The sequence below is a fragment of the Sturnira hondurensis genome, unplaced genomic scaffold (assembly GCF_014824575.4).
Source record: "Sturnira hondurensis isolate 20B ecotype Veracruz unplaced genomic scaffold, ASM1482457v3 Scaffold0018805, whole genome shotgun sequence".
Classification (NCBI taxonomy): domain Eukaryota; kingdom Metazoa; phylum Chordata; class Mammalia; order Chiroptera; family Phyllostomidae; genus Sturnira; species Sturnira hondurensis.
Genome location: NW_028091436.1, coordinates 1,153 through 142,113, shown reverse-complemented (window position 1 = coordinate 142,113; position 140,961 = coordinate 1,153). Strand labels below are relative to the sequence as shown.

At 48.1% G+C, this 140,961-nt stretch overlaps 5 protein-coding genes across 7 annotated transcripts; 3 read left to right on the top strand and 2 right to left on the bottom strand.

Annotated features, from left to right (window-relative positions):
• Positions 1–38,103: 38,103 nt before the first annotated feature.
• Positions 38,104–56,245, top strand: ZBTB41 (zinc finger and BTB domain containing 41). Its single transcript, XM_037070591.1, has 11 exons — positions 38,104–38,190; positions 38,811–40,066; positions 42,818–43,025; positions 43,732–43,801; positions 44,539–44,686; positions 46,608–46,737; positions 49,590–49,685; positions 50,936–51,042; positions 52,331–52,436; positions 54,252–54,340; positions 55,565–56,245. The coding sequence occupies exons 2-11, from the start codon at positions 38,938–38,940 to the stop codon at positions 56,194–56,196; spliced, it is 2,715 nt and encodes a 904-aa protein (XP_036926486.1). The 5' UTR covers positions 38,104–38,190; positions 38,811–38,937; the 3' UTR covers positions 56,197–56,245.
• Positions 56,246–63,200: 6,955 nt separating this feature from the next.
• Positions 63,201–90,443, top strand: ASPM (assembly factor for spindle microtubules). 2 transcript variants are annotated; one of them, XM_037070590.1, is made up of 25 exons: positions 63,201–63,607; positions 66,088–66,231; positions 66,390–67,863; positions 69,088–69,192; positions 69,765–69,911; positions 71,036–71,281; positions 71,516–71,583; positions 73,373–73,514; positions 74,060–74,190; positions 74,593–74,768; positions 75,255–75,400; positions 75,479–75,564; positions 75,987–76,208; positions 77,191–77,398; positions 77,495–77,634; positions 77,744–77,872; positions 79,348–79,542; positions 80,879–85,207; positions 85,348–85,497; positions 86,227–86,412; positions 86,882–87,074; positions 87,206–87,360; positions 88,716–88,874; positions 89,383–89,552; positions 90,279–90,443. In XM_037070590.1, the coding sequence occupies exons 1-25, from the start codon at positions 63,341–63,343 to the stop codon at positions 90,382–90,384; spliced, it is 9,474 nt and encodes a 3,157-aa protein (XP_036926485.1). In that variant the 5' UTR covers positions 63,201–63,340; the 3' UTR covers positions 90,385–90,443. The 2 variants fall into 2 exon arrangements, with proteins under 2 accessions (XP_036926485.1, XP_036926484.1); XM_037070589.1 differs by having other exon boundaries at positions 88,716–88,892.
• An 8,541-nt stretch (positions 90,444–98,984) lies between these two features.
• Positions 98,985–112,780, top strand: F13B (coagulation factor XIII B chain). 2 transcript variants are annotated; one of them, XM_037070537.1, is made up of 12 exons: positions 98,985–99,111; positions 100,956–101,156; positions 101,874–102,059; positions 103,032–103,208; positions 103,578–103,754; positions 105,697–105,876; positions 105,964–106,149; positions 107,290–107,472; positions 109,339–109,539; positions 110,263–110,445; positions 111,296–111,509; positions 112,466–112,779. In XM_037070537.1, the coding sequence occupies exons 1-12, from the start codon at positions 99,048–99,050 to the stop codon at positions 112,497–112,499; spliced, it is 1,986 nt and encodes a 661-aa protein (XP_036926432.1). In that variant the 5' UTR covers positions 98,985–99,047; the 3' UTR covers positions 112,500–112,779. The 2 variants fall into 2 exon arrangements, with proteins under 2 accessions (XP_036926432.1, XP_036926433.1); XM_037070538.1 differs by lacking the exon at positions 98,985–99,111 and having other exon boundaries at positions 101,073–101,160; positions 112,466–112,780.
• An 8,081-nt stretch (positions 112,781–120,861) lies between these two features.
• Positions 120,862–129,014, bottom strand: LOC119003918 (complement factor H-related protein 2-like). Its single transcript, XM_037070534.1, has 5 exons — positions 128,804–129,014; positions 125,623–125,817; positions 124,416–124,592; positions 121,867–122,049; positions 120,862–121,218 (listed from the first exon to the last, which is right to left on the bottom strand). The coding sequence occupies exons 1-5, from the start codon at positions 128,862–128,864 to the stop codon at positions 121,022–121,024; spliced, it is 813 nt and encodes a 270-aa protein (XP_036926429.1). The 5' UTR covers positions 128,865–129,014; the 3' UTR covers positions 120,862–121,021.
• A 1,966-nt stretch (positions 129,015–130,980) lies between these two features.
• LOC119003893 (complement factor H-related protein 4-like) lies at positions 130,981–137,961 on the bottom strand. Its single transcript, XM_037070490.1, has 3 exons — positions 137,745–137,961; positions 137,362–137,544; positions 130,981–131,336 (listed from the first exon to the last, which is right to left on the bottom strand). Exons 1-3 carry the CDS (start codon positions 137,959–137,961, stop codon positions 131,140–131,142), a joined length of 597 nt encoding a protein of 198 aa, XP_036926385.1. The 3' UTR covers positions 130,981–131,139.
• Between the last annotated feature and the right edge of the window lie 3,000 nt (positions 137,962–140,961).

The window sequence follows — 140,961 nt, the reverse complement described above, 5'->3', positions numbered from 1 at the left end:
TTCCAAGCTCGGAGCCCAGGGCCCGGCACTGGACAGCTGACGCGTGAGGCAAAGGAGCAGCCAACATTCCTTCCAGGAACGGTCAAGGATGGTCATACAAAATAAAGATAATTTACTGGTTTTGGAACGAACTGCACAGTGTTACTCAACTCCAGGCCTCCTCTCATTACAGATTTGGTGAGCTTACCATTCTGCTTATGGGACTGTGTGGGTTTCAGCAAAGGCACAGACCTTTAAATCAAATGCGTATGCACCATTTTTCCCCCATAGCTTTGCAGCTATAAGCACAAGGTTTTCGTGAGAGTATGTGAAGCTATTTGGCCAAAGAAAAAATCGTAATGCTTTTGGGGAAGTTTGACAGTTGTAGCCATTATTGCACTAGATGTGAGCTTCCAAGTATCAGTTCTAATCATTCGAATACCTAAATGGAGCTTCCGATTTTTCTCCGTTATCTCATGGAAGGAGACTGTGGGTCTCTCTGGGCCAGGAGAACTTGCTCAGCCTCCTGGAAATGCCAGAAGCAGCCCTGGGTGAAAGCTACTGTCCTGCAGGGGAACTGGGTTCCTCCCCCCAGGGTCTTCTGCCTCCTCCTGCCCAGGTGTTCGTCATTTCTCTCTTTTCCCAGCCTCAGCCTCGCTGATTTCCATCCTCGTGACTGTTCCCTCTGACGCTCAGTGAATTTTTATTCGGGTCTATTTCACTTCTAATTGTAAAAACTTAGAAAAATTAGGCTCTGTGTGCAGCCATTGTCAGCGTGGGAGGTAACTGCATGTGTAGGGAAGCGTCACAAACAGATTCTTAGTTGTAACAAAAATTGGAATAGTTGGTAGTCGTGTTTGAGAATTCTGATGCTTTCTTTGAATGGAGCTCTGTCATTGTATGTATTACACACAATTATCTCTTGTATCCTGGTGTAAATTTTATTTTAATCCAAGAAGTAATAAAACTACAAATATGTATATCTTGTAAAAAATAAATTGTGCCCTGGCTGGTGTAGCTCAGTGGATTGAGCGCGGGCCTAGGAACCAAACAACCACGGTTGAGATTCCCAGTCAGGGCACGTGCCTGGGTTGCAGGCCAGTTTCCAGCAGGGGATGCGTGAGAGGCAACCATACACTGATATTTCTCTCCCTCTCTCCTTCCCTTCCCCTCTAAAGATAAATAAACAAAATCTTTTTTAAAAAAGTAAATTGTGTCATTGATTTTTCAAAACATTTTATTTATTTATTCTTAGAGAGAGGGAAAGGAGGGAGAGAGGGAGAGAAACATCAATGTGTGGTTGCCTCTTGTGTTCCCCCTACTGGCGACCTGGCCTGCAACCCAGGCTTGTGCCCTGACAGGGAATCGAACCAGCGACCCTTTGGTGTGCAGGTTGGAGCTCAATCCACGGAGCCACACCATCTAGGGCACAATGTGTTATTATTGTCACCAGCAGAGACCAGTGGGAACCCCCAGACCACCAGACTCATTATGCAAACCAAAGAGCTCAGTAAAGACACGAAAAATAACTGATCCTGGGACCTATATCCCGCCAGGCTAGGCCAGGACTTGTTTGCCAAACCTGACTAGCTGATGGCCTGATAAAATTTAAAAAGTATTTAAGCAGGACTCCAATTCTTTTACCATAACATCCCAAAGTCCAGGATACAATGTGAAGGCACCTGTCACACCAAGATCCAGGAAAACCACAACTTGATGCGAAAAGAAAATGGACAAATGTCGACCCTGAGTTGAATCAGATGCTGGGATCATCTACCAAGGATGTTAGAGTGGCCGTCAGCAAAGTGACTTAATGAGCCACTACAGAAGTTCTTGGTATGAAATAAAAATAGAAAATATCAGCAAAGAAATAGAGGCGACCAAAAAAATCATACAAGTGAAAAATAACAATGACCTGGATGGGTTCGACTGTGGAGATGAGATGAAAGAATAGAACGGGTCAATTTGAGGACAGATGAATGGAATTTACCCAATCTCATCAACAGAGAAAAAATAGACTGAAAAAAAAGAAGTCTCAGGATCCTGTGGAAAAATAGCCAAAGGCCCATAATTTGTATTACCAAAGTCCAAGAAGTAGGGGGAAAAAGGAAAAGGTATTAAAGAGCTGAAAGAGTATTAAAAAAAATCGGATGAAGATGTCCCAAATTTGGAAAAAGTCATTAATCCAATGATTTGCTAAGCTGAATGAAGCCCAAACAGGAAAAAAAAAAAAGGCAAATAAATGGACATCACAAATAAACTTCCGAAAACTAGAGACAGAGTTGAAGGAGGACCTGTATGGGGTCATCAAACAGTGACAGCCGATTTGTCCCGGGAAACCGTGGGTGCGGAAGGAGGTTGTGCCGAATTTGTCCGATGCTGGAAGCAAAGCATTGCCGCTCCTGAGTTCCACGTCCAACAGAACTTTCCTTCGGGGAGAACGGCCGCAGAGACCGTCTCAGGGAGAGGGCGTCTGGCACCCTGACATGGGGCCTCCACAGCCATGGAGAACGAACTTCTGTGGTTTATTTATGTAAAACAGGAATGCGAGCAACATAAACCCCAAACGAACCAAGAGGAGGATGTAGTCGTGAACAGGAACTGGTGACCCTGAAAACAGAAAACAATGGGGAAATCGGTCAAATAAAAAGCTGCTTCTTAAACCAAAATCAATGGAACTGATAAACCTGTTTTGTTTTGTTTTTTTAAAGATTTTATTTATTTATCTTAGAGGGGAAGAGAGGAGAGAGAGAGAGAGACAGAGAGATCAATGTATGGTTGCCTCTCATGCGTCCCCTGCTGGGAACTGGCCTGCAACCCAGGCTTGTGCCCTGACTGGGAATCAAACCGCGAACGTGTGGTTCGCAGGCCCGCACTCAATCCACTGAGCTACACCAGCCAGGGCCTGATAAACCTGTTTTTAAAAAAACAGACAAAAATAAAAAGAGAGAAGATACAACTCGTCAAAATCAGGCCTGAAATAGATCATTGTGGAGCCTGTACCAGGGGTGTCAAACTCATTTTCACCGGGGGCCACATCAGCCTCGTGGTCGCCTTCAAAGGGCCGAATGTAATTTCAACTCCTTAGCAGTTAAGGAGGAGTTACATTTACACAGTCCTCAAATTACTTCAACCCTTTGAAGGCAGCCTCAAGGCTGATGGGCACCCCCCGGCGGAAATGAGTTTGACACCCCTATGTGTACCCAGCAAAGCAATAGTAAGGCAATACTGTGAGTAGCATTATGCTAACAAATTTGACAGGAAAATCAGTGAGAATATAGGAGATGTGAGCATTTCTATTACTCGATGGGACCTAATTGACGTATCAGGCCTCTGCACCCCGAAACAGCAGAACACACAAGTTTTAGTGGGAAAAATCAGCTGGTCCCTGGAAATCCATGAACTACCCAAACTCACACAAGGATAAATAGGTAATCTGAATAGTCTCATAATCATGACTGAAATTTTATTTGCTATTTAAAAGGTCCGGAAAGTGAAATCTCAATACGCGTTTGGTTACACCAGAAAATAATTCCAAAATACTTTTTTAAATATTTTATTTATTTATCTTTAGAGGGGAAGGGAAGGGAGAAATATCAGTGTATGGTTGCCTCTCATGAGGACCCTGCTGGGAACTGGCCTGCAACCCAGGCATGTGCCCTGACTGGGAATCGAACCGCGATCGTGTGGTTCGCAGGCCCGCACTCAATCCACCGAGCTACACCAGCCAGGGCTAATTCCAAAATATTTAAAGAAGGATTCACACTACTTTTATATATAACCTATGACATAGTGCCGTTCCTCTGTGCAGGTTATGTGATTGTCCATGCAGAAAACCCCGTGGACTTGACCAAGGGGACGCTGTTGTCCGGTTTCAGGGCACAGCATCAACATGCAAGGTCGATCACATTTGCATGCATTAACCATGCGTGTGCATACATGGAAATTGAAAACAGAATACTATTTACAGTTACTCCAAAGAAGACGAAATGCTGAGGCACCAACGTAACAAAAATTGTCTAGGGTCTGTATAGCTCGATTCACTCACCAGTAAAAACAGAATAATAACAATAATAATTGGAAAATGGACAAAAGGCGCTTGCTGAAGAGGATATAATGATGAAAAATAAGCCCATAGAAAAAGGTCCCGTGTCAGTAGCCGGCAGGGAAACGCATATTCAGACCACAATGAGAGATCACTATTTGCCTATCAGAACAGTGAAAATGAAAAAATTGGTAAAGCAACACGAAATGCTGGAGACAGTGCATAAAACCTGGATTCCTCACATATAGCCAGTGGGAATGTTTTCCAGCCTCTCTGGAGAACCGTTTGGCAGCTGCTTGGAAAACTAAACAGGCCACTCCCATGTGATCCAGCTAGTTTGCTCCTTGGCATTTATCCCAGGAAAATGAATTCTTATAGTCACACCTAAGCTGGTGAGAAAATGTTTACAGCAGCGTTATGCATGGCCCTGGAAGTGATCCGGAAGTTGGTCAGTGGGCGATTGGTTAGCGGCCTGTGATACGTACATGCCGTGGAATACTACTCAGCAGTGAAAAGGAGAAGGATGTTTATACGCACAACCTGAAGGAATCTCCAAACAATTATGCCGAGTGGACAAAAAACCCCATCCCCCAACTCTATATGGTGTGGGATCCTACTTCCATAACGCTCCTTAGCTCACAGAACGATAGACACGGAGAACAGAGCAGTGTGACTTCTACACACAGACTCTATCCTTGTCCGTCGCCTGGAAAGTAAGATACACTTACCAACTGCTACCAAAGGGGGAACTAGATAAGTACATCTGGGCCTCCCTGCGTTACCTCTTACCACTGCGCGTGAGTCTACTATTACTTTTTAAAGTTTCACTGAAAAAAATAAAAGGAGAGCCTACTCAGACATAAACAATACACAGGGAGGAGAACACATTTGGAGCGTCCAGATTTCTGTCGCCCGTCTGCCGACTCCAGCTGTCGTGCCAGGCCGGGCCGCTGCTCGGGGAACATGTCTTCTCCGTGTTTTAGGGACAAGGCAACGTAGATGCCTGTCTTCGCCGCGGCTGAATGTGGGCGTATGACTGAACGGGAGGCCGTAGAAGAGACAGTCCCCGTTCTGAGCGCTTGGCCCGTGGAGGCCTGGACGCCAGGCTCTACTCATTATCTCATCCTCTGTTCTCCTCCTGAGGCTTGCTGCCAAAGAACACCGGGACCTTGAACGGCACATTTTGGAGATGGAAAAAAGTGAGCCCGTGACCTGGAATCACCATTTCGAGGACAGAGGAGCATGATAGCCCAAATTTGGGATTCACGTGAGTGAACAGCAAACTATTTCACTGCGTCGTGAAGATCTGGGGAAGCAGGACCCTTCCGCTCGGTCAGGCCTGGCGACTCTTTGGAAATCAGATCCAGCACGTTCTCTGGAATGGTCCACTGCCTGTCCTGTTAGGAGTTGCAAAGTCACTGGTCAGCCACACCCATGCTGGCAATGGTCTCCGACGCTGATAGCATCTCCGCGTTATGACCCTAGAACTGATATTTAAAAAAGAACTTCATAACCTTCCTGCCTCGTTCCAAGAAGGATTTAAAGTAGCTCACACACGCACAAAAATACATACACCGAGGTCACATAATTTAGAAAGAAATAAAAAAAGAGACAACCGTAAGAAACAGAAACAGGAAATTTAAATAACCCCAGGGGTGGGGGGCGGTAAACGCATAAATATGTTCCAGGAAAAGCTCTGTGCTCACAGAGCCCGAGCTGACCTAGACGATTTCTACAGAATTGGGAAATGAGTTGTAATCCGAGATTTCTTTATGCTTTTTATCATTTATTGAGATTTATTTGCATGCATTTTATCAAGGGGGAAAAAAGCAGGCAAGCTAGAGGCCATGGAGGAAAAGTACTACTTAAGCTGTGTCACTAGCAGTGGGGCGGGTCCCTCCTCTGTGCAGGTCTCTCATCCAGGGGACAGCCGACAGGACCTCAGGTCTTCTGACTCCAGCCCCGCTGCACACTGCCCCGGACCCAAGACTGTGAAACTTCGAAATGGAAGTATGAAAAGGAAGGCTGTCCGAAGTGTAAGTAGGCTCCCGTTGTTTTTCTTCTTTCTCCTCGACTTTCCTCAGAAATCTCCAATAACAGCGGAAATATTTCCCTCGGGCTTTAATCTGTCGAGAACAAGAGAGGGTCCAAATCTGGGTTGTGATTAGTTTCTTGGTGGCATTCAGGCAATTGTAGGTAGATGGTTACTCGTGGCCAAGTGTGGGAACGGCCCCCCAACTCCTGAAGGTTTTCAGCAGACGCAGCGCGGCCCATCTCCGGAAAACACGCCTGGGATTTCCTCTGGGCTTTCCAGTGAGAGCAGGACAGAAAAACGCTGCCATTTGAACTTGACAGAGGGACCAACTTTAGCTATGGGACAATTGAAGGAGATCACGGGAAACTAGAGTTTTCTCAGCGTGAACACCAATAACTACGTTAGCGTTTTTTAAAGCAAATTTGAATAACAAAATTTAACATTGCTATAAAAGGTAATAATACAACCCTTCCAACAGTTTCCATTTAAAAGATGAAGAATTTGAGTTGGGCTCCACTTTTCAGGATGACGTGTGAAAATATCCCCTCTTTCCGACACCTGGGCCACCCCTGTTTTTTAACATTTCCTGGTGATTTTAGGAGTTCTGGTAGGTGAAACCGTGGGATATCGTTCATGCCCACAAGGGGGACCCTTTGCACCATGGCGACGGAGTTCATGCAGCCCAGATTTAGTGCTTCCACAGCCTTTGCTTACCTGCCTGATCCGCCACCAAGGGCAGCAAAGCCCTGTCCCGCCCTCGGGCCTCACCTGTAAATCCCAGCCAGCAGAGGCAAACGTAGACGGGAGCCTGGGGGACGCTGACCGGGGAAGGTGGCCTGTCCAGGCCGGGCCACAGCGTGCCCTCCCCACCTGACCCCCACGGGTCACTCCGGCACTGGCCGATGTCAGTCTCACATTGGGCCCTCCCCCCGTGAACCCTGCGTGGGGATGGGCCCCACAGCCTGCGCACGGGGACCCCCACTGAGCAGGCACCCAGGAATACGGCCACATGTGCCCACAGGGGAGCCTGTGGGGAGGGGGCTTCCCTGGGAATCAGCAATGATGGCCATGGGAGCCCTGTGCGATGCCACCAGCATCTTCTGCAAAGTGAGGACCAGGACCGGGAGGGGAATGGGACGTCAGGGTAACTCGGGTCGAACCACCACGCTGTAGCTGAAGCCTCCGCTGCCTCGGACGTCGCAGGGGTTCGAATTCTCAGCAAAAATAATATGAGGTCTTTTTCAAGACAATAGCTGAAAAGTCAGCAGTATCCTCGTGGCCGGCCCTAAATTCTTGTCTTAAAACTCGAAGCAAAGGCGATGGATTACATCCTAACACTGAGGGAGACAGAAAAAAGGTTATTTTGTGTTTGGACAGATTTAGCTGGCTCCCCTTATTAGGAGCAGGAACAGAAATAAAGCATAAGTGATTTAGTACTTCATAAAAATATATTAAATATAAAATAAAGCACCTTACAGCACTGTTTTGGTTTTACACGCATGATGTGCATCTGGAAAAATATATACAGTATATATCTAAAATATATAATTTCTATAGTATAATATAATATATAACATATATTCATATAGTATACTATATATATTTATATATATATAGTATACTATATACAGGGTGGAGCAAAAGTAGGTTCAGAGTTGAGGGCACACAAAACACAGAGTTTGTTCTTGTATTATTATTTATTATTGTATCGTTTTCTATACGAACAACTGTAAACCTACTTTTGCCCCACCCTGGGCTTATATTTATGTGCCTACATTTTTTCTTTTTACTTTAAAATCACTTAACGACTTCCTTTCCACACTGAATAAAATTTGAAATCCTTGACCTGACCTGCCTTCTCTGACCTGGCCCGACCCCCGTCTCTGCGTCCTGTCCCAGAACCTCGTCTATTCCAGGGCCCTGGTAACACCGCTCCCCCTTCCAGCACACTCTTCTCCAAGGCCGAGATTGGCTGTTCTCAGCTTTTAGTCTTGGTCTCTGATTCCTTTTTTAGCGTGACTTGCCCTTGAGGACAGTTCTGAGTAGCATCCTCCAGTTTCGCCTCACATCACCCCGTTCTTTCCCCTCATTGCTCCCATAATAATGTTTATTCCGTGTTTATTTTTCGGCAGAGTTGCCTTCCCCGATAGACCCTAAGCTTCACGAAAGCAGGGACTTTGCTTCCTCACTCACCACCCAAGTCCTGAGCAAATGTGGGTAGAACGACCGTTCACCGGTGACTGAGTGAGACTGGAGGAGCCTTCATTAGCCATTTGGAGAATAATCCCAGCTTAGCCAATAAACTAGAGACTTGACTATCAAGAAGCAAATAACGAGAATATGATACGAGTGCTCGTTTTGTAATTTTAATAAAAGCCCGAATGGGATCGGATGTCGAATTATAACTGCACCATAAATTCTGTGACTCGCCGGTAATAATCCATTGGTGACATGTGAGCCCGGGGGTCTTTCTGGGCCATCTGAAGAAGAAACTTAGAGCTGGAGGAGGAAACTGAAAGCACATGTCAGGATCCCACCATCCTTTGGGGCGACCCTCCTGCCAAGAACCTTCGGCCTCTTCAGCTTGAATGTCTGCTTTTTAGATACTTTCGTTTCCTATTTAAGGATATACAAGCATTCCCTAAACCATGGTTTTCACAAGTTTTTATGAACCAGTGTTTGCTCTGCTGCAGTGGACACAGGGAAGAAAGCTCCGAGTATTTGCAGTTCCCTTCTCATTCGAAGTCCCGAGACTCCCACACAGGCCAGGGTAGGAAGTCATTTAGAACCTTCATAAATCCTGTTTGGCTTTCTGCTCCATGCCTTATCCGACTCCTACTGTGAGCCTTCGGAAGGCGCTGATTTATGGTGCTGCCGTGCCTGTCCCCACCACTGGGACCCGGTGGGGACTTTGTTTGCACTTCCCTTTAACCGTGTGTATAAATAGACTCCTTCAGTCAAGGCCGCAGTCAATGAGTTTTTAACGAGTTTTTCTGTTAAACTCTGTTCAGAGAAACAATATGAAACTGCACCGGGTCCCCAGGGTTCTTACGGCTCTTTTTAAAACCAAGCCAATCTTCTCTGGGGAAAGAGGAAAACTCTTAAGATAAGCACTTCAGGTGACTGGCACTTCTTGTAATTAATGACTTTGGAAACGCGGGCCCTGTGCCGTTATCCCAACGGGTCTGGGCCACTGAGTTCAGGAGCAGTTGTCCCGTGATGCAATGGTATCATCTCCTTTTTCTTAGAAGTAGAGTAGCTTGTGGCATTAAATCTTCTGTTTGCAAGCGACAGCGAGAACAGGGTACAAAAGGCATTCTGCATTTTCCGTGTGGGCGAAGTGTCCATCCATTCAGTGACCCGAGGGAGGAAGTCAGGAGCAGAATTGTCTCAAATCTGCGGCCCTGGCTTCGTCCCCACAGCACGCCGACATCCTCCGCGACCCTCCCGCTGCCCGCTCCCTCGGCCCCTCGCCCAGCCCGGACCACCGTGGACACTGCATAATGTTGACTAGACACCAGACACTCCGGCACTGGCCTCTGCAGACCCCGCGGCTGGCACAGTGGCCCCTCCCTTGTTCCGGGAAAGGCAGGGAGAATTTTTACTCTCTATTTGCTGTAAGCAATTGGTTTCTAGTTTAACAGCAACAACAAAAAAGGTGCAGCATATTTGGTCTCTTACCAGGCCAGCAGTGACCGGTGTAATTGTTGGCACTGTCCTCACATGGGGCATTATTGTGACAGGGGTCTGACCAGCACGGGGGCATCGGGTCGCACAGTGTGTCCCTGTGAAGCCACCGCTGGTGCACACACAGCTGTGTCTGGAGAGAGAATGCAATGACCCCATCAGCTCTGGGTCACATTGAGATCAGACACCTTCATCTGTCTCTTTCCTGGACCTGGGACCCACGGCTGGTTTCTAATATTTGCTTTAAAAACCCTGGGCAATTTTCTCAACGGGCCTGGAACCATTATGCGTTTCCATAGTCATAGCTCGTATCTTTTCAAGTACGGCTTGAACATTTTAACTTTTTCTGCAGCGTGACTTGCAAGTCGTGATTGCTCACTTCCGTTTCCTCACCCACAAACTGAAGGTAACAGAGCCTATGTCACCGTGTCATTGTGCCTATGTCACGCGTGGAAAGGATCGACACAGTCCAGCATGAGAAACACGGAGCACATTATGACTACGTAGGACTCGGTCAGCTTGTTAACATTTGGGACGGCAGTAGAGAATGACATTTGTCATCGGGTCTCCCTTTTACACTGGGAGCCCATTAATAAGGTCCCTTACGGAAAACGAAACAAGCACGTATGCAAAAAGCAGGAGAAGCCCTCGTTATGTGAGTGGTGACTTGTGTTCTCTCATTTTTAGGTGACAGGGGTATTTCAGTCTCGCGGTTTCTAATCCTGCAGTGACTGAATAGGATTATCGGACAGACCCTGGCACCAACCCCAGCGGCACCGTGGTTGACTTACTCGAGAGGAGACTTCTGATTTCAATGGGATTTGCTCAAGGACTTAGTTGTGTGGGAACACAGGCTTGCACTTGACTTATGTAGACTGAGGATACGCGGGACAGGACCCTTGTGACCCTGTGAGCTCGTGAGGAGTTCCACTCTGCTCCCCGTGGCCGTGTGCTTGCTTGTCACCAAACACAGGTACTAATATTTCACCGAGGAAACGGAAATACTAGCAAATGCAATCCGTGACTATAATTGCGACGCGTGTTGCTTGTTGGAAATCCTCGAAGCACTCCCCCAGGAATTTAATTTAAAAAGCTGACTGAAAGTCCACTCATGTAAATCATTAGACACAGAGCCCCTAGCCAGCGCCAGCTGGAACCTCAGTGCATGGAATTTGAGACTCCTCTTGCGAAGCCCTTTATTCTGCAAGAATCTTTCGTGTGTGTGTGTGTGTGTGTGTGTGTGTGTGTGTGTGTGTGTAGTTTGTGACTTTTCCATACCACCCAACAAATGTGTTTGTTTTTTCTTTGTGGGAAAAGGAAGTCAGCTTGTGTTTGTCACCCTGGTGATTATCCTCCCAAAGTATAGGTAATACTAAAGATAAGGGTAAAATAGAAAAATCGATCACCTTACACTCAGAGAAGGGGACGAAAAGTAGTGAGGTGTGGACCTTGTTCTTTTGCATTTCCTTGGGAACCAAATCTTTGTGTAGTTTCTGCCCTAGTTGCTTCCCGGAGCTTTCTGGACTCGGCAAACCATTGTTTGGAAGCCCTCTGTGTCCTCGGAAGCTTGTGAAGAATCTTCCAGGCTCCGCCGACCTGTTGGCCAGTTACCCGTCTTCAGGTGGATTTGCGCCACTGGGGTGATTTGGGACCACTAGACAGTAGGAGGCAAGACAGATGGGAATGCGGTGAAAATTTATGCTTAATAGGTTGCAAAGGAAACAGTCAGCCACATTGCTCTACTTCAGAATCATTTTACTAAATATATTTGCCGCATACGTGCCCTGTACTTACTACTTTCCTTGTGAGTCTCATTCGCTTTGAAATTCCAATTTGGGATAAACTTTATTTTAGTTACTAAATAAAGGAAAGCTGGAGCCTAGCCTTCCTTTTGCAAAGAACCAACTGTGCGAATTTGCGGGAGGTCCGTTACTTCTCTGAACTTGAGGCTGCTTCTCGTAATGTGGGAACGGTAATGACCGTCTTGCCTTCCACGGAGACCAGGGAGGATCTGACAAGACCCAGCGACATGCTCACCCCGTTGAAAATGGCTATGCATTGGGTAAGTCAATACTTGTGGTTTCAGGATGAACAAGAGTATTTAAAAGATATTTTTATATGAACTCAACTACCATGACCCAAAGTTAGTATATGCATTGTATTAAGGTGTGATTTATTGGTTTTTTTTTTTTTGCTTGTTTGTTTGATTTTTACTGAAAAGCCAATGATAGAATCTGCTCAGAGCAGAATCCCAGGGCCACTTCTCACCAGTCTGCGGTTTCGGAAGGAGTCACCCCATTCCCCAAACACCTGAGTATTCAAGATATAATTAATTCACGATCTCCGCTCTCTCAACACTGTTTGTGTAAAATTCCCAAAGGATTTATTTTTCATCCCTGGATTCCAATGCTTGTTATTTCGTAAACACAACCTGAAACTCACCTGTGGAGTGACCTCCAGCTCTGCTTCACACCTTCCCTACCCACAACGGGCTTGTTTCACGGGAGTGGAAAGCTGGCGTTTTCCCGTAATATTGCCAGTTCCAAACTGAGCGGCTTGGTAAATCCTCACTCTGAGACAGCTGGCCAAGGAAGGATGCATGCTTTTCGTATTTTTTTTTTTAGTAAAACCTGAATGTTATAGCTTTTCAGCAAAGTACAAAACAATCTCAACATTTTAAGTGAAGACCGTGAGCTCTCCAAATATTCCCTGGTCAGTGAGTTCTAAGCCCACCACCCAGGTGTCATGCAAACACACCTGTTGCCTCCATCCACGCACAGCCCTCCGTGGAGACACGGCCGGCTGGCACACTCATCAGTGTCAAGTTCACAGTGATCGCCTAGGAATCTGGGGCACAGTCCCAGAAATAAGCCCCCAAGGATATCCTGACCAGTTGCACCATGGAAGCAGGGCTGCAACCCACCTTCATCCACTCCCAACTCACGGTCGGCCCCTTTTTAAAAAGTCAACATACAGATGAGAACAGCTTTAGCCAAGGTTTTCTATTTGACCCCTGGGGCACTGCTTCCTTTACCCAAGCTCTGTCGGATGCTATGCTACCCCCAGATAATGTCCCTCCTTAACTGGAATTGGTATGATCTTTCTGGCCGGCTGGTGGGAGGCGACACAGAGCAAAGCAGCTGTAGCACAGACCTGTTGCTTACGACAGTGTGTGGCTGTTCAGTTGGTGGAAGCAAGTCATTCTTCAAGCAGGTTGCCGTTAGCTGTGCTTTTGTTGGGAGCCCTAAAAGGGACCGGACAGTGTTTGCAAATTGTTTTCAAACACTAACTTCAGTGTTGGGAGTGGGTGGACACTCAGACTCCAAACCCAATGACCTGGGCAGGGATCTGGGCACGGCCACTTAGTCCCTGTGTGACTTTGGACAAGTTCTTCTTAACCTTGGCTTATCTCCGTGTTCTTACCCCACAAATGGAACTGATAGTGTAATTGCCTCATACAATTGTTATTTTAAATGCCTACCACAGGCAGGGGCAGGGCAAGGTCACTTTACCTGTATTCTTTTACTTCACCCCAGCATGTTCAAGGTTACATGGATGTGCAGGTGCCCGTAGCTAGTGAGGGACAGTGTTTTGGCAGTTCTCCTAGTCGGGTCCTTTCCTCAGTCCTCTTTCCCAGGGTGCCTTTGCTTAGCTTAGATAAGGGATTTGAGTCTTCATTTGCTGGAAAGCATTAACATAAAAAGACACCTGGCTAGTGTAGCTCAGTGGATTGAGCATGGGCCTGGGAACCAAAGGATCGCGGTTCGATTCCCAGTCAGGGCACAGGCCTGGGTTGCAGGCCAGTTCCCAGCCGGGGACGCACGAGAGGCAACCATACATTGATATTTCTCTCCCTCTCTCCTTCCCTTCCCCTCTAAAGATAAATAAATAAAGTCTTTTTTTAAAAAGGCAAAGTGGTTTAAAACGGAACACTTTTCTAAATTTTATTTCATAATTTAAATAAAATTTGTATTCTTGTCTGCTACATGCCCAGATTACTTCCTAATGCTGAAGACATGCATTGCAAAGCAGCAAGTTTGAAAGCATACTCCATTTACATGTCGTAACTCAACTACCGTGGCTGTGAAGGGATTCTCAGGCACGACGGGAGAATGTGTTTCCACAGCTTAGATAGGATTTCGGTGCAGACGACGATTTCCTTGGGGGCGATTTACAGGTTTGTACTACTCTCAATTTTAACAACCTCATTCTCAGGCAGCTTATCTCCGCCACTGATACAGACTGAAGTGATTTGGCCTCTGTGGCCCGATGCCAAAGGAGCCGGGTGGAAAGTGATAAGCACAGTTCGCCGTCCAGATGTCTCTGCGTTTCCAGATGCGCGGCTTCCTAGGTGAGCCATCTGGTAACCAGCGACGAGTTTCACGTTCCATTTGGATATTTACTGCCACGTGCTTGTAGCCATTAAATATATTCCATTCATCGACCTTCCAAAAAAAAAAAAACAAAACACCTGAACTGGGTAGTCCAAACTACCCTCCAAACTGTCCCTCCAAACTTTCATTTTATGACTGGTGTTATTAAGCGTGGCGCCGTGTCATTACAGCTTCCTACGGCGACATAGACTGAATGTGGTTACAGGGAGGAGCGCTTCTGGGGCCGTTCCTCTAAGAAACAGAAACCCCCTCACTGTCCCATTCCGTTACAACAGTTCATCCAGGAGCTGCCCCAGTAGTGAGAAACCCGTAAGGCCTAATTCGGAGTCACTCATTTCAGAGCCTCCAAACGCTATGTTTGACGAGCACGCTACTCTTATTTGCTCTTCCCGAGAGATCAAGCAAGACGTGGCTCCTATCTTAATGCGACCGTGATTCACCTGGCTCAGCCTGCTGGAAGCACGGAGCCTTAGAACCCCACCACGCCCCAGCCCCAGCAGGCTGCCATGCCCGGATCTGGGCATCAGAGGGCGCCCCTGAGCCAGGGCGCAAGGCCTCAGCTCCGAAGAAACCTCAGCGGCCCTGACCTGGATAGCTTGGTCCCCCAAACCCTACGAATTCCAGAACGAATCCAAGTGCAGAATATCGGAGGGCTCCACTTACACCAACAACACTGCATTTTTTTGAGTAGTTTAGGGAGCTCTCTAGCTAGGGATGAATGCGCGTCCAGACCATTTTCCCCGAAGCCATTGGATGGGACTTAGAACGTCACCTTCGCTTCTGCCACAGTGAGGGAAGAGAGAGCGATTCACAGTCTGTGGGAGTCAAATGCCATCACATGGACCCGAATAATGTCGGGGACAGATACAAGTGTACCTTCCGATCCCATCGAGGCACGTAGCCTCGTTCCTGCAGGGATCCCAGACTCATTCGTCCACCTCCGAGGCACCTTGCGGGCCTTGGTCCCCCCGGCTCGCAGAAGCAGGAGTAGCCAGCCGTCCACCGGGTCCTGATACACCGCCCCCTGGCGGCAGGGGCCGGAAGCGCACGTGTCACCGTCCAGCTAGCAGAACACCCCTCTGGTTCCCCTGGGACGTTCACACTAGTGGCATTTCCTGGACAGGGCTTGGAGAAGCGAGGGTCGGTCACACTGTCACAGCCTTGGCCCAGGTTAGCGTCGGTGTCTCAAGACCTCTCTGCTCCTCACGCTGTCCCAAGCAAACTAATGGAGCCCGCAGTGGTCTGCACGCTAACGGTGACTTTTATCACTAATGAGGGTTTCTACAAATATCTCCCGTGGAGTCCTGCCGGCACTCAGAGGCGTTCCTCCCGTGGAAGGGAGACAGGTTCCTCTGCGCTCAGGCCCCTATCCGGGGGGGCGGGTCCCACCGCAAACCTCCTCTGTTCCCTGGGGGAAATCTCGACCAACTGCCCTCTGCTTCAGAGGCCTGTTTTCCAGATGCTGGGCTTCTCATCACATCTTCAAATGTGCGACTGGCGCCTGCTTTGGCGCCAATGCCACTTCCTAGAAAAACTGGCTGAATTCCCTAGATTCTTACTGCTTTGTTTCCTATGATATGTGTATCATAGATTGTTTTGCTCTCTGTGATGTATGTAGCATCTCTCTCTCTCTCTCTCTCTCTCTCTCTATATATATATATATATATATATATATGCATGCACACACACCCATACACAGACGTGAAGGAGAATTGATATTTCCAGGCCAATACATGTAGTCTGCCAACTTGTTTTCCCGCAGTAAAGTGTGCCATCTGCTGGCTGTTATAAGAAGTTCTAGAATAGTGGGTCTCAGACTTTTTTCATTCTTTCCTTCTTTGTAAAGTGCAGCAGGACCCTTCAAAGGCAAACGATGGGAGTCATCCCCACAGACCACGAGGGTGTGGCAAGCTCAGACCCAGGCGGGGAAGGAGTCCTGTCCCCCAGTCGCCCTCCCCCGCCCCCTTGCCAGCGACATCTTCTGCTGGGTGTTGACAAAAGCAATTAGAAAACCTCTGTTCAAGAAGAAAGAAAATATCATATATAGTTTTCATAAGCAATTCTTTTTGTATTTGCTATTTTGGTATTCCCACTGCTAAAAATATATAAATAATGTTTTATATAAATATGCATATATATTTGCTGAGAAGTAAAAGCTAATTTGACCATTTTTAAAGATGAGTGTCCAAACAGTAAATAAATCTATTTTTTGAGCATATGCATGTGTGTATTTTCTAACAGTTTGATTTGCTTGGCAAACGGCAGCTTTGGCCGTTGGGCTCAGCTGTTAGGTGGGGTTTATTTGCTCCAAGCAATTAAGCATTCCATGGTGATCTCAGGGAAGCCGACTAGTTTCTCCAAGACTGTTATCAACGGCATTTCTTCCCTTGTTTTCTTGGTGATACTTCTCTATGAGACTAGCAGGTAGTTCTTTGTTTTAAAAGTCATCCCTCATGACACTGAAAACTTTGTCAAGTGTTTTTCTCTTACTGATATTTTGGGCAAGTTGTTGTAGTCCATCATAAGAGATTTGCGAGGGAGAGAAGGAATGTACAGTGGTGAGGAGCAAAGTCCTGGAGATAAAACACACCCACACGGCGCCTGGTTGTGCCACTCACAGCCTCAGTTTCCCCAGCCTAAAAAAAGGAGGCAACAGCCCTGGCTGGTGTAGCTCAGTGGATTGAGCACCGGCCTTCGGACCAAAGGGTTGCTGGTTGGATTCCCAGTCAGGGCACGTGCCTGGGTTGCAGACCAGATCCCCAGTAGGGGGTGTGCAGGAGGTAACCACTTGATGTTTCTCGCCCTCTCTTTCTCCTTCCCTTCTCCTCTGTCTAAAAATAAATAAATAAAATCTTTTTTTTAAAAAAAAGGAGACAACAGAACCCACGTCTTGGGGTTTCTGTACAGATTCAGTCACCAGATTTAAACACTTGGCAGGCCGTGATAAGTGTAAAGTACATGTTAGCGCCTACTGTTATAATAGAAGATGCTTAGAGATAGCTTTGAGTTCTTACTGGATCAGTACAAAATACAGCTATAACAATAATGACAAAAAAGTGCAAGTCACTAGCACACTGTCACTGCAGGGATTTAATTTCAGGAGACAAAGCGCAAACCCAGGTGTGCTCTTACAGAGCGACTCTGTCGACGCACTAATTCGGCGTGCCAGAGGGGCTTCTCCCGGAGAGCACCCCGCCTCGCTCAGGGTCAAGCAGAGATAAATGTGGATTAGATTCAGAAGGGATCTGTTCTGTGGGGTGCATTTTTCACAAGAAAATCTTTAATATCTGACTACACGGTCTGAGTTCCACTTAAACTTTTGGCTCAGAGGTGAATCTTACGAAGTGAGAGTCGCGGCAGGAGGACCTAACTGCACTGTGCGAGAATAAAGATACTTTGTATGCACAATTGACCGCCCTCAGTTCAACCACAAGGCAGGTTGGCTGACTCTTGACACGCTGGTGAGTTGACCCAAGAATTTCAATCAGAGTTTGGTTTTCAAACGGCAGGTATTCGGGACCTTCCTTGTTTCAAATCAGCTCCATATGCCGCTGCATTTAGAATGAAATAGAAGCCATAAACGAGGCTGTGGGAAATAGAGGAGACGTTTCCAGATCTGGGAGTTTCCGTTTATAAGAGGTAAGTGGCTGGTTGACTTTTCTGTGGCCCGGCTCTCTGCAGAGGATAAAATTTAATTCCAGGGCTGGGACCGGCGCGGGGAGGAGGAACAGGATCAGGACGTATCCCAAACAGTTTGCACGTGGTAGGGAGTCAGTAGAGATTTGTTGAATAACGAATGAGTGAGCACGGAAACCTGAAATCTCATTTAAGCCTTGCTGGGAAGTTCTGTCTTTCGCCTCTTTTGATAAAAGCAAACAAATCAGAGCAAATCCTGGGGTAAATCACTTGCTTTGATGGGAGCCACATGGACCAGTTAAGGCAGGAAGTAGACGGGCTCTCCTCGGCCATTCCCCTCCTTTGCATTCCCTGGGCCTCCGAGAAACGAGGCCCTCGCTGTGTTTTACGTCGTTGTTTCTGAACACATGGCCTTAAATACTCAGTTGAGGCCAATTTCATGGGGTGGCAGGACAGCGATTTTAGGGAGAGGCAGAGGTTTCCATTTTAGTCCTGCTGTTTCCACTCGTGAGATTTTAGAAAGACCAGTTTCCTCGTTTCCGAAGGAGAGCAGACATAGCCACCTGCATAATGCTCCAGACTGTGGACACAGAAGTCTGGGTTCAACTCCCTCCTCGGTTGCTTACTGACTTTGAGTTTCACCGAGATGCTGAGCTCTGTGCCCGTTTCCATTTCTGCCAGCGTGACGCCTACCCCGTGGGTTTGCCGTGGGGATTTGGTGAATGCACACAGATGCCAGACAGCACTCAGCCCAGAGCGTGCGCTGTCAGCCGTTATCATTGTTATCACTGGTACCCTCACCAGGGGAAAAGAGGTAACACACACATCTCCTTGTAAAAACCTGGAAGAAAGTGATTATTTAGTCAATACTGTTGGCCTTTCAACGCAGGGTCCAATGCGCGTATCTTAGTACCTTCCGTTGGCCCTGCACCAGTGAGTACAGATTTATTCAATGAGGGAATCCGAGAAACATGAGGCTCTACGATATTGGAAGGGCAGTCCTGAGCTTTGGGAGTCCTGGGAAGTACAAGTTCATGGCCAGCCCATGTTCTCTGAGAACAGTGGTAACTCGGGCAGGAGCCCAAGGTCACCAGCCGCTGGTGGCTCACTTACATGCCCACTCTGAAACGCGCCTGCCCTGCTCCCATAGAGAAGACCGGCCCCACAGTTTGCCTGCATCTCCACTCTCCTAACCTCCGCGGTGCAGAGTGCCTGGCCTCACGGAGAAGCTTTCCCGCAAACACATCTCCACCCCCCGGGCTAGGACTGGCATTCTGCCGGGTGCCTGCAGAGTCCATCGGCCCCCGTCATCACGAATGGCCTGCTCCTCCAGCGATGTCTCCTGCTCTCAAAGCATGACCTTGAACTGCAGGACCTCATCTGCATGGCCCCCAGACTTAACAATGTTAATGAAGGTCTAATTATGTTCTTTTGACATTAAATTTATTGAAAGCTAATCGGGCCTGCATCTCTGACCTTATTACAATCTGTTTGTACGTTAACGATGACAGACTCTTAGATGACCCCTTTGCTTATAGAATAGACTTATGTCTGACCAGCTCCTTTGCCTCTAGCAAATGGAAATCCCCACAGGAAAGCTAAAAATGTTTCAAATGGAAAGAAAAATAAAAGTATCTTAACCTATTCCGTAAAGCCGCCACGTTTTAAAGTAATCGATGATAAACAGATATAATTTCAACCTCAATTATGAAACCGTTGTACAGAGCGATGTAACCACCTGGACCTTTTGTTTTCAAAGGAGGCTTTGAAAACAAAGTTTTCATATTTTTTAGAATTCGAAGTTTTTCATATTCGTAAGTTTTCATATTTTTTAGAATTCTCAAAATGTTTCATAAGTCTATTATCCCCAGTGAAGGTTAACAAAAAGATTCACCAAAATTGCTAAAATCGGTAAAAACAGCTCTGCAAATGTTAGCCTATTGCACACCAAAATAATCTGGACAATCTAAGAATGAAAAAAAAATTAGAATCATCTAATTTTTCAATGTGGTTATTGAGATTATAAAAGTGCCTGCAATGTGTTGGTTCCTTAATGTCTGTCTCCTTTAATCCCCAGAGAAAAATTATGGGGTTGGAGGTATTCTACCCATTTTCTAAGTAAGGAATTGAGGCACAGGAACATTAAGTCACTCCCCTAACTTTATGCAGCTAATATGTAATAGATTAGGGTGCCATGAAGCCTTCCAAACATTTATTTGAGAAAACCCAAGTGAAAAGGAGGTAGAATCATAAAAAAAAAAAAAGAAGAAGAAAGAAACACCCAAAAGGTATATAGACCAGCAGTTCCCAAACTGGACTGTTCATGCAAACCTCTGCACGGGAGTCAGCCGTTCAGGACTGAGGTTTGCACCGGGGCTGAACATCCGTGGAAGGCTCCCGGACGATGTGAGTGCCGAGGCCGCTGGTCCTCGGACCACACCTGAAAGCCGGTGGCACGTGTACCAGCCATGCCTCACAGAGGTGTTCGTGTGCTGTGACAAATGAGGCCCAGGCTCATACATAAGGGGAAGTCTCCTCCTGAAAAGCAAAGGAGAATTAGGAAACATCGACTTGAATAACATGTTTTCTTTTGCCAAATATAACTACAACATGATCGTTCAATGTGTAATTAGCATCGAAAATGAATGAAATAAGTGCCCTTTTTTTTTTGCAAACTACCTCTCTAAAATCCAGCGTGTACTTTACACCCACAGCTCCTCTCAATTCCAGTGGAGCCACGTCTCAGGCGCTCGAAAGCCACATGTGGCCAGTGACGGCGCTGCCCACAGTGCAGAACGCGACTGTCTTCTTTTTTCTTTTTTTCTGGGCAAAGAACGAAGGCCCAGAAAAGCAATGTGTGGCTGTAACTATGAGCAAGACATTAGTCCTCCTAATTTAAATTGCCTTCTTTTTTGACACGTGTATAGTAATCGCCGTGAACAAATAGGGGTTCAAAGCTCCTTCTAAGAACTTCTTCGTCAGGACGTACGTTCCAACAGCGCACATCCTGAGAAGCCCAGTGCAAGGCGCACTTTTTCGGTGAGTCTTCCCCAGACCTTTGTATTCTTGAGGCTCTGGCCTGAGCAGCCCCAAAACTTAGCACTGTTAACGACCCAGCTTCGGGTGGAGCTGTGCGTCACCTAAAGGATCCTGCGTTTCACGTAAAGACGCTTGTATTTGCAATTAGCCAATGAAGTCAAGTTCAGAAACTCCAGTAGACACTCCTTCGTTACGTCTGCATACACGCTCTCCGTCTTCCGTGCCTGTCACATTTTAATACTGCTGACTGTTTGCTTTGCGGATTACTCCGCCTGTCCCCGCTGGGGGATGGACTGGCGCCCGTTGTAGCTCACTGCACTTGAACAGAGAGAGAGGCCTGTGTTTCTGTCCCGTGGCCCTCAGCTCTGGACCAGACTTGGGGAGCACCCAGGTTACCGTGGTTACTGGATAACTTGGACGCCGTCGTGAATGTATTTCCTTTTCTCCTTATTCAGCTTACACCCCCTGGCAGTGAGCACAAGACCGTTGTGGCTGCGGTCTGGGTAATATTTGGGAGAGTGGGCATCTGTCTCCCTGCACGGTGCGCTGTGGCACTCGCCGCCCCCTGACCAGGGCCGCGCAGGGCGCAGGCGCGCTTCAGCTCCTCTGCACAGCCCGGTGACACCCCCAGAGCGAGGGGTGGATCTCCCAGGATCCCTTCGGCAAACTCTCCCCCAGGGGGCACATGACAAGTGCCTCTGAAATAAACTCCTGAGGTTTGGCTACGAGCACAAAACTCGAGGGAGGTAGAACCAGAGCACCTTCTGGAAATCGGAGGGGGATGCTTCGCTGCCGCCGTCCTTCTGAGAGCTGAGAAAGACCTTGGAGTCAGGATGGGCAGCTTCCCTGAGTAAGGATCATGCTACTTTGGGAAGTGCATGGAAGTGAACTTCATGTGGACACACAAGACTCCATACCTTAGATGAAATCACACTATCTCGCTTGCTCAGATAGGCCCATTATCACCTCTAAGAAGGCACGGCTATGCCTTTGCACTTAAAATACTTGGGTGCAGCCTGGGGGGGGGAGATAAGTGGGGAAAGAATAATGAATGCAAGTAGATAATTCATCAATTTCAAAGCAATAAGTTTAATAAGTGAATCAATATTTTGTTCCATAGCACGAAGTGATTTTACTTGATATGATCATTTAGTTTTCAAAAATAAATCCCATATATTATGCATCATTGCACGTACCTCCACTATCCAGCACAGAGCAGATAATCAGTAATTCACCCTGGAACAAACCAAACGCACTGGCTTCCCGTCTCCCTCCATTGAACTGACTGTGGGACTGCATTTAAGGTTCCCATTTTGTTTCTCTTGCAAAGTCATGCCCAGCTTGGCACCCCTACTCCGGCATCATTCAGCCACCACACATTTGTGCGTGTCGACCTTCCACCTCTCAGGGGATGCTCAGTGACTTGTAGAAACGAAACAGCAGCCTTCCTTTATGGTGGTCACCCTTAATAAATTCAGGACCATTTCAATGAACTTCCTTGTGTAACACCTATTCCATTGTGAGTCGGACAGGAACCCGACTGACTTGAACACAGCAGAACAAAGGACACGTATTCAGGCTTCGTTGGTTAAGGCATGGAGGTCACCACCCACCCGGAGTGACAACAGTGTGTCCGAAGTCTCACCAGAACAACCTCGGGTGACCAAGTCTCTCTCCTCGGGTGATTCGAGAGAGAGAGAGAGAGAGAGAGAGAGCAATAGATGGGACCGTGAGGGAATATTTACTTCTTTCCACATCGGGGTAACGCAGGGAAAGGAATCGCTTTAAAGCCCTTTTGATTTCCTGACGCAGAAGCCGAGTGGGGAATGCTATCAATTATTTTCCGAACTGAAGAGGCCTCAACTCCGATCAGCTAAAGCCAGGTCTTTGTAGAACAATCACATGTTTAATCTTTGAAACATAAAAGCGCTATTTTTTCAGGCTTCCATCTAATAAGCCAACCACGATCCGTCCTCTAAAAGGATGCTTGCTAATCCTGTACTCTCAAAGGAGTTGGGAGAGCCCCGAAGAAGCTGTTTACCTCCGGTCCATTTCAGAAGCCCCCTATCACGTTGTTATAGAAACCACTTGCGGCTGGAAATCTCCCATCAGGATTATTGCTATAGTAACCACCCAAAGACAAGAAGCTACCTTTTCATCTATTTGCCATCAGCCCCCACTTCCCTCCCCACCCATCCCCAAGGTAGTTAGTGTTGCTTCCAAATGCTTCTCTGTTGCTGGAAACAAAGGAGAAAAAAAAAAGGAAGAGTAAATAAACTTAATGGGGGAGAGAGAGAGAGGACATACTGTGAGCAGTAAAAAGATCCGAGGTATTTCATTTATCCTTTACAGAGAAAAGAGATTATAATTAGACACCCAAACCAGCATTTATATTGGCGACCAAATGTCTTTATTTCCATCTGTTCAAATGCAAAGTGAGTAATAAAAATTAGATGGAAAACAGGGCCATTCTTCATAGTTTTAAAGGCCATGGTTCCACATTTCAGAGAATTTCCTGATAGAGTGTATGCTTTTGCTTCATGCTGTCTGTCCTCGTTTAGAGGAAATTAAATATATAAGCTAATTTTTTGTGTAATAATTTCTTATAAGATGTTCTTAGGTTCTAATATGGTATCATGCTGTAATTCGGGTTTTGATAACCATTGATTCAATCTGTCTTTTCCCCCACAAGCGTGTAATCAATTTAAAAATTATCTAATATTACATTTTGGCACTGCTTTGTAAAACAGTGGTCTTCCACATACATTAAACCAGAAAGAGTTCTTTCTGTACTTTCTTGCTTCAGACTTCCTCTTATATGGGATGGCCTTGTCTCTTAATAAGTAACACATTTGTTAGTTGGGTTTTATGGTTTTTGAGAACCTCGACATAATTTGGAATCAGGGTTTTTTGTAACAAAACCGAGCTGAGACGGTGACGCAGGGATGACGACGGCGATAATGTTTCCAACTTCTGTGAACCCAGCGAAGATCTTAGAAATATCTAGGGCTTCTTTTTAGACCCCAGCCTGAAGCAATGATGTATCGGGTAGAAAAAGATCTTTATTGCCCAATCTTTTGAGTAATATTAAAGTACCTGAAATCAGGATAAACATACACTACTCTTAACCTTAGCCCACCTCTGTGATGGTCCTTTTAGGATGTCTGGTGCAAGAAACCGCTGTTTTCATTTCGAAATGTTTTATTTGGAAGAAAATAATGTAGAGCCCTCAAAGGCGTATTGGCCACTTTTAGGATGCCTGAGTGCACCCCAAACCAACAGAAAAATGCATCTCATCACTCAGCTAAGAGCAAGGTACTTTGTACAAATTCAACAGCTCAACTCATTGCACCTGAAGTCTATCTTTAATTAAATACATTTTAATAGAAAAGCCAGAGCAAATATATGGGGGGGAGGAGCAAATATATGGAAGATGATTCAAATGATTTTTTTTTTGCTTTAGCAGGCTGTCTTGGGGTATTTATATCTATGAAGTATATTTGCCTTCTTGGAGGGTCTAGATGAATGGAATTACTCAGTGTTCTTAACGAGGCTGTTCTCCACACACGTGGGTTTTTCTGACCCTCAGCACCTTTTGCTTCCCATCTGTTTACTTCAGTTTTGCTCAGGCAGAGCTTTGGAGTTGAAAGAAGGAAATTCTGAGACTGCATCTTTGGCTGAACGGTGTGGACACGGTATTCATAGTCAACCCCAGGCTTTTTCCTGGGTGGTCACCACACAATATTCAACTGCGCACGTGCGTCACATAGCAGAGGTTAAACGCCTCCCTGTGTGGGTTCAGAGACTACTTTGGCTATTTTGAATGAATCATTAGGTACCAAAGGCTTTTCTCTGATTACGCAGACCTACCGGGAAGATCACACTTGCTGTGATCATGGACAGTTGCGTGTATCTTTCTGATCTAGTCTTCAGTCTCATTCTGCTCACACCTGAACATGTCGTCAAGCCCACTTGTTTTGTCTGTGTATAAAGCTCCTACTGAGTGTCTCATAATTTTAAGGGACAGCTGCCTCTCACCAAGGTCCACTTCTTCTCAAGACAGCTGGCAGGGGACTTGCCTGCCTGATATAAACAGTGACAGAACTGAGCGAGACGTGTCTATGAGATAACTAGTTTTGGGCATTGAACAAAGTTGGGGTAGAACGAGGGTCTGCCTGAGAAATGGAAGAAAACACCTACTACCTCCCAGGCTTCGGGCATGAAAGGACTTTCATGCTGGGAGAGGAACGGTACTGCAGAAGCCCCGGTGTCTCTGAAACGAGGTCAGAGTCACTTAGAGTTTGCAGGTCAAAACACCTGAGAACAAAGACCCAGCCAGAGCAAGGGCCCCAAAGAGCTCTCATTCATCACGGGTTCGGGGGAGGCTTACCAGAGATCATCTACTGAGAGATGGAGATAAATTAAAACTGCAAGAATGGAACAGAGTTCCGGCCCAGCCAAGGCAGGGAGACTTCACCCAACATCCCAGCACCGAGAAACCAGAAAGAGGTCTTTGGAGTAAGGACCACACCACTGAAGAAGAAAGATACCATGAGTTCAAAACCAAAATAGAACCACTCAAAGAACAAAACCAGGAGTTACAGACAGGAGAACTTTTTAATTGCCTGCCAGAACAAAAGTGCAAATCTCCCTTCAGCTTGCTGCAAATTGTCAGTGTGTCCCCGGAAGTAGCTTGTACACACCTCTGGGACCCCAGCTTTTGTGGCTGCTCCCCACGGGGTGGGCTTCTGGATCACCTGGCTCTGATAGACAGTGGTCTCACATTCGTGAGTCCCAGACTGGGGCAAACAAGGAAGTCTTTTTTATTAGATGCAGGTGCCCCTCCCCCCCCCTACAGATAGAGACACAGGTCAAATCACAAAGGAAGAGGACAAGAGAGAAAGAAAGGAACAGAGGATGAACAAACAACCATAAAACAATGAGCCAAACGACCCTCGTCCATATTAAATATAAATGGACGAAATCCCCTAATTAAAAGGCATAGGGTGCTGAACGGCTTTTAAAAAATAACCAAGACCCAACTCTGCTGCCTACCAGAGAGTAGTTTATCATCTGTTTGCCTGTTCTTCTTAGAAGTCAAGCCCTCAGAGCAGATGGGGCCGTGCCTCCCTGCTCTCTTCCACCCGATTGTCCTGACCACCCTCTAGGTAGCTTCCTGACCCAGAGGGACTTTGGTGTGGAAGGAAATGACCATTTGCAGCTTCATGACCATCTTCCATTTCAGGAGCCTTCACCCTAACCTACTTCAGCTACCAACACGCAAGACCACGGCTTGCCATCGTCCCTGACCCCACCACCCTGAATTTTAAAGTCAGTGATAATCGCTGACCTGCAATGCAATGTGACCCAAGGACAGAACAGGTTCAAGTTCCCCGGGCAGGGGGAAGCCGTGACGGGGGGGGAGGGGGAGAAGCTCTGATGTCAGCGTCAATCACGCTGAGAGTCTATCAACGAAGACAAGACGTTCCAACCAGACAGTGAATTCCCTTTTTCTTTCTTTTTTTTTTTTTTTGAAACAATCACAGTATTATAGTGACCACCTGGTGGGTTGTTTTTAAAGGACAAATGCAACAATGATAAGATTTTTTTTTAGCTTGCCTACTATATGTCTGAGCAGGTTACACACCACAAAGGAAGGATTAACAGCTGTTTCTTTGGCCTTTTTTTTCTAGAATCAGCCGTGCCTGACGGTTCAACCTTTGGTCTCGAAGCCCAAACTGAGGAACAGTTAGAAACGGATCTCTCTCTCCACTGCAGGAGAAATGCAAAGTCCACGGACCAGACTAAGCGTCTGTAACTCGTTGCCGGGAGGAGCTCATGAGTGGAGCTGGTCTGAAGAACCAGGGCTCTTCCCAGAACCCTGGAGCATCCGGCTAAACCAGCTCAGAGGGGCCTGATGGCTTTGCTGAGCTGAAATCGTAAATAATTAACTTTGTTCCTTGTGCATCACACACCCAGGGTGCAGAATGACTGGGGCGTTTGCGGCTGCACCCAGAAGTCCCGAGCCCACGGCTCTGTTGTTGCTGTATGTGCCTTGATGTTTGACGCCGGAACTTTCTTGAAGACAACCCGGTGGGTCCCTGGTGAAGCCTAGGGTGAGCATCCTGAGTATGGTTGTCAGTCTAATGCGAAGGCCACAGCTCTGGGGGACCAGCGCGGGCCCTGCACACACACACACACACACAACTTTATTCTGGTTGCCCTGCGTCCTGGAGCAATGGGGAACCATTGCCACTCCCGGGATAGAGGTATTTTGGCTTGGAGACCCTGGCGTCACAGCTTGTCAGTGAACACCCTAACCTAGATAAAAAGTTGGCTTTCTTCAAAGTTAAACAAAATGAGGCTTCAGTTCTATTGTTTTAACGAATAAAAACTTTGTGTTGAAGAATAAATCAAATAATCGCACAGCATTCATGTCTAGTCTGTCGATAAAATCACCCACTCAACTAGAAAAAGAAATTGTCATTATAGGTCCAGAGTTAGGAGACCTTTGCAAAGGGAGAGAGAGATGGGTACTTTCGAGGTGACGTGTTCGTCACCTTAGAAGTAGACTGCGGCAAATAGTGGGAATTTTAGGACAGGCATTGCTTTGGAGTTGCAGAGTTCTGTGCTATAAAATGTACTGAATGATTGCTTTGCCTGGGTTTTTATGTCTTGTCATCTCTTTGGCTGTCTTTTGCCACTCAGTGCATGTCCTCATTTCCTATCACATGGGACAAACTTTCAGTTTCAAAGAGAATGAATGACTATTTAAATGACAACTTTTTCCCCCCACAAAACCATTCCTGGAAAACATCCTCTGTGTCTGTGTGTGGGGCTGCGTGCATGCACACGCGTGTCACAACAGGTGTGTATTTCACTGTTCCTCCACTTCCGGTCCCACTTGGGTTTTCCGGGCCTGCGGCTGCCTAGCTGCAGCGTCCGCCCTGTTCTCACCCACCTCGGGTGCAGGCTCAGCAGGGAACCATGCATGGCGCCCCTTTTCGGGTGTAGCCCCCACATGGGGTGACCCAGATCACATGACATTTGGGGCCTTGGCCAAGCGGCCTGCTCGACAGCGGCTGCTTTGCTTTATTGGCGATGAGACTCAGTGGACACAAATCGGACGGCCCCTTTCACAGGCACACGCTCGGCCCGATTCATTGTCCACAGGCCCGGTCGCCACCCTCCTTCATCATCACAGAGCTGTTCCGTCCCGCGGAACAGTCAACGGGGGTCCCGAGTCTACCTGAAACGGATGAATAGGGATGGGAGCAAGAGGCGCGTAGAAAGGCAGCAAGACAAAGGATTCTGATCAAGCTGCGAATTTTATTTTGGGCGGGGCTGTTATATAGGGGGCAGGGGAAAAGGGGAGGTGGTTCTGATAGGTTGTCCTGTGCATGCTCACTGCATGCTCCTGGCGACGATTGGTAGGTGGGCGCGTGATCAGCATCTTGATTGGTAGTTAGTACTGGTGATCAAGGGATGCCCACAAGGGTGGGGGCTACCTGGCTCGGCTGCAGCATCCTGTTTGGGGCTGCCTCAGCCAAGCCCTCCTGGTGCGATTTTCTTGATGGATTGCATTCACCATCTTTAGGCCCCGACACAGAGCCCAGGCCGCTGGGTCCCCTCTGACTGTCCACACATCTGACTCAGCCACCCCAGAAACAGGGCCCTTGTTTGTATTTGGGGACCTTCGTGGAATATGCTATCTCCATCTGTAAAACGAAAGCACAGACAATAGAAAGGAAGCCCGTTTTGCTCCGGCAGAGGACATGTTTTGAACCCTCATCCTTTGGAGAAAATTGAGACGAAGCCATTAAGTTGAGAGCAAATGCTGGAATACGAAGTTCTTTCACAGTGATGAGAAACACATCGCCCCTGGAATAAAATGCAGCGTAGGCTGTGATTCAATTCCTTTTATGTGTACCGATTATAAACTGCCAAATTATTCTGTAAAAGGGTACACACAATGAAAGACCTTCTTTTCTACGTGGCCATGTCCTGCTCACAGCTCAGAGGGCTAAGAAAGAGCATTCTCTACCCCCAGATACTGAACGGAAATCACAGAATCGGAAGATTGGTCACACTGACTATTTAACACAGGACACTAGCTAGAGCCAAAGCCTTCTTACTTTTTTTCAGGCGGTATATTCCATAGACACGCAACATTACAAACTTCTTGTAAACAATACCGAAAAGTCAGGAAAAGTACCAAAAGTTGCATCCATGGCCAAGGCTTACTTTTCGTGCAGATGAGCAGGGAGAAACTGAGGTAGACGACAAGGAAGTAGCTGGTTTTCTTAGGTGCCATGGTCCCACCAGAGGACCCCACCTGTCGTAGTGGTCCGGTCCCAGTCCTGCTCCTGATGCCCACCCGACTCAGAGAGAAGCTGCAGCCTGGGGGGCTGCAGGTGCCATCTCTGGCCCCTTGGGGATCCTTCCCAGAAAGAGCAGGGATTTGAGCTCAAGAACCGTTAGTGACTCTCAGCATCTGGCTCCTGCCAGCGGGCAGGGAGACTGTTCAAACCTGGGGCAGATTTTGCCACGGTGGACCCGAGTCGCTCCCCTAGGCCTCTCCCCACAGTTTTCGTCCATGAACAGCGCCTCCTAAAGAGACCTGCTTTTAGTTAGTGTCTTTAATCAACTCTCAAGGCAGGTATTGATTTCTGATCGCTGTCTTGAGGTGCCATTATTGAACTATTAAAAGATACCCTCTACTTCCTATATATTCACGTTCCTCTTTACAACACAGCTCAGAGGCCATGGAAACTTTTCCGTTCATCAACGGTGCTCTCAGGTCTCAGCTGGATTTCTGTCGCTGATAAAACGGACAGAGTTCTGGTCATGAAAGGAGTTTTCTTCTATGACCCCAGAGCCCATTTATACCCTGATATTTACATCCTCTGGGGTTTTCTGAACTTTTGGTTTACCGATGCAAACGTGTGTACACTGATCATACACACCACGGCGTTTTTCTTCAGGCTTCGTTGTTCAGGCTGTGAAGATGGTCTTTTTCTTGGTCACTCCATGAAACATCGATTGGGTAAGATTGGAATGCCGTACCCCCTGGGTGGGGTTGGGGGCAGCAGGCTGCCTTTGCCCACTGCTCACACTGGCGATTTGTTACACTCGAACGCAGCCTGCAGGACAGAGTTTATGTGAAGTGCGCAGCTCGGACCTGCATATCCTTTGAAATCTTTATATTCCCTGCCCACTTATCTAAGTGGGGAATGGTATTTTGATAGTTACCTTAATGTGTTCTACAAATGCTAATCTACCCCTCTAATCTCAGAGGATGTTACTGGCCACAGTGGAGTCTGTCCATTTCAAATTATGTATTTCTTGTAGCATTCATGATAGTTCTTATTTCAAGATTTTCCCTTCATATGCCATTGGTTTAATTTGGGCAATTTATTAATTAGAGTAAAATAAGCTCAGGTTACGGAGGCATGTTCCTCCTATGTTCTAATCCCTGTGTTTTATCAGCCGGAGAGTTGAGACGCGCCGCATTTACAGTCGGCCCAGACCAGCCAGTGAGTCGGTGGGGACATCAGGACCAGAGTCTCCCCCTGATTTCTAGAACATTCCCTCAGTAACCCACAGATTCCTTTATTCTCACATACCACTTCATGCTTTCTGCGATAATCCCACTCTGGGAACCTCACCTCCCGGACCAAGCTAATCTCCCGTTTGTCTTGGAAGCACCTCCGGAAACAGATGAACAGACAGTGCGAAGAGGATTTTTAGGGCCGTGAGACTATGTGATGTCATAATGACGGACACAGGTCGTGTACACCCGTAGAAGGCCCGTCGCCAGTTTCGAGCACCAATGGCAACCGCAGGCTGTGGGTGGTTGTGACCTGTCCGTGTGGCCGGTTTCTCTCCGTGAGCGACATTGGCAGCCGGGGAAGCCATGCCTACGTCTGGACAGAGCGTATCCGAGAAGTCGCTTTACCTGACTCTTAATTTTGTGATTATCATAAAACCGCTTTCGAAGAAAGTCTTTAAGAGAAAAAGAAGAGGCTTCCGCCGTGGGCCTTGGGCTAAGGGAGTGAGGACGTCTGAGGTCACCTGGCAGAGGACAGAGGACAGAGGACAGAGGACAGGCACCGAGCTGCAGAGGTGGAACCTGTCTGATAGGCTCTTTCTGCCCCCTGTTTCGTTAGGAAGGCCACACAGATGCAGACTCTTCCCAAAGACACAGGTATCGGAGATGGTGAGTGGTCGGGAGAGCACGTTACACGGAGAGCAGATGGAGGAACCATACCCGTGGGACTCAAATGTGGGAAAACTGAGGGGGAGGCACCATGGATCAGACGAGTGGGTAGAAGGCTCAATTCCCCGCGATTCGGGAAACCTTTACAAGAGAGGCGAAATTCAAGTTGAATTGTGAAGTGATGTGAGTGTTTGAAAGAACATAAAAACGGGAAATGTATCGTCATATACACGACCACCTTTTGCTATGAGGAGAACACACACGTAATCGACAGGGTATGGGTGGGGCAGGGAGAACACACAGAGCAGCGCCCGTGTCTACAAGTGTCACGCACACTGGGCGGGACAGTGGGCATGTGAACGAGGAGGCACACCCACCCAGTGTCGGGAGGTCGGAGTTGGTCCCCTGAGCACAGACATTCAGCCGGTGGTCACACTGTGAGGCCCTGGGCTGGGCCACAGCAGACAGAATTCTGACGGGACAGACGTGGGGTGGCCAGGGCTCCAGGCCCAGGGACTCTGCCCAAGGCGGCGACTTGGGATGGAAGGAAACACGAACAAATCTGCAAGGCCAGGGAGGACCTCCAGCGCACTGCAAAAACTGTGAGTGGGGTGACCGTAAAAGAACCAGCTCCATAAGGAGGGGAGGGACCGTGCTAAAGGCAGGGAGACTAATTCTTCCTTCCAGAATTTGGCAAAAAAAAAAAAAAAAAGTCAGCAAATAGCCCTCTAAGGCTGTCTCCAGTTTGAAGTTCCCCAGTGACCACAGCTGAGCATGCTGGGACAAAAAACCAACTGGCAGGTCAAACAGTCCTTGCTTCTCCCAAATGGGGACCTGTGCCCATAATCTGAAGGCCTTCCCTCGTGGGCACCTTCCGGTCACTAACGCTCACTCCCAGCCAGCACGCGAACCACTGAGAGGCACTGCCTCTTGGTAGAGGTTTTCCTCGGCTGGACTCACATCTACCGACTCAGATTCCTCAGGTTATAAGTGAGGGGTACCCTCAAGAAAATAAAGAATGTTTTGGCAGAATACTTAATGCCTTATAAGATAGATGAGAATGCAGGAAAGTAGGCAGAGCCAAGACTTTCTGAACCCAAGCATGGGTTCAGGTGGTTGGAGCGATGTCCCCATACACCATGCGTGGTTGGGGACTTGACCCCCAGTTAGGGCACATATGAGAATCAGCCGGTGGACGGAAGCATGAATAAGTGGAACAACAAATGCTGTTTCTCTCCCCCCACCTCCTCTCTCTCTAAAATAAAAAAAATTTTTAAAAAACCTTCTAGGCTTAAAATATGTGATGTTGATTGATATTAATACAGTAACCTTTTTAATGTCACAATATTTAAACATGAAAATGCTTACAAGCATTTGCTACACTTATAATTACTACAGAATTAATAGCTCTGTACACCCCATGCTTACAGATTTAGGTGTCAACAGAAGCAGCCACTCCGGGTCAATTCGATTATTTAAGGTTCAGGTTCACGGGCAGGGGGTCTCCCCAGAGTCCCAAAGTTGACACTGCCTTTCTTTCACGTGCAGACTTCCCCTGGGTGTTCTGCCCACCAAACCAACTGATTGGATGAGATCCCGGCAGCTCTCCGGGGAGCTGGCGGCGGCGGCAGCAGCGTGTGGCGACGGTCTGCTCGAATTTGATAAATGCCTCGGCGAAGACCACATTCTCTCCGCCTCGCCTATGGCTGCCCCCACGAGGGAGCTGCTCCACCATCACTGATGCGTGCCCGCCGGGTCCCACCTTGTCAGAGCGAATGAAAGTCTTGGGATTCGCATTCTCTGCCCTCTCACTAACGAACCTTCTAATTGGGAGGTCTGTCTGTACCGATCCCCTTCTGCGAACTGCCCGTGGCCTTGAAAGGTTAGATAAGTGGGAAATTGTACCCCTGGGTTTATTATTATTTTTTCTTGTATTGTGCCTTTCACATTTAGTTTTGGACTTGCTTGTGTGTGACTCTTCAGATTAAGAATGGGTCAATGTTAGGACAACGATGGCCTTGGTTATAAGCATCCAACACGCAAGCAGAAGTTACAAAGACACAAAAACATGTTTGATCAAAAGGAGAAATACTTTTGGAAGCATTCAGGCTTCTTGGGGCACGTTTGGTCAGTAGAAAAAATCTGTGCCCTGGCCGGGTGGCTCAGTGGCTTAGTGCATCATCCCGATGTGCCAAGGTTGTGGGTTTGATCCCCAGTCAGGGCACATACAGGGTCAACCCGTGAATTCGTACCTAAGTGGGACAACAAATTGGTATTTCTCTCTCTCTCTTCCTTCTCCCTCCTTCCCGCCGCTCCTCTCTTTCTCTAGAAATCAATGGATAAATGTTTTGTTTTGTTTTTTAAATATGTAACGCTGTTTGTACCAGGCATTGCTGGAAAATCATTTAACTGGAAAAAGGGTTTGCGCTCACGAGACTTTTAAAAAGCTGACGTTGAGGTCAATGATTAAGCAGAAGTTATTCAGTACAAACTGCGTAGCTCTAAAGTGTGTGCAGTTTGACTATCCAAGGGTTTATCTGTGATCGCTCCGGAGTGGTGACAAGTTCCACTGAGTCTGAGACACCATCATGCGTAACACACTTCATCATTTCATATCTGTCACTAAGAGAGAAAAAAGGGGTCCCGATCACACTATGACAAGTCACATGAGGAAAATGTACTTCTTAGAATTGAAGAAATAAGGATTTATATTATTTTGGGTGAAAAATAGGAACTCCAGGTAACAGGGGTGCAGAAAACCTTCTCCAGTACCATCATCTCTGCTGACCCACATTCCAACCAAACCTGTGCCCACCGGGGCCTAAAACTGAGTAGAAGCTTCCAGAACTTGCACGTTTCCTTCCTTTTCATTTGGACCGAGGAGGCAAAAACTCCAGTCTGTTAATAGAAGGCTGGCCACTCATTCCATTCTGTGAGCCAGAGGACAGCTGACTGCTACAGAGGACCAGAGAGTAAATGTCCTAGGCTTTGTAAACTACGCAGTCTCTAGTGCAACTACCTAACCTTGGCCATGGCAGCACAAAATCAGCCGCAGACAATGAAAACTATTAGAGAATTCTCATGTGTCACAAAACTTTATTTTTCTTTGGCTCTTTCCCCAATTACTTAAAATTCAGAAAATATTCTAGGGGCCTCTTCCAGGAAAATGGAGTGGGTGTACTTTTCACTGCTTGTTCTGCTAATGAGACACCCTGGGCGTGCTGTGTAAAGCACTTGTAAAGAGACTGAATGACAGACTCAGGGCTCAAAAACAGACACTATAAAATGCTCCCCCTCCCTTTTTTGCCTTACATATCCCAGACCTAGGACCGGAGGAGCCAGCAACGCCGAGATTTTAACAGATGCAGACAATAAAGAAACAGAAGTCTGCTCTTTTAGCTAAAGAACCAGGAAAGAGGCAACCTAAGCACGACAGAAAACTTTTTTTCCCTTTTTTTAAAAAGGATTTTATTTCTTTATTTTAGAGAGATGGGGAAGGGAGGGAGAAAGAGAGGGAGTGACACATCAATGTATGGTTGCCTCTAGCACACCCCTACTGGGGATATGGCCTGCAACCCAGGCACATGCCCTGACTGGGAGTCAAACCGGCCACCCTTTGGTTCGCAAGCCTGCACTCAATCTACTGAGCTACACCAGCAGGGGCCAAGACAGAAAACTTTTAAGCAATAACTACCCAGCTCCAGCCAAACACCAGAGGAAAAAACCGTGGCCCACCTCTCCACAGTCCAGCAAAGGCCACATGGAGAGCAAGGATGCGCATCCCACCAGGCAGCAAAATGTCCCCCCAGCTGTCCTGCTCGGAGAGGTCAGAGAATGCTGAGTGGGTGCTAACCGGGCCCTTCCAGTGCCAGCGGAGACCGTGTGGGGACCCTGGGCTTCCAACCACATTCAGCAGGTGTGAAGCCCTCCCCCTCACTGGGGTGGTGTCATAGGGACGTTAAACATGTGCCCCCACCCAGTGGCCACGAGGCCATCCCCATGCTATGGTGTCAGTGGCGGCCCATGGAAAGCTAATCAGTATAGAATTCTGCCAGATACCTAGTTGGTGTTCAATAAATATTGTTATTATAATTCATACTGTATGAGCATTATATCCAAGGCACACATTACCTAATAGCCTTCATACTCTATAACAGGTGTATGATCAAAGCACATATTTTTAAATTAAATGTGTATGTTAGTTTTATGATTAAATTTACTTTTAATTTTAGACCATCCATCACTATGGTGTGTACAGGCTAATAAAAGGAAAGTGATGTGTATTTTTGCAGAAAATTTTAAATGAATGCACAGAGTGCTAAAAAAACAAATATGAATACTCATAAGTCGGGTGGGACAAAAGTAGGTTTCCAATTTTGAGACTGTGAAACAATTTATACTTGTATTATTATTTATTAGTTATTGTATTATTTACCATACTGACATCTATAAACCTAATTTTGCCTCACCCTGTATTATAGATTATAGAGAAGTCTGTACTTCTCATTATGATTAGGATACTTTTTTATGGTATTAACAATCAAGAAAGTCATAAATAGGGCCCTGGCTGGTGTAGCTCAGTGGACTGAGTGCGGGCCTGCGAACCAGAGGATCGCGGTTCGATTCCCAGGCAGGGCACATGCCTGGGTTGCAGGCCGGTTCCCTGCAGGCCAACTCCCAGCAGGGGACGCACGAAAGGCAACCATACATTGATGTTTCTCTCCCTCTCTCCTTCCCCTCTAAAGATAAATAAATAAATAAAATCTTAAAAAAAAGAAAGTCATAAATAGTATCCAAAAAAGGAGAATGAGAGAATATGATCAGCTTATAAATCACTTGTTCCTAATTCAATGACAAGTTCATTGCAGAATAGGCCCAGATTCCTATTAGTGAAATTTCATTAATACTCAGCACCCTACATTAGTGTCTTGGAAATAATCATCCTTTTGTTATTATTTATAAAGTACCCTCATTAAAGGAGCAGGGGAAATCTTGATACATTGACAAATTGCACCCTCCAGTGGAAAAAATATTCATAAAAATGTAGGGTGTTTCTGCATTGTAGGATTGCTATATCCAAATGTGCTTTTCCCTAACAATTTTTAAATGTAATTTTAAGACCTGCGACACGTGTCTATTAGCACTATGCGTTCCTTCTGGGCCCCCAAGACGTTGCTCTGAGTCTCTTATGTAAATGTGACATTAAATGTTGGGAAAATAAAAGAGCTGTAAAGCTCTTTAAAACTTTTTTAATTGAAAAATAAAATTGGACCACATGCACATGCATAACACTATTTTCTTTAAAAAATCTTTGACTATTTATTATAGAAGTATTTTAGATTTATCATACCATATCATCAGGCAAACATTCCATTCTACTTCAAAATATGTGATTTTCTTCAAGGGAAAAAATATGAATTACTGTTAGTGAAATTATGTTCCAGGGAGAATGGAAAGACTGACCATATCTGTTCATCACTTGTTCATCACTCGGACCCTGTTCATCACTTGGGTCCGAGAAACACAAAAATGGATGTTAACTGGATGTGAAAAACAGCATGTGTGGAAGGTGGGTTTGATTCCCCAAATGAACTCATTCCACAGCACCTAAGCCATTTCTATGGTTAACACCCATAGAAACGGGTGTCTTCTCTGCTCTGGCTCCTCCCGTTTCTTGGAATCAATGTCATTATCAACATCAGTCATGGGCACCTCCTAAAACGGAGGTCATTTTCCTACCTTTCATCTCTCCTTGAAATTCCTCCTTCCTTGGCTTTTCTCTCTACGGCAGCATGACCTTTAAAAATCTCTTCTATTTCCCTAATTCATCCCTAGCCTTCACCCTACACACCCCAGGCAAATGGAAGCCTCATAATCCACTTGTAAGTTGGTTCTCACCCATCCTGACCACGTTCCTTATCCCAGTTCAATGTTTTAATGTTTCTAGTCCCAGATTTCATCTCTACTTCTTCTATATCCCATATTCGCTTCACTTTTAAATGTATAAATATTTCTACTTTATTTTCTAAAGATTTTATTTATTCATTTTCAGGAGGGAAGAGGAGAGAGGGTGAGAGACATCTATGTGTGGTTGCCTCCCCAGCGCCCCCTACCGGGGACCTGGCCCACAACCCACGCATGTGCTCTGACTGGGCATCCAACAGGGACCCTTGGGCTCCCAGGCTGCGCTCAATCCGCTGAGCTACACCAGCCAGGTCTACTTTATTTTTACGTAGTTGTTACTGTTCTTGTGTCTGTGCGACATCCTTTTTTAAAATGACTTTACTTAGGGTTGTCATGCAATACTGAGCTTGCAGTTTAATTTGATCAGTGGTGACCTATGCATCCCGTATGGAAAACATGACCATCAAAATGAACACATTTTTTCGTATGTCCTTTTAAACTATCACATTGAAGGGCAGAAATCTGTCAATTTTATGAGTCTGTTAAAACAAGTCTTCAGGCCAGCAACATCAGCATCACCTGGGACTCCGTTAGAAATGCAAAGTCTCAGGCCCTGGCTCCAAAAGTTGTCCTGGTGGATTCTCCTTTTCTTTTGGCTTCTCTTCCTGGCCTACCAGATCATATTACACTTGTATGTACATGTCCCCATGTTTTCTGTGCCCAATAAGAAGTTAAAGAATAATTTCAGGAGCAACCGCGTTAGCCGTTTAACTCAGAAAAATAAGGAAACTCCGTCCACGGGGGTTCCTCCGATGTAGTGTTTGGGGACCGGCTTCGCGGGCGGCTGCGTGGCGGATCACAGCCTCTGAACACAGCACCTCAACGCCCGTCGGTGCCGCCCGCTTCCATTCCCCAGGCAGCCAGGCTCCCGGCGCGGTTTCCAGGGGCTCAGGGGGCCACTAGATCGCGGCGAAAACCCAGAGGCACAGACCAGCGCATCGCCAGGCGCCCAGCCGGGGACTGCAGGGCTCCCGGAGCTTGCGCACTGCAGGGCGCGCGCACATGCGCAGTGGCCGGCACAGGGCCGCGCGCCGGGCTCCGGGCGGCTGGGCGGTGGCGCGCGCGGTGACGTGTACGGTAGGGCCCGCGCAGAGGGAGGGGGGCTGAACCCGGAAGTGGGTCGGCGCTGGTGCGAGCGCGCCCGGAGTGGAGCTCAGCGGCCGGGAGCCAGCGGGGGAGCCCTGGGTTCCCGGTAAGGGATCCGTGGGGCGTTTGCACAGGGACCCCGCGGTGGCAAGGGGAGCGGGCGGGCCGTGGGCGAGTGCGGTCTCCGCCGGGGCTGGGCCTGCAAAGGCGCTTGTGCTGGCGGGGGTCGTCTCTCCGGTTGACCCCACCGTCCGGCGCGGCGCCCTCCCTGGGGTGGTCTTCGCCGGGTGGCGTTGCCCGAGGGACCCTCTCCGTCCAGGAAGTCTTGCGCCTTGCCCGCCCTGGGAAAGCATGTCAGCGGAGAGACTTGTAGGTCGCGGCCGCGAAGGCCTTATTGTCGCCAGCCCCGCGCCCCTTGTCCACCTGCACCCGCGGGGGTCGTCGGGCGCCCCTCCCGGTCCGGCCCTCCTTTCCCCGCTTTCTGTGCGTCCTGCCCTAGAGGTGCGCTCGCGCTTCCCGGAGGATTCTTTTGTTGGTAGTTTTTTTTCCCACCCAGCGTGGCCCTCCGCGTTCTCCGCCCGAAATCTCAGCCAGGAACGAGTGGAAGCCGTGACTTCCTTATCATGTCGGTGTAATGTAGAAAAGATTGGCGGGTGGCGTGCAGGGTTTAGGGAGTTGGCTTTGCCATGAAGCTAGCTGTCTAACGCGGTTCCTACTCTTTTGCAGGCATGAAACGCTGGGGCACGCCCCTCCAGAAGCTGTTAACCAAGACAACCTAGTGGTGTTATTTTTTTTCTTGATACACCCCTTAAGGCACTTATGAAGTTTTCTGTTCTGAAACTGCTGTACTGCAATGAAGAAAAGGAGAAAGGTTGCTTCCAGTCTTGACGAGAAGATCCATCTGGGCTATCACAAAGATTCTTCAGAAGGACATGTGGCAGGGGCGTGCGACCCGCTAACCTACACCCATTGCACCCAGAGACCTGCTGCTGCCGAAGCTCTGCACTGTTACCAGGACCTTCCCCCGTCCCCAGATCAGAGGAAGCTTTTGAGCTCTTTGCAGTATAATAAGAATTTGCTCAAGTATTTGAATGATGATAGGCAGAAGCAGCCGTCTTTCTGTGACTTGCTTATCATAGTCGAAGGGAAGGAATTCAGCGCCCATAAGGTGGTTGTCGCCGTTGGGAGCAGCTACTTTCATGCGTGTTTGAGCAAAAACCCAAGCACGGATGTGGTCACCCTGGACCACGTGACACACTCGGTTTTTCAGCACTTGCTCGAATTTCTTTACACATCTGAATTCTTTGTGTACAAGTATGAAATACCTCTTGTTTTAGAGGCAGCAAAATTCCTGGACATTATCGATGCCGTGAAGTTGCTTAACAACGAGAGTGTTGCCCCGTTCCAGGCTGAGCTAGCAGAAAAGTCATCGCCTGGAGAAACCCTAAGCGAACTGACCGCAAGACTATCGACTGATCATCAGTGTAAATTCTGCAGCAGACATTTTTGTTACAGGAAGTCCTTAGAGAATCATTTGGCTAAAACCCACAGGTCCCTTTTGTTAGGGAAACAACATGGGTTAAAGATGCTGGAGAGGAGTTTCTCCGCCAGGAGATCCAAGAGGAACCGCAAGTGCCCCGTGAAGTTTGATGACACCAGTGACGAGGAGGAGCAAGAAAGTGCCGACGGGTCCGATACTTTGAATCCAGAAAATTTCGACCAGGAGAAGTCTGACAGAAATGATTCTGAGGATGCTGGCAGTGACTACAACGCCGAGGAGGATGAGCTAGAGGAGGAAATGTCGGAGGAGGACTCGGACTCGGAGGAGCAAAGCGAGAAAGAGCAGAATGACGCGGACGAGGAACCGGAGGTTGGCGACGCCGGGGCGAGCGCGCGCGAGGGCCTAAGGCCCGTGGTCCTACAGCGTAGCAGCAAAAAACTACTGCAGTGCCCGAAGTGTGATAAAACCTTTGACCGGATAGGTGAGGAAAGAGCGCCTGTTTTGTCTCTAGTCACTTTCCTTTTAGGGCTGTTTTAAAGGTGGTGATTAAAAGCCGAGCTTGGAAAGTAAATTTTGCAAGGAATTCTTGTCGAGGGCGGGTCGTTGATTTTCAAGACATAATTGATCCCGCTAGCGTCAATGCGTTGTGATTCGGGAGTTAATTGAAGTGTTGATATCCGTCTTTATTTTGTCTTCCTGTATTTGGTATGGGAAACTCAGGAGTATCAATTATGATGAATACAGAGGTTTGATTGAGATGGTAATCTAATTTCATAGATAAGTGCTATTTTTGAGTCATTATAGAGAATTGAATTAGGTTATATTAAACTTAATAATTTGTATACCATTTCCCCTTGAACTTACAGTCACATTTCCAGTGTCCAGTACTGTTTAGAACTAGGATGCTTCCAATTACACGAATGTATAGTTGAGAATAAAACTGTACTGGACATAGCTTAATTATGTAGGTACAGCCTTTTAGAAAGTGCCTAATTAGTAGGTCCTTTGGTATTTTATTCATGAATAAATTAACTTTTCCCGTATTAGAAAAGTTTACATAGGAAATACGGTCTATGAGTTTAAGTTAAAAACATGTCAGGGAATATTTAAGTTCAAGAAATATTTGCTAGTAAAATAATTTTTGGAGGTCTTTATGAACTGTTCTACAGTGAACTTTTAAATGGCAACGATTAACCTATTTCTGTATAAATCCAAGTTGTGAAATTGTAAACTCTACCACATACGATGATGAAAGGAATGAGTGAGTGCTGTCGGAACTTTGCAATTGCTGGCTCGGTTTCTGACATATGCCCAGGTGTCCTGCGCAGGCGCTGAGTTACTTCCGTTGCTGGGGTAGGTGGAGAGGAGCTCTGTAAGGTATTGGCGGTCGCTGCTTCTCAGTGTGTGACAGCATCCTTGGTGGTGAAACAGCGGAGACCTCATTTTGCTTCTTATTATGCGTCCGAACAGTTTCCACGCCAAACCAGCCTGCTTTTGGCATCCTAGTGGGGTCATTTATTACTGTTCCACCGGGTGGCTCTGGACGAACATGAATAACAGAACTTTTCTTGAGCAGCTCCTTTGGAGGAGCGCGGAACCGGTTCAGCGTGGGCTGCGTGGGTGCTCCTGCAGAGCTCTGAAGGAGCGCTGTGCAGGGCGTAGTGAAGAGAACAACTTTTGGGGCTGAGGTGCACAAGCGTTCCATCTTTCTAGTAGATTCTGTTTTGAAGCACTGTGCGTTTGGAGCACATGCTTCCTGTCTTCTGCCTCTCTGGCCCCGTTTCGCTGGAGATGAGCTCGCAGGTGGCGCTGTGGCCCCGCACACGGGTCTCAAAGGTGCTTTAGGAGAGGCGTGTGTCTGCAGGTGGGACTGGGAAGCCGAGCATGGTGGTTCACTGTCGCTGTTCACTCGGTCAGGCCTTCGGCAAAGACACCTGTTGATTTTACTTAACTTGGCGTTTCCTGAAATAATTTTATCCCAGGGCCTTTTGGGGTGCTACTTTTAGTGTCCCAAGAAACTAGAGTTCTTTGCGCATAATTTGGGAAAATACTGGTGAAGACAAAGTTCCTGATAAACTAGGAGGAAAGCCTTTTGCAGGTTTTTCTTTTAATATATTGATTTTTTTTAGAGTGTGAGGAAGGGGGGAGGGAGAAAGAGAGAGAGGAGCTAACACTGGTTTGTTGTTCTGCTTATTTATGCCTTCATTGGCTGCTTCTTGCATATGCCCTGACTGGGGGTCAGACCTGAAGCCTGGCTGTGTTGGGGAGACCTCGCACCAACTGAGTTACCCAGCCAGGGGCCTTCTGCAGCTTTTTAAACCAAGGGCAGCCCAGGTAATGGTGGGAATAATTCGGTCACATTATAGGCTTATTTCTAGCCTGCCTTTCTGAATGTGTTTCACGTTACTTCTCTTTCACTGACCACACCCCTCTCCTGGGGCTGTGGACGTTCCCTTGGTTCTTAGAGAGAGATTGGGCTTGGGACGGCATAGTGGTGCTGGGAAAAGCATGCGCAGAGGACGTCCCACTGCCTGCATTTCCACATCCAGGTCTCGGGCCCGTCTGTCCTTCGTTTTCTGTCGCAGAGTGGGACGATGGGACTAGTGCCTCCTCCTGGGGTCGTGCTGAGGGTTGAAGGGGGCAGTCCTGGTGAACCACTCGACACGCGTGAGGTGTAGAAGGTGCTCCAGGAACGCCAGCTGCTCTCAGTGTTCACTGGTCTGGTACAGTTGAGCGTCTGACACGCCAGACGGTGTGAACGCACTTTGATGTGTTCTGCTGTGTTCTGTCCCCCCCCCCCCCGTGCTAGTCACACCAAGGAGCTGAGTCTGTGCACCCTGATGACCTCTAGTTTGCAAACAGATCTAAATCTCAATGTTGCCTAACTCTGTTTTATAAAACCTACTTGCTACTTTTGACGTCTGTGGAAGCTCATTCCAGGTTTTACCTGGAGACACGCAAGAGCCCAATAAAGTGCAGGTTAAGTCTCATCCCTGAGCACAGCGGGGAAGTGGGGAGCCAAGGTTTCCAGGAAAGGTGTGTGTTGAGCAGTAAGCTCAACATAATAAGTCTGCGAGGGTTATCAAAGTTGTAAGTTTAGGGAAGTCATTTTTGGGTGTGGGTGTGTGCCTGTGTGTTAAGTAGGCTATTAATCGTGAGGTTTAATGGCTGTCAAATTTCGATCGCTCTGGTAAATGTGCTGAATTTAATTTTGTGCTCTCTCTCTCTATAGGGAAATATGAGAGCCACACCCGTGTCCACACAGGTGAGAAGCCCTTCGAGTGTGACATCTGTCGCCAGCGCTATTCGACAAAGTCTAACCTAACTGTTCACAGAAAGAAGCACACGGATGAAACAGACTTTCATAAGAAGGAGCACAAGTGCCCTTATTGCAGTAAACTTCACGCAAGCAAGAAGACCTTAGCCAAGCACGTCAAGAGGCGAGTATTATCTTGCCTCCGTGGTGGACGTGATTGTGCCTTTGAGTCCCAGCGCGCACAGCGAGCGGAGGACACCGTGCTGGGCTCGTGTGTGTGCGGCGCCCTCGCCACCTCACGTTTTGCAGGCTGCAGGTCACCGAGAGCAGCAGGTGTCGGTGTGCTCACATTTCTTGTTAATGCCACTGAGATGGGGTTGCTGGTGCTGAAACGGGCCCCCCCAGGTCCGTGCTGCAGAAATTGAGGGTCGTCCCGGGTTCCCTCTTGGGTTTCAGCAAGCGAAAGGCAGTGTGGCCTTAGAACGCGAGGAAACTCATTGCTCAGGCTCAGCTCCGCCTTTGGTTGATGACATGGAAATTTGTGAAAGAGTATTCAGTATGGTTTGCATATTTAACTCTAAGAAATTAGATGTACTGAAACCTGGACTAAGGAATCAGGTGAATTCCCTTGAAGATGATCTGTGAATAGTTAGGTCCCTGATGTACTAAGAACATGTCTAGACTTTTCTCTGACACTTTCTGCGTAAACTGAGGCATAGCCATCCGTTTGTCGAATTGACACTGTTGTGCATACCCTGCACTAACGTGCTCATGCGTGTCTCTGCGTGGAAGGAAGGAATCTCTGGTTTGTTTCATTGCTGTCCTCAGATTATACAGAATATTGACTAATACAGCCTTTTTAAAATCATCTTTTTCTTTTTCTTTTCCAGATTTCATCCTGAAAATGCACAAGAATTTATTTCCATTAAGAAGACTAAGAGTGAAAGTTGGAAATGTGATGTAATAGCTTTTAATCTGTAATAGAAAACCAGACCAAATGTAACGGTGCCTCTTGGGAAAACCATTTGATTTTCAAGTCACAGAAACGTGGCTTAGCTCCCTTCTGGACCTTTCCTTTATGCGATGACGCCGCAATATTTTGATAAGTTAAGGCCGGTGTGGGCAAGCTCTAGACGACGACCCTGACGACCCGGGACCCCAGCTTCAGTTTAATGCAATCGCCCCACCGTGTGTCTGAGGTTGTGCGTGCAACGTGACATCAGGGTTGTACAGGCCAGTCCATTGTTGCAGCTTCTCCTCCGCTTTCGATGGTCTGTTGCCACATCACAAACCACCCCGAGTCCCGGTGGCCTTAAATCATTTATCGTGTCTCACCGTTTCATGGATCGTTAATGCAAACTCAGGGCGGGGCTGTGCCGGGGGACCATTCTGTTCCACACTGCAGGTCGCTCAGCCCTCCGCAGCTGTGGCTGGGCTGGGCTGGGCTGGCTTCCAAAGTGGCTCCGCTCACGTGGGAGCTCAGTGAGGACGCGCGGCTGGGGCCCTGCGTCTCCTCTGCGTCGGCCGCTTGGCGGGCCGCTGGAGCCCCCTGCTGGCGAGGCCGCTGGGACCGGGAGGCCTCTGTAAAATCCCCCGAGCTTTTCGGCTGCTCTGAATTGGGGGGTTTACTCCTCGTCATGGGCTTTGTATTCTCGTTTTTTAACTCTGGCTCCCGTGTCGTGTGCGTGTTCTTTCAGATCTGCAAGAAGTCCTTCACCCGGAGACCCCACTTGGAAGAGCACATGATCCTGCACTCTCAAGACAAGCCTTTCAAGTGCGCCTACTGCGAGGAGCACTTCCGGTCGCGGTTCGCACGGCTGAAGCACCAGGAGAAGTTCCATCTGGGTGAGCGCACGGCTTTGTCTGGAGGTGGTCGCGGCCCCTGTCGACCGCACGGCCTGCTGCAGAGCCGGCTGCTGTCCGGCCAGCTGGGAGGAGGCGTCAGGCAGGTGGGGGTGGGGGTTCTGCATTTGCTGCAGTTCCCGGAGATGAGGACATACGTCTGTTTACTGATCTGTCATTTCGGTGGCCCGCGCATCCTGTGTCTTAGACTGTGTTTCTTCCCCGTTGATAGCTGGGTGGCTTCGTGAGTGCTTGGGTTATGGCTTTTTTGTGTTGGGAAAGTGCTTGTTTTTTGGTGGGGTGTGTGTGTGTGTAGTAAACTTAGTCTCCTAGGAATTCAGTGTCCTGTTGGATTCTGCCCCCAGTGCTTATGGCCACATGGGGACTTGTGGTCTGGAGGGTGGTGTGGCCAGGTGCGGTTACAACTGGTGATCCCGGTGATGAGTGACTGCCACGCCAACCAGAGGCCTTCCCCGTCCTGGCCTGTGCCCGCGGACAGCGTGGGCACGAACATGTGCTCCGTGCTTGTGAGGCTCAGAGCTAATGTGAAGCTGGCGGAGGTTGGGGGGGTGGTGAACCCAGGCAACAGAGAGTAAAAGTGCAGACCGAGATCTCAGTGCTGCGCAACAGGTCCAAACCCCGCAGGTTAAATTTAGTTAGGAGTGGGTACAGCGTCGCACGCGTGAGGGCGAGCTGCCTTTCAGTCACTGCAAACCCAAAAGGGCCCAGGGGCCACGCTCATTTTGCAGATGGACTCACTGGCACGTTGGGTGGAAGCTGCTGGGTGGAAGGAAGAGGAGCAGGGTGTTTCGTAGCCGGTCACGCAGCGCAGTGAGAACGTGAGTGGGTCGATGAATGCGGGCTGAGGAGTTAGCGAACGGGTGAGAGACCCCCCTGTGGAGGGTGGGAGAGCAGAGGCGCTCGTGAGTGCGTGTGGCAGACCCGTGCGACAAGGCGCGCCTGGCGGTCCTCTGCTGCATTGGTCGTGTGTGACGCGACGGGCGGGGGGGTGGGGTCTCTGGCACGGTGTGGCCTCCGAGCGGCCATGCTCACCAACAGGCTTCTGAGTTCCAAATGCGCTCAACTGCCAGTCCTTCCCATTGCGCTGCTGTAATTAGTTCTTCATTAACTGATCGATTAATTCCTATTTCGGTTTACTTTTCTACATCCTGAGACATCTTCCAAATGTACAGCTTCCTTGAACAATATGCTTTCAAACCCTGAACTTAAGTTTATTTTTCCAAAGTTTTTCATTACTTCCTTATTCCAGAAATTTACTATGTAACATTTGTGACTTTTTCCAGCCTGGTTTCATTCTAGGAACTGGCCATTTCAATCTACGGACTTATTAGTTCATTAGCATTTATTATATTAGGTGCCTGCGCCGGACTCGGCTCTAGGGATACGGAAGTGACTGCAGATCTGCCTTCTAGGAATAGACGGAAAGGGAAAGCCGAATGGACGGTCGCATCGTGACCACACACGCACTAATGAGAGCAGCGTGCACTTGTCACGTACTTCACAGGAGAGGGACCCCCAGCTCGTAGTCACCGTGCATCCCTTGGCCGTTCACACAACACACTTCCTTTCTGGAGCTTCTGGTCACCAAATGTGCGGGCTTTCTCCCCACCACAGAAACACGTCTCTGACAGCAGCTGGGTGTCCTGCAGCTTAACTCACTTCTGACTCTGGTTGGAGACAGGGACGGATCCTACTGATTGAGGGCTCAGTCCTGCAAGGCCACCCCTCCCCCACGCTCAGTGCCAGTCACAAGTAGAGGTGACTGGCACTGAGCAAGCAAACACCTCCACTGAGTGGAGGTGGGTCCCCAGGTGACCCACAGCCTCGTGTATCAGGTACCAGTGAAGTTGGACTTGGACTTGACTCTTTCACCTTCATGTACACACTGTTCTTTCCTCTTTAGGTCCTTTCCCGTGCGACATATGCGGGCGCCAGTTCAACGACACTGGGAATCTGAAACGCCACATCGAATGCACCCACGGAGGAAAGAGGAAGTGGACTTGCTTCGTGTGCGGGAAGTCAGTGCGAGAGAGGTGAGCGGCCGCCCAGACCCAGGCCAGCCCTGGCGCGGCTGGGTGGAGGCGACAGAGGCCGCGCCCCGGGTCAGCGCGGAGCGAGACCGGGGCACCTGAACTGTGCTTTATTCGAAAGGCGAAGGTCAAAGGAGAACTTATGTAAAATGTCACAGAAGATGTACGGAGTCGGGATTTGTGGGTTTAGATGAATATAATGTAGATACCATTTTGTCTCCGCATGAAATCACACTAGAAACACATTAAAGGTACTCATTTATTTATCTTAAAGACAGTGAGCTACAGAGACAGAGAGAAGAGAAAGGGAACAATAACAGAACAGGTTTGAAGTTTGAAAGTCCGTGGATCCATGATAACTGACTTAGAGACCTAGGAAAAACGAATCGGAGGTGGCCATGCAGATGGGGAGAGGCTAGGCTACGTCCAGGGCAGGGTGACTAGTGTCAGCAGGTGCGCTGAGCCGAGGTGGAGCGGGGGCAGGGGAAGGAGCCCAGCAGCAAAAATAGCTCAAGAAGTTGGATTGTCGCTTTTCTCTTGAGCCCTCCCCCCCACCCCCCGCACAGTCCCCCCGCTGCCATGCACCGCCCTTCCCCAGAGTGGCAGCTGGGGGGGTCATGCTGACGGCTGAAAGCAGCGAGCCCCAGGCCTGATCCCAGCTGACCTGGTGGATTATAGATTTTATCTTCCAGGCAGAAGATTAGAAAACGCTTTCCTGGAAATCTGAGCAACCAACAGGCAAACGTATTCCCTACCGAAGAGTCCACCCGATCGCCACCGTGAAGCGGTGGCATCTGAGCCCATCCATGGGTGGGGGGGGCCCTCTCTTTCTGGTCCTCACTGCAGTGCGCTTTACTGTGAGTGCCCAGCGGAGAACAGCACGACATAGAAGGGGAACATTTAACGTGGAGGACGGACTTCAGTGCAAACAGAAAAACAGATACGACCCGAGAGGAACAGATTCTGCAGGGAAGAGGGAACTTGCAGGACAAGAAGTAAACAGTTATGATTAATATCCCCAGTTGAAAATGTAGAAGCCATTAAATGAGAACAGCATGTTGTATAAAGGTCACTGACATCATGAATCGGAGCTCCCAGAAATGCAGAGCGTGATAGAGCAAAGACTTGAATGGAAGGCTGAAGGACAAGGTGGAGGCAATGCCCCAAAACGCAGAGCAATATGATACAGAAATGTGAAATAAAGTCTAGAACTTTAGCTGACCAGGCAAGAGGTTGAGAAAGAAAGAACAGATAAAATGGGTTTAAAAGATCATTGAAATCATTCAGGATGATTCCCGGAACTGAAGGACCCCAGTCGCCAGACAGAAGGAGCCTTGGACGATACAACGGGCACGTGGCTGGCCTTGCAGGGTGCTGGGCCGGAGAGGCGCTTCTGCCTTTGTCTCGGGGGACAGCGGCACCTGCCAAAATGAGAGTCAGACGACTTGGGCTCTTCCCTGCAGTTGTACTTTCAAAACTCCGAAGGAAACGGTTTCCGAACTGCAATTCCGTGTTTAGTCCAACTGACAGTCAAGTCTGAGGATGCTAAAGACACTTTTCATGATGTCAGAAGATTAGCCGATTGTCCCCTCTCTCTGTGCTTCCCCAGAAGGAGAAACCAACCTGGAGGCAGAGGCTCTGGAAATAGGGACCGGTACACAGGAGCAGGCGGGGGCGTCCCAGCCGGGTGGGCGGTGAGGCTCCCCTGAGTCAGACCCCTCGCTGTGCCGTGCAGTAGGTCTTCAGTCCTCACCGGTCCCAGTGACCCACACCATGTGGGGACTGTCATTGCCAAGGTCCCTGCACCTTCCTCTTCCCAGTAGGGAACAGAAGGTCTGATGCAGAACCCGCTTTTTTGCATTATTTTTAGCTGATGAGGACATTGAACAGGACATCTACCCCCTCGGCTGTGTTGAACTGTGCGGTCCCGGCTGGTAACTCTGGGGACAGTGCTGTGCAGCACATCTCAGGAACTCGCCCCATGTGACCGACTTTAGCCCCGTTGGACAGCAGTTCTTCGTCCCGCCCCCCCAGATTCTCACCTGTCCCCTGCTTCTGCGTAGCGCCTGTGAGCTAATGAGCTGCCTCCTTTTCCTGCCTGGCCACTCGATTCCCCCGGGCGCGTTTGCTTTATTTCGTAGCATCTTTTTCATCTGTCTGTGAGGATTACAGGTGGCTCTCAGCAAGCGTGGTGGCCAGGTGCATGGTGCCGCCTGCTCCCGTCGCTCGTTTTTTGCCTGACTGCCGGTCTGTGCAGCCCCGCTCCTGGGGCTCCGACTGGGGTGCGCTTAGGCTCCAGGGCTTATTCGCAGCTTCGTCCACTGACCTGTGGGAGAGGGCTCTTGCAAACCCTCAGGGGAGCCATAGCCAGACTTCGATGCAGGGACCTCGTGTTATCTTGTGGGCCCGTCATCTAAAAACGGCAATGCCACGCAGTGGTGCTGAGTGGGGTGAGGTGCTGGTGGGCCCGCCGAAGCGCCACCCTGTGGCAGGCAGCTGCCTTCACGCTCAGCAAACCCTGGACAGAAATGAGAACGGAGAGGGCCAGGGCCAGGCTCGCTGCCTTGTGCCTTCTTCCTTCCCCGTGACCTTGCCGGCCCTCCACCTGGGCGGAGTCTCTGAGTGTCACACGGAGCTGCTGGGCGCGCCGGTGGTGCCTTTGGACTGGCCGTGGCCACTCCACGGCCCGTCTGGGACCAGGGCGAGGGGACGGAGGAGTGGAGACGACCGTGTCTGTGCGCTTCCCTCTTCACGGGGCTAGTCTCAGAGGAGCATCTGTCCTCCATGGGCCTTGGGGAACTCTGTGTTTGGTGTGCCTGAGCAGTCCTGTGTTTCAGTCCGTGTTTTTAACACAGGACCACTTTGAAGGAGCATTTGAGGATCCACAGCGGAGAAAAGCCCCATCTTTGCAGCATCTGCGGGCAGAGTTTCCGTCATGGGAGCTCGTACAGGTGAGTCAGGGCGGTTGTTTCTTTATGTTAAGGGAGACAAGATTACACCTTCGTTTTCATTCTATGTTTTGGTGGTTTGTTGAATTAAAACATTTCTTAGCATTTACGACAAGCAAAGTTGTGCCAAACACTTTGCAGACTTCTCCCTACCAATGTGAATATTCTCGTCATTCTGTAGTATAAACTGTTGTTGAATGTTTCACCACCAAGGGGCCGGGTGCGTTACTGTCTAAGTTATTGTCACTTGACAGTGTATTTCATTACTTTTCTTTGAGTCAGATTTACTATAATTCTAGTGTTCTAAACTTACTGTATTTCCTCATTCTCTCTTCTCACAGAATAGTTTGGTAGGAAAATACGGCAAAACTGAAAACTTCAGGATTCTCAGTTTTTGAAAGTCTTTGTTGGTTTAAACATAGGTCACTATTTTTATAACTGAATCTCTGACCACATTTGGAGTTTCTAAAAGTTTTTTTCTGAATAAATAGTAGGTGATTATGTGTGAGATGTAGGTACCATTGACTTTTTATTAATGGTGCTGAAGAATTTATACCTTAAGCCTTTGCTGTTTCCTCTTTATCATCTCCTTTTTGAGCCCAGACGGAGTCCTCCCCCCGTCGCGGGCAGTTCGGTCAGCTGAGGGGTTTAGTTGCAGCAGAGCCGCCTGTGGGGCAGAAGGAACAAGGAGGCCGTTCGTTCCCCTGGGGCCGGCAGACACGGACGGAGGGTTGCGAGGGTAACTTGCACCTTCTACCGTGTGTCCTTGGGTAACTGTGGAATGAGCCACATTTCGTTTGCTTGAATGTGGAGGCAAGTGGTGGAGTGTGATTGTCAGACAGCGGGCGAGTTCTAGGTTCACCGAAGTGAGCCGTCGTTGCCCAGAAGGGCCCCGTCTGGTCCCGGCGGGGTCCTTGGCCCCGTTGGTGTTTGTTCCCTGTGGCTGATTCTGGTTCCTTCTGGACTCACACCCGCCCTGGCTGTGCCTGGCTTCACCCGCCAGGCAGAGAGACTCGGGCGGTTGGCAGGGTCAGTGAAGTGGAAGAGGGAGGAAGAAGCCAGGAGGAGTGTGGCCCGGAGGCCGAGGGGGATGGGGCGGGGGTTGAAGCGCTTCTTTGAAGAGGGGAGGCCAGCGGGAGGCCTGGAGTGGCCGTTCGGGCCAGGCTGCGGGAAGTCTGGGGAAGGCCCTCGCGGTGGGAGTGGCCAGGCCCCTTCCCTCCCGCCCCGCCCTCAGTCTGCCCTTCTTCCCACAGGCTCCACCTCCGGGTCCATCACGACGACAAGAGGTACGAATGTGATGAGTGTGGGAAGACCTTCATTCGCCACGACCACCTCACGAAGCACAAGAAGATCCATTCAGGTAGGGCGCGCGGGGCGGAGCACCGGAGAAGGGCGCACCGCGCCGTGCGTGGGCGGGGTTCTGGTGACCCGTGGTTGGCCAGCCCTGGGCACGGCTGTTCTGACCGCAGTGTTCAGAGGCATCTGAGGGGCATAATTTTATGGCTTGTTTTCTTCACTGTCATTTTAACCATCTGGCCGCCTTTTATGACTACAAACCACATTTTAAATTGTTCTAATGAAATGCGCAGAATTGGCATTTTGCCTGTACAGGGATGTTTGCGACATCCCTACTGACAACCCCCGAGGGGAGGTGCTGGCCACTGTGACCGAGGTTGGAAGAAGTCAGCCAGACTTAGACGTTTCAGGAGAAATGATCGGAATTGGGTGTGACAGTTTGTGTCTCCGGGAGTTTTTGAAACCCAGTCTTTGGGAAAGAGGAACCATCCCCATCCGCCCAGGCCTTTTCACGGTGCGCGCAGCCTTGCTGTCCTGGGGGTCTCCCCGTCTTCCTCTCCCACTGTGTTCCGGATGTTAAAGAGCCAGCGCTGGGAGCCCGGTGGGGCAGCGGGGAGGCAGCGGTGACCGTTGTCACCGCCAACACGAGTACTACCAGTGTGGCAGGCGGTCCTCGCATGCAGAGATGGCCCCAGTGAGGCTGGCTGAGTTGGGATGTTAAAGGTCCTAATGACTTTTCCCACTGGAATTACACATTTTCATCTTTAGGTGGAGAATTCTAAATTTCCAATTCTAGAGGCCATATGGTTAAATTGCACGCTGGGGTTAAGTTGAGAAAATGACTTTTGAAGGACAGGTCCTTGCTACTGACTGAGTATAAGAAATTGGACTCATGTAGAATTTCCCTTTATTTCTTTTTTGGCTCATTGCACCTGTAAGCAACCCCCACAGATGAAGAGTCTTTTAAAAATAAAGTACAAAGATCTGAAAGTGTTCAGGTCCGTTTTATAAACAGTAAGACAGCCTCAGCTTGATTCCGTGTGTGGCCCTTGAAGGTGTTTGATGTGCAGTCGTGCGTGTCCCCCCGAGCCCTGAGTCCTGGAGTAGTGCCCTCCTCCTTGCTCCGTGACGCTGGAAGGCAAGGGGCGCAGTCTGCGCAGAGGGCTGCCGCCGCTGAAAATGAGCGCAGCCCCCGGGGACGGTGTCTGAGTGCGGAGGGGAGGCCCGAGCCCAGATCCGAGGGCGGCCTGCCGCTCCTGGTGTCCGTCTCCTCGCGCTGTCCTCCCGTGGGTCCCTGGTTTGGGGGAAGGAAACTGCAATGCCTGTCATAACCCAAACATTTGGTCTCTCAGGTGAAAAGGCGCACCAGTGCGAAGAGTGCGGCAAGTGCTTTGGCCGCAGGGACCACCTCACCGTGCACTACAAGAGCGTGCACCTGGGGGAGAAGGTGTGGCAGAAGTGAGTGGGGGCCCTCCCGGCTGTGTGGGCTGCGTGGGCTGCGTGGGCTGTGTACCCCATGATTTATTTTGTCTGGGGGGGACAGGCCGCTCAGTCGGCTCTCTTCTCTCGCTTCCGTAGCCTCTCAGCAGGCCAAAGGGCCTGGGAAAGCGTACCTTCCTGCTTGCTTTCAGTCGTTCAAGGCTAGGAGGTGAACGAAACGACTGATGTAAAGTCTCAGCGTTCTTGGGGAGTTCGTTTGTTTGGTTGCCATGGACCCTGGAGCATATAAATACACTGCCAGTGTATGGCACTTAACGAGGTAGCAGTTATCGGGAAATGTGTATGGTCACGTAAGCATTTGAAGGGTGTTTTATTTGAGGGAGGCGAGCACTGTCCTGAACACCAGCCTCTCAGTACAAGCTGGGTGTCCAGGTTTAACCGAGTGGCCGAGTGTGCAGCGTCGAACGAGCTCATGCTCTTGACCGGGTGTTTGGAGGAAGCGCCCAGTCGTCGCGGGGCACTCAGCTCACAGCTGCGGGGCGCGGACGCACCGCAGGGCAGAGGCTGCGGGCGGTGGGAGGCGTGGGCAGCGCTGGCCGCGGTCGATGATTCACATTTTCGCGTGAGGCTTCGTGCCCCCTCCACCGATTCTGCTGAGCGATGCACTCAGCGTCGTCACTGTCCTCACGGGCTCCTTAGGTGGCAGCCGTGCCGCCGAGGGCTGGACGCGGCAGCGCCCACCAGGCCTGTGGAGAGCAGATGGGCTGGCGCTCACTGCCGCGGGGTGGGGACAGGCCGAGGCGCCACTTCCTCCCGAGAGCCCGGGGCAGTTTGCCTCTGTCCCTTTGTGTCACCCAGTCGGCAGTTTTATGTTAGAGTTTGAATAGGTTATGTAAACCAAAGAAGTTAAAATGAGAAAAAATGGAAGTTCCTATTTGTTTTAAATAAGATACTCATCACAGTCTCACATAAATAGCAATTACGTGCAAAGTAAGTACTTTACAAAACAAAAAAACTATTAAAAGAGTGGTATTATTCCACCTTTTTGTAAATCCCTTCAGTGGTTTAGTGGCTGAGTTGTCATATTTGGTCATGTGTTGTTTTGGTTGACGTAAATGAGGACAGGGCAGCCTCATTCAGACTCATGGCTGGTAGGAGGAGGAGTATTGTAATAGCCCTGTTCTCAGCTCACTGTGGCTGCTACTCTTGGCTGGGGGGGGGGCCCAGCCGCCCTCACACTGAGCAAGTGGCAGTTTCTTAAGGGGAGAAGCAGCAAGGCGGATCTGGAGGAGTCACGAAGTCTTCACACCCCGTCCGGTTTGATCTCGTGGTCCGTCTGGCGCTGTGGATGGCGCTCTGCCTGCCCATGACATGGTAGTGCCACGCGTGTTCATCGGGAAAGTGTGGGGTCTCTGGGGTCTGCGGGCTGTCCAGACGTCAGCGTGTTTCACAGGACAGATCGCGGACCACACCTGGGGACCCTGCCTCCAGCGTCTCGGGAAGAGGGGGTGGGGACAGGGGCAGGCACACAGCTTCCAAAATTCTCACGTTAGCGGGAGAGCTCAGGTCCCGTCGCTAACACAGATTGTCAGTTTTTCCCCTTGAAGGGCTCACTCCATTTAGCTTTTGAGAAATGTCGGCCAGGTTCTCAAGTGTGCACCTGTAGGTTGCCTTTCACTCTTTCGAGTGAGACGGCGTGTGTTGCGTGAGGAGCGTGGCCGCTGGGCTCACAGCCCGGTCACAGCCGCGCTGTCCTTTGGGACGCCATTGTACTTCGTGGTCTGCTGTTCCTTAAACTCACATGGAAAAAGTCAAACCTTTTTGTTTTCTTAGATACAAAGCAACCTTTCATCAGTGTGATGTGTGTAAGAAGATTTTCAAAGGCAAGTCCAGTCTGGAAATGCATTTTCGGACACATTCAGGTAAAACCGAATGGGCAATTTATGTATATTTTGGTGCAACTACCCAGGAGTAAAATATGGGCCCTTCAACTTCGTTGTTAGTTAAACTGTTTTGTTTTCTGCCCAGTAAGAATGTTACCCACCACACGAGTGTCCACTCCATGAATGAGCCACACCCTGGGCTTCCGTTGTCTATCACATGACTTCAGTCCCACGCACGTCATTTTGTACGGTTTGGGGAAACTTACTTCCCTTGGGAGTTGACTCATGTCTTAGCTCTCATTCTCCTCTTCTGCTTGTTTCTGGTCCTCCGCTTGTGCCTCTCTGACGACATTTGTGTTCTTCTCTTTTAAAAGAGAAGTTCAAATATGGCCTCATCGTCTCAGTTGCCAGGTGATCACTGGCAACTGAGTCACTTGTCACTTAGAGGCAGTTAGAGTAGGGTGTCTCGCTCCAGCTGCTTTCCAGAAATTGCCATTTTCTAAATCTTGTCCCCCCTCCCTGGCAATGCTGCCGAAATGTGAAATGCGGACTGTGTCTGATTCTTCCCTCTGTGCTGTCCATGTTGGGTATCTCATGTAAATGAACAGTTTTTAATGCTTTTCTTTCTTTTTTGAAAAATTCATGTATGCATTTATAGCTTTGTTTTGTATTTAATTGGAATTTTGTCAAACTGCTGTTCTGGGGGAGAAAAATGATTGCTTTCATCAATACCAGAACAGGAAATAAGTCGATTTGGGCCATTTCAACAGCCAGGAATCACAGTAAAGAATTTATTACTGCTACAGTGCCGCTGTAAAAACACTTCCACCTCTGTCCAAATGAGGGAGTCCTAATTTGGGGGTATCTCGAGGTTCTAGTGGAATAAAAGCAAGCCTACCTGGCGACAGTGGAGGTCTACCAAGCGCTTTCTGGTGGGATCCCTTCCGCAGCTCTGGGAGCTGGGGCCTGGCCCCTGGTGGGTGGGGAGGGAGCCGTGCTCACTGCTGCCCCCCCCCCCCCCCCCCCCCCCNCTGCGGCCCCCCCCCCCCCCCCCCCAGACCTCGCAGAGGCCTGGCTGCTCAGTGGCACAGCCCGGACCCAGAGTGCACCGCGCTCGCTCACCAGCCTGCAGTTTTGCGATGGCACACACCGTTCCTTCTTTTGTTAGTTCCTAGCAGAATCCACATGGGAAGTTTGCCGTTTAAAATCACTGTCGCACCCAGCGTGTGTATCTTGCACTTAATGCCATTGTCATTCATGCAGGTGAAAAGCCGTACAAGTGTCAAATTTGCAATCAGTCTTTTAGAATTAAGAAAACCTTGACAAAGCACTTGGTCATTCACTCGGACGCCCGGCCCTTCACCTGCCAGCACTGCACGGCCACCTTCAAGCGAAAGGACAAGCTGAAGTACCACACGGACCACGTGCACGGCATCAAGGCTGCCGACGAGCCCCTGGGCCCCGAGGACAAGCTCGGGTCCCCGCTGGCCGAGTGCCCGGTGGACAGCAAGCTCTTCCCAGCGGAGGCGAAGCCCTACCCGGACGGGCCCAAAGGGTACCCGGCAGAGGCCAAGGTGACGCTGCCGCACGTGCCTGCCGAAGTGTGCGTGCCTGTGACGCTGGTGCCTGTGCAGATGCCCGAGCCTCCCGGGGACCTGGGGCGGCCCGCACACGACCTCCTGTCGCCGCAGCCGCAGCCTGCGGACTTCCCGAGGGCCGCCGACCTAGCTTTCCTGGAAAAGTACACGCTGACACCCCAGCCCGCCACGCTGGTTCACCCCGTGCGCCCCGAGCAGATGCTGGACCCCAGGGAGCAGTCCTACCTGGGGACGCTGCTGGGCCTGGACAGCGCGCCCGCCGTCCCGAGCCTCCCCAGCGAGGAGCACCGCCCCTGAGGCCGCTGGCGGCGGGGCTGCGGGGCGGCGGGGCGTCGGGAGCCAGCGCAGGCAGCCAGCAGCAGGCGGCGCTGTCCTTCTCTGGCTCCCCAACTGCTCAGAAGGAGGAAAAGATGCGCTTTTGTTTACTGAGTGTAGGGATGTGGGGACGTGTTGAGGTATATTCGAAGTGAACATTTTTGTGATTTTAAAAGATTATTTAGTGCCAACTTTAAATAGTATCTCAAACTTTTAAAAATTATTAGCTGCTGACATTATTTCTTTTTAAATCATCAATGGAAATTTTACTTTTCTTTAGTCTTACTCCTCTCTCCCCTTTCCCATCTTCCAAAAAAGATTTAGGACCATGTAGTCATCAAGAAAATTGGTGAGAGTTTACCGATAACTGAAGCTATTCCTTATTCTAACATAAGAGTCATTGTTACATCCCCCAGATTTTAAATAATTGACATTTTGAATTTGACTTTATAAGAAAGTCTTGGATATTTCTGTGTTGTTTCTTTATCTGGCTATAATTTTAGGTGATCATTATCCTTTGGTCTTTTGATAAACTCGAAGCCAGAAAGCTAAGAGCAGCTTGTTCAGTGAAGTGTGGAAGTGAAATAGTTGTCCAAATTACTGGTGATGAATAAGCAATCGTTCATACTGATTATGGTTACTATGGGTGGGAAATCATTCATACTAATTATGAATGAGAAATGCAGATAGAAGTCTGGGTATTAAATGACACCCATTGGCAATGCGTCAAAAACAAAATACCACAGTTATCGTTTAAGCCAAGTTCGCCTTTTGGTTTGGCTTTGACTCCACATTCACGCCGGGTCGTCCTCACAGTGAGGGAGGGGACACGGTAACCGGTTAGTTCATGGGGTTTCACAGAGCTGCCTGTCCTCTCTGACCGGGACAACGGAAACCCCGGGAAGCAGAACCAAGATACCGCACACCAACTGTTTGTTAGAAGAGGCGCCAGACCGGCTGTGACAGTTGTGTCTACTCAACTCCAGGGTGTTTCCCTTGGTGAAAGGGAACCACTGTGTGGGTGCAGGTTTACGTGTAACCCAGATTTATTTTTGTTTTTCACATAAGCCTGCTCTCTCATTGTCCTCGATTTGGTTTTTGTATGAGACAGAAGTTGAGCACTTGGCGAAAGGAAATGGCAGTTACAGCAGAACCAAACTGATTAAAATTTAGTGAGGAAATAGTCAAACGCTAGGTCACTATAAAACACCTTTAAAGGTGTGCACTTTCCATACCTTCAAGTCAGTGTGAACGTCAGCTGGGACAGGTTTCCTAGGAGAGCTGCCCGGAGGGTCAGCGTGGGCAGGGTTGCTTTTTCTTAGCGTGTCATTTGTATGTAAATTACTGGAAAATAGCAGTTTTTAAAGTTTTCTTTTTCTGTTTTGTTTACACTCCTATTAAGCACTTTTGTGTGTGTGTGTGTAAACTGTAAAGTCTCACCTAGGCCTTGTGAAAAAAAATCACAAATGAAATAATGAAGTGTTAATAAAGTTTAACCACTTGATAGGGAACCGTGTTGGCCGAAGCACTTAGGAAACGCAGGTACTTGACGGAGCATCGCAGGCCGGTGGGGACAGAGGAGAGCGTGCTGAGAATTGAGGCGTTTCACCCAAGGAGCTCTTGTCCATAGTGAAACTGGGTTTGCCTCGTTTACTAAGATTTGGTTATACTAGGACCAGTAGATGTAATTCGTGTATTAATATTTTTGAAATGCCCTTTCTTTTGTGTGGGAATGTTATATTTGGGGTCCTTACATGATTGAACTTGATTATGAGGTACTGTTTGTCTGCCAGTCTTTCAAACTGACTTTCCAACTGCGTCTCTTTATGACGTTTATCATGAAGAACAACGAGACTTTTAGCTGAGAAGTTTACGAAAAGAGACAGCTGACAGTGTAGCCTGCCTGACCTACCAGCCCGGGTGGAAGATTTCGGACTTGCCGAAGGCAGATGGGAGACACGTACGGGTACATGGGGTGCTTTGTGTTTGGTGGGAGAACAAGAGGTGTTGCCTTTTCACATTGAAAAGAATCCTTGGTTTTTTGGAGGTATTTGCTTTAGGGTTCTTTTAATGATAATCTCCTAATGCTTTATGTGTATGATTTGACTGTAGGGATTGGTTTACAGCAGACGATTTTTCTAGAATGCATCTCTTCTAGAAAGCGAAATGCCAGTGTATGTAGTTACTGTGGATGCCGGGTGATGTCAACCGGAAAAGTGGTTCCTTGTGCGTGTTCACCGTTGTCTCACTTAACCCTCGTCACAAGCTCTGGAGCCGTGTGGACACGCCCTGTCCCCACTGTAGAGAGAAAGAATCTGAGCTGAAGGACTCAGTGACGCTCACGTCATTAGTAAGCGGCAGTTGCTAGTTTCTAGGGAGGGATACGTGGCAGCCCTGAGGGTGTCCCCGGGCCAGGCCCCGCATCTTCTCCTGTCCCATCAGCAGGCTGGGTGGTGAGAGTGCCGTCCTCACGAAGAGCGAGTCCCGGCGGGTGAGCAAACAGACCTCTGCTGCCTCGGATTTCCAAATTAGGTTTTAAGAAACTTTAAAATTGTAAAAACCTCATGGATTTGGGCAGACTGAATGTATATAAGTGTTTGAAGTTGGCACAAAAATAGGAAATGAGGCCTACTTTTTTAGTTAACCTTTTTTGTAGAGTTTGGGAGTTTTTTGGACAAATGTTCCATTAACTCTCAAATTCATTAATTTTGTATCTGTACTTAAATTTCGAATCTTGCAACTAAGTTTAGCCTCATTCAGAATATTTTATGAGCATAATTTATTGTTTTAAATTAATTTTTTAGCTGATAGCAGTTAGCACTTAATGCGTAAGGTGAATAATTTATTAAGTGTAGAAATTTGTTAACCTAATCGGTTTTTACTTAAATGCACCAAAGATTATAGTAGGTATTAAAATAGTTTAAAAGAATTTAAACTCTTTGTTGTTTGAATAAATATTTGTCCAAAGAAGCACAGTTGAAGTCCTAGGCTTACGAATTAAAAAAAAATTTTGGTAGTCTGAATACTAAGAATTAAATGTTTGTGTTGAAAACACTCTGGGAATAGTCAAACTGACAAATTACAAGTAAGAATACTCAGTTTTCCTTAGTTTAATTAATTCAATGTTATTTTTTATTAAGTGGACACTATTAAATGCAAAATAATAAGCTCATTTTTTACACTACACTATTAAAATCATTTGCCTTAGAATTTTTTTTACAACAAGTTGAAGTTATTTTTGTAAGAAACCCCGCCTATATTTTGCAGCCTAAATACCATTTAAAGCTATGGTTCGTTCTTCATGCCAGCTAGGTTTAACCAGCTCTGAAGGTGGTGGTCTCTGCATGCTTTTCAATAGTTCAGTTTACTGTTAGGAGCTGGGGGGGTAGCAAAAATAGGGTTTCAGACTGGTGCTGTATTCAGTGACTTCCTTTTGAGTGATGTCAGGTCATGAACTAGGTACACTACTAATTTCCTGTCAACTTTTAAAGTGTCCAGATGTCATAGTGGAGTGACTATACACTGTTAGTTAAGGGCTAATAAGTAATTAAATGTCATGCATTGTTTTTCATTCTGTAATTGCAGACACATTAAAGATACAGCTGAACTGGTATGTCTGTAAGTTTGAGTTTCCTTCGGTCATTCTGTCATCCCCTCTGTGGAAAGTCAGGTTCGGAGCATCGCTCGATCACCGGCGCGTCTCTTCCAGGTTGAAAGCTCTGTGCCTTTCACTGTACGGGAGGGGGCTCCTTCCTTGCAGTCGACTCTGCTGGCTGGACCGCGCCAGTTCACAAACGAGCTTCATTGTGCCGCTGTCATGGGTCTGACATTTGTGCCGCCTGCTGGTCAGAAAGCACTTTGTCTTAGGTTGCTTTATGCGTATGTAGGAAAATAGGCACTAAGTACTCGTGCGAATATTTGTTTTTTTGTGTTTGATGTCTGTTTTGGCCTTTATAGTCACTGTGCACCTGCCTGTCTCCACACACTTCTTGGAGGAACCTAACAAATAAAATGAAATGAGTCGTGTGCCTGCCTCTCTGTCTCCTCCTCCCCCGGCCGTTTAGAAGTAATCTCAGCTCTGCCCTGAGCTGCTTCTGAGGTCAGTTTGCCCCAAACTGAACAGGAGATGATGGTTGGCATGCGTTTCCCCGGAATAGCAGCGGAATAGCAGTGGCATCTCAACCAACGTGCAACCTGAGTTGGTCAACTCAGGAAAAGCTAGGACTTGTAAAGTCATGTTAGGTCTCGAAGACTCAGTGCCAAATTGAAAATGAGGGAAAAGCTCTTAAGAAACAAGTCGCATTTCTAAAACTTTAAAGAGGATGATGGTAAATGTTACTTGCTATTCGAGTGAATGATGGGTAATGTGAGAATAATTTTTGTAACAGTATTTAAGGATCTACACCACTCTTGCTTAGGTCCTCCACTTTCTTTTGCACATTCCTCTCAGTACAGCCTGTAGGGGTTTTTTGGGAGGATCACCTTATTTCCTCCAAAGTTATTTCTACTTAAAGATTCTTTTTTTTTCCTGGAAAAAAGGAAAAAAGGCATGCTTTCTGCACTTCCTCTTTGAAGTAGCATTAAAAAGGAAAAATAGAATTAGGTTGTATGGAAGATGAGAGAAAGTTTTGGTAGATAAAACACCTTTTTTTGTTTGTTTACCCTTCATGTGTTAACTTGCTTGCGTATTGATTGGTCTCAAGCCTGTGACTATTGGAAAATCTCCAAAGAATTTAAAGTTAGCCTCTGCAGCCATTATACAAACAGAAACTAAGAATTATAGTTGCAGAATAGAGGTTATACAGATATGGATATCCTCTTTTTTTTTTTCCAAATTCTTAGGTAAAGAAGTATTTTCAAGTGCTTGCATTCCCATCGGAAATTCTAAAACATGGAATGAGGCGCATGCACACTTCTCATAGTTATTTAGCCTCTTTGCTTGGTGTTCCTGCTTGCATTAATGTTGGTCTGCGTGCTGTGGTATAATTACAGAACTTTCTTATGCCTGTAGATAGAACTGTTACAATTGATGGGCGGGGCTGCCAAAAATGACGACGGAGGTGGACACAGCCGCTCCATGCAGTCAGTGTTCATATTAAGGGGATCTGTGATGCGCATTAAAGAGAAGATGCTTTTAAACTTAGTTTCAGTCTTAAATCATACATTCGGTTTTTAATCATTAAGGGCACGTGTCAAAGCAGTTACAAAGGAAAATCTAAAATATCAAAATTCGTTACTTCATCAACTGTGTATAAAGTCATCTCGTGAGTTTTACAGATACTTCGACTGTTTCATGTTTCTTAAGTACTGATGTCTTTATAGAAAAATTCGTTCTCTGTGAAGACTAGCAAGTGTACTGTATATTGAACTAGTTCTCTCTGTTATTTTGATATTTAAAAATAAATATAAAGTCTTTGGCCCTCATAAAGCACATCTAGGTTTTGTTGAACACTTTCACGGCGTGGGGTGCGTGGGGTGCAGAACTCTGCGTGGTGGGCACAAAGACGGAACGAGTGGAATGAATGCCAGAGCTTCTGGGGCACATTTATGTACAGATTTTTTCTCATAAGCTTGATATTATTCTGAGGTATTTTACATATTGAATGTATTAACCATTAAATGATTTAATGTTTTTAAGTGGCTAACTAATACACATTTAAATACTAATAGTGACTCATAAACAAAATGCACTACACTTTACTGAACTCAGACAAAGATGTCTGTGATGGAAGCTTATGACAGCTTGTATTTCCAATGTTAATTTGGTGAATAATCACAGTATGAAATAATATAAATTGTTTTTCAAAGTTATGATTCATATTAACATTTTTTCTTAAAGAAACCACGTAGTAACATTCTCATTGTACATCAATGGCAACGGATTTAAAAAAACCCTATGTAACAATTCTTTTAAAACATCGTTCTCTGACGGGGATTTGACTTTGGGCCACACTGGCTGTCGGTGAATACAATTTCCTGCCTCACCTTCCTCATTGTTTTTCCACTCGGTCTTTATCCCCTTACGTCTTTGGTGTTCTCATACCCACGTCACACGTAGTTTTAAAGTTTCCCGCTGAGTTTAGAGGCCGGGTGGTCCACCAGGAGGGCGGGGTGAGAGCTGAGCCACCTGGCTCCTGTGTCCTGGCTCTGCCTCTTCCGGGCCCCAAGGCGCATCTGTAAAATACACACGATGGGTGCCGCCTGTCAGGCTTGAGAGACACATGGCAAGGGCTACAGTCATTATTAGTAGGTACCTACAATTACAATAAGGTCAAGGCGTTGTTTGTCCAGGGACTGCCTGTCAACATCATCAGTTGTAAATTATTGTGAATCTCGGGTTGCATCTAGTTTCTGCTCCCAGGAGCTCTAGTTAAGAGCCAGCAAACACAATGCCATGTACCGATGATGTATCATACATAGAATTGTGCCCTTGCAACCTATATATTATTAACCAATGTCACCGCGATACATGAAGAAAAGGACGAGCATGCACACCTACTGCCCCCTGCTGTGGTCATTCACTGAAATAACCACGTTCACACAAACTATTTAATTGTCCCTTTTCCGCCCGTTCGGTCCAGGAACCGCGAAAGGAGAGCTAAGGAATATAACTCTGGGAGGGGTACATTGGAAGGGAGGATGGCGGAAGCCATTATTTGCCCCCTTCACGGTTTTACCTAAGGCTGCCCGTGGTAAGCGCAAGGGCGGCCCCTCCACTGTGGAAATGGTGCTACTCTCTTTCCCTCGACACCTCTTTCCAAATCGAAAAGGCGGATTTCAATTCTAAGCCACGAGTGTCGCCAAGACCCCGCCTCGGTTTTTGGCTCCGCGGACAGCCACAGGCGGCCGAGCGATCATTTAAATGAAGCGCTGCCGTCTCATTGGCCCGGCGCTGCTGCTCACGGATTGGCCCTTCCGGGCTCTCTGATTGGCTCAGTGAAGGCGTGGGGCGGTGCCGCGCGTGCCCATTGGTGGAGGAGGGAAGTTTAAGTTGCAGCAGGGGCCACACCTGAGTCCCCCTTGTTGTGGCGAGTTTGTGGGGATCCTTTCGTCTTTTCTGGGGTGCGGACGACTGGGAGAGGAGAGGTGACTTCGCTGAGGAGCGGCCTGTGGCTGTCGGGCTGCCATGGCGACGCGGCGAGGCTGCCAGGACCGGAGTCCCTGGGAGCGGAAGTCACCGGCGGGACTCGGGGGGTCCCCGCCGGTCCTGACCCTCAGCCACTTCTGTCCCAAGCCTTTTCTGTGCTTCGGGAACGTGCGCCTGGGCGCCTCGAAGACGCTGCCGCTGGCTCTGCTCAACCCCAACGCCGAGGCGGCCGCCGTGACGCTGCCGCGCTGTCCCGCCGCGGCCGCCCAGGGCTTCGAGGTCCGGCCGCGCGCCTGGGAGCTGCAGGTGGGTGTGCGCGGGCCGGACGCGATTACTTCTCCCTGTCACCCCTCCACCCTGCCGCGGGTGGGAACGGGGGAGAGGCGGGCCGGAGGGGAAACTACAGAGGATGAAGGCAGGTCCTTTTGTCCACTCCGGGGACGTCCAGGTCCCCAGTCTATACTTGGGTAGGGAAGGGTGGACAGGGGGCACCCGCTAGCGCGCGTGCGCAGAGCGTCCTTCGGCGCATCTCAGAAGCCTATTCCAAAAGGGTCTTCGTAGACGTGGGACTTCTGTGGTTCTAAAAAAATAGACCGCACTTTTTGTGCACACCCTTTATCTGTCTGTCTATGTGTTGTTAATGATGCTCTGGGGCGTACGTTGGTTGTATCATCTTTTTGTCGCCTCCTATCGATGACCTTAAATGCATCTTAGTGGCCATGGTGTCGGGGAAACAGCCCACCGAGACTCTGGGGCTCTGGCCCTGCTTGTTCTGGTGAGACAGGGAGCTTTGTTTGGGCGGAATGTCCGTACGGGAGACACAGAAGCACTGCTTTCGGGTTATTGTCCACAAGCGCGTGTGGTGTTGCTTTCGTGTGGTTTTCGCAGTGAATGGGTCCGGTTTAATTTTATCCCTGTTGTTTCCAAGAATCCCCCGTGGCTCCTCTGTGGGGCGTTGGCCAGCGTTTTTGTCTTTGTCACCAGAAGCAGAGCAGGTCACTGCTTCTCTTGGCCACCGGTCGTTCCATTTGGAAGACCCTGTGGAAGTGTGAAAATAAAGCTGAACGTCACCAGTAGGAGGCCTGGCCATCACAGGGGCTCTGAGCCCAGGTCACCGACCTGAGCTTCCACAGTGGTCCCCTCCTCTCGATTTCTCTCCAGTGCACAGTGATTCCTTCTGTTATGTGGAATGTAAAAATATTTTTTTAAATTTTATTTATTTATCTTTAGAGGGGAAGGGCAGGAGAGAGGGAGACAAATATCAATGTGTGGTTGCCTCTCGTGCATTCCCTGCTGGGAACTGGCCTGCAACCCAGGCATGTGCCCTGACTGGGAATCGAACCGCGATTCTTGGTTCGCAGGCCCACGCTGAATCCACCGAGCTACAACAGCCAGGGCCAAAAAAAGATTTTTGGTGTTTGTTTAGAATTCACTGTTTTGTAGAGAAAGTGTGGCGGACTCCAGCCAGCAGAGTCCGCCTGTTGTGGTTGACAGTTAGAATGAATGCACAGGCAATAACAATCCTGTGGAGAAAAAGGGAACAGGCACAGCTACTCTCTTAAGGGGAGAGCGCCTCCACCCTTGCCTAGACAGGCTTTTCTTACTTTCCTCCGGTCTTACATCAGAGAAAGATTTATCATCTATTACATAGAATATTATTGCCTACATTTTAGGTTCAACAAGGAAATGAAAATAACATGCAGAGGGGAATGGTAATGAACCGATTAGCTCTGTCCTTGGGAAAACTCATACAGGCTTTGGAAATTGCCTTGAAGACAGACGATACACATTTGTTGTTTTAGACCAGGGTGATGGAGTTTTAGCAAGAGCAAGCCATAACAGTCTGTATGCATTTCCTAGGCCTGATTCCAAGGGAAAACTTGGTTTGCAAGCCTGGCTCCTGCCCACCACTTCACTTCTGTAGGTTTTCCATACGGAACTGAGTCACATTCGCCAGACCCAAACAAACCGGTCCCTTACAAGACAGCATTCACTGTTCTTACTTTCTAAAACCAGCTGTTTCTGATGTTTGGTAGTTTCCCCTTTAAATCAACATTTGTCTTTCCCCCCACCCCTTGGAAAAGCACAGATGCAGAGTTTGTTCTGTCCGGTAAGGGTTCCGGGCTGTGGGGTGGAGCTGTTAGAGTCTGAACTCTGGAGAAGGACTGCCTGGGTTCGCTCACTCACAGTTTGGCTTAAATACAGAAAGCTTTTTCTGGCCCTTGGTAATGGTGTCCCTACGGTCTGGCAAATGTGACAGTCGCAGTGCCGGGTCCTAGGCATGAAGGACCCCAGAGTCTGGGCCTGGCACGTAAGTACTTAACGGATACCCGTGCTCATGATGATGTGGTTACAGAAGTCTGTGGGCAGAAGGAATTAGATGATTCCTTTTATGGCTTTTTGACGAAAGTCTTCATAATGAAAATTCTTTCCTATTTGAACTAGAAGTACTATACATATTTTCAAAAACTAGAAATATGTGATTAAAATTTGGAAAAACACTGATAACAAAAATGATTTGGAGACTGTTCTGTTGCTTTACTTACAAGGAAGATTTTATTACAATTTTATTTTCTTGTGAACCTTGTTTTTACTAGTAGCCTTTTTCCTGATAATAAAGTGAGATAGGTTTGGGAAGTTATTTGACTTAAATGTGACTATGGTATAGAGCGTTGATGACTAACAATCATTACTCCTATATTGTAGTCTAAGTTGTATATAATATGTTTAGTTATTATGCACCATCTACTGTTATAAGTAATTTTAATTCTTTCTTTTGATTACAGCCTAAGGAAAAAATTGTTATTTCTGTTAACTGGACACCAATAAAAGAAGGCCGAGTAAGGGAGATTCTGACATTTCATGTAAATGGCATTGTGAAACATGAGGTTATATTATTAGGGAATGCAGAAGAGCCAAAAAAGAAAAAGGTAACAAGTTTTCACTGTTCTGTGATATACTCTAAGAAAATAATATGTAAAAATTATTTTGCTAACACTCTTGAAGTGAGCAACATACATAAAATTTCTTACTAAAGGCGATGTTCAATAGCCATCAACTTAACTTGTATTTTTGCTTATTTGTACAGAGGAGTCTTTGGGATACCATTAATAAGAAAAAAGTTTCAGCCCCTTCAAGTCGTAAGAAGAGGATTTCAAATATTCAGAATGTTAATAAAACGTTCAGTGTTTCCCAGAAAGTGGAGAGAGTTAGGAGCCCGCTGCAGGCTTGCGAAAACCTGGGCGGGAAAGAAGGCTGTTCCGCGACAGAAAACCGTTCTTTGGTCCTTGAAGAGGATAAAATACCCATCTCGCCCATCAGTCCCACTTTCAAAGGATGCGGTGGGGAGCCTTGCTTGCCCCTCTGTGTCCGTCGGTCCACTACCTACACATGTCTTCATGCACCTGAAAATGGGGAGCTATGGAAATTAGAAGATGCCAACATTTCCAAAGATTTTAATGAGAAAGTCCTAACCGAAACTTCCTTTGACTCCATAAATAATAACGGCCAAGTGGAAGAGGATAGTAAACTTACTGTCACCCCAAACTGTCCTTCGACTTTGAACGTCACACAAAGCCATGGAAGTTTCCTAAGTCCAGATTCCTTTGTAAAGAACAGCCATGCAGCTGATCATGAACTAAAATTAGTGCCATGTATTTCGTTGGATACTTTTCTGAAAGACGATTCAAGGCCCGTGCATTTGGAGTCAAAACCTGTACGTGAAGCTTACCAGACAATTCTAAGCCCAGATTCTTTCCTAAAGGACAATTACGGACTAAGTCGGGAGGTAGAATCAGAATCGGTGATTCTGTCCCCGAGTCCACGTGTAGAAGATAGTGTAACACATAGATCTCTCTCTCAACCAACATGTAAATTATCACCATTAGTAAACGGAGATTCTCGGGCCTCAGGATCTCCTCCCGTGCAGGGAAAAAATGAAGTTTTATTGTGTCTTCCTGAATGCCAGGGTTCAAACTCTCCAGAGACTATTTTTGAAGAACCCAAGTCTTCAGAAAGGAAACCAAATTGGGACAGTTCTCCAAAACACAATCAGCCTCGATTCCCTGCGGTTCAGGCTATTTCTGGGCAGAGCCACAAGGCACAGCCTAAGAGACGCCCGGTCCTTTCGGCGACGGTGACTAAATTGAAGGCCACTGGTAACCGAGAAAACAACACCGAGACTAGCCGACCGAAGGCGAGGAGGTGTCTGCACAATGTAGAAGGTGAAAACGTGACCGATAGTGCAGAAGAGAAGGATGCTCTTCGTTCTCACCTCCCAGTTATAGAGTCAGTAGGAAGTAGCTCGGTGAGCTGCAAAACAGTGATAGATCCTTCCTCAAAGGCAGCTTCGGCTGCTCGTAAAAGGAAGAGCGAGGGAAACGAGGAGGGGGCACGTGTGCTGGTCGGGGTCGCAGAACACACCGAAGCACGAGCGACAGAAAGGATCCGCTTTTCTCCCTGGGCGTCCACGACGTCAGCTGCTAAAAAGACGAGAAAGGTGATCACACCCGTCTCCGAACATGTCAGCAGCAGAGAGAAACTACACCCGAAGAAGAGAGCTGGTGAGTCGTCTGCAAAACTTGAATGACAGTGAACTTGCAAAGGGCGTGTTTCCTGTTTCCCGCGGTTTACAGATGTGCTGCTGAGGAGCTTGAATTAGGGCACACTTTTCATTTCCCAGTTTGCTTAGTGGGAAGACCCGTGCAGTGTGGGGCTGGGTTCTGGAATAGTTGTGATCTTGTTCTTATTTTAGTCTTGATGTTTTGTTTGCCATGACTTTGATTTTTAAAAATAATCGCATTCATATACTTACCTTCCTTACTGAGTGTTTGAGACACTCAGAGTTTTGGACCCGGGGAAGTCCCTCACTCGCCTCACCTTGGTCTCCTTAGTCAAGGCCCAGGTTGGAAGGCCCGTAAGTCCCTGATCCCCCTCAAGACCGCCTGAGGCAACGCAGGAGAGGCCTCTGCGTGCCTGTGCTCCCGGAGACCTTATTCTGCCTCTGCCACTGACGAGGAGGAAGGTGGGCCGCGGACCGGGCATGCCTGCAGGGAAGCCTCCTGGCTCTCCCCCCACTCACAGCCTCGCCGGCTGCCTGAAAACCAGCCAGGACTAATCCCATCCTGCCCTTCCCGCCCAAACTACCTCAGGTGACAGTCGTGGGCCAGGCCACTAGGTATTTAAAAGATAATTTGAAAGACTCCCAGGACTCCTAGGAAGTATCACACACGGATACTTGTATCTCGTTTCTCTTTGAACGGATCCTAGTTTGCACCTCGGTCTATGCATCTCCAGCTGCGTAAACCCACACCCTCTGGATGCAACTGGCGTTGCTTGGCTGTACTTTCCTGGTTTATTGACTTGATCTCTCTGCTACAGACTCTGTCCACCTTGCCTTCCTTTCTCCTGGGACCTCTAACACCTCTTTGCCCCCTTTCTTACGAAGACTGTCGGTTGTGCTGTTGAAATGACGCTCTAACCTGTCTCCTGTTCAACCTAAGTTCTCACCACGGCTAACTCAGCCGCTGCAGAGCGTCCTTTCAGCCCTGCGCCTCTAGTCTCCGCCCCCTTCACTCACTGTCCTTCCGGTTTCCCGAGGTGCTGGGCATCTGGAACTTCCGCTGTAGGCGTGATGGGCCCACCGAGTCACCGTGTCGTGCCCACTGCTGAGTGTTTTTGCTGAATGGATGTCTTTGTGGGAACCCCAGTTTGAACCTTAAAACAGTTCATTCGGGGAATTTATTTCATTTTGTAATGCTGTTATTCTGCTTTATAATTTGTTTCAGATTCCTTAGCACACAAAACTCCTAATTCTAAAACAAACAGAAGGACAAAACGCGTCGTTCCAGTGGCACAGTCTAACCTGACCTTCATAAAACCATTGAAAACAGGCAAGTGTCCATGGTCTTTACTGTCTTTAAAAATCCGACATTGAAGGAAGCAGTAATTGTGTTTCAGGCGGAAATGAATCGGAACTTTTGTCGAACAAAAGCCCTGAAGAACTGTTAAAAGTCTGTATTCACGGAACAGTCAGGATGCATTCTCAGACTTGCATGAAACTCACTGGGACTTGGGATTTTTAAATAACCAGGAGGTGCTGCCTTGCTTTCCCTTTTTTTCTTTTTGTTTGTTTTGTTAAAAAAAATCAGTTTGGCTTTTCATGGTGTTTTTTCCCATGACCACTTATCCCCCTTATCCCTCTTCCACCCCCCGCCCCCCCGGCCATCACCAACGGTTCCCGCATCCGTGAGTCCTTTCTCTCATTTGCTGGAGTGTTGTTTGCTGGACCCCTTTTTACTTTGGTTACATTTCATGCCCCAAAATGCTTCCTACTCTTTCCAGCAAGTCCTGGGAAAGGGGGTATTCCCGAGAGCCTCTGCTGGTAAAAGTGGGTTTTTTTGCTGTATGTTATATAACAGTTTAAAGGGAGGTTTCTCACGCAGTGACCTGCCTGTGCCCTTAGACATTCCTCGACACCCAATGCCGTTTGCGGCGAGGAACATGTTTTATGACGAGCGCTGGAAGGAGAAGCAGCAGCAGGGTTTCTCGTGGTGGCTGAACTTCGTGCTGACCCCCGACGACCTCACCGTGAAGACCAGCGTCTCCGAAGGTAGCCCTCACAGCCGTGTTTCCGTGGAAGAATGCCCTTGTGTGGGCAGACGGGGCTTAACACCAAGCTTTCCTTTTTAATTCCACGTACTTTATTATAGTCAGTGGCATGGCTCACCAATTTATTGACATACATGCTACAAATTGTGTTGGTGAGAATGTTTAGGGAGTGCTGGACGGAACATACCGGACTTTATATTTTTTCCTACTTTCCTCTCTCACGCATCAGCCAGAGCATTTCCAGGTGAACGATTCCAGTGCTGATTCGGTCCAAGTTATAGTGACGCATGGCTGCGGAGGACACTGGTTCAGAGTTGTGTGTGCTGGTCAGGCGTCACGAAGGGATTTGTGTAGTGGCCTCCCCACTCGGGCACGGGTAGTGTGCCCTCTTCTTCCTCGTGTCTGCGTCTGCCGGGCACCTTAGTCCAGACGCTGGCAGGAGCGCCCCGGCCTCTGCTGCTGTGGCGCGGTGTCCGCATGTCTCAGTGCTCGTCTTGGGAGGCCTCGTGTGGGAGCGATGGAGACACCCAGTCCGCAGGAAGTTGAAGGGTTTCTCCCGAGAGGGAACGAAGCTAAGCCTTGCTGCCCTCCCGTAGGAATGACGGGGTCAGTGCGGCAACTCAAGGGAAGGACAAACCCCGCAAATCCATCAGGACAGCTCCTGGGCTCAGAGGTCACTGTTCCTTCTTTGCCCCGTGAACGCAGCCTGTCATTTTACTCCTCTTCTTGAGAGAAAATGTGCTTGAAAGAAATTCCAACTGCGTTTTACTACTTAATTGATTTAACAAATCACATTCCTTCAGAGCTTCCCTTTGGGGTTTTTAAAGAGGGTGTGGGCGGAGAAGCCGGTCAGGAGGCCCTTTCACTGGTCTGGGTTCGAGATGATAATGTGTGGGCGGGGCAGTGGTGGCCCAGGCTGTGAGAAGTGACTGTACAGGGACACCCTCTCCAGGGAGAAGCCACAGGCTGTGGCCGTAGACTGGCCTCAGGCGCCGAGCCAGTTCTGAGATGGAGGAGCGGAGGGCAAGCGCGGCAGGGGCAGGGGGAGGTTCCGTCTCGGCCGTCACACATGGCATTCATCGTGCAAGCACCGCTCACCAGAGCCGCCTGTTTCTTCTCACCCAGTAAATGCTGCTGCTCTGCTCCTGGGGGTGGAGAGCCAACATAAGCTGAGCGTCCCCCGAGCTCCCACGAAAGACGAAATGTCGCTCAGAGCTTACACGGCCCGGTGCCGGCTGAACAGATTACGTCGGGCTGCATGCCGCTTATTTACTTCTGAAAAAATGGTGCGAGCTATCCAAAAGCTGGAGGTCGAAATAGAAGCCAGGCGGCTGGTTGTCCGCAAAGACAGACACCTCTGGAAAGACGTGGGTAAGATTATACACAAGCCTAGATTATTGCTTTACAAACACAGATTTTGCATTTTAGAGTTCAAGGCCCAATCAGGGGCGTACAGTGTCCCATATTTAAATCATCTGTTTGAGTGAAGTGTAGTTTACTTAGATGAACTTATTTCACGTAAGTGATTGGCCTTTGTCCCCCCGATTTCTCCCCATGAATTTGTGCTTGCTGTGGCCGACGCCTCCTGCTTTCCCCGCGGTGCAGGAGAACGGCAGAAGGTTCTGCGCTGGCTGCTGTCCTACAACCCTCTGTGGCTGCGGATCGGCCTAGAGGTACGTGCGCCTTTCGGCCGTTAGCAAAGGGCTTCGTGTTCGATGAATGTGGTTTCACGTATGGAGTCACTCGGTCAGCCCAGCTGACCTTTCGGTTTCCAATGAACGTCCTCTAGTGACGCTCATTACGTCAGCGGACCATGCCAATGCATCATTGCCATTTAATGTTGTAGTGATTTCTTGTTAGTTCCTAAGTATACGTGTATAGATCGGTACGAGACATAAGGTCCATATAGGACGTTATACTGTCCTATAGTATAACGATACTTGCGGGCCTTCACACGTGCCAAAGGCGGCCTTTTACGGGACACTTCCTACCTGGGACCTTGGTAAAACCCACTGAGGTGTGTGCCTGTGTGCCCACGTCACGGGTGGGACAGAAGCTCAGCGGAATAGTGACTGCTGGAGGCCGGTGACGGGTCAGGCTGCGGGGTTCACCGGGCCATCACCACCGTAGCTGCTGCTTGTAAAAGCTCCATCAGAACTTGAGGCTTCCCATGCTTCGAGGCTCGGCAAAGCCTGGAGTGTTAAAACTAACTGGGTCAGGAGGACACAGTGCTTGACTGTTAGAGAAGAAAAGCTTTCCTAAAAAGTCCGCGGTCTTTTACCGGTGCGCTCTCGTATTTGTTAATAATCCGGCTTTCATTTATCAAGAAATTGAGGCCGAGAGAGCACACCCTAAGCCCACTGATACCACATAAGCTGACAGTGTCCTTGCTACGATTTCTTCAGTCTCACTGCGATTGAGTTGAAGTTCAGCTCAGTCTCTTATTTCTCAGTGAGACGTCAGTGAGAGCCTTCACGTGTAACACTGCTCTGGAACCCCAGCCCCCAGGGACCTCCCCACTCAGGAGGGGACTCTTGGTGGCAGGGGAAGAAAGTGGGGTGGTCGGAAAGGCTCGCGATGCCTCGTGGCAGTTGTGTTTCCGCTGTGTGTCTCCTCAGCCACACCCCGCTGCCCAAACCTCCCCAGCTGGCCGGACACGGGGGAGGCGGGATGTCTTTCCCCTTCGAGAGGCACCCCAGTCTGGGGCCCTCTGTGAGGACGTGTGGCCTGTGCAGGGAAGGGGGCGGGCTGAGTGACTGAACAAAATGTATGGAACCAGCACCCCTGGGGGTTCTGTTCGTGGGCGTGGCCTCGGAGGCATTTTAGAAAGTACCCAGGCCACACTGTGTGTGTTGGCGGGTGTTCATCCTTTCCCACGCTTCCTCTTTCGTCAGCGTAAGGTTATAGGAAAGCATTTGATTTTGTTCTCCAAGTGCTTTAAAAGTCATAATGACACAGCGGTGTGAAACTAATTTCTCATGTAACTCATTCATTATAAACAGGTCTGTCCTTCTCAGATTATTACCTTAAGTGATTTACAGATGGTTTTAAACTTATCTGTATGAAAATTGACCGTTTTAGGTTTCTATTTCACCTTCAGTATACACTTAGTGGGACAGTTACAATTTAATTTGCACAACATGTGTGCATCTGAGAGTTCTTTAACTTAAAGGGAAAAGAATTAAAATACAAATATTGCCAGTCAGCAGATTTTAAAGGATTTATCTTAGTCCCCAGCTGTTGACTTCCCCACTGCGAGGTGAACACACCGGACACACCACAGGTTGCACAAAACGTGTACATCCCGTGTGAAGAGGGCACCGGCAAACATCCGGTCTCCACCCTGCGGTTTGCAGGGCGGGACGTTGCCAGGCCTCAGAAGGCCGGCGTCTGCCTTTCCGTTGCGTCCCTTTGCTTCCCAGAGATAAGCCGCTCCTGACTTTAGCTCTAATCCCCTTCCAGACGGTTTTTGGAGAACTCATAGCTCTGGAAGACAACAGCGACGTCGTGGGGATGGCCGTGTTTATTCTGAGCCGCCTGCTGTGGAATCCTGACCTAGCCGCCGAGTACAGACACCCCTCCGTCCCTCACCTGTACCGAGATGGTGAGCGGCTCTGTCCCACCCTGAGCGTGGAAATGGCTTCCTCTCAGTCTTCCCGTCTCTGTGTGCATCGACCTGCCAGAGACAGCAACGTAAAGAGGGTCCTCTGTCCCCACCCTGCCCTTCCTGCTCCCCCGGTGGCCCCATCACTTCCTCCACCCCTACAGTTAGTTTTGCCTGTTTCTTCCCACCTTCATCCTGCGTGGGCTGTAGCCCTGCGGGGATTGTGTTTGCTTTGCTTCAATGCTGCATGTAGCCCCTGGAAAGGTCCTGCCCGTCGCAGGCGCTCACGAAGGACTGGGTGAGGGAGATGAGCAAAGGCCCCGATGCCTTTGTGCCCGCGCTCCTCCCGCCTGGACTGGGCACACGACCAGAACCTGCCTCGCGGTGCCACTGTGCTGCATGGTCCGGTCTCGGAAAGCACTGGGAGGGCACGTGGTGTGTCGTGTCGGCTGCTGTGACTTTCTTTGCTAGCATGTTTCTGTTAGACTTAGGTGAACCCGGGCTGTCGCATGAACTGGCTGTGCTTTTTTTGTACTTTCTTCAAGGTCACGAAGAGGCTTTGTCTCAGTTTACACTGAAAAAGTTGCTGTTGCTGGTGTGTTTCCTTGATTATGCTAAAGTCTGCAGACTTATTGACCACGACCCCTGTCTGTTCTGTAAGGACGCCGAGTTCAAGGTGCAGTGTTCATTTTATACCTTGTGCTGAGCATTTCACACCCCAGACTTTTGCTCGCTTTCACTGTATATATTTCCTCTGTAGAAGAAGTTAGTTTCTCAAGGCACAGTGCTCGGAGGGGCCGGGAGGCTTACCCTTCGAGCCTGCCCAGGGGCCCGGCGCTCCTCCGGCACAGTGGCCTCTGCTTCACTGTGGGAATGAGCGGGGTGCTTCCGAGGACTCAGTTTGGGGGGAATTTCTGCCCTAATTTCGTATGGTAGCAAATCAATGCTGATTGTTAGGTGTGGTAGTAATCGGAGCAAACTTTGATCAGGCGTACACATCCAGAATGACCTAAAAGGTCCTGTTTTGTGAACACACGGTACTGTCGGGACGTAATAGGCGCGACTTGTTTCTCCGTAGACCAGTAAAGACCTTCTCCTGGCGTTTTCCCGGGACTTTCTGAGCGGCGAAGGCGACCTCTCCCGCCACCTCAGCTTATTGGGGCTCCCTGTCAGCCACGCTCAGACGCCGTTGGATGAGTTTGATTTTGCCGTTACTAATCTCGCCGTGGATCTGCAGTGCGGGGTGCGTCTGGTGTAAGTATAAAGAAGTAGAATTGTTCTACTTAGGAATACACCAATTTTCTGGAAAACTTTTTTGTCTGTATTTACACAGTCTCTGTTGCTATTTCATGTAATGCAGTGCGTTCAGGCTTGAAAAGCTGGAGCGCGTCCTGCAGCACTGTTGGAAAATGGTGTCAGTTTGGGGCCCCGACACCCCGTGTCCTGGGCGCAGTGTTGCCCCTGTCTGCATGGGCCTAGGGTGTGTTCCCGTGCGCGCGTGTGTGTGTCCCGTTGTGCTTTCCCACCCCTGCTCGTGGGCCGCAGTCCCCAGGCCCACTGTGAGCCCCGGCTGTGTCTGCTGGCGGCATGGCGGCACAGCTGGTGTGGCTTCAGGGTCTCTCTGACCTGGGGCTCTGAGCCGGGGGGTGTGTGTGGGCGGTAACTGTATTACGTGAAGCGTGTCTCCGTGCACGTTTGTGCCCGACGACCTCATGCGGAAATCCCTTCCCCGTCTGCCAGGCGAGCTGTGGAGCTGCTCACGCAGCACTGGGACCTCTCAAAGAGACTCCGCGTTCCTGCCATCAGCCGCCTGCAGAAGATGCACAACGTGGACCTCGCCCTGCAGGCCCTCCGGGCCCGAGGCGTTCGGCTGCAGGACGAGCACGGTGCGCCCGGGCAGACCGGTCCCCCCGCGGAGGTGCCCGCCCACGGGCCCCGTGCTGACCGCCGCCTTCTCCTTGCAGGGAATGCAATCCTGCCCAAGGACATCGTGGACAGGCACAGAGAGAAAACCCTCGCGCTGCTCTGGAGGATCGTGCTGGCTTTCCAGGTAGTGCGCCTCCGGTGCGTCCGGTGCGTCCGGCACTTCTTGTCCAGGTGCCGAGTGAAGGCCAACAGCAATAACTGTCAATGACTAGGCGTTACTTTGCCCCAGGAACTGGGACACGTTTGCATTTATTTCGGTTCAGACGTCACCGCCCCCACCCCTCCAAGGTGGGTGTTACCACTACCGCACAGGGGAGGAGACTGAAGGGACAGGTTGCATCAGGGGCAGGAAACGGAGACGGATGGGAACCCAGACTCGAGTGGCCCGGGTCCCGGGGCCTGACCGCCGCCCCTCTGGTCACTTCCGTGTGGACTCGTCTGCCTTAAAAAAATAGGCGACTGTAGCTTTGGGGGCTTGACAGCAGCACGTCAGAAGGCATAGGATCTTCTTACAGGACAGAAACGCTTACTCTTTCTGTGTTTCAGGTGGACACTGCTCTGAATTTAGGTCAGTTAAAGGAAGAAATCGACTTTCTAAGACACACGTGGAGTCTGAAGAAGATGGTGTCCGGGCCCTCAAGCCGCCGGGACGCCGCCCGCACTGTGCAGGCCGACCTGAGGCCGCACGGATCCCCGGCACAGCAGAGCGAGAGCGTGGGGCTGCTGATGGCGTGGGTGAACGCCGTCTGCGCCTTCTACGGCACGAAAGTGAGCACCGCCACCCGCCTGTCTGCCAGGGTTCGCAGCGAGCCTTGGTTGTCAGCTGCGAGTCAGCTGGCGTCAGCACGTGGGTGCCACTGTGCATTGCTAAGTAATGGTGTGTTCCCGCGCGAGCAGGCTGTTCCTCCAGTGCGCAAAGGCACTGCCCCAGACCGGTGGCACCCGCTGTGTGAACCGTGGTCATTTCAGGTGTCTAAGAAAGGACAATGCCCTCACTGGGGGTGTGAGCAGGACACCCGTGCACAGAACTGGGCACCAAGGGGTTGAATCTTGTGAAGGTGAAGGTGAATGCAGGTAAACCTGCCAGCAGAACGGGCTGTAGAAAGCCTCACCTCGGGGTGGGGGGGTGAGAGGGACAGAGTCTGAGCTGACACACGTGAGACGGGTGTGTCTGGTAAGGAAATAAAACACGGAGGCCGATGTGGAGTGCATGTGACTGCATGTGGGGAGCAGCTACACCTTCCACCAGCGTTGCTGGGGAAATCGGGAATTAGATGGGTGGCCTTCTGGGTTTCATTTAAGAACCAGAGTCCATCGAGGGCCCTGGGGAGACTGTCCCAGCCTATCTCTGAACCCCCAGGGCTGCTGGCCATCGTCGGCTGGCAGACGGGTGTCCCCACCTCGGCCTCCATCCTGGTGAGGCCCCTCTCCGTGGGCCTGTCTCCGTGTGTCTCCCCGCTTTGTTTGTGAGGAGGCCCTCTGTGTGAACACGTGGCATCCTGGGGTCCTGGGAAGGACAGGAATCTCCGACGAACGCGGTCTGACCTGGTGTGGCAGCGTGATCAGCGTCTGTGTGGGGGGGGCGTTAACAATTCATGGTCGAGAGCTGGGCCGTGACCGTGGCGTTCCACTAGGCGCTGAGAGCAGGCCGCGTGATGCTCTCAGCCATTGGAAGGGAGTACGGAGTACAGAGGCGTCGTGTCTCTGCTACTGTCCTCACAGCTGACCCACCCCCGGCCTTTCCCACCAGGTGGAGAATTTCACAGTGTCTTTCTCAGACGGCCGTGCGCTGTGTTACCTGATCCACCACTACCATCCTGGCTACGTGCCTTTCGACGCCATCTGTCAGCGGACCACTCAGACGGTGGAGTGTGCGCAGACGGGCTCGGTGGTCTTGAACTCGTCGTCTGAGTCCGAGGAGAGCTGCCTGGATGTGTCCCTCCAAGCGTCTGATCCTGGTGGGTCCCTCTCTGTGGGTCAGGATTCAGGCTTCTGTGTCGCCGTGTCTGAGCTTTGCCCAGAGCCGTCTGATCTCTCTCTTCCTCGCGTAACAGAACATGCAGACGTGCACAAAGAACTCCTGGAGAACGAGAAGAAGAACTTCCAGCTGGTCGGGTCTGCCGTCCGAGACCTCGGGGGCGTGCCCGCCATGCTTCACCACGCAGACATGTCCAACACCATCCCGGACGAGAAGGTGCGCGGAGCGGCGTTTCTTCGGTGGCGGCTGACACACCAGGGTCTCAGAGGACGGCAGTCGGCAGTCTCCGGGTCGCTCTCCTGACCCCACGTTTTGTTTCCTGTAGGTGGTCATCACCTTCCTGTCGTTCCTCTGCGCAAGGCTCCTGGATCTCTGCCGAGAAACCAGAGCTGCTCGGCTCATCCAGATGACGTGGAGGAAGTACAAACTGAAGTCAGAGCTGAGGCGCCGTCAGGTACGCCCGAGAAGGGAAAGCAGGCTGCGGACTGCGGTTCTTGGCCTCCCGCTCGGCTGGTTCTTGATGTGGTTTTACATTGTCCTGACGCTGGAAATTTGACAGTCGTGTGGGCTTCAGGTTGGGGGCGGCTATTCCTGCGTAATTACTGAAGCCTCCTTCGTTCGCTCCATCTTGCTGCCCTGTCCTGCTGTGCACTCGTCCGCTGTGGGTAAGTGGACGGACGCATGCGCTGTGCACGTCGGTGACAGAGAGCTGGGGGTACCGGGCTCAGCACTCCGCTCCTTCCACCGGGATCAGGGATTCTCGGAAACAGCAATCGGAGTGTTTTCGGGGGTTTTTCAAAGGATGAAATCTGCTTTCTTTCCCGCAGATTGTCGCCCCCTCCCCCCCGCGCCCCGTTAATCTGGTATTAACTGCGGAGGTCTCTTACCTTTCTCGCTGGTGCGATTTCTCTGCTTGGTTTGTGTCTGTGGCCTGAGTAGCGGAGGTCCCCCTTCATGAAGACCATGGCTTCCCTCCTTCCTCCAGGAGACCCCACTCCTTTGTCACGCAATCACACTGCAACGTGGTCGCATGTGTCCATTTGCGACTCGCAACACGAAGCTGGTGGTCTCCTGTGTATTCTGGGAGGAATACGACAGGCCCGTGAGCACAGAAACGTCACCCCGAGATTGCCGCCGTCCAGGCTTGGCGTTTTGCCTCGTGTCATGGTGGTCATTTATGTGAACTCTCTGTCGAGACGGAACAGTGCCCAATGACAAGGAGGGCTTGGGGCCAGAGCTACCTGAGGGGTGACACAGGGCTTCCCGGGGTCCCCGGGAACATTCCAGCTCTTAGTTCCTCCTGTTAGTGAAGGCGCCGACTCCAAAGCAAATTCTTGTATCTGACCTGCGTTCGGGGAAAAGAAAAATAAGTTGGTGACACGTGGCTCAGCCACTGCGTAGGACCAACTGTGGTGCCGTGCTGTTGCCTGATGGGGGGGCGGGGCCAGGGGCAGTGGCTGCGGGCCTGGGAGGAGCCGCCGGTTCCTGCTGCTGGTGTTGGTAAAGGATGCATCTGCTTTCCACCCGGGGTGTCCCTCCTTCACTGACCGTCGCTCTCTCACTCAGCGAATGACCCGGTGTGTGACCATCACTGCTGGTGTGTGTTTCAATCTGTGTGCTGCCCTTTGCCTTCGTAAGAGGGGCCGTTTGACCCGGTCCGTGGCTGACTGTGTTCCCGGACTGTGGGGGCACCGACAGCTGAGTCTGGTTGAGTGACAGTCGGGTTCTGGGCTGATCCCCGTGCCGAGCCCACCCTGGCCTGGCTGGCCGTCCCCGGCAGGGGACAGGAAGGGCTGTCCGACACACAGTGAGTTCTGGAGGGAGGTTTATTTCCAGGGTCAATTTGATTAATGTTTCACAGGTGATTTTCTTACAGATAGTAATTTAAGGTCTGGAGTGAGTGTTTAACTTTCTTTCTCTCTTTTTTAGGAGAGAGACAAAGCTGCAAGAATAATCCAGTTGGCTGTAACCCGTTTTCTAGCCCAACGACGATTGAAGAAGGAGGCCAGCGCAGCCCGGGTCATTCAAAAGTGCTGGCGAAGGTTCTTACGACAGAGAGAATTACTGGTGCTGAGAAAGGCAGAGCTGGAAAAAATGCAAAACAAATCAGCACTAGTTATTCAGGTAGAGTATGCTGGAATTTTCGAATCAGAAGGTTTTCATGACATTGGAAAGAAGAAAGTGAAACATGATAAAGTTTTAGATTATTGTAGTTTACGTTTCTACATTTTCTCTGGTACTTAGCTCCAGCAAATATCTAGGGAGCATTTCCGTTCTTGCTTCCAGCATCTGTCACCAGTTGGACTCAAACTCCCATAAACATTTTGAAAGAAGCAAATATTCAGTCCTTCCCTCCGACCTGTGAAACTCTGCTGCTTTCAACACGAGGTGCAGGCAGACCGAAGTGCCTGCTCTCCTCCGGAGGCGTGAACAGGCCACCTTGGTCGCGCTTGCTGTCTAGTGGATCTTCAGGCTTCCCCTCGGCAGTGCGTGCTGGCCTGTCGTTGTGCCCCTGGGCCACCAGGCGCCGCTTCCTGTCTTTGCTGCAGACCCTGGAAGCTTTTCTCCCAGGGGATACGTGTGTGTTTCCTCTCTAGCCCACTTAGATGGCGCATTATGGAAATACTTCTTAATGATCAGACTGTAGCAGGCCTGCGTTGTCTTCCTAGTAAAGAAATATTTAACATGTTTCCTTTACATGGTGGACATTACTTGCATCTGTATGTTAGGTTTTGATGTTACTGTAGGTTCTATTTTGATCACATCAGAGAGGCGTGTGCTGTTTGCATTGGCCCCATGTGAGTGCCACGGGTCCCGTGGTGAACTGGGCTTCTGTTGGTGAGAAAACGCCAAACTTCCTTCCCAAGAGGCTGTGCTGTTTTCAAGACACAGTCGTTTACCTCTTCTCGCGTGTCTTCAGAATTCTGCTTTTTAACCACGTATCTACACTTTCCGATGGTGGAAAAAGGAAGCAATTTTAAGCCTCACAAAAACAGTGACAGAGTTCTCCAGTCCCTGCGTCCACGTGGCCGGCCTGTGCTGTGACAGCCCGGGGCCCCGCCCGCAGACGGGCTGCAGTCACTGCGGATCGGTCACAGGGTTCAGAGATAGAGCCCAGGAAGTCGCTGCGAATCAGTTAACAGAGTATTACGATAGCTTCATTTAGACTCTCCTCATGTATTATGTGATCCTAATGTAAACTTCCTTATATTCCTTAAGTCCCTGGAATACAAATGCAATATAAATATTAGGGTTGAGACAAGGATTGCTGAATTGGCGATAGCTATAGCAATGCAGAAACTAAACTCTAGACAAAAGAGGCAAACACGTTTTTCAAAAATATATTGCTTTTTAATATACTGTATTTTTAAGCAGAATGTTTAAAAATTATACATTCAAATGTGTTACGTATACAAGGATATGTCTTTTACTTTGTGGCCTTTCTTATTATTTCTTGCAGAAATATTGGAGGAGGTATTCCACTAGAAAGAAGTTTCTGAAACTGAAAAAGTACTCAATCATCCTGCAGTCTAGGATAAGAACGAAGCTGGCGGTTGCGTCTTATAGACGGTGTGTGTGGGCGGCCGTCGCCATTCAGAGCCAGTGGCGTGCCTGTGTAAGAAGAAGACAGGATCGGCAGAGATACCAAACGCTCAGGTCGTCCTGCCTTGTCATCCAGTCCGTGTTCAGAAGATGGCAGCGCCGCAAGACGCGACTGCGGACAGAAGCCGCGATGACACTGCAGAGGGCCTTCAGACGGTGGAGCGCCAGGAAGCGAGCTAAAGAAGACAAATCTGCCACCGTCATCCAGTCGTGGTACAGAATGCACAGAGAACTACGGAGATACTCGCACACCAGGTCTTGTGTTCTCACCATTCAGACCGAGTTTCGGCGCTTTCGAGCCCAGCAGTTGTATAAAAGGAAAAGGGAGGCCATCCAGACCCTCCAGACCCGCTGGCGCGCACGCCTGGAGGCAAGGGTGGCGCGCGCCCACTATCTGCAGAAACTGGCCGCGGCCGTCCGCCTCCAGGCTGCGTTCAGGGCGGCGCGTGCCCGGCGCCTGCGCAGACACAACGCGGCCGCCTGTGTGCTCCAGGCGTACTGGAGGATGAGACAGGAGAGGCTGCGGTTCCTGGCCCTTCGGAAATCGGTCGTCACGTTGCAGGCACACGTGAGAAAGCATCAGCAGTTGCAGAAGTACAAGAAGATGCGGGAAGCCGCCCTCGTCATTCAGACTCGTTTCCGAGCGCACATTGCAGCCAGGACAGCCCTGGCGTCCTACCAGAGGACGCGTTCCGCCGCCGTTGTCCTGCAGGCTGCATGCAGGGCGAGGCGAGCCAGGAAGGCGTTTCATCACGCCCTCACCTGTGTCATCAGGATTCAGGCATGTTATCGAGCTCACGTCTGCAGAAAACATTTCCTGAGCCTAAAGCACGCCGCAGTGAACTTACAGTCAATTGTCAGGCGGCAACAAGCTCGTAAACGGTATCTGCAGTTAAGGGCGGCAGCGGTGTTTGTCCAGCAGAGGTACCGGTTCCTGCAGACGGCCGCGCGCCGGCGAGAGGAGCTCAGGCAGGTGCTGGAGGCCTGTGTCAGGCTGCAGGCCTGGGCTCGCGGGCACCGGGTGCGGCGGCAGGTGAGGCTGCAGAGGGCGGCGGCCACTTCACTGCAGGCCCACTTCAGGATGAGGACGGCGCGGCGGGGCTACCTGAGGATGCGCCAGGCGGCGCTGGTCATCCAGAGAGGCTTCCGTGCGCACCAAGCCCGGCTCCGGCAGCGGGAGGCACTGCAGGCACAGAGAGCCGCCACCTGCCTGCAGGCTGCTTTCAGAGGCCACTGCGTGCGCCGACTCCTGCGCCGGCAGGCCCTGGCCGCGCTGACGATCCAGAGTGCCCTCCGGGGCCACAGGGAGCGGGCGAACTACCGGCGAGTGCGTCAGTCTGCCGTCCAGATTCAGAGGTGGTACAGGGCCAACTGCGCCGCCCGTGGTCTCCGGACTCGGTTTCTAAAGGTGCGGGCCGCGGTGCTCACCCTCCAGGCCACTTACCGGGGCTGGCGAGTTCGGGAGCAGATCAGCAGGGACCGCCGGGCAGCCGTGGCCGTTCAGGCTGCCTTCAGAAGGGCCCGGGCCCAGCGGCGGTTTCAACAGCTGAAAGCCGCTGCGCTGGCCCTCCAGCGGCGTCGCAGAGCGCAGGCCGCTGGCCGGGCGCAACGCCGGGACTACTTGCGGCTGCGGCAGGCCGCGCTGACCCTGCAGGCGGCCTGGAGGAGCCGAGCAGCGCGGAGGCAGATGCAGAGGCGACACCAGTGTGCCGTGCTCATCCAGTCCTGCTACAGGATGCACGCGCAGCGCAGGAGGTGGGTCACCATGAGGAAGGCCGCCCGTCTCATTCAGGCGTGGTACCGGGCCTGCTGCCAGGTCAGGAGGCAGCGGCTTTCGTATTTGAAGACCAAGGCAGCCGTCCTGGTGTTGCAGTCGGCTCACCGCAGGATGCGGGAGAGACGGAAGATAGCGGAGCAGCGCGCCAAGGCCGCGGCCACCATACAGGCCGCATACAGAGCCTGCAGAGCCAGGAAGCGCCGGGCCGCCTGCAGGGCTGCAGCCGTCGCCATTCAGAGGTGGTACCGCAGCGTCAAAACTGCACACCGCCAACACAAGGAGTATCTGCATTTAAAGAAGGCAGCGACCAGAATCCAAGCCGTTTACAGGGGCATGCGGGTCAGGAGACGCATTGGACGTATGCACATGGCAGCCACGTTCATTAAAGCCACGTTTCAGATGCATCTGTTGAAAAGGCGATTCCGTCAAATGAGAGCAGCAGCCGTCATCATTCAAGTGCGATACAGGGCCTATCGTCGAGGTAAAACTCAGCGTGCACAGTACGTGGCAGTTTTGAAAGCTGTGGGCATCCTCCAGGCAAGTTTTCGGGGAGCGAGAGTTCGGTGGAACCTCAGAAGGATGCAGGCTGCCGCGGTGGTCGTCCAGTCGAGCTACAGAAGGCACAGGGAGCAGGCGCGCTTCAGGAGGGTAAAGGCGGCCACGGAAACGGTGCAGCGCAGGTACCGGGCTCTGAAGGCGGGGAACGAGCAGTTTCAAAGGTACAGGCAGTTAAGGCGCGCCGCGATCCTCCTTCAGGCCGTGTTCCGGGGCATGAGCGCCAGGAGGCGTGTCAAAGCCATGCGTTCGGCTGCGGCGCTCATTCAGAGGAGGGTCAGGGCTCTACGGACGAGGAGGAGGTTCCTCTCTCTCCGGAAAACTGCTGTTTGGGTCCAGAGGAAATACCGTGCCAAAGTTCGCGCCAAGCAGCACTTAGCGTTTCTACACTCACAGAAGGCCGTGATCACGATCCAGTCATCGTTCAGAGGCTGGGCGGTAAGGAAAAGGCTGCGAGAGATGCGCGGGGCTGCCACCGTCATCCAGGCCGCGTTCAGAATGCACAGAGCGCAGGTGAGCTACCAGGCTTTAAGGCAGGCCGCGGTCCTGATGCAGCGGCGTTACCGGGCGCGCCGAGCCGCGGAGCTACAGAGAGAAAGGTTCGTCCGCCAGAGGCGCTCTGCTGCCGTCATTCAGGCCGCCTACAGGGGGTGGAGAGCGAGAGAGCGTTTACGGGAGATGCGCAGAGCTGCCGTCCTAATACAGAGCACATACCGGATGCACAGGCAGCGTGTTTTCTACCACAAGGTTCAGTGGGCCACAAAGCTGATCCAAGAGGAATACAGGGCAAATAAAAGGAAGGCCCTTGAACCGAGTGCGCTGGCAGAAGCAGGAGCCCGTGTTCAGGCGGGTCCCCCGGACTTGGCCGTGGTGGAGCAGGGTCAGGAGCAACATCTGGCTGCCACCGCGGTCCAGCAGCACTTCAGAGGCTTCCGCCTGAGGAAGCGCTATCTCCACCTGAGGGCGGCCGTGGTTTTTGTCCAGAGGAGGTACAGAGCGATCGTGGCGGCGCGCACTCAGGCAGCCCTCCGCCTCCAGGCTTCTCACGGAGGCGCTCGGGAGCAGTGGGGCACCCAGGGCGGGCACCTGGCAGCCCCGCACGTTCAGCCCTCCTGCAGCACGCACGGAGCCCACGCTGCCAGCCCGGCGCGAGGAGGCGCGGCTGCTACGGCGCAGAGTCGCTGCGGGCGGCGTGTCAGAGTGACCGCAGGGAGGAGGCGGCCTTCGGCGGTCCGGACACCCGCTCCAGCTGCTCAGGCTGCATTCAGGGACACGGAGACTCGGCTGGAACTGGAAAATGCCACCGAGGAAGAGGTGGCAGCCACCGCTGACCGACCCACCTCCCACTGCAATCTGGCTGAGACTGGACAGGGAGCTGCCCGGAGCTCAGGGGCGGGGCCTCCCACGTGCTCTGAAGCTCTGGTTGCCGGTTCTCGGGCCGCAGCGGGTCACTCTCAAAGCAGGGCTGCGGTGACGGTTCCCAATGGTTTTCACAGAATGGCCACAGGAACCTTGGACTTGAAGTTGTGGGCTGCCCTGCGAATTCAGTCCCTCCTGCGGATGGCTGCGTGTCGGAGAAGGTTTGTCCAGCAGAGAAGGTTTGTCCAGCAGAGAAGGGCTGCGGTCACTCTGCAGCTGTCCTTCCGGGCGCGGCGGGCGAGGAGGCAGTTCTGGCTGTGGAGGAGGGCCGCGGTGGCCTTGCAGACTTGCCCGCGAGCCTGTCTGTCCGCAAAGCGTCGGAGACGAGCGTATTTCCGGGCCAGGAGCAGTGCTGACATCACTCAAGCCAGAACGAGAGGGTTTCCACAAACACGGAGGTTTCTGAAAATTAGAGAGAGCGCCTTAAAAATGCAGGTATTTAACTTCTTAAATGTAGACCATCTTAACATTTAAAAGTTCATTTTTAATTTGTTATTTGATATTGAGCTTGTGCAGGAGCAAGCATTGGTGGTCTTGAGTCAAACGTTTGTTTTTACTGTTTTTTTCTCCTCTAGAGATCAGACGAGAAAGCCAGCGTCCGGCTGCTTCGCTTCGCAGCGGCTGCGTATCACCACCTGTGCGCGGTCAGGATCCAGAGAGCGTACAGGCGTCACCTGGCCGTGCGGGATGCCAGAGGTCACCTTCATGCGGTCGTCTGCACTCAGGTGAGCTGCTCCTTCGCGGGGAGACTGTGGGGTATGACCGCGTTAGGCATTTCTGATGTGGGGTGAGTGATTTCCAAGCACATCCTGCTGAGGCTGCGCAGCACCCCGCCTTCCGCCACCAGGCCGGGCGGCGATTGGGTGGGCTGGGAAGAGGCGGGGGTTCTGCGTGGGGAGCAGGGCTGTGACGCACTCCGGGAGGAGCGGCGCTCACTCCGCGCGGGCCAGCCAAGCCTGCGGGGCTGCTGCCAACACCTGGGGGGCGGGGTCTTTCTTGTTTTGCATTTACATTCTTATCTGTGTGTTGTGTGCTTTTTTTAATGTGGTTTTTTTTTAGTATATACTTTGCCCATTTTATGTTGGGTATCCTTATTTTTCCTGCTTTATTAGAGTTCTTTATACGTCCTGGATATGAATCCTGTTTGTATGTGTTGGCATATTTACACATAAAACATCGAGTGAAGTCGTGTGTTGCAGAATGATACGTGCAGCGTGTTGTAACTCGCGGAACTCGTGGGAGGGAGGGCTATCCGGGGTTGCATCGGGTGCACCCACCCTCCAGCACAGCCCGGATGGTTCGCGCGAGGGCGGCGGAGAGATGCCCCTAGGAGGGCTGACTGGTGGTCTCTCTGTTCTATTAGAAACGAGCTGCTGTTTCCTGAGGTACGTGTGTGTACATGCATTTCTTGACTTTTTAAAAACTAAAGTACAATCTTTGTGCGTTTCAAACAGAGACGGTTTCGAACCAGACTACAGATGAAGACGTGGATGCAGCTGTGTCAAAGCGTCGAAAACGTAAACCGGGAAGTTGAAGAACCTCAGCGGCACCGGGCTGCGTCGGTGATCCAGAGGGCGGTGCGCTGCTTCCTCCGCCGCAGGAAGCTGGAGAGGTTTAGGAACGGGGTCGTGAGAGTGCAGGTGACCGCGACCGTTGTGAGTTGAGGTCAGGACTTCGGTAGCAGGTCATGTATGTGGAACCTAACATTTGGGGAACAGCCACATACGTGTCGAAAACCTGAGACTGGCCAATAGAGCAAGTCATCAGCACTAAGCTACCGCAAGTTCATGGCTACAGCCCTTTTTAGTTTTTTCAGATTTCCTGGGGGAACTTTATGTTTGAGAGGTGAAAAGCGTATGAGCAGTGAATAGAGGTGAAATATCTCTGGGCAAAGAATGAACTTCACTTTATTTACAGGAATATGGATGTATCTCTTTTTAGAAAAGTGGATTTAGCTATTTCTTAGAAGCCGAAAGGGGGTTTTAGTTTCGAAGTGCCTGCGCATATCATACACAGTTAGCGCACACACTTACTTCGTGGACGCAGATGTGGATAGGAGCCCCGGGCACGTGGGCTGCGGTCTCTGACCCGCAGTGTCTGGTCTCGCAGGCGCTGTGGAGGGGCTACTCCTGGAGGAAGCAGAACGGCGGTGCCCAAATGCAAGCCGTGCGCAGAAGGCTGCAGCGGGTGAACGCGGAGGTCCGGGAAGAAAACACCCTGTCCCGAAGGGCCGCCCTTGCCCTCCACTACCTGCTGACGTACAGGCACCTGTCGGCTGTTCTCGAGGCTCTGAGGCACCTGGGTCAGTCGCGTGTTCCCGCCATACCTGGGGGAGGTGGCAAGTTTAGCAGACTGCACAGAGTGTGCTCGGGACCGCGTTCCCGAGGGCTCCTGTTGTCCCCGTGAGCTTACCGCTCCTGCCCTCCCTTGCAGAGGTTGTCACCAGGCTGTCCCCGCTCTGCTGTGAGAGCGTAGCGCAGAGCGGAGGCGTCTCGAAGGTGCTGGTCCTGATCCGGAGCTGCAACCGCAGCGTCCCCTGCATGGACGTCATCAGCTGCGCCGTGCAGGTCCTGCTCAACCTGGCTAAGGTAGGTTTCTGTTCCTGCCACAGAGCCTTCACACGTCCAGGAGTCTCGCTTGGCAAACCAGGTTTCTGTCTGCTCATCCCTAGAACTCGGGTCCCCAATTAAAGTTCCTTTATATGCAGGAGTCTCGGGCGGGGGGGGAGGGGGACGTCAAATCTGCCTGCGTGATGTTGAAGAAACACTGATATTTGATGGTTTTATTTGTTCTGTCTTTGGAGTACGACTAACAGTGATTATTGAGAACTACCTCTAAGGCACTCACAGCATTATTCCCATTTTAATGAGAGGGAACAGTATTTACATGAGTTAGGTTGCTTCGCTGGGGCTCGAGTGTGTCGCGCTGTGGAGCTGAACTCAGACCCCTGTGGTCTGCTGCTGGACTGGGGCTCTTCTCCACCACACTGAGTCCGCGTGGGGGACCTCCTGTGTGCACGTCCAGCCAAATGTGATGTGAGGAGAAATGGCTGTGGCGTGGTCACCCTGCGATGCTCCACCTGCCAGCATTGAAGTCTGTGGGGTTTGGACTGGTGGCAGGTACCTGTATGGAACTCTGGTGCACGCAGCGGATGCAACGAGGTGACAGGCTTGCTGTCCCCACCCAGCCCCTGAGCCACACTCCACGCGAGAGCCCTACGCCCTGTACTCTCTTAGGGAGGAGGGGAGGTTAGGACCCCAAACTCGGTGCCAACTGCCTGGGCTCAAACCCCAGCCCCGTGGCTTTCTCCCAGCCTCTCTGTGCTCCGCCTGCTGTTCAGTGAGGTGGGTGTGGTGACGTCCCTGCTTCAGGGCTGTTGGGAGGATCACTGAGTCAGGATGTGGCACGTGGGCGTGCCAAACAAGTGTCAGCTGTCCGTCTGGTTTGGCTGTTACTTCCGCCTCCCGGTCATCAGCACTGTTTCTTACCGTGCGCTTTCCAGAAAGTGCAACGACGCCACTCAACACCGAGGCACGAAACGTGTGTCCCAGACTCACCGCTGTGCGGTGCACGCCCCCGGCAGCAGGGCAGGCCACAGACGTGCCTACGGCGACCCGGCGCCAACCCGGCGTCTGCATGCCTAGAGGTGCTCCCTGCGGGCTCGTCTCTGTCTGCTGGCTTCACGGTTTCGCTGTCCGGGGTTTGGACGTGGTGCATTTTGGGTGGACGTTTAAAGTAGGTAGGAAAAAGTTAAGATGCAGATGTGCCCGTGAGATGGATTCAGAATTGGTAGTGACGCCAGAAGGTCCCTTCATTGAGTCGTTTGCACTTGCCACTGACGACCCAAAAACTCGGCTGTAAGAATTTTTGTATTTTTGGCCAGGTTGTTCCTAGGAATACCTGTGATTGTCGTAACTTTCCATCTCGCTGTGTCCCCTTCCAGTACGAGAAGACAGCGCCAGCAGTCTGCGGTGTGGAGGCTTGTGTGGACACGCTGCTGGAGCTCCTGCAGCGGTACCGAGAAAGGCCTGGCGACAAAGTTGCAGACAAGAGCAGAAGCATTTTCAGCAAAACTTGCTGTTTGCTGGCTGTCTTACTGAAGGTAACAAGCCGAGCCTCCGTGAGTCCTACTGCGTTGGTTTGCGTTTTCGCGTGACTGTGGCTGCTGATTGCGGGATGCATTCGGGAGAGCTCGTCGGATGTGGGGGCTGTGGAGCAGAGAGGCACGAGTCGGGATGCGGTGGTCCAGGCGAGAGGCTGTGCCTGGCCAAGGGCCGTGTGCCAGGCCGAGGGCCACATCCCTGGCAGCTCTGAAGAGGTGAAGTCACCAGCTTGGTGACCGAGTATAAGGGTGTTGACTCTCATACTGGCCTTTCTATTCTGTGTTAAGTGCACAGTTTTGGATGTGTGCCTCCCTTATAATCGTCTTACAGATGAGTTCATAGTGCAAACCAGTCTAACTTCGGAACTCTGAGAGCTTGGATTTTGACTGTTAGAAGCTCACAAGTTCACTGCGTAGCGTTTATTTATCAGGGTTGATTTTGGTATCACAGATGGAACGTACAGTTGACTTCTTACTAGTTTCACTTAGTGCGTCTTTTCTTTTTCAGGATGTCCGGAATAGGTCCGATGTTGTTGACTGTGTTTATAGTATCTACAAACTCACGGCTCGTAAACACAGGGTGAACACCGAAAGAATGCCTTGTAAAGAAACTAAGAATGGTTCTCTGAGCATCCCCTGCCCTCCCGAAATGCCTGTGAGAACCAGAGCAGTTCCGAGGTGAGTGGGTGCTGTGCCCTGTGGTTCCGCGTCGCTGTCCGTTCCTGCGTTCAGCGGGCATCAGCCGAGAGACGACCACAAACGAGCGTGGGGGCGGCAGGTGTGTCAGGTTCACCCTGAAGTGTGAAGTGCGAGCAGGACGTTCCAGCTGCCTCGGGAGGAGGGAGGCATTGGAGTCAGAGGCATTAGCAAAGGGGAAGAGTTGCTGGGCCTGAGCTGGACCAGGAGGGGACTGGGCAGCTGGCTGCTGACATGGGGACGTGCATGGGTGGAGGATGTGGTGTGGTGGGGACGCGTCACATGGAGGTGGGGCGGGAGGCTCTGTGCAGACGTTGGGGTGGCGTATCTTCTGGTGATGGCGCGTCCCTAATGGCACGAGCAGGGGCTGGTGGAAATGGGACAGAAGGGAAGGGGCACAGCGACAGGCAAGGTTGTGGAAGCTGCTGAGAATGGTGACGGGCCTGAGAAGACCAAGAAGCACGTTTACAAAGAATGGAGCATAGGGTTTGGCGAGCGGCCAGAGGCGGCAGCCGGGGAGCTAAGTGGCCTGGGGCTGCTTGGTCCCAGGGGCGGGGTCACCTGGCGGGAGGTCGGCCTTCACTAGCGCCTGCGCCTGGGGTCAGGGAAGCGGTGGGCTCAGGAGCAGCCAGGTCTTAGTGGGGACCCAGGGCGAAGACTCTTCCGAGAGAAGAGCTTGAATAGTCAAGAGCTTTATTACTTTTACAGGCTTCAGCCAGCCTGGGTTTTGAGTCGGGACAGCGTGCAAGAAATCAGGGACCCCCTGCAGGCCATTCAGATGGTGATGGACGCGCTGGGCACCCCGTCTTCGTAAATGAGTGGGGGCGGACCTTTCCTGGCGCAGGACAGAGACCCCTGAGAGCGGGTCACGGATGTAAAGTGCTCTGGCTCTTTGGGTAGAACTTTTAAAGTTGCTTTTGTTTTAAAATTAAAAAATAAATGTACCACGAAAACTCCGTTTCCATGTTTATGTTTTATTAACAGCTTTGTGCATGTAGGAAACTAACGTTCCTAAAATGATTGAAACGTGTAAGTCCGTTATCTTAGAACATTATGTTAGTTTGAACATCGTCCTGTTCCTAAGGGCAATGGAATCATTTATTAGCTCCATCGTGTGGATAAACGAAGGTGTTTTTCTGACACAAAGGTTGGGAATTTAAGATTGTGCACACTCACAGCATTAGGAGGATTAAATACTCCCAAGAAGCCTGACCGACGGCGTCCCCCTGTCTCCTGGACTGACTGGACCGTCCTGACAGGCAGCAAGCCCCCAGGGAGACCAGACCCTACGGGGTCTCCTTTCGAACCCATCGGGGCCCCTGTGGCCAGGGAAGCCCAGGGCCTCGGATAGAATGGAAGCCTGTCTTCTGGTCACGTGCTACGGCCCTGAGGTGATTCCGTGCAGAAACGAACTGGTTATCTATACTTTTGGGTCACGCTTATCAGCACTGAGCCTGGGTACTTCCAGGGTGGCCCAGTCCTGGTGGCTGTTTGAGATCTGGCGGGATTCTGAAGTCTGTCTGTAAATGAACAGAAGACCTAAAAGTCTGTAGCATAAAATCAGTAGTAGCCAGAACTGGAGAGACCATGTAACGGCTTCATTTAATAACTTTTTAGAATAAGGATTATGCCTAACTAGTCTGAAATTTCCTGTAGTTTTCCTGTGGGTGGGCACAGGTAACCTTGTTCTTGGTGATGGGGACAAAGATTTGAACCGAACACCCAGAGTTTATGGCCAGAGAACATGGGAGCAGGCCAACTCCGAGCATAGACTGACCTCACGGGCTGGAGGGACTCTTCTTACAGGGCGGACCCTTCCTGGCTGGTTTTGGTGGCTTTTACTGTGACAAGTAGTTGTAAAGCTACTGCCCATGTGGTCTCCCAGGGTTTTCCCCAATTGGCCACCAGGGAAGGGGGTCCCACAATGTTACCTAGTTGACCTCCCGTTGTCCTGGGGTCCCCCTGTACTGGGTTCACCTTTCCCACCATCAGAGAATTCTGTAGCTCTCCGTGTTAGAGACTGGTGAAAAGGAAAGGAGTTATGTATTCAAGTTATACAGACTTAAGAGTAATGGCTTAATGTCTTCATCAAAATCCCTAAGTCCCTTAAAACACCCACAAATGCACACTGTCCTTCCTTCCCCGCTTTGCCCAGTCTGCGGTACGTATCTCAGGAAAAGAAATAGAGGTCTGTGGCTTGGGAAGCCCTGGTTCTTCCCAGTAATCCGTGCTTGGTGGGCAGGTCTCCCAGGGTTCCTGGCACCATTGCCGGTGTCACCAGGATCTCCGGGTCTCAATCCAAACCCATGTGGCACCTTCTCCTGGCCCACCAGCAAGACTCATGTCACCCCCTTCCTTCCTGCTGAGTCTCTCCTGCATTCTTCCAAACTGCTGAGAGAGGGCTCTGCATCGCTGCTACAACTTGCTTTCTGGTTTCCTAAACTCGTGGCAAAAGGAGCCCCAAAGCCACGTGGTTCTCCCTTTCTCCCCAAAAGCTGCGTGGTCCCTCCTACCCTGGCTGCCGTGCCTGGGTTTAAGTCCCAGCACCAGTCTTCCTCTGTGCCATTTCCGACTCCTCCCACAATGGGCTACACCTGCCAGCCAATTGGCTCCTCCTCCTACAATTGGCTACACCTGTCAGCATTCCTGTATCCTTCCAGCTTTACTGGGCTACCAAAGTCAGTCTGGGCAGGTGTGGCCCCGGGGCGTGGAGCCAATCATCTCCAAGCTCCCACGCAGGCGCTGTAACCTGGGGGAGTTGCCTCCCAGTTACATCCTGGGTGGAAGTCACTCCCATCCCCCTGGCTCAAAGCATGGCCACAGCTATTTAACATATCTATGCAACCAGTTAAAGGTTATAGATATGTTAGGTGACTCTTCTAGAAGTTATCTGCAAACGTGTTGCTATGCAGAACAGCTCTCCATGGCCCTGCTCCATGTGTCCCATCCCCCAGTTGAGACCTGTGGGGGAGGGGAGGACACCCCATATTTCTTTAATATTTCCTGGACACCCTGAGTTCTGGACCCCATTCCAAGTCCCTATTGGGGGACCCTCTGGCTGCACCCTGTTACAAATCCACTGAGTCACACCAGCCAGGGCCATAATAGCCTATTTTGGTATGGAGAATATTTCTCCTGCTTTTAGGTGTTAAATCCACATCAGGAGTCTAAGCCTTCCTAAGAGCTAAAAGGCTGTGACTCTGTGTGTGGGGTGGTGGGTGGCAGGGCTGGGTGAGAAGTTAATTGAGCCTTTTACTGTAGAAGAAGCTATTTGCTACAATGGTTGTGTGACATGAAAGAAGAATTCTAAGTTAACTGGAAGCTAGTTTTATTTTAGGTGAGTTTTTTGGTAGTGAAGTCAGGTGAGTTTCAACTTGTCTTAAGTGTAATACCTCGAACTTCCAGTAGGTGTCCTTCTGCTCAAAGTGTCATCTTACATTTAGTGTAAAATGCACAAACGAATATGGCAGAGCTATGATTTTGCAAATAAAGCCCATGCTTTTACATTCTCAGAAATTTTTATCTATATATCCCTAATTCAGCTTGTTTTCAATTTACACCATATTTTAGCCTCATCCTGAGAAGAAAAAATTTACACTGTGCAATCTGTATTGTAAATTGTCAAGTGTTTCTCCACGGGTGGGTGATTTTTTTCCAAGGTTAAGAAGTTATAATATTTGTTCTAGAAGTTATAATATTTGTTCTTAGCAATGAAAGCCTGGCACTTTAAGAACACTCATTAAAAAATACTGCCTATTAGATTGCTTGTTGCTATCAGGTAAGGGTCCTAATGAGCCTGCTTTTAATTTTATATGGTTTTGTTACCGAACAGAGGTCCAAGGGGAGGGGTAATAATTAGCCCACTCAGGGACGCCAAAAACTGTTGTTACAGAACAACAGGGGCCCCTCCCAAGGACAGTATACTAATACCGTCTGGACCACCCACTGGGCTCGTCTGTCCACCGCCAGAGGAAAGACGTCTCTCAATGCCAGAGGTTTGTGAAAACAAAAGGAAAGGTTTATTCAAAGCTATACAGACTTAAAGTAGTGACCCATTAATATATCAAAGTCCTCTAAGATACCCACAGACGCCCACAGTGCCCTCCCTCCCCCTGCCCTGAGATTCGGGGCACGTTATCTCAGGAGAAGAGGCACACGTCCGTGTTCCAGGCCCCTGGCATCGGGAGCTGTGTCGCCGTCCAGGCAGGATCTCTAACTACTCCAAGCCATGTGGCGCCCTCTCCTGGTGCTGGCGGGGTTCTTCCACCCTTCTTCCAGGCAACATGTCTCCTTTCCTCCACCAGAGCTGCGGAGCGCGCAGTGCCCTGCCACAGCTGCGGGGTTCCCTCTCCTTCTCACACAGCTGCGGGGTCCCCACTCTGGCAAAGCCATGTGGTTCTCCAATGGCTCCCATGTCGGGGTTTCAAATCCCGGCACCAGTCCTCCTTTGCAGCACCGTTGCGAAGGCTCCTCCCACAGTCGGCTCCACCTGCCAGCACTCCCGCATATTCCAAGTTTACTGGGCTGCCATAGTGGGTCTGGGCAGGCGTGGCCACGTGGCGTGGAGCCAATCATCTCCAAGCTCCCACGCAAGCACTGTCACGGGGCCTGGGAGTTGCCTCCCAGTTACATTTTGGGTGGAAGTCACTTCCATCCCCCTGGCTCAGAGCCCAGCCACAGCTATTTAACATATCGCTGATGCCAGTTAAAGGTTATAGAAGTGACCATGTCAGAGGTCAGCTGCGAAACCGTTGCTGTGCAAAACAGCTCTCAATGGCCCTGCTCCATGTGTCCCCTCCCCCAACTGACACCTGTGCGGGGCGGTGGGTAAGGGGAGAAGGCATCGTATATGTCTTTCTAGTATTTCCTGGACACCCTGAGTTCTGGACCCCATTCCAAATCCCCTTTTGGGGCCCTCCCTCTTGGCTGCACCCTGTTACAGTTTGACCAGTCATTGATTCTTGGTGCCATGAAAATGTGGGGCAGAGGAGGAGAATTCCAGTAAACAGACAGGCAAAGCCAGCCGGGACATTTCCCAAACGGAAGACTACAGAGGGAGACGGGCCTCCCTAGACGCTCCCGTGTGTCCTGGGGTGGGTGTAGGGAGAAGTTCGGGGCTGAGGTCCTGACTAAGCACTGAACATGGAATCCATGGGTACACCGGAAAGATACACTGGAGTCCAGCATAGTAGAAAAGTGGAGATTCAGATCAGTGGCGATAAAAAAATGAATTATTTGATAAACACTTGGAGCAACAGGGCACCTCTGGGGACAAATGAGCCGTGGACTTCAGTGGCACCATTCACAAAGGTTTATTTTATATTCATTGATTCTACAATTCAACCAACGAAGTACTCGTGAGAAGCGAGGTGGTATTTTAAAACACAACTTTGGAGTGATTTTAGCTAGCACACGTCCAAAAATCTTGGTAGTTAATTAACTTGCAGGGTCTACCATAACAAACTTATGAGGTAAGTTGCACACCAAGAAAAAAGTAACACAACTCACAATCACACACCCAGTGCATTTTCCTGAATAGATAAGAAGTTCCCAGAAGTCTATAAGAGAAAGCCAACCGGTCCGCAGAAAAACGAAGCCAGAACATGCACAGAAATGAAGTTAAAACGCCTTTCAAATCCAGGTGACACTGCCCTCTTGTACGAGAAATGTAAACGGTGCCGTGATGATGTTCGTGCCCCTGACGCTGCAAATGTGAAGCGTCAGGGCTGTGGGGAGACAGCCCCTCATGTTCCCGAGAGAGTTCACTGGCCTCATTCCCACTGCAGGAGTTGAGCAGTATTTCTCTGCATCGTAAATGCACGTTAAATCCTGGGGATTTATTCGACTTGATATCCACATGTGCAAGAAGACGGGTGCAGGACTAGACGTTGCAGCCATTTTAGCAACTTCACTATCCAGCAGTCATGAACTTGACTTCATTCATACGTCCATAGACTGGAAGACGTTGCTGATTGGTGTGCGTTTCTTTGCACACCGCTACGGAGCTATGCGCTATGTGCTGTGAGTTACAAGAGCAATGAGTTAGAAGGTGTGGGTTTGCTCGTGTGAGCCTGGGTGGCTCTGAGGAAGCCCAGAGGTGCTGAGAGTGTCATTTACCTTCTGGGGAGCAGGACGGGGCGGCCGGGAGACAAGAGAGTGACAGCGACTTTTTACTGTATGCCCTTTGACGTTTGTACCAGGTAGATAGATTGATTAAAAAAAAATAAACACTTAAAAGGTGTGTTGCTTACCTTTGTTCTTACCTGAAAGATTTTTCCAGACGTAATTTTTGAAGAGTTAAATATACTTGCTCATTTCACTGGATTTCTAGATGTAATATACATTTTACAGCTACTAAAATTAGCAAGTGGTAGGAACTTTGAAGGATGAAAAAGGTAGATACTCAATTTTGATGCCTCTTTATGGATTTTACGTCTTAAAAAATGACTTTCTTTGAACCCTGGCTCTAACATTTCCTAGTTGTGTGAGCTTTGAAGAGCCTCTTCGACACCCACACTCCCCTGGTCACTGCATGGTTTCGGAAGTGCTCACAGTAACGAGGGTGACGCGCCTATACTCACGAAAACACGGAGGAGTCCCAGACATGGCACTGAGTGAAGTCAGACCCACGCAGTGAGGTGACTGTGTATTTCCATGCTCATGAGGTCCTGGAACGGGCAGGTGATATGACTGGAGAAACTGGCACCCTGGGTGCCTAGAGGGGAGTGGAGAGAAGGACTAAGCCTCAGAAGGAGCACACAGAACTTTCTGGGTTCACAGTCATTGGTAGGGGGTTGTGGTCTATGGCTGTGTGCCTTGTTCAAGACACATAGAAGGTATGCTGAAAAAGGTGTGCATTTCTGCCCTGGCTGGTGTACCTCAGTGGATTGAGCCCTGGCCTATGAACCAAGGGGTTGCTGGTTCGAGTCCCAGTCAGGGCACATGCCTAGCTTGAGGGCCAGGTCCCCAGTAGGGGGCACTCGAGAGGCAACCACACGTGGCTGTTTCTCTTCCTCTCTTTCTCCTTCCCTTCCCCTCTCTCTAAAAATAAATAAGTAAAATCTAAAAAAAAAAACCACACACACCACAAAACTTAGAGAAGCTGTGCATTTCTGTGTACATCTCATATCCAAAGAATAATCTGTGAAAACCAGTGAATTCGAGTTAGTGATATGCTTGCTTAAGCATTTAAAGCGGCATGCACAGGTAACTGCAACTTACTTTAAAAAGCACCCAGACAAGAATGGGTGAAGAGGTGGTTCAATACGTGATTTCCTGTTCATAGCAGATTCCAGGTGATACAAGCATTCTGGGTGCTGGGACCTGAAGACCCACGGCCCACTGTGGACTCCTGGCTTCGAACAGGAAAGAATTCAGAAACTAACCATCATGGAGTTGGAAGGGAAAGAGAGCTCGTCGGAGAAGCAGCAGGACAGGGCGTGGGCTCCGCCACGGGCAGGCAGCCCCTCCTCCAGGGATTCACGTCATTACTGAGGCTCATAGAACCGAGGGGCGGGGCATTCAACGGTTCACGAGGGGAGGGTTGCCCAGGATGTTTCCAGGAAAGGGGCGGGGACTTCCCAGAAGAGCCCTGTGGGCCGTGTCCTGTCATTACTTGGGCTTCTGTTTCCTATCACAGGGGTGTGGGGACAAGGTGAGGCTGAGGATGCTTATGCCCCACCATGAGTGGGAAATGAGGCCCGGGCAGTGATTTTCCACCAGCGTGCCACAAGAATTTGTAAAACGTGCAACCCCTGACTATTTACACAGAGGCACTGACCTCTTTTCCCTTAGATTGACAAATTGAAAAATGCCGACGGCCAGCGCAATGACAGCTGTTTGGTGTGCACACCCTGTCTTGAACCATAAATATGCAGGTCATAGAATAGAGCGGTCTCGTATCCGTCACGTGGTTGCTTGGTAAGGTTGTGTCTGATCCGTGGATTCTGGGTGCGAGTCCTTACACACAAGGATAGGCGCCTGCTTTTTAAAAGTCACTTTGGAGCACAAAGGGCAGATAATTACTATTATTATTTTTTTGTGTGGATTAATCAAAATTACACCTATTTTCTGTCAAATCAGAAAAAAGCATATTTTTTGGTGTACTGCCAAATTTTGGTCACTGTTTACATGTTCCACGAGATGGACAGGGTCGGTGATCGCTGGGCAAGGGGCTCCTGCAGGGTGAGGTCAGCCACCTGTCGGCTCCGGCTGGTGCCTGCTGGTCCCAAGCCTTAAATCCACTGGGGGGTTGCTCTTTCTCTCTCCCTCCGTAGTCCCTGTAGCACTTATTCCTTGTGGCAATTTCTCTGCATGCCCTCTCACTGGTGGACATGATTGACAATTTTAGAATAAAAAAATCCATTGAAAACGAGCAAAGGCCATATTCTTTCCCTAAACTGGAAGTCACCGAATGTCCGTGAAGAGTCACATAAATAGGGAACTTGTGGCGTAAGAACAGAACGCAATGCCACTCAGAAAAATGGATGGATCTCACAGACGAATGGTTAAACAGAAGATGTCAGACAGAAACAAACACCGTATGGTTTTGTTCATGCAGATAAACCAGCGAACCCCAGAAGGCACGACAGGGTTCCCTGGGGCCAGCGGCGGGGGCTTGGAGGGAAACGCTGGGCTTTTCTTCCTCCGGTCTCCTGTTCTGGGTGCTGGTTTCACCGAAGGTTCGGTGGGACAACCCACTGACCTGTGACCTTACAGTATGTGCCCTTTTCTCTGAACGGGCTGTCCTTTTCAAAAAGTTACAGAATCGAAATCATGCTGGCTCTCCCCCCGACAGCATTATTATTTGGGGCTTAAATTAAAACCCACAAGAAACGCATCAGGCTGCCAAGGGCGGCCATTTTCATCTCGTTTTTCACTTCTCTGTGCATAAGAGGTGAACCTGGGTTTGGTGCCTGGTGGGCACCCAGGACACTGAGGATACATCACACCTGCCCCCCAGCGAACACAAACTCTCTGGAATTAGCTGCTATCATCAATAACATTGTTCTCTCCTTGCTTACGACGACTGAGGTCCTCTTTCTCTGCAGTCAGTGTGACCGAGACAACACCGTATTTTAACAGTCGTTCATTATCTCCTGTCCCGAAGTTCTCCTTTCCACTTGATCAAAGGCGGCAGAGAACTCGGCAGTGACCTTTACTCTGGACTTCGAATAGGGAATCCAGGTGAAAATTTACCCAGTTCGTCGGCCTGAGTTAATTATTTGTGCTGCTGCTCCTGTCTCCTGGTTTGGTTGCTGCGGTCTCGTTGGATTCTGGGCTGAAAAGTCCTGTCAATGAACTTAGTGCCATTATGTTAGTGGTACTCGAAAATATTTTAGCTGAACGGTTAGGCTTGTTTCCCAAAGACTTAGACGGACGTTGTAAATAATTAACTTTTTCTTGCAGAGAAGTATTACTAAGGAGTCCCCAGGGCTTTCAAAACGTTAAAAATCTTTGTTAAGCGCACCACTGAAGATGAGGTCAAAAGCCTTCACTTTTATTATCCTATTAATCCTCTCAGGAGAACTCTATGCAGAAGGTAAAATTAATTTTTCATATTCTTTATTCTCTCGAAATTATCCAAGGACATTCTAGTCTTCATTTCACTTGAGCTTTTAATATAGGCTTTCATTTTTCTGTATCCACTTTATAAAAAACATACTTCTTATAAATATAATTTGTTATAATATTTAGATAGGTTGTGTCCCTTGAGGGAAAACTAGTGACTTATTCTTGTGGCAACATAACTTAGAAAAGTGGAAGAAGACCCAAGATCCTTGGCATCTCCAGGATTCAGGGCACAGGAGAACAAGATGTAAATATTTTAAAGGGGGTCCAGGCAGGTCTCTACCAGAAAACACAGGTGTTTGTGTGGAGCACCGTGAGCACGCTGCTGCAGCTACCCTCCGTGATCACGCCACATTGCGATCCGTTCCTAGCACCAAGGAGCTTGGACCAACCCAATTCTCTGTCCGTAAAGTGAGAGCAGAGTGTGGGGAATGTGTAAAAGCAAGAGCCCCAAAACGGCAAAAAGGTTTTCGGCTCTGGAAACTGATTTGCACCCTGATTTATTCACTGGCGGAAGTCACTAAGTAGCGATTAGCAGGAGGACCCTCTCCTGGTGCTGCAAACGAGGGCACGCTGGAGAGGGGACGGGACTCTATTAACGGTCCTGTGGGACAGCAGTTGTGAATGAGGACTGTTTAGACAAGCCAGTCGCTGTCGACTCCTATCGGTAGGAAATCTTTACTGCCCGAGGGCCCAGTGTGAGGTTGGTTGGGGGTGAGGTGCAGTGACCAGCTGCTGTGCTGGTCGGCTTCAGAGATAAGAAACTCACTCACCAGGTAATCCCACGTCAGACAGTCTGAGACGGCAAAGGAGGAAAGCCCAGTGAGCAGACTTTTCTAAAGTAAACCCTGGAGAGCATTTGTCAAATTAAAATGTCCAAACACATTATAGTTGCTTTCAGGTGAATAGTTTAGTGCACATTTTCTATCAAAAAGAGGGTCTGCAATTAAAATTATGCAAGTGAAATAATTAGAACACATCCTACTTTCATACACTTAATTGCACAATAAGATAGCATTTGCACGCCTGTTTTCCTTTGGTTTTATTTTTCTGTCTAAATCGGGATAGAAAAGCCAGCTGATACAGTTGCCTATTAGATAAACCATGAAAACATTGCCGTCTTCCAGCGTGTTCTGATTGTTTTATGGTTAGAGTTTTCTTTTGCACACACAAAAGACGCAAGCCGCCTGAAGACAGACCATGATCTCCGGTTCCCACTCCGATCCCAAGTTTACGTACATGATGTTGAACTTCACCTGTCCTAAACTTGGCTCCCCGGTGTGCTGGCCAGGGCCACTCACGACTGTGGACATGTGGCTGGTCCAGACTGGGGTGTGCGCTCCCTCTGTCAAGCCTCACAGCCACATAGACTTAGTCAGAAAAAAAAAGGAATAAAAAATATTTTTAACACACTGGGGCAAATGAAACCTATTGTTGAAGTTAACTTTGACTGTCCCTTTTATTAATGTGGTTTAGCAACCCTCCAATGACATGTGGCTTGCATGACACTTCACTGGAAGAGTGCGCTGCTTTACAAAGCTAGGGCTCTCCGCCACGGAAGCGACCTTCCCAGTTTCCATGGGACTGTTTGTTCCATGGGACTGTTTGTCCCATGGGACTGTGTTGGGGCTGGTTGCAGGGTAAGTCCGATTGGCAAGGGTCGTCACAGAACTGCTTCAAAACTGAGGTCATAGAAATACGTACTCGTCACCGTGTCTGCAAACGCTTTGAAGTGCCTGTCTTGTCGCTCGGCCACCAAGTTCACGGTCTTGGATCCGTTCTTTGGTTTCCAGCTTGATTTTTTTCTCATTTCAGAGAAGCCCTGTGGTCCTCCTCGTGTGAAAAATGGGAGGATTCCCTTATATTATTATAGTTTTGAAAGTTTCTACTTTCCAATGAGTGTAAACCAAAAATTATCATTTTCCTGCTTGGCGGGTTACACAACGCTCTCGGGGAAGCAAGAGGAGAGAACGGTGTGCACGGCCGAGGGCTGGTCCCCGGAGCCCTCCTGCTTCAGTAAGTCCCCACCGCGCGTCCACCTGCCTCTTCGGTCGCACATACGAGGGGCCGATACGAGGGTGAGTCCTTTCGGTAGGTAACAGCGAAAGGACTGGTCCACTGTCTTTTTCCCCCTGCCGATGAAGGCATAGTCTGAAATAACGTTTCTCCTTAAAAATATTACTTTTTAACTTGCTCCTAATTCCCTGTGAAGAAAATAAAAACAATTGCCGAAATCGATATGCATCACATTGCAAGGAACAGAGACGCAACTGAGTTACTTTAAGTACCGATGGGAAACCTGCCCAGGGCTGACCTGTGCGGAATTAGTCAAAGATCCAGGGAGTAAGATCGTGCTTTTGTTAATGATGTTAGAAGTCTCCAAACACAGTGGACTTAGAAGAATGGGAAGTAAATCCAAAAAATTCCTTTTTATTTACCATTAATCTATCCAGCCTTTTGCTCTGGGGATTTTCTAAAAATAGACGAGGGAGAGGGGGGAATGAGTATAAGAACTAAAGAATGATACTGCCAAACTGCATCAGCTTTTAAATAAGTTCGACACAGAATATGTAGGTTATTCCCAAAATTAAATGAAATCAAGGACTGTAGAGTGAACATTTTTCTCCTTAAAGTTCCAAGAATAATACTAAACTTTCGGCTCCATCGTGCAACTGAGTAGAAGACAAGCTTAATCTCGTCCAGTTACGCAAAGGACCATTTTTTTCCCCACAGAAAAATGCACGAAGCCTGACCTGAAACACGGGGACATCTCCGAGGCAAAACTGTTGTACGCGGTTCAGGAGACCATGCATTACCGGTGTAGCGCGGGATTCAAAACCCCGGGGGGCCAGGACGAAGAAGTCGTGCGCTGTCTCGCCGAGGGGTGGTCTTCTCCGCCCGCCTGCAGGAAGGAGCAAGGTAAGTGCCCGAGGGTCATCCCCCAAACCGGGTGAGCAGAGCTCATATGGCCACTATTTTCACAGGTGGATGGGTGTTTCCATGGGACATAATCGGATTTTCATTATGTCTGCAACTGTAGAAGGTCGTCCTGCCGTTTTTCTCAAACGCCAGGCGTTTCCTTTACGCAAGGTTCTCAGCTCCCACGACACATGTAATCCAGTTGTTCTCACTTTATACTGATAATAAAAAAGTTGAAGCACAGCCCTGGCTGGTGCGGCTCAGTGGATTGAGTGTGGCCTGCGAGCCAAAAGGTCGCTGGTCCCATTCCCAGTCGGGGCACGTGCCTGGGTTGTGGGCCAAGTCCCCAGGGTGGGGGGTGCGTGAGAGGCGATCGATCCACATGCCTCAGGCTTTGCTCTCTCTCTCTCTCTTTCTCTCTCCCTTCCCATCTCTCTAAAAATAAATAAATAAATAAAATCTTTAAAAATTTTTGAAGTGGAATAACAGGAAAACACCTCCATAAATCCATGTCTTGCAACGTATATAAATCACTATTTCCTCTTCTAGAGAAGAAACTGTGACAACGTACATTGTTTTTTACGTTGTAGACCAATCTCAGATACACTTAAAATGATGCAAGAATTTGAATGTGCACATTTTGGTAGTGTGTTGTAAGTTGTTTAAATCATACACATCCGCAACGGCGCACGATCAAAAATGGTTGGGCCCTCTGTTGAACCTGGCTTTTGGTCAAGCACACTAGACTTGAATTGCAAGAAGAGCAGACGGGCGGAGCTAGGGCACAAGGTGTGTGAGGAAAAAAGGGAACGGAGAGGCAAAGCGAACTTGGACTCCTTTCCATTTTCTCCAAGGCTTGATTCCGCCATATATCATCGTTGAGATTCCCTGACCATTCCCTGGGGGGTTTGTTTTTGCTATTCCGAGTTTAGCGACGCAGTCCTCGACACAAACACCTGTGTTTTCTGGTAGAGACCTGCCTGGCTCCGGACTTGCACCATGGAAATTACTCCACGACACAGAGAAGGTTCCGCGTGAAGGACAGAGTGCGCTACCAGTGTGACCCCGGCTACTTCGCTGCCGGGGGAGGGGCCACGGAGGAGGCTGAGTGCCGCCCCTACGGGTGGTCCCTCCCACCGAAATGTACCAGTAGGTTCTTGTCCCAAACACTCACTCTCTGAAAATGTCCTCTCAGGCACCTGTGTGTATAAGTTGTGATACTAATTATGTTCAATTTTGCTATTATGTTTTGCTTCTGCTTTTAATGATGTCGACAGTAGGCTTTGATCCTTAAAACCCATCTCATAGAAAAGAAACCCTTTTAGCTCAAATAATTGAATTAAAACCAGCCTAATGATATTTAATAGATATATAAATTGACAAGCTTTTATTTTATATAATAAAATATGGTGAATTTAGTCATTTCTATTCCAGATATGACATATGAGTGGTGGGTGAATTGTGTTCTAGCAAGAAAAATAACACTTTGTGTTTTCATTTGTCCTTTTTTATTTTTAGAATTAAATTGCTCTTCTTTAAGATCGATAGAAAATGGTTATTTTCATCCCGTCAAGCACACCTATGAAGAAGGAGATGTAGTTCAGTTTTTCTGCAATGAAAATTACTACCTCAGTGGGCCTGATTTAATTCAGTGCTATAACTTTGGCTGGTACCCAGAATCTCCTGTATGTGAAGGTAATTTCTAAAATTTCACACGCACAAGTAAAATATCCTGTCTTTCTCCCCTTTTTTAAAATAAAATACTTCTATATTTTTAAAGTTCGAATTATATTTTCAATTACTGTTCACATAATTATTCTGTATTCATTTCATTGGTACAACATAGTGGTTAGACAGTCATAAACTTTATATCATGGTTCCACCAATATTTCCAGTACCCACCTGGCACCACACACAACTATGCTCTACTTCTATGAAAAAAAAAATGTCTTTGAAGGTATCTAATTCTTGTTCTTAGTGCTATTTTTTAAAAGATTTTATTTATTTATCTTTAGAGGGGAAGGGAAGGAGAGAATTATCAATGTATGGTTGCCTCTCGTGAGTCCCCTGCTGAGAACTGGCCCGCAACCCAGGCATGTGCCCTGACTGGGAATCGAACCGCGATCATGTGGTTCGCAGGCCCGCGCTCAATCCACTGAGCTACACCAGCCAGGGCCCTTAGGGCTATTTTTTAAAAAAAATAAACACTGCCTTTTACATCAGTGCTATTTTCAGAAAACTGTAATCTAGTTAGTCTAAAGATATCTTAAATTTTGCATTAGATAGTAGAACGTATATGCAGTTCCAACTCATTTTTAAAAGAAACCTCTTTTATGAAGTTGAAACCTCCGGTTACAACGAATACAGTTTCCTGATACTAGATCTGATCATGCCAAGCTGGCAGCCTTTCAGGGAGCTGTCTTTCGCGGCCACACATTTCTTGATGTGCAAGCACACTGCCCTCCAAACCCGCCAGCGTGTCGGCGTGTGCTTGCATTTTCTCTGGTCACTGGTGGGTAGCAGGAGGGCCCCCTGTCATAGCCTGGATAATGCCTCCCCGCCCCCACCATCCCTACCTGCAAAAGACATTCGTGTGGAGGGAGCGGAGAAACAGTGGAGCCAGAGGCTGGAGTCACAGGAGAGAGGGGTCCTGAGCCAGGAATGCAGGGGACCTTCAGAAGCTCCAAAGGGCCCAGACACCCAGCTTCTCCAGAAAGATTGAACCTCTGAAGCTGAGTCTGGACGTTGTTGGCTTCTAGAACTATTGAAAAATAACTTGTTATTGTAAGCCACTGCATTGTGGTAATTAGCCACAGCAGCCATAGGAAATTAATAGAGTCAGCATTTTATAAATTTAAGGACAGAGGTTAATTCAGAGAGACACAAGTTCAAGAATACATCTTTCACTTACTAATACTTTTCTTGCTTTATAACTTTTCATTTCTTTGGAATGTGGGAGGTGCTGTAGTCCCCACTTAGTAAGGTTATTTTAGGGCTTGACAAGCCTGTGGGTGTAAAGTGCTTGCAATTTTATGGGTTTCTATGGGTGCGAAGCCACGTCAGCACAACCTTAGCAGCTTACGGCGCACCCTTGGGCCTTTGGACAGTGGCGGGGGTCAGGACGCAGGCCAAGCTCAGCCGGCTTCGTGTCTACCAGGGCGGCGGTCGGTCGTGAGGCTCAAATGCAGAACTGGCCTCCGGGCTCCCGGGGTTGCCGGTGGCGCCCAGGGCTCTGCGGGCTGCCTATCGGAGTGTGTCGGTCTCTTCTGGCTGCGCGGGGAGGCAGCGCCCCCTCCGCCCCGGCCTCCCAGAAGCTCACGATGGTGAGGCAGCTTGCTTCTCCCTGCAAGAAGGACCTCCTACGATCAGGCCGCAAATCCTGTATCCGTCGCGCCTCCGCCCCTCCCATCATCCGCGCTGTCTCCTGTGGGTGCGAAGCCAGGCTCCCTTCCTGCTACGGGGACGAGTGTGCCCCAGGGAGCTGGACACTGAAGACGAGGGCGTGAGGCTGGAGTCTCTCCACCCTGGTCCCTGTGGCCCTTCGCACAACGCACGTGCCTCCTAAATCTTACGCATCGCTTTTTTTTTTTTTTTTTTTGGTGATTAGATGGCTAAAAATGCGGATATTTTTCCCCAGGAAGGAGAAACCGATGCCCTCCCCCACCGCTGCCTCCGAACTCCAAGATCCCGACCTACTCCACGACGTACCACCACGGAGAAGCAGTTCGGATAGAATGCCAGCCCGACTTTGAGATTCGGGGCTCAGAGGAGATTCGCTGTCACAGGGGGACCTGGACGGAGCCTCCAAAATGCGTTGGTTAGCGACACCTCCCCTAAGCTCTCCCCTTAGCGATGGGCCTGCGTCGCTAAGGGGGTCTCTTCTCTCGCCATTGTGCCTTTTCAGAAGTGACAGAGAAGACAGCTTGTGGGGACCCGCCCCGGGTTGAGAACGGGGCAGCAAACTTCCACTCCGGGGTTCATTACAATGGGGACAAAGTGACCTACGGCTGTCAAAGTGGTTATGACCTCCGGGGACCGAAAGAAATAATCTGTCAACGCGGGACCTGGACGAGCCCCCCCGAGTGTGTGGGTATGTGTGCTCCCTACCCATCGGTAGCTGATTGTGTAAAAATGCCCATTCCCTGTAGTTCACCTGTAGCCTACTGGCAAGAGACCACTCCAGAGGAGAGTCAGAAACTGCTGTTTTCTGAATGTACATTAGGCCCGATGCCCCCATCTGCCCTGTTTGATGTCACCACCTAGGATATGTAAATGACAGCGTATTAGTGTCATTGTGCTTCATTAAGGAGATGAACAAGGATGGAGGGGCTGGCCATGACCTCCATCTACTTGTTCCCCCTTTATGTCCTACGCTGGGTGTCCCACATTTGGCATCTCTGGGCCACACTGGAAGAAGAAGAATTTGCCTTGGGCCACACATGGAATAGACAAACACTAAGAAAACTGATGAGCAAAAAAAAAAAGGTTTTAAGTAAACGTATGGTTTTGTGTTGGGCCACATTCATAGCCATCCTGGGTGGCATGTGACCCTCAGGCTGCAGATGGGACACCCCTGCTGAGACGGAGCGCTCTGCTCCTGACCCTGGGTCAGTCCCGATGATAGTACTGGCACACGTGGCCCTCCTGAGCCTCTGTCCCCTGAGATGGGCCCCTGGCCTTCCGTTTCACCGAAGGGCACGACCTGGTGCGTTCCCCTTCTGCTCGTCCCTTGTTTCTCCGTCGGGTCCTGGAGAGGCCTCCACAGACACGCGCACCGAGGTAGAAGAAAAGCTGGTCGAGATGGCAGAGAAGTTAGCAGAGTCAGCGGGAGACTGCAAAGAGAAAGAGGAATGGGAATTTTGATCCCTGGGTTGACCGCCATCTGAGACACAGGGAAAGCAGGAGCAAAGGAACAGGGGTGATGGCCAGGGACGTGTTTAGGCTTGTTAAAGAGCACTGCTTACCCTCCCACGCCTTGGGAGAATAGGTGTATCACGATTCTTTCGCGAGCCAGAAAAGTGAACAATATTCATCCTCGATCTAGGGCAAAACATTGGGTCTCTCTTAGGACATTTGACAACAGGAGGAGCGGAATGACATTTCTGGTGTCTGGTGAATTTTGACCTTGGTTGTCTAAATCAGAGGGTTCAGACTTTGGTGCACTGTTGTATGGGGGGACTGTGTTATGTCCTCCCAGTCACAGGAATTTCCAAACAACCTTTTGTCTCAGCCAACAGGGAGACGTGTCAGCCCCCGCCTGACATCGTAAACGGGGCTGTGGTCGACGGGTCACATGCGAGCTATGCGGCGGGCTCCTCGGTGGAGTACAAGTGCCACCAGTATTACTTACTGAAGGGGGACGGGAGGTCTCACTGTCAGCATGGCCAGTGGTCAGCCCCGCCTGTTTGCTTAGGTAAGACCTGTTTGCCCATGGATCACACGATGCACTTACAAAAGCCTTGAGAAGGGACCAGAGTTAGGTGACTTTCCAAAGCCATCCCCTCCCTAATCACCATTTTTGGTGGTTATTTTCTAAAAGATTTTATTTATTTATTTTTAGAGAGAGGGGAAAGGGAGGGAGAAAAAGAGGGAGAGAAACAGCACTGTGTGGTTGCCTCTTGCATGCTCCCCCACTGCACACCGGGCCTGCAACCCAGGCATGTGCCCCGACTGGGAATCAGACCAGCAACCCTTTGGTTTCCAGGCTAGCGCCCAATCCATTGAGCCACACCAGCCAGGACTGTTGTTATTTTTGATGGGAGCATTTAATATCTACTCGGTAACTGTCCAGCACGCGAATGATTCTGTGAATTATTGTCACCACGCTGTACATCAGACCCTAGAATGTATTTCTCTTAGAACATGTTGATTTTTTGACCATTATGTTCGTATTTTTATGTGATTTTCATACAGTGTTTTGTAGCCTGGACATACTAATTTTGTGTAAATGTTTTCACATTTTTCCCTTATTATTTCTCTAAGCAGAAAATCTCTGATAGCTTAGGGTGTGAGACTGTATTAGTTCTTACCCAGCTACTTTTAAAAATTGCAGTAAAATATGAACAAGAAACCTTATTATTTTAACCACTTTTAAGGGTGCATTTCAGTGGCATTAAGTGTATTTATGTGTTTTGTGACTAATTACTTTTTGGGTTGCCTTTCTGGCATGTCCCATTAGTGTGGGACTTAATGTCTCTGCTTGTATGGTACTCAGAATGTCATTTGGAGAGATCCTAATCTATCTAATTCACTCTTTTAAAAAAATGATTTATTTTTTAGAGGGAGGAGAAGTGAGGGAGAAAGAAACAACAATCTGTTACTTTTCCCATGCCCCCAATTGGGGACCTGGCCCGAGATTCAGGCGTGTGCCCTGACCTGGAACCGAACCTGCAATCCTTCAGTTTGCAGACCAGCACTCAGTCTGCTGAGCAACACCAGCCAGGGTTCTAATTCATTCTTTAGTACAGCATAATATTAGTTTCTTTGCTACCACTTCTTTGCTTGAATGGTCCATCACCCTTTTTACACTTTGCTGAGCAAATAAAAATGTATTTGTAGTTAGTCTAAATTCATTTTGCATTGAGGTGTGGTGTAGCTTGTGGTGATGTTTCCAGCAGAGAATTGGGGCAGCTATCTAAACAAGCACCTAACTTTTGAGACAACTTCAAGAAAATAACATTCACCTGTCCTTTTCAGCTTAGAGTTGTGCCTCATTTTATAACTTTGCTAGTCAGGGTGACACTGAAAAGTAATGTGACCAGTCACTACAGTTGCAATTAACTTGGGGCATTGTGACTTCTACTAATAGTAATGATAAATTTCCTGTAAGTTAAAATTGTCATTCAATTAAAAGTATTAGCTCTGTAGACAAAAGCAAGGGAATATAATATTGTAATAACCATGTATGGCGTCAGATGGCTACTAGACTGAGCAGGTGGTCACCATATAAGGTACATCAATGTCTAATAATCACTATGTCATACACCTGAGACTAATATAATGTTGCCGGGCAACTGTACTGCAAACATTTTAAAATTATAATAAACAAAGTCAGTCATTGCAATTTAGAATATCATGAAGAAGACGGGAAGTGTATAAACCCATTTGACTGTGATGAAAAGTATATGCTCATTCTGTGTCTGTTGGAGGAGGTTGAATCATGATAAATGTCGAATATCCAGTGTCTCTGTCATGCTTGTCCTTGTCTCTGTTTTGGGACCATGTCACGTTCACAGTGGCCAGGGGAGTGCAGGGTGGGAAGGAGCGCTGTTTCTTGCAGAGCCGTGCACCGTGAGTGAGGAGGCCATGGAGAAGAACAACATACAGGTGAAGTGGAAGTATGCCGGGAAGGTCTTACACGGAGACTTGATAGACTTCGTGTGCAAAGAGGGATTCGATCCGTCTCCATCCACCCCGCTGTCCACCTTGTCCGTGCAGTGCAACAGGGGGCACGTGACGTATCCCTTATGTGTGAGAAAAGGTAAAACACCAGCGCTTTCTACAGCTTCTCAAGGGGTCAATATCACCCCTTGGATTCCAAGTACAAGACCCAAAGCTATTCGCCACCATCACCTTCGAATCTATAAAATTGAGAGTGGTCTGATCAATTTCCAGCCAACCCATAGCCTTGTTTAGGGAGACTATGCTGACCTCACTTAATTTCAATCCGTCAGGATTATAAGGGGAGAAATCCAGAAGTTGCACAAATGTCTTTAGACTATGCGAGGATCGACCGCCCTCACTAGAACAGTCAACAACTCCGAAACATCGCTCGCCCTGGGGCTTGCTGGGAGCGTCCTCTCAGAAGGGGGCTTGGTGTGAGGGACAGATTCCGTGTGCTCCTTGGACCTAAAACTCTGACGTATAAGGAGGAAAAAAGGAAGAGAATATATATAGGGTGGTTTCAGAAGGAATTGCATATACCTTCACTTTCAGCTAGGTAGAAAGAGAAAAATAAAATCACGGTGGTCAAGTCTTGGCTAATTTTAGATGTATACTTAAATAGTATAATATGAGATTCTAACGGCAACAGTGAGTTTTATACTGTGAAGTCATTGCAGAAATGCTCCTGATACTTAAAACGTACTTGAGAGCCGGCTTAGCTCCTACAAGATTCTCCATGAAATATTTCATTGTCTTTCTGTAGCAATTGACAAGCGTGCTGGACACGGATTACAGCATCTCCTTGTACGTATTTTTGCAGAATCTAAAGGGATGTGTGCCTCCCCTCCACTTATTGCGAATGGAGTCACTGTTCATTCAAAACTGGAACCCTACGAAAACGGTTCCTCAGTGGAATACACGTGTTCCCAGCACTACTTCCTACAAGGGTCTAAAGAGTCCTACTGTTTAGAAGGAGTGTGGACGGCACCTCCTTCCTGTTTAGGTACGTGCAGCTATTCATGCCTCTAGTCACTAAATAAATGACCTTCTTTCACTTCCTGTTCTCTTCAAGTCATCCCAAACACTAATGTAATGCTCAACTTCCTACATTTGTATTATTTTGTTAGAAGGCTTATTTAGTCCCTAGTTTCTATTCTTGCCTCGGTGATGTTCAACCAGTGTGCCGCGTGAATTTCTAAAACTCGCAATACCTGACTATTTATTCCGGGGCACTCACCTCTTTCCCCTTACATTGACAAATGAAACAATCACAACAGCCAACACAAAGAGTGAATGAAGCAAAATCGGACTTACTTTTTCGTCAGATTGGCAAAAATACGTAATACATATTGTCCTGTGATGCAGAATTTTAGTAATCTGTGTAGGTGTGCCACGAGGTTAAAATAGGTGGAAAACTAATGCTCTAGATGATAAATAATTATAGCCCAGCTTGCTCGAACCAATTCTGGTTAGGTCGGTGGTGGTGGGGCGTTGGGGTGGTCGGATCAATGAGCCGTGGTGGTCAGGATAAATGTGGTAGCGATGAGCACTCAGTGTGATTGTACTGTAGCAGAAAGATGACTACGATGTAGAAACACCGGTAGGAGAGGCCACTCCATCTAGAAAGATGAGGCAAGTCACTGTCCTCCTAGCGAGGCCCAGCAAGGAAGAGCACAGAGAAGAATGGCTGAGGGTTTTCCGTGAGCTCCGAACAGGTTTTGTGACGCAAACGTTGACTGTCTAACTCTCCTGGCCTGCTGCTGCCCGGAGATTTTGCGGTTATCATGAGGAGAGAACCCAGTACTTCCCGGTAGTACCAACACGTATCAAGATAAATTCTTTTTCTCTTTCAGAACCCTGCAGCTTATCTTTTAGTGAAATGGCACAAAACAATTTACTCCTGAAATGGAGTTTCGACAACAGACCATTTATTATCCATGGCGAGTATGTGGAGTTCGTCTGCCAAGGAGACAGTGTTCTGCCTGAGTTATCTGGTACGGGCTCTGCACTGAGAGTGGTTTGTGACCGGGGGCAGCTGAGATACCCCAGATGTGTCCAAAGAGAAAGGTAATGACGCTGCTTCGTTCGGGTCATGCTGTTCGTCGGGGGGGGGGGGTCATCACGTTGTAAATTTCAGAAATACCAGGCTGTGCAACACTTGCAGGTTAAGGTCATTATAAAGGAAAATAATAATTTCCTTCCTTTTTTGAAACCAAGCGAGCGCCTAGAAGTATTAATTAATTCAACAAGCTTCCTGAGTTGTCTGAACTCACAGCATCGTGTGCTTTGTGATACACATGCCACTTTGGCAATTTGGTAAATAAATCAATTTGTACGTGCAAGATCGGAATGTGGAAGGATTAACTATGTGTTCTGAGCTAGAAAATCACATTTTCTCTCACTTCCCAGCGTAAGTTAATGAATAATGAATAAAGATTGGAAACACAGTTGTGCCACCCTTTCTACTGACTGATGAGCATGTACATAACAATGATTAAAATGATGGTATTTAGTATCAGGAACAAACTTCTACGTGCAAATTTAACATCACTTACTGGAGTTTTCTTATATGAAAATTTAAAAAATAGATTTTCCACTTCTTGATAAGTGTAAAATCACCTGTTTTTTCAAAAATACTAAAATAATACAATAAAATAACGTGTGCAAACTTTTTAATCTTTCATTGTGGTAAAACTAAAAAGAGAAAAATGTTATACATTATTTAAATGTTTTAGTGCATCTTGGATTTCTAATTTTTAAGAGAAAAATAAGTACATAACTTAGAAAAATGGGATAAAAAACAGTGCTAATGTAGTAAACGATATTAAGTTTACAAAAATAATTGGTGGCCTCATTTTTTCAAGTGTGGTTTTATGCTTTAGAAGTACCCAGTCAAAAATAACAACTAATTATATGAATTATCAAAGGGCTAAGACTGTAATAAATATAAACAGAAATGACGCTTATTTCAAAAATTTCTCTCTCTCTCTTCCCCCTCTTCTCTACCCCCCACCCCCATCCAGGTCACAGCTTTATCATCAAGAACCCATAAACTGAGTGGCAGCAAGAAGAATTGTATTTCAACACATCATAAAATCATTTGAGAAACATAATTTTCAGGAGAAAAATACTGGGGTAGAAACTTCTAAGTTTTCACTTACCTGTGGGTTCGAATCTATTTCATTTATGATGAACATTTTCTACACCTGGAAATAAAAAACAGAACAAGTCTTCTGATTTCTAGTTTGTCGTCTATTATATTGTTGATTGACGCCTCAAAATATTTGTCTTCTAGTGTCCATTTACTCCCATTATTTTTAATTCAATCTTCAAGTCGATGTTGAAGAAAACTAATACTCTAACAATAAGAAACTCTACCTTGTATTAGAATATTTTCTTCAGTGAAGAAGAGACTTTTTGACAGTCACTGATTGAATGAGATGCTGGGTTTTGAAGAGACACGGGTGACTGTAATAACAGGAGACTGATCTGATAGAGGCCATGGAAAAGAACTTGGGACAGTGACATACGATCTGAGCCAGCTCTGGTGGTCACCCACACGGGAGGTGGCCGCGGAGACCGCCCCCAGGAGCTGGAGGGAAGAGAGATTTAGGACGTGAAGTCATCAGAAAGGGACTGGACTAGACATGGAGTAGGAGCCAGGGAGCCAGAGAAAAGCCTTCAGGAGGCCCGCTTGGTCTCTGGCTTGACCGAGTGGACGAGGGGGGGGGGGGCATCTCCGTGGGACAGGACGCATGGGAGGAGGAAGCACTGTGACCCAACGGCGAGCAGATGCAGGTGTTCACATCAAAAATGTCGTTGCCAAGCAACAAGATTGAGGGAGCTGTTGATTCTCACAGCTGACGCTGTGATGCGTCACCTAGATTCCCTTCGGAAACGACTTCCTCCCACAGTGGCTGGGAGTTCAAAATGATCAGCCCCCCAGGGGGTCCGAACTCCTTCAGGCCCGCCCCCCACACTGGTGAGTGGTCAGCAGTGGTTTTAAAGAAAAGGCCCCTCCCCCCGCCTTAGACTAACTTTTAAGTGTCGCCCCATCTTCGGAGCACTCCATAAAGGTGTCGGACACCACCGTTAGAAACTTGTTTGCCCTTCAGCTTGTCCATCTTGCCACCGTATTTCCCTTCCTTGGGGGTGGGGGGGATCCAAAAAGAAGTCCCTAAACACCCTCTTGGCTGCTAATTTCCATCTCCAAGCCTGCTTCCCTGGGAACCCAAGCCGTGGCAGCCATAATCAGAGGAGAGCGCCCGCTGGTTGGGGAGAAAAGTTGAAGCGATTCAGAAGTACAGCTCCGAAGTTACAAAACAGTCACGGGGAAGCGAGGTGCCCAGTAGGAATTATAGTCAATGATACTGGGATGACCACACAGACCGCGCCAGCTGGGCGCTGGAAATGTCGGGGGAACGCGTTGTAAAGAGCGTGGTTGTCTAACCACTATGCCGTGCCTCGTCAGCAGAAATTTACATTTCTTTTAAGTTAGAAAACTGATAAAAAGGAACAGAGCACCGAGCGTAATTCAAGAGTCAGTTAGAAGATGTCAGTTAGGGCAAAGGCAGGATGCAGGTTAGAAGCAGGCCTAGCTCGGGGCTCTGAGCGGCTCCGAGGTTTAGGGACTGGTGGTAGGCAAGCGGTCAGTGTAACCGAGGCACCTGGTAAGGAAGGCAGAGCTGGTCCAGGTGAGACCGCCAATATTCCCCATCGCCCCGGAAGGAACAGCATCATCACCTGGCAACTGAGACTGGAGCAGGTCGAGGAATAAAAATATAAGGCAGAAAAAACCGGAGACATGGGTGTCATGACTTTGTCAGTAAGTAAGTATCAGGGTGGAGGGACGGAGGTAGGTAGCCTGGTGGGGGAGGCAGTGATGAAGGAGGTCTTTTTGCAGAAAGCAGGGGGGGGAACTGAGCATCTCCAAATGAAATGGGGAGGGGTCGGGAAGGTCAGGGGGAAAGTACAGAGGGTGTTTGCGAATGGATCGCAGGTGTCTCTGATCCAGTGGAAAGAGACGGGACTCAGGGCGCGAGGAGAGAGACTCGTTGGTGGTTGGAGGAGGGACTGAGATTGGGGCCGGAAAGAGGTGATTCATGACTTACGGCTCTGTGTCCTCTGTGAAGGGAGACGCCATCTGTTGAGAACGAGGAAGGGTATGTGGGGAGAGAAGTTAAGGGACTGAAGAGACCAGAGAAGGTCTGAAACAGTCATCTGGAGAGGGAGCGAGGTGAAAGCGGGCGGAGGGGTCGCTGGGCAAAGAGCTCATCCACCCAGCGGACTGGCCAGACTACTCATGTACCACATGAGCAGACACGCAAAGAAGTAGAAAATACGGACGGAATTCAGGAAAAAGGCTCTCAAAAGTACAAACCCAAAGACGAACAATATGCTACAATAAGTAAGAAAAATGTCACTTTAAAATGACTGTGAAATATAAGTTAAAGAATCTGCAGGAAAAATACATACAATTTGTAAAGACTTATGGAGTTTAAGAATAGAGGTGTATGTTTCTAAGAAAGAACAGAATGTGCATGAAGACTATATACATTTCTCTTCTTAAATCTTTTTTTTTAATATTTTATTTATTTATCTTTAGAGAGGAAGGGAAGGAGAGAAGGAGAGAAACATCAATGTGTGGTTGCCTCTCGTGAGTCCCCTGCCGGGAACTGGCCTGCAACCCAGGCATGTGCCCTGACTGGGAATCGAACCGCGATCGTGTGGTTCGCAGGCCCGCACTCAATCCACTGAGCTACACCAGCCAGGTCTTCTTAAATCTCTTAAAACACAATGTAGAGTTTAAAACCAATGTGTAAAAATGGGAGAAAATATATGTTGGCAAGGTTCTGACATTTTACATGAAAGAGCAAAAAATGCATTGTCAGTTGGGTCTCTGATAGATGAAAGATGTAAGCCCTAGATAAACCACTAAGAATTGATAAATAATAACAAAAAATCATATAAAATGAAATGCTGAAAGCATGAGACTAATGTAAAATAATTCAGGGAAGGATTTTAAAGAATACAAACAGGTAGTTGGGACAGATTAGAAGTGATTGGTAAATGCCCTGGCTGGTGTAGCTCAGTGGATTGAGTGCGGGCCTACGAACCAGAGGATCGCGGTTCGATTCCCAGTCAGGGCACATGCCTGGGTTGCAGGCCGGTTCCCTGCAGGCCAACTCCCAGCAGGGGACACACCAAAGGCAACCATACATTGATGTTTCTCTCCTTCTCTCCTTTCTCCTCTAAAGATAAATAAATAAATAAAATCTTAAAAAAAAAGAAGTGATTGGTAAATGGTATAATAAATCCATCAATATTAGTTATTGAGATAAAATTAAAATTAACTAGGGCAATAAAAAACAAGGTAAAGTAGAGTTGGAGAAGAATGTTTTCCAAACAAATAATTTACTGTGAAAGCACATGTTGAAAGCAAAATGTAGAAAAATATAAATGTTCTATGAACTACTGTGTGAAAATTGAGTGGTCATGGTAATAGAGGTCAATAAAATTCAAGAGAGCTACCTCAAAATGAGAAATAACAATTTTAGGGAAAGAGTTAAATACAATTTTATAATTTAGAAATAAATTAAAGATTTCTGCAAAAATAGAGTTTCTAGAACTAATACACAAAAGTAGCTCCTTTATATTAGAGAAAAATAATTAGAAAATTAAAAATTAAAAAGAACATTATCATTTATAAAGATTTTTTTAAACCCTAAAATAAAAAATTAAAACCCAATTTATTTATTAAGAAATAAATTGGACAAAATATTCATAAGATCTCTATACTGCAAATTGTAAAACATTACTGAAAAAATTTTAAAGACAAAGTCCATGATATTTACAGATTGGAAGCCTTACTATGGTTAGATGTCAATTCTCCCTAATTCATTTATGCTTTAAATATGTAAAGTTCTCTTATTTGACCAAAAATAATTGTCAGCATGAATCACAACCTCACGTAGAAGTGGCCAGAACAGTCTTGGAAGAGAACAAAACGGAGAGTTTTTAATCCTCAGGATCTCGATTGGTAACACAGATTGTCTGTCTGTCTCCGTGCGGAAGCGACATAACTTTGAACACCTTGACCTGTGGGAAGAAGGGCGGCCAGAAACGCGCACCCCCACACAGGTGGCCTGCCCTGCCCCGACGGAACCGAGAGGGGGAAGGAAAGCTTTTTCCGGGGAATGGCGAGGTGACAGTTTTGTCTGGTCAACAGAACGGAAGCTTGGCCGCTGCTAAGTGGCCAGTGTCCACTAGGGGCCGCTCGTCACACGGATGGTGACAGGGCTTTGCTCCAACACCCTTCAGGTCAACAGCGTGACTCACCTACAGGTGTCTGGGAAAGGCTCCAATCATTATCAGCCTTATCGACCTCGACATGTCAGCACCATCGGGCTGGCTGGGTCAGGGGACCCCGTGGGAGCCTCATGCACGGCAGCCTGGACCCGTGACAAAGCCTCCTCTCCTTCTGTGACTTGCAGCTTTGGGGGACCTACTGGCTAATCAGCACACGGAGATAAGGATGACTCTGCCTCCCAAGTCTGGAGACGCCCACTAGGGGTCGCACTTTTCTGTTGTGGTGCTGGACCAGCGTGTTGTGCATCCCAGTTTAAAAGGGACAGCTCAGCGTGCCCGGTACCCTCGGCCCCTCGAAATTTCACTGAGGAAGAAGGCTCCTGAGTATTTGCTGGCTTTAATCCTAACATCTGACATGCAAATGTCTTACCGGTATGTCTGGAGTCATTGCTACTTCTTGCTCCCCAGTTCAACCACGATAATGTCACCAATGTTTTGGACCAGTGTGATTTCTTTTTTAAAAGATTTTATTTATTCATTTTTAGAGAGAGGGGAAGAGAAGGAGAGAGAGAGGGAGAGAACTATTAATGTGTGGTTGCCTCTTGCGTGTCCCCCACCAGGGAACTGGCCTGCAACCCAGGCATGTGCCCTGGCTGGGAATCGAACCAGTGACCCCTTGGTTCCCAGGTCCGTGCTCAATCCACTGAACTACACCAGCCAGGGCTGGGCCAGTGTGATTTCTTGTGGACCGGAAAGGTGGTTGAGGTGCTGGCAGACTAAATGACAACAGAGGGATGCAAAGTTGATGTCCTCAGGAGGTACAACAGGGCGGGTGTCCCGACCACTTTGCCACCTTGAAGGAAACTGCTTCGGCCGGTTTTTTGCAACAAAGATGAAGAAAAGAGCATTCGCCAGGTCAAGCGCTGCCTACCAGCACATTCTAAAGATGTTCCCGGAGAGGAACCAGCCGGCTCAGGCAAGGAAACAGCAGGGGGCGAACAGGTGCAATGGGTGTTGCCACGTGGACAGGCTGACGGTCACCCACCGTCACTGTCCCCGCTGTGCTTCCTGCACAGGCCAATGGGCCAGTTGAAGGGGTAGGAATCACCACCTCCGCATCTTTCAATTCCCCGAAGTCCCTCCAGCAAGCCGTGTTGCTGTCGCTTGGCTGTCCTCCTGGGGGAGGGAGGTCCATTGGCTTCTGCTTGGCCTTGCCCACCCTACTGGCCCTCGTCATTCTGCTTAGGGACCCCGCACGCTGATTCTTCCCATTGCTCAGAACTGCACAGAGCGTGTCTGAGGACACCTGCAGCCTAGTCCTTCTGAAGAATGCAAATGTACACTTGTGCAAAAGAAAGAGGAAGCCTCAGCGGCACTGAGTCAGTAAGCCTGAAGTTTGCAAGCACGAATATGGTCTACCGTTTTACTGTTTCTCTTTACTTGGTAGGACAATAACCCAGCATTTACCTTCTAACGCCATTTCCTTGGAAACCCGGTAAAGAGGAAATGTCATCCGCGCTGGAAGAAACTCAGGCCCTCGTCGACCATCCTTGGGGGACAGCCACAGCGCTGGGGTTTTCAGTAGTGGATTGGCCAGACCCTGGAAGGTGTCTGTGTGTCCATTTGTTTATGAGATAGGGCCTTCTGGAACCTGAAAGGTCCAAGTCCCCACAACGCGCCCCCTGTCACCTGGGTTTCCTTTCCTTGTCACTCAGGTGGCACCGGGAAGAGCTGCAAAGACCCCTGACACTGCCCCTCACAACATGCCGTGTTTTAGACCCTTGATCTTTCAGCCAGCGCGAGAGAACTTTTGCCAGAAACACTTGTTAGTTCTCTGTTACTAGGAATGTCAAGTCAAAGACCGCTAATGATCTCGAAGCTGAGAGGGCACTGCAAATACCTACAGCTTTGATTTTGGAGTGAGATGCGTTCTTTGCCGAGTTCCTGGAGATAGATAGATACCAAGAGCCACAGATGCTCTAAAAGCAAATTAAAAATTAGTTAGCGGCTCACCCCACAGCATGTTCTATTGAACAGACTTTTGCATGCGAACCACTGGTACAAGCACGGACAGGCAGAAAGGGGACGGAACAGAAAGTGTAAGAGAGACATGTGTCCAAAGGAATTGTTATATGATTCTAGTCACACTCTAATGACCAGGCCAAAGGCAATGTTTTTAATAAACAGTGTCAGGCAATTGCAGAGGTGTTCAGAAAAAGAAAATATACTCCTATACCCCACACTTTTTAATTGGAGAGATTTCCAAGCCAGAAATACTATGGGTGCATTTGTGGAAAACATTTAAGTGTGACTCAGAATTTGAGTAAATACAAAATGAGTAGTAAATATCAGAAGATCCAATTCAAAAATTTCTGCCTGGAAAATTAAGAACATGAACTCAAAAGCCAAATGACAGTTTGGACGAGTTTTTCATTTCCACTGGAGAAGTGTGAAATGCAGAGCGATGGTCTTATTATTTGTAAACAAAGAACAAGAATAGGAAAAGGGGCTAGTATCTTATCAGAAAATTAAGAGGAAAAAACCCAAACACGTGGCCCTTAAATATCTTCAATGCGAATAAACACATTCATAACCAAATACACATTAAATCTGCATAGAGGTATCATGAATTATTTTCCAAAGAGGGAAAATATTTAACTGGCTGACAACAGACCCCTTGGGGAAAGGAGTAGAAATATCTGTGCAATTGCTTGAGGACCCCTTACTTTTACTTCTGGGAGTTTATTCGGACAATATCCACACATGTATATTTACGGTGTCATTCACTGTTGGGACAGGAAGGTGTCAGAACGGTCTCATTTTCATTCTAAAATGGAAACAGCAAGTTTCCATTTAATGTGTAAAAGACACATGAATAAAATAACCTCCCTTCACCAGTACCCACCGTATTGCTATCTTTGTCTGTATGTTTTTATTTTATTTTATTTTTGCTTCATCCCTTCATAATTTTCGGCCAGCTCCCCACACCTCCACCCCTCTGACAGCTGTCGGTCTCTGCGTCTGCCAGTCTGTTTCTATTTTTTAAAATTTATTTTGATCATTAGATTCCACATATAAGTGAAATCACATGGTATTTGTCTTTTTCTGACTGGCTTATTTCACTTTGCATAACACTCTCCAGGTCCATCCACGCTCTAGCAAAATGTAATATTTCTATATTTATTTTTACCTTAAGGTATTAATTCTTTTGTAGGAATTAAAAATGTTTGCAGTCAACTGACTTTAATTAATTATATATTTGAAACATACAAACATAAAACTCATATTTCAGACTCTTGTGTTTGAGGTTTCCAAAACTCTCCAAAGCAGCAAAACCATGAAGATGATACAGGACCCATCCATCTTCATGCAGAGCTGTTTCTGGTTCTCAGCATGTGTCGTCTTACTTTTTGCGTGTATTTACCCTACATTAACATATTTCCTGGTTCAAAGGTGATATACGTTCAATACAGAGAATGGGAGACTATGGGAACTGAACCCTGACTCCTACCCCCGTTATCTCTACATCCACTACAGCTGTTCTAAGTGTGTCATTGCACTTCCTGCCCCGGTCTCTGCTCTGTAAACGTGTAGTCATTGTTCACACCATGTGGTGAGAACGTGCGAATGTGTTTACACGGATGCTGCGTTTTCATCAGTGTGCGTGCGCTGTCCCCGCAGTCATGCCCTGAAGTGGACTCCATCTGCTCCGTATGACATGTCTGAGTGCTTGTATGCACTGGGGACCAGTGCAGAAGATCACGCCTGTCCCCACCTCTGGTGTGTATTTTGCTAGGACTGGTAACAACCGCTGGCATCTTCTCGCCAACACAGGTGTGACATGGTTCGGTTTTTACATATTTGTGAAGTGATTATATTTTGAAGGTGGAGACAGGCATTTTTTCCCATTTCCTCTGCAACAAGAGTCTCAAATGGCCTCAGAAGTTTTGGACAAAGCAATGGGGAAGTTTTGGACAAAGCTTTCGGGAAGTTAGGGGAGTGGCTGGATGCAAGTGGGCCGTGAAGAGATGGCTTCTGATTTCTCACCACGATGTTTCACGAACAGAACGCACAGCATCGGGGTTGGCCACATTTTAATGAGATCCCTTTCAGAGCAATTCATTGGTCTTCCAGATTACAATGACATCAACATAAATTCTGATTATGAAGAAAAATGAGATATACTTGAAAAGGTAAAGAATTGGATGAATATAAAACATTCTAAATGAATATGTGTATTTCAATGTTCAGACTGCAATATAACCATCATTTTATCCACAAGTGGGATATGTCAGTTTGCCTTCCCGACACATTACCCGGAATGCGGAAGGCGCTGAGACTGCGCGATACCCAGATCGACATTGGAACTCAACACTATCACCTGATTCCAAATAAAGTTTTCTGTCCTGTCTCCATTTTAACCGTATGTTATGCTTTTCCATCATTTCTTCTGAGACTACACATGCCTCTGAAGGTAAAAACAAAGAACAGAAAACATTAAGTGGTGTGCAAATACTCACTACACAAGTTTAGACTGTCCTGTAGAATCTTCTCCACGGATCCAGGAATTCATTCTCAAAACCTTTTTCAATATATTTCATTGAAAAGCCATCCAGTAGATGTAAGTCATTTTAAACAATTAATGATGTAAAAATGAGGTACTCTTAGCCCTGGCTGGCATAGCTCAGTGGGTTGAGCGTGGGCCTGCGAACCAAAGGATCGCGGTTCGATTCCCAGTCAGGGCACATGCCTGGGTTGCAGGCCAGTTCCCAGCAGGGGACTCATGAGAGGCAACCATACAACTGATATTTCTCTCCCCCTCTCCTTCCCTTCCCCTCTAAAGAGAAATAAATAAAATCTTTTAAAAAATGAAGTACTCTGAGGTAAATCTTAAAGTTCATAATACGAGTTATCATGTATAGAGTTTTCATAAAAGAATTTTTGTTGCTCTTCTTGCTTAAGAATTTTTCAATTGTTATTTGCTCACGCTTCACTATGAGGGACTCAAGCTTTCATCAGAATAACTGTTAATCCATGAAAGTTCTGTTGTAAAAAGCAGAACATCACACTCTCTACACAGATACCCCAGGACCCACGAGAACGGTAACGCACTTACCTAAACATTTGGGCGGTTCTGGCCACTTTCCATCACTGCAGGTTACTATCCTGTTCCCCCGAAGTCTGTAGTAGGCCTGGCATTGGTACTCCACCGAGTCTCCCGGAGCATAGACGGCGGATGGGAATGTGGTGATGTCCCCGTTGTCAATGGTTGGAGGGGGCCCGCAGTTTTCTTTGGACTCTACAAAAGAATAGCCTTTGATAGGCTTCTTATATTCAGATTCCTCTTTGCCTATAGAGGCCGTCTATGTCATCTTCATATTTCGACCCTTTCCTTCTGTCAAAATCTGTTTCCCAGAATTATTTGAAACATCTTAGAAAGTGACTTAAGTATGTATAAGTGGTTAACTGGTAAACTAACAGTGAGCTGACGTTAGCCATGCATCTGAAGGTAAAAACAATGAACGTAACACATTACGTAGTCCACAAATACTCACTACAGAATTTTAGACTGTCGTGTAGAATGTTCCACACTGATCCAGGAACTCATTCTCACAACCTTTCCTAAAATAATCCATTGAGAAGTCACCAGGTAGATGCAAGTCATTTAAAACAATTAATGATGTAAAAAATGAGGTACTATGCGTAATGTGTGAGAATTAAATATTATAATCAAAGCTCATAATATCAGTAATATGAAGAGCTTACATTAAAGGAATTTTTTTTACTGTACTGGCTTGATTAAGACTTTTTCAAATGTCACTCGCTCACACATCACAATGAGGGAGTCAAGCTTTCAACAGAATAACTTAATCCATGAAAGTTCTCTTATAAAAAGCAGAATGTCACACTCTCTACACAGATTCCCCGGGACCCATGAGAATGGTAACGTACTTCCCTAAACATTTGGGTGGTTCTGACCATTCTCCATGTTATTAACCTGTTATTAACCTGTTCTGACCACCCTGACATGTTATTATCCTGCTCCCCTGAAGTTCATAGTAGGCCTCCCATTGATATTCCACTGAGTCTCCTGGAACATACATGGCAGATGGGGAATGTGGTGATGTCCCCATTGTCCATGGTTGGAGGGGCCTCACATTTTCTTCTACAACCTACAGACATTATTTGATGTATTAAGAGACTAATCGATCGTACAGAAAACAGAGGGATATACAAATAGAGTACAATGCATGATATGAAGTCTTGTGTGAGTTGGAGGCAAGGATTCAATGGAGACAATCCAATCACGCAGAGTGAGAACCACCAAACTTTGCAGCTTCCCACTGATGTCGCAGTGGGGCTCACGTGAACCAGAAATACATCTGTCCACTGTGTCGTACTCCAGTGCAGAACTCTTTTCTGTAGTGACCGGCACTGGGCAGACGTAGTTCATGGCCACGGAAGGTTCCTTGTGCTCGCATACAACATGCTGCAGTATCCTTTGGGCTCTAGGAATTTCATTTTCACGTTCATAAAAAAAAAAAAAAACTCCTTGTGAAATTTTAAGAAACGAATTGGCAGAAGGTTAACATCCTGTTTGGGAAAGATGGACTGGAAGCGTGACTTCCTGCTCTCCCTCTTCTAAGCACAGCTACAGATTCTGGACAAGTTATATAAACAAATATATGACTGTGAATGGCCCTGGCTGATGTGGCTCCATTGGCTGGGTGTCATCCCACAGAGCAAAAGGTTCCCGGTTCGATTCCGGTCAGGGCACTTGCCTGTGGGGTCTGTTCTGTCCCTGGTTGGAGATAACCTATGGGCATTTCTCTCTCACATCCATGTTTCTCTCCCTCTTGTTCTCTCTCCCTTCCCCTCTTTCTAAAAAATACGGTTTTTAAAAACATTATACAAAGAAGTGCACAATAAATATGATGTAATGCCAATATAATAAATACTGATTAGATGGATGGATGATAACCCAATTTCCCGATAGAGTGGGAAGACACAAAACTATAGAGACTGTTCTCTGAAGGCATCCCCTGTGCTTTCGGGAGCCGAGGCTCCGGGTTCCCTTATTCCAATTTAGCTACTGTTTGGTTTTCACATAAAATATGAGGAACTCTAACTCCACTTGACCTCCAATATACCCCTATTTTCCATATGGTTCCTTAATGAAGTGTTTTTTCATATTACTAAATATACCCTGGAAACCGAGATTTCACAGGTAGAGTTTTGATGGTGAGGTTATTACCAGTATTTTTGTGCTGGTTTTTAATGGTATGCATTGAACTCGGTCAATGTCAAGTAGACTTGTTTGCAGGCCAGGTGATTTCACCAATGTGATATTTTAACTATCACTCTGTGTAAAATTTAATTGTGTCTTCATGGCACGTCAACTGCTTTTGCCTAAGTTCATTGTACACTGTAAGTTCATGTTGCTGAAACATGCAAGCACCTTGCAGAGATTTTCACTGTGTTCCTGATGAGTGTTTTCTAATTTTGCCTATGTTGAATTTATGGGAGGAGGCCAAATGATTTTCCAGTGATTATTACCCAGAGTTTGGCACATCTGCTTAGACAGAAGTGGACCCCTGAAACTACAGCCATTTCTTTATAAAATAAAAAAGAAGATGGGACCCAGGAGGCCAACATTATACTTGCCGGTACGACGGCACGTCGGGGGCGCGGACCAGCCACTTTTTCCACATGTGATGCCGCTCTGATTAAGGGGGAGGCTGTAGCCCTCATCACAGACAACTGGCACAAAGTCACCTTCCTGATGCGTTTGTCCTGAAGATGCAGATCGACCATTTTCCACCCAAGGGAAAAAGCACTGTCCTGAAAACCCAAAAGATGACTTCTACGCATTTTGCAAACTTCAAAACACAAATAAAGTGCCAAAGTCACTGTCCTAAAAAATGAGTTCATGCACGTTACCATTAATACGTAATGTCATTAACCATTGCTTATGTATGAAATCATTTTTCCCTTTGTAAAATTCCTTTAGATATCAAGCGAGTGATTGCGTTCTTTCTCTCATTTGATAGACCAAGCTGCTTCCTGGAGGAGGAGGACTCCCACTTCCTTTGTCTGCCTCTTTAGTTTTCCCCTCTCTCTCCTCATTCTGTTTTCTTCCTGTCTCTGCCCTCACTGAGAAAGTAAGGCACATGTAACTCACAAAGGTACAACTACTGAAAAACACAAGAGGAAAATAGTAAAAACTACTTTAAAAGATGAACAAAGCAAATGAGCAAAATAGAACCAGAGACATAGAAATAAGGATCAAACTGACAGTGAGTGACCAGAGGGGAGGGGGAGGGGGATAAAGGAGGAGAGAAGGGGAGGGTGTAGTCAAGGAACAGGTGGGAAGGACCCAGGGTGGGGAGTGACTGAGGAAGTGGGGGGATGGGCCAGGCAGGGAGAGTAATGGGGGAAGAATTAGAGCAACTGTAATGGAAAAACAATGAAGATACAAAAAAACAGCTACAAATGAAAGCTTTAAAAAAAAGCACCTTTGGAATATCCAAAAGAGCAGCACATTTTGAACAAGAATTACATGTAAAAACAGAACTTTCCTGAGAAAAATCTGGGGTCCTACCATGACAAAGTCAGGGTGTTTAAATTAAATATTAGTGGTTGAAATTACCGATCATTAATATTTGAAATGAAAAAAATGGAGATATTCCACCAAGCGTGTATCTTATTTTTTGCTGATTTCATGCCTGAAGAAGGAGGGATCTTACCTTGGCTGGCCCCTCTGGCCTTGGCTTTGTGTTTGTCTACACCCCGTGGTCCCCTCCAGCCGCCGCTGCCCCTCTGGCTCTCGCTCACGGAAAATGCACAGACCTCGATCAGGCTGTTTACTCACTGAGACACTTGGGTGTTGGCAACCATCCTTCTTCCGTGCAGGTTATTCGAGTCCAGAGTGACTTCGAAGGAGACGCAAAGCTGCGATCACAGGAGTAGTAGAAATATTTTCCCGTAGTGACGGGGAAGGTCTGTTTATATCTGTGTGCCTCATATATGTTTCCGTATTTTATTTCTGGAAAATCACAAGTTCTTCCTGAAGGAAAAAAATAGTATCCCATGTGAATGAATCATTCTTCTTTTTTAAAAAATACTTTATTTATTTATCTTGCCCCGGCTGGTGTAGCTCAGTGGATTGAGCGCGGGCCTGCGAACCACACAATCGAGGTTGGATTCCCAGTCAGGGCACATGCCTGGGTTGCAGGCCAGTTCCCGGTTCCTGGCAGGGGACGAAGGAGAGGCAACCATACATTGATATTTCTCTCTCTGTCTCTCTCCTTCTCTTTCCCTCTAAGATAAATAAATAAAATCTTTAAAAATGTATTTTATTTATTTATCTTTAGAGAGGAAGGGAAGGAGAGAGGAAGAGAAACATCAATGTATGGTTGCTTTTCTCGTGCATCCCCTGCTGGGAACTGGCCTGCAACCCAGGCATGTGCCCTGACTGGGAATCGAACCGTGATCATTTGAATAATCCCATGGATAAATTTGTTATTCTGTGGATCTCACTTTACCTGCTCTTGCTCCTGACTGGAGAACTGGAGTCACCTGTAAAGAAGAGTTCGGAGGGACTGGAGGAGGTTGTGATGTTGAAGGTTTAAGTCCTTTAGAAGTATTTCCAAGATTAAAAGCAATCACAGGGAAAATGCAAATGCTGAGGGAGAGGGTGACAGGGGCTGAACCCAGTAACCCTGCCAGAGCTCCAGTGTCCTCTCCACGGGGACCATAGGACTGTCCCTCGTCCTCAGTTCTCTTCCTGTTCTGTGTCTTCCTGTGTCTCCTGCACACAGACCCTTGGAAATCTTGGCCCGGTCTAGGCAGTGATTTACATGACATATATGTGTGAGCACATTTTCATATACTGATATGTGTCCATAGGACTCTGTGGGACATTTTCAGTGAAGCTGTGAAGAAAATTTGAATATAAAATACTCATCAAGAAAATTTGAATATAAAATACTCATCAAGAAAATGTGAATATAAAATACTCATAAAATGCTCATCATCATTAAGTGAAAAACATCAGCAACCCCAGTACCACCAAGGTAGAATTACTGAATTCTGATGAATGTCCCCTAAAAACGTGTGTGTAGGTAGAAAACACATTGGAATGGAAAATAGAAAAGCAGTGTTTGATTAGTACTGTCCACCTAGGAAAATGTGTATGTGTCATTGCATTTGCTCACTAGGGCTGCCGTGCACAGCACTATAGGAGGGCGGCTTAAACAACAGAAATTTATTCTCTTTACAATTCTAGACACTAACAGTCCAGAATTGAGGCGGTAGCAGGGTTGGTGCCTCTCTCCTAGATGTGTCGATGAAGACACGCTCGTGTCTTCACATGGTTCCTCTCCATGAGTCTGTGGCCCGTCTCCTCCTCGTGGGCACACACACACCAGTCTGGTTAGATCAGGGTCCACTGTGGTGACCGGGTGGACCTCGGTGCACAGCTGCTTTCCGAGGTCTTAGGAGTCTGGTCTTCACCGCTCCAGTTCTGGAGGGAGGTGACTGAGCCCACGCCAACAAAACACACAAAGGCGTTTCTCAGCTGGTCTCGCCCCTCAGCAGGATCCTTTCTCTTCGAAAACACGGCTGCCACCCGGCCAGCTACAGGGCGTTGAGTGCCAAGGCCACTTTGAGAAAGAGTTCACTAACAGAAATTGTGTGAAATGGGATTGAAGCTTGGTTGTGTGGTTGTTGTTTTTTTTTGGGGGGGGCGGGTGCTAGAGAAGGAAATTGGTCAAATATAAACTGAAATAGCGGCAAAGCCCAGCGGGCAGCAACTTATTGAAGTGAATCCCTCTCGTAGACTAAGGGATACAACTTAGTGACTCACAGTCTATTTCTAAATGGTGGAGTGAAGGGTCCTAAGGCGCATTAGAGGGTTTAATTACAGTAACTCAGGAATGTATTTGGTTTTAAAGGAAAGTAGGAGACTTTGAAAAGATATAATAATGGAGAATTTAGGAAGATGGTAGAGGAAGGAGAAAAATGTAATTTTGTAAATAAAATCTTAAAGTTTCTATACATGCAATAAGTGCTATTTGAACTAAAACACCAAATAAATCACTTTCTAATTAAATGCATTTAAAGAAACTACCAATTATATTGTTATAAGATATAATTTTTTAATATATAGATTCCATTTAGAAATGGTATAGACAACATTTTGCTATAAAAATGAAAACACTTGGCTGGTGTAGCTCAGTGGATTGAACGCGGGCTTGTGAACCAGACAATCCCAGTTCGATTCCCAGTCAGGGCACATGCCTGGGTTGCAGGCCAGTTCCCAGCAGGGGCCAGTTCCCTGCAGGGGATGCGCGAGAAGCAACCATACATTAATGTTTCCTTCCTCTCTCCTTCCCTTACCCTCTAAAGATAAATAAATAAAATGTTTAAAAAAAATGAAAGCAAATCAGTGGAGAATAGAGATAATGCTATGAAAATAATTGATTTATTTACTCAACATTTACCAGAGAACTCAAAAGTCTAATAAAAATTTATTGCAATTCTATTGAAAATTAAGAATACATTTTACTTTTTGTTGAAATAAATATTTATTTTTACCAGTTGTTAATTTTGTTGAAATATTAAATTGATTGCAATGTCAATTACTTTTACAGGCTTTTTAAAGGTATAATAAAAACTGTAAATTTCATGTATTTGAATCCTGATTTAGTGAGTTTCACATATGATTCTATAAGACATTCACCACATGTAAGATTATGAGATTTCCATTGTTCCCAAAGGCTGGCTAAAGTTGAATGAATACATTAGACTAATCTCCATAATTGGTTTTGAGAGTCCATTTACTGTGAAATGTAGGAAATAAAATTGGTCATAACTTATTTTCTTTTCCCTGGATGAATATATGATAATCTTCCTACAAGATATTCTCTGTTTGGTGTCACGAAATACACCATCCCCGCAAGTTGATCCATTAAACCCAGAGACACATGCAAGTAGGAACGAGAAGTTGCAGGTTGGAGGGAGCTGAGTGTGTAGCTCTGTGTCCAGCTTACCTTGTCCATGAGTCCGGGAGACCCACAAGGTGACAATGACACAGATCAGGGACAGCAGCATGCTGGGCGTCCCCAACGGTGTCTTAACACGAATATCTCAGCCGGGCTCTGTGAGTTGTGAGTCTGCCTCATGAGCGGTGGTTACTGTGAGTCTGAATTTCAGCGCACTGCCAGGAAGCTGGTTTGTTGAGTTCACTTGATATCAAAGTTCAGAGAGTTTTGCAAGATATGTAAATTTTTGTTAAAAATTTCCCTGTCTTTTTGTAACTTTCTTTCCTCACTGTACTTGCACAATATTCCTTAGTGATATTAACACACCTGCTTCAAAGGTGACACAAAACACTAATTTTAAAATTGAACAATTCTTGAAATGGGCGAGGTTCTTTCTCCACCCAGAGATGGTGTGGGAATAACTCCAAGTCCACGTCCCTCTAACTGTCCTTGTCCTGTACGTGTCTTCACCCAGCCTCAGTTCTTAGGGTCTGTGAGCACCAACCCATGCATCTGGACCCCACTCTGGCCTCTGTGTACCTTCTTGTCCATAGAAATGCACTGATTTGTGTGTGTGTGTGTGTGTGTTTGTGTGTGTGTGTTTGAACCCTTAATACACTGTGGTGGATCCTGGCCTGCAGCGTCCGTGTATGTTGTGCCTGATGGTGAACAACTATACACGGATGACAGAAGTCCTGTGGAGAAAAAGGGACAGCATGACTATTCTCTGAGAGGCGAGGGCGGGGCTAGAGGCCCCCAGTCCCTACCTGGACAGGCTTTTATTGCTTTTCTGGGTACATTACATGGAAGGTAGTCCTCATTCACTACACACAGGTTCACTGCAGGGGATTACCTTTTACAGATAACAAAGAAAAGAATGCTATTAATTACTTCAAAGAGAAGGATATTGCAGATCAAGTGGGAAAAGTGGTTGAACTGGTTACAGTCCATACTTGGGAGGTTTAGCACAGACTTTAGGAAGTTGCAGTAAGCCCTTACTGCCTCAACTCAGGGTGAGGGAGTTTTGGCAAAAGCAAGTCTCATAGCAGTCTAGGTACAATGCAGACCTGATTCCCCAAGGGTAACCTCTCTGTGGGTGTGGTCCTGCGTGCCACTCACTGCCCACTGATTTTCCACGTGGAGGCTCAGCTACATTTTCACACCACACAACACAGTTCCCTACAATATATCACACTACAGAGTACAGGAGTTTCAGTGCATCCTGGGCATCAAGATGTTCTTAACTAATGCGCTTCCAGGTCCCTTGTCATTTAAGGTGCACTATATTCAGAGGCTCACAATAGAAAAGGGGAAGTGTGAAGTCTACCCCTAACTAAATTGGACACTGGTTATTAAACAGGGTTCAATTCAACAGGAACTTCAATGGTTTTTTATATGCTTTGAGAATAAGCATGGAGAAAATAAAAATTCAGTTCCTATATTTACCTTGCATCACATAAATTGTTCTATGACTAGGTATTATAAGATTTGCAACTTTCAAATAAGGTGTTGCTTTTATCAAATAGAAGAGCAACTCCCTGAAGCTGTGACGCACTTCCGGCCACACACAGGGGAACAGAAAGAAGAATGGATCTGTTTCACCCTCAGAAACTCCTCCCCTGGTCCAGGGACGCCCCTGCTGACAGCAGCAAGGCGACAGAGTGACAGGCCTGCTTTCACTCACTATTTTCCCATCTAATGTTTCCTTCGTATTAGTTCCCCCAGTAAATGCTAAGCTGACATGTTTTGATGATTAAACCTCCAGTCCAAGATGCACAAAGCCACATTCTTAACCATAGTGAGTTCAATAATCACTAGGCAACTAGTCTAGAGATTAGTTGGCGAATAATGGCAAATAATGACTGTCTTGGTACAAGTGTAAATGCTGACATAGTTTATTTCAACACCTTTGGGAGAAGATCAGGTTGAAAGTTCAGACGACCATATTGTATTGATTTCCCTGAAATAAAGTAGAAGAGAGCAGGACATGTCTGAGATTTTTAGCGAGCTTGAGGCAGTGGGGGCGGCAGGTGGAAGCTCCTTCATTCACATCTGGGCAACTTCACTGTCCCTTCCCAACACACGGCTTGAAGTGACTGCCCTGAAGTCACTGCACTGTGTCCCGATTGACACATAAATTCGATGATTTCTCCTGTTTTTGCATAGTATGTCTTGTTCTCTTTTNATGCTGACATAGTTTATTTCAACACCTTTGGGAGAAGATCAGGTTGAAAGTTCAGACGACCATATTGTATTGATTTCCCTGAAATAAAGTAGAAGAGAGCAGGACATGTCTGAGATTTTTAGCGAGGTTGAGGCAGTGGGGGCGGCAGGTGGAAGCTCCTTCATTCACATCTGGGCAACTTCACTGTCCCTTCCCGACACACGGCTTGAAGTGACTGCCCTGAAGTCACTGCACTGTGTCCCGATTGACACATAAATTCAATGATTTCTCCTGTTTTTGCATAGTATGTCTTGTTCTCTTTTCCTTTCAACTGTATGTTATTTTTATTGAGGATTTCTTCACATATGACACATGGATCTGAAAGTAGACAAATCAATAAAAACAGTGAAGAATCTGTCCTTTCATGGACTAAGAAAGCTCTGAGCTAATGAATAGTTGAGGACAACAAGAGATGATGATGTAATCTCAATAGCTAATATTCATTAATGTGGGCTAAGTACTGTTCCTGGCACTTCCTGTGACATCCTCCAGCTCCTTCCTGGGACAGCTACTGCTAGTCACACACTAGGACACTGAGGAAAGGGCAGTTCAGTCACATGTCCAAGGTCACGGAGCTTAGCAGGGGGACAATGAGTTCGGACCCTGGCACCTGACTCTGAAGCCTTGACCTCCGTCTCTAGTGTGCACGGCATCCAGCCCTGTGAGCTCATGTCCAGGGGAGGTGCCTGAACCTGCTCTACGTGGTCGTGGGCTTCACTCACTGTTTCCCATTCAGCTGGCAGTGACCACAAACGCTCCAAGTTCACAACAGCATGGATGGAACTGGAAAGCATTATGCCAAGTGAAATAAGCCAGTTAGTGAAAGAGAAATACCATGTGCTCTCACCTACAAGTGGAACCTATTTGACAAGACCAAGAAGCAAGGAAAATATAACCAGAGACATGGAAATAAAGAACAAATGGACAGTGGCCAGAGGAGAGGGGAGAGAGGGATAATGTGGAACAGCCATCAGGGGACATGCGTGAAGGACACACAGATGAAGCCAGGTGGTGGGTTCGAGGGTGGGAGGTGGGGTGGAAATGGAGACAACAGTACTTGAATAATAATTTTAAAAAACAACAACAAAGAATCTGAAAAATACAATAAATGTCTTTAGAGTCTTTATTTTATCTTTTAAACCTGTGCCAAATTAAGTCAGAAGACTGTGATATGTGTACCTGACATATGAGCACTTTGTACTTGAAAAAATCTTATTGTAGAATAAACATAATATGTACTGGCAAAAAGTACACACACACACACACACACACACACACACACACACACATATATATATATATGTATATACATAATTCCTCTCTATATCTATCAATCTGCCCAACAATGATTTACATTTTATCTATCTATTATCTATTTACCTATGATCTATTTATTATCTATTTATCTATCATCTATCTATCTATCTATCTATCTATATATTTTGAGGTCCTCTAGGATTTTCTTTATATATTTGGGTGCTCCTGTGTTGGGTACATATATATTTATGATGTTAATGTCTTCTTGGTGGATTCTTCCCTTGAGTATTATCAAGTGACCTTCTGGGTCTCTCTTTATAGCCTTTTTTTTTGAAGTCTATTTTGTCTGATAGGAGGATTGGTACCCCGGCTTTTTTTTCTTGTCTATTTGCTTGGAAAATTTGTTTCCATCCTTTTACTTTTAGTGTGTGGTGGTCTTTTGACCTGAGGTGGGTCTCCTGTAGGCAGCATATGTGTGGGTCATGCTTTCTTATCCATTCAGCTATTCTATGTCTCTTAATTGGTGCATTTTATCCATTTACGTTTAAGGTTATTATTGAAAGGTACTTATTCATTGCCATTTATGTACCTGTGTTCCTCTCTGTCTCTCTCTTTTCCTTTCTTTCCTTAAAGCAGCCCTTTTAGTAATTCTTGTAGAGCCAGTTTTGTGTAGGTGTATTCTTTTAGACTTCTTTTGTCTTGGAAGCTCTTTATTTGGCCTTCTATCTTGATTGAGAGCCTTGCTGGGTACAGTATCCTTGGTTGTAGGCCTCTGTTTCTCATTCCTTGGAATATTTCCTGCCATTCTTTTCTTGCTTGGAATGTTTCCATTGAGAAATCATTAGCCAACCTTATTGGGGCTCCCTTGTATGTTACTTCCTTCTTCTCCCTTGCTGCCTTTAGGATTCTCTCTTTGTCCTGGAGTTTTGCCATTTTAATGATGATGTGTCTTGCAGGAGGCCTCTTTGGGTTCCACCTGCCTGGGACTCTCTGCGATTCCTGGATTCGTGTGACTTTCTCTCTCCTCATCTTAGGAAAATTTTCCGTTATTACTCTTTCAAGTAGGTTTTCTATCCCTTGTTCTTCTTCTTCCCCTTCTGGTATTCCTATTATTCAGATATTATTACGTTTCATATTGTCTTGCATTTCTCTTAGACTCTCCTCATTCTTTCTGATTCTCTTTTCCATTACCTCGTCTGTCTGGGAGATTCTTTCCATCCTGTCTTCGAGCTCACTTATGCGGTCCTCCGCCTCATCAATCCTACTCTTCATACCTTCTACTGTGTTCTTCAGTTCAGAAATTGTATTTTTCATTTCCTCTTGGCCTTTGCTGATGGTTTCTATTTCCTTTTTCATGTTGGTATAGTTTGTGGAGGGTTCATTGTAGCTCCCCTGTAGTTTCTGGTAGCTCATTGTAAGCTCTTTGAATTTCCTGATAACCAGTGCTTTGAATTCAATATCTGATAGTTAGTTGACTTGCCTCTATTTCATCTAACATTCTTTCTGAGGCTTCCTCCTTTTCTTGCATTTGGGGATTGTTTCTTTGTCTTCCCATTGTTTGTGATGCTCTTCTTGTTGGCCTCAGCTTCTTAGATTGATCTGTTCTGGTTCTCTGGGTTATGGTGTGAACTTCTGTGGTAGGATACCTGTGGAATTCAGTGGTGCAGTCTCCTGTAGGAATCTTGGTGTTTTCTGCTCCCACTACTCCTCTGGTTGGTGTCCAGCGAGTCAAACCTTTTCTTCTGGTCTCACTAGCTGCAGCAGCCTGAGGGGCTGTTATTGTGGCTCTTCTCACGCCTTGGTACACTCAACTGGTCTCGCCAGTACCCCCCAAGATCCAGACTGGCGCCGCTCTCCCGCGCCCTACTGAGAACGGATTTTCTCCCAGGCTTCCCATCCCGGGTCTGACATGAGGGCGTGTGCTCCCAGCCAGGCTTTCTTGTTCTCGTAGGCTTGGGTGCAGACCCCCCGAGGGCCGGGAAGGCGCGCACAACCGGCGGTTGGCAGAGCCGGGGCCAGCGCGCCAATACATAGTATTGATTTGAATCCCATCTTGATTATGAACAAATTTCTGTGCCTCACTATATCCCTGGGTCCTCTCCTGTAAAAATCAGTATAAATGCTTCCTTTTTAGAAATGTTTTGTGACATCAGAGAGTTTCTAGTTCGTTGCTATAGCAATGCGACTGTAAGCAATATTTCATAGGTTGTAATATTGTTGTAATACCATATGATCTCACCTATAAGTCACCTTGTCTCTTTTCTGTAACACGGTTCTATAACATGGTAGAAATTATTACATGCAAGTAATTTTAACTTTCTTCTATTGAATGTGTCGGGGAGGGGTTGGTGAATAAGACTATACAGCTTTCACAGGCACAATTCTATGTCCCATCATCCGTGTGTCGCGTGTGTGCCCACCACCCCCAGTCCAATCTTCTTCTACCACCAGGTATGTGACCCCTTTCCTTTGCTACCTCCCATGTCCTTTCCTTTTAGAACCACTGCACTGTTGTCTGGGGGAGTAGTTTGTGTTTGTTGTCTTTCCTGTTTGCTCATCCATCCCTCTCAGTTTCATGTCCCATGTATGAGTGAATTCACATGGTTCAGGTCTTTTCCTGTCTGACATTTCACTCACATGATATTCTCAATGTCCTTCCAAGTTGTCAGAAATGTCAGTATTTCACCTTATAGCTGAGAGGTATTCCATTTATACCGTGTACCATGTCTTTATCCAATCCTATATCAAATTTCGAACACACCATGGGCTCCTCTCTGTCTTCTCTTCACCCAAGTGATTTGCATTCTAGCTCCACCATCCCTGATATTGGGGAGGCCTTCAAAATAGCTCAGATTATGTTCCCACACATCCCACTAACTCTTACATGATAAAACTTCATACAAATCATAACACTTGGGATATTCTTAGGTTTTCAAAGTCCAACAAACATTCACACGCATGTTAATATCCAAAAGCATGTTAATATCCTCATGTATTATATGAGGTTTACATACCTTCAAATATATATCTCATGACTTTCTTTTTGCTTTTTAATTTAATTTTTTATCGATTGATTTTTAGTGAGAGAAGGTAGGAAGAATGAGAGAGGAGAGAAGGTGAAAGGAATGTCATCAGTTGCTCTCTGTACTCATCTGGAGACGTACATGTCCTGACCGAGGAGATTCAACACCCGAAACTTTAAATCAGTGACTCAGAATGAAGTCTGGCCTCTGTCACAGACTTGCCTTTGTGTCCTCGCATGGTGATGATTGGTTCCCATTCTTAGTGTTTGGAGAAGGTAAAGCCTGTGCTGTGAATCACAGACTTGTCATTCAAACGTGAGATTGAGTATTTCTTTTGGAAGTTCAACACGTGTTTTCCTATAAAATCTAGGGCTATTTCTACATGCCTCTGACTTGCATACACACACCTGGTCTCCAATGCTACCAAAATGAGGGTCAGGAGCATCGAATTTGCTACAAACCCCAGAGAAGGGGACCTGTACGTGAGGGATAATGAGGAAGGTTCAATGAGATCAGTCAATATATCATAATCAGTGTGTGTGTTTTTGCCTCCTTGGTCAGACATTAACTGATCTAACGGCATGATGTTTATGTCTCTATTACATTCCATTGATCTATGTATTTGTGTTTATGCCAGTGCCATGCTGTTTTGATTATGATGGTCATGTACAATAGTCTGATGTCAGGCAGTATGATTCCTCCAACTTTGTTCTTTTTTCCTCTAGATTCCTGTGGCTCTTGGGGGTCTTTTGTGTTCCGTATCAATTTTTGGATTCTTTGTTCTAGTTCTGTGAAATGTACCATTGGTATCTCGATAGGAATCTATAAATTTCTATATGAATCTTTACATTGCTTTGGGTAGTATGGACATTATATGATTTTAATTCTTTCTGTCCATGAAATGGCATATGCTTCCACTTCTTTTGTATTTTCTTCAATGTGTCATAATTTCAGAATACAGGTCTTGTACATCCTTCGTTAAATTTATTGCTAAGTATGGAGGTTTTGAAGCAATTCTAAATGGAATTGCTTCCCTAGAGACATCACCTCACCCTGTCAGAATGACTGTCATCAATAAATCAACAAGCAAGAGGTGCTGGGGAGTAGGGGGAGGAAAGGGAACCCTCATGCACTGTTGGTGGGAATGCAGACTGGTGCACTGCTGTGAAAAACAGTATGGAGATACCTCAAAGAATGAAAAAGAAACAGCCTTATGACCCAGTAATACCTCTTTCCAGTCTTTATCCAAAGAATCCAAGCACTAATTCAAAGGATACGTACACCTCTAAGTTCCTAACAGCGTGATTTGCAATAGCCAAGATTTGGAAGTAGCGCAAATGTCCATCAGAAGATGAAAAAATAAAAAAAGATATGGTACATTTTCACTATGCAATACTACTAAGCTGTATAAAAGAAGGAAATGCTACCCTTTGTGAGAGCACAGATGGACCAGAAGAGCATTAGGCTAAGTGTAAAAAGCCAGTCAGACAAAGACAAGTACCACATGATTTCACTCATATGTGGAATCTAATGAACCAAACAAACTCCAAAGAGGAGACAGACTCATGAATATGGAGAACAGACTGGCAGCTGTAAGAGGGGAGGTGGGGGGGGCTGTGTGGACTCATGGACATGGACAATAGCATGGTGATTGCCGGGGAAGGGGGTGAGGGGAGGTACAATGGGATGAAAGGAGGATGAATGGTGGTGGGTGGAGGTTGACTGAAGATTGTGAGACAGAATGTAATCTGCAGATGACATGTTGTAGAATTGTACACCTGAAACCTGTATAATTTTATTAACCAAGTCATCCCAATAAAAGCATTAAAAAGGCAAAAAAATCAGCATGTCTGAACCTTCCTTTTTTAATGGAACTTTGTCATTGTTTACTGAGAAACTTCCCAAGCGTCTGGCCTTGTACATGGCAGTGAGAATGTCCAGCATCGGGCAGGACAGCTGTCTGACAACAGTTCTAGAACCCACTGCAGGAATGCTAGACTGTGAATGAGCTCTGAAACATTCCTATAATTTTATCAGGGTTCAGAAGAATTTGTAGAACTTACCTAGACATTTGGGGGTTTCAGACCACTTAGCATCACTGCAGGTTGCGTATTTAGGACCCTGAAGTTCATAGTAGGCCTGGCATTCGTATTCAACTCTTGACCCTGGAGGGTAGGCAGCCAGTGGGAAGGAGGTGATGTCTGCATTGGCTACAGCTGGTGGAGGCCCGCACTTTTCTGCAGATTCTAAAAAACAGCATTTTCAATGTTGAGGGGAAACTCTGGTCTCATTGGAGACTATGTACATGAAGCCCCACAGAAACCCTGAAGTCCATCCTGCATCTTGAACCTGTGACTTGAAAGTGCAGGAGATACCTCCCTCCAATGAGCACCATGTTTAAAGAGACTTGTCTTGACATGGATAATACGGGAATGAAAATACTTACTGAAGCAGCTTGGCAGGCGGGACCAGCCCTCCTCGCCACACAGAAGGGACCCTGTGGTGTTTCCATCTCTGGTTTCATAGCCATCCAGGCACTGGTAGTCCAGCGTGTCATTGGGCCTAAATGCTTTTCCAGTGATGATGGCTGTGGCATTCTCAAACAGTGGCATGTCACAGTGTTCTAGAGAGAAGCAGGGTTGACAATTGTATGTCAAGGCCATACCATGGATAAAAGAGCAAGGGACCCTCTTCTGGCAGAAATCACCATTACCCTAAGTGTGTGACACCAGTGAGGCATCACTGGAAAAAACTTTGAGACTCAGTGTCACTTTGTGCTGGAGCATCCCACCCCGGATTTTCCTGTGCATCGTTTTCCTGTCAGTCAACCTCTAAATGTATGGAGGGAACATTTAGTCACATCGATTTTTACCTGTGTGTCACTGGGTGCTAGTGAGTTACACTGACATAGGATGATGTTGTAATCATTTTAAGGACAAGGAGTTTGTGAATTAAGGTGCAGTGTATGTACTGATGCACCAGACATATGTAGGATGTGTATGTTAGGGTTGTAGTCATTGGATGAACAATCCACGCATTTGAAAAGGGCACTGTCTCATCCACATGATTGTTATGATAGAAAACTCATCAAATTTGACCACAAAAGTGAATTGCAAAGGGTACAGGCTTTCATTAAGGAGAGTCCATGACAAGCAAAGAAATGGATAACAATGTTATAAAAATGTAAGAATTGATATCTTGCAAGTCAACTGCCTCATTAGCTGATGTTGAGATAATGAGCTTTATTACTGTATTCAGTATTTTTTACTTGGGATAATGTTTGGGAGATTTATCTTATCTAAGTTGTATTGAGGAATATGTAATAGCAGTTAATGACAATTTTGTATAATTACAGAAGGAATTGGATGGGAACCTTGTTATCAGTGGGATATTTGATGGAAAGTCATTCATCAGTAACTGTTAAATTTAACATGGGGTGGGTCCTAGAATGTCTGTGGGGAGAGAAAGGTACCTGGGTCAGTGGTACTGAGTTTTGTCACACAGAGAGGTGTCTTCTGTCCCACCCCATGTCCCCATGGTGATAAGAAAAAGCTCAGCCCGAGTGAGGCTGTGGGTGTCACAGAGGGTTAGTACGTGAAGACTCTGAGCAAGGGGTCAGGCAGAAGGGGTTCATCCCTTCAAGATAGGAGGGCAGGGACAGAAACAGAGTGCCAGGTGACAGCACAGTATGTGTCCCCAGTCTGACCATAAAGCTCCCTAAGGAGTCCATCCCCGGTGGGCTTCTGTGACAAGAGTCCCGCTGAGAGAATGAAAAGGAATGGATGACGCCCTTCCCCATTGGCACCCACTGTGAACACAGAAGTGTGTGTCAGCCCTGCATGTCAAATGCTGTCACCAACATTTACCTGTCTGTTTACTCCTCCAGTGTTGGTGCATTTTCACACAGGATGATCCCCCCCCTCCATGGAGTGCACATGCTGACAGAGCGTGGGTGGGACCCCTTCTTCACTAATGCAAAGGGGCTGAGTGGGCTGCCACCTGGCCTTAGTGGATGTCTGCATATCACCGCCCCTGTGTCCCTCTGGCCCAGTGACCAGGTCTCATTCCCACCCACGTGTAGGTGCCTCTGGAAAAGGACCTACTGCCCAGCCTTCCCAGAGCTTGTGGCTGTGAAATGCAGATGTGGTCCTCATCAGAGAAGGAAAGGTTTCAGATGGACAGAACCACAAGCCCCCACCAGGTGAGCTGAATGTTCCATATCTGCCCATCCTGTGTCTCCAGCCTCCCCATTGCTGCCCCAAAAGAAACCCAAAGTCCCAAGTCCGCTGCCATTTGGTGACCATGGAATTGAGACACAAAAATTAGTGAGAAGAGACTAGGGAGAAGCCTGGACCCAAATAACACATGGTCAACTTTGCTTTTGGGCTTCTCACCTTAGCAGTTTAATTTAGGGAAATAAGCCTTTGCTTTTTAAGTCCCAGGGCTTTGAACATTGTATAAGTAATTAAACAGATTCCTACTGAGTCTCCTCCCATGCCGTCTATCATCAGCCAAAGACAGAATCACTTCCACAGATGCCTCCTACGCATCTTCGCATCCCAATTTCTACTCATGCCCCTGAAGTACCATTGTTCTGTTGTCTGGATTGTCCTATTACAGACTCTAGTCCATTGTCCCGGTAGCATCCTCAGAGCAGGTTCCCATCAGCGCAGATGCTGCCCTTCCCCCACCGGGAACCCTGCAGGGCCTCTCCCTGCAGGTCTGTTACTTTCCACTCAGTGCTTCCCAGTTCACTTGGACCACTTTTTCTCCTCCCCACTCTGTTTGCGCTGCACTGGCCATCAGCTGTCCTCAAATGAACAGAATTCCTTTCTTGCTTAAGTCATTTCCCTTGAACTTCATCTCTCTCTGAAAGCCGTCCTCCCAATTACCATGGGGACTCCTCCTATTCTGAGGGCTCATCTGCTAATTTCCCTGCTGGGCCTTCCTGCACAAGGCCCACCCCTGAGGGATGCTCTGTGGTTTTCTGTGGTGAGTCATCTTGTGTCCTGAACAGCATCACTCACACTCCCTGATTACCCGGTCTTCTTGTTGGGTGTTTTTTTCCCCAGTTATTCTCCTTATATTGTGTTGCATAAGCTTTAGTTTCTCTTGAAAACAGTTTTAGTTTTTAATACCTATCAATGTACTTAGTCCACCGTACTCATTGAGGGAATTACTGGTGGGTGTTTAAACCCCTCCACGTGTAGAGAAAGCGGGAGGAAGAGCAGCTTTAGTTCCTGTGCTGTCTCGTGGGACGGGCTCACTAGGTCCCGAGTTCCCCCCGACACTCAGTGACCTCGGCTTCTCTGTGGGCATAGAAGAGTCCCGTTAAAGGTCAGCTCTAGTAGTTCAGGGTTTATAAAAAATACCCATGAAGTGAATTTTCTATATTTCAAAGAAAACCCACAAAACAACTCACAGACTGCTGTCAACTTAAAATGAGAAAGCCAGTTGTAACTGGTGTATTAGAGTCTGAATTTCTTACATCCTAGGACTAATACACGTGTATTATATGTGAAAGGTGTGTGACATGTATATGACTTTGGACAACCAGTGTATTTATTTATAATTTCACTATATTTTAAATTCCTTTGCAATCACCAAAATAGCGTGATTTCAATGCATATACTAAAAGTGACTGTGATCTGTTTAACTTCACA

Excerpts from the sequence above, each read along its gene's own strand:
- ZBTB41 (XM_037070591.1), top strand. The coding sequence starts at position 38,938 with ATGAAGAAAAGGAGAAAGGTTGCTTCCAGTCTTGACGAGAAGATCCAT. Across the intron at positions 44,687-46,607 it reads CCAGGAGAAGTTCCATCTGG|GTCCTTTCCCGTGCGACATA; the intron begins GTGAGCGCACGG and ends TTTCCTCTTTAG. Across the intron at positions 46,738-49,589 it reads GGGAAGTCAGTGCGAGAGAG|GACCACTTTGAAGGAGCATT; the intron begins GTGAGCGGCCGC and ends TTTTTAACACAG.
- LOC119003918 (XM_037070534.1), bottom strand. The coding sequence starts at position 128,864 with ATGCTGCTGTCCCTGATCTGTGTCATTGTCACCTTGTGGGTCTCCCGG. Across the intron at positions 124,593-125,622 it reads GCCAACACCCAAGTGTCTCA|GACAGTGCTTTTTCCCTTGG; the intron begins GTGAGTAAACAG and ends TTGGGTTTTCAG. Across the intron at positions 121,219-121,866 it reads AGAACCGCCCAAATGTTTAG|AGGCATGTGTAGTCTCAGAA; the intron begins GTAAGTGCGTTA and ends TTTTACCTTCAG.
- LOC119003893 (XM_037070490.1), bottom strand. The coding sequence starts at position 137,961 with ATGGCCTTGACATACAATTGTCAACCCTGCTTCTCTCTAGAACACTGT. Across the intron at positions 137,545-137,744 it reads CCGCCTGCCAAGCTGCTTCA|AATCTGCAGAAAAGTGCGGG; the intron begins GTAAGTATTTTC and ends GCTGTTTTTTAG. Across the intron at positions 131,337-137,361 it reads TGAAACCCCCAAATGTCTAG|ATCCATGTGTCATATGTGAA; the intron begins GTAAGTTCTACA and ends GTCTACTTTCAG.
- ASPM (XM_037070589.1), top strand. The coding sequence starts at position 63,341 with ATGGCGACGCGGCGAGGCTGCCAGGACCGGAGTCCCTGGGAGCGGAAG. Across the intron at positions 71,584-73,372 it reads GGCTGCGGATCGGCCTAGAG|ACGGTTTTTGGAGAACTCAT; the intron begins GTACGTGCGCCT and ends ATCCCCTTCCAG. Across the intron at positions 79,543-80,878 it reads AATCAGCACTAGTTATTCAG|AAATATTGGAGGAGGTATTC; the intron begins GTAGAGTATGCT and ends TATTTCTTGCAG.
- F13B (XM_037070537.1), top strand. The coding sequence starts at position 99,048 with ATGAGGTCAAAAGCCTTCACTTTTATTATCCTATTAATCCTCTCAGGA. Across the intron at positions 107,473-109,338 it reads AGCCCCGCCTGTTTGCTTAG|AGCCGTGCACCGTGAGTGAG; the intron begins GTAAGACCTGTT and ends TGTTTCTTGCAG. Across the intron at positions 111,510-112,465 it reads AGATGTGTCCAAAGAGAAAG|GTCACAGCTTTATCATCAAG; the intron begins GTAATGACGCTG and ends ACCCCCATCCAG.